This window comes from Bos javanicus, chromosome 11 (genome assembly GCF_032452875.1).
Source record: "Bos javanicus breed banteng chromosome 11, ARS-OSU_banteng_1.0, whole genome shotgun sequence".
NCBI lineage: Eukaryota > Metazoa > Chordata > Mammalia > Artiodactyla > Bovidae > Bos > Bos javanicus.
This window is the reverse complement of record NC_083878.1, coordinates 13,485,072-13,589,086: the sequence shown is the minus strand read 5'-3', so window position 1 is coordinate 13,589,086 and position 104,015 is coordinate 13,485,072. Positions and strand designations below refer to the sequence as shown.

Below are 104,015 nucleotides of genomic sequence, written 5' to 3'. Positions count from 1 at the left end.
CCAGGCTCCCCCGTCCCTGGGATTCTCCCGGCAAGAACACCAGAGTGGGTTGCCATTTCCTTCTCCAATGCATGAAGGTGAAAAGTGAAAGTGAAGTCGCTCAGTCGTGTCCGACCCTCAGCGACCCCATGGACTGCAGCCCACCAGGCTCCTCCGTCCATGGGATTTTCCAGGCAAGAGTATTGGAGTGGGGTGCCATTGCCTTCTCCACCCAACTACTACTATTACACTATACATTTCTTCTTTCAGTTCTGCCAGTGTTGCTTCGTATTTTGGGGGCTGTGTTGTTAATTGCACATCTGCATACCTGGTATATCTTTCTGACGGACTGACCCTGTTATCATTATGAATTGTCCCTCTTTAGCGCTAGTTTTTTGTGTTAAAGTCTATTTTGTCTGATACTAGTAGAACCACTCCAGCTTTCTTATGGTTGCTGCTTGCAAAATACAACTTTTTCTTTCCTTTTCTCCTTTTACATTCCACCTATTTGTATCTTTGAATCCAAAGTATACTTCCTGTAGGCAGTTGGATCTTGATGTTTATTCCATTTGATCATTTCTGTCTTTTGATTGGAGTATTAAATCCTTTCACATTGAATATTATTTCTGACATGTTAGGATGTACATTTGCCATTTTACTTTTGTATGTCAAGTCTTTTTTGTTGTTACTGTTTCCCTAGTCCTCCTTTAATGTTTCTTTTTACAATAAGTGAATTTTTTGTAGCATAGCATTTTAAATTCTGTTGATGTTTTAAACTTTTGTTTTTTATTTTCTTAGTGTTTTCTCTAGGACTTATCATATACATCTCGTCTTAGCAGAATCTAAGACTTATATTAATTTAATTTCAAGGAGATACTGGATATCCCCTATATCCTGTATATCCTGTATATCTCTATTTTTTCCCACTTCCTTGTAATATTATTATACATATTACAATTTGTATATATATTATATATGCATTGTATTATTGCATTATGTAATTTTATGTCCTTTAAAGAAGCTGAGAACAGTATATGTTTACAGATTTTGTTATACTTGTTTTCTAATTTACCATTTCTGGTTCTCTTCATTCAATATTCTCTAGAATCTCTGTGGATTCAAGTTAAAAATCTTACTTATTTTCTTACTCCATACAGCTTTGTTCTCATCTACCTACTTTGTGTTGTTATTATTTTTATTGTTCTATATGTTATAGGCCCAACAATACAATTATATAGTTTTATACAATTCCTTTTTTTTAAATTTTATTTTATTTTTAAACTTTACAGTATTGTATTAGTTTTGCCAAATATCAAAATGAATCCACCACAGGTATACATGTTCCTTTTTAAAAAATATTTATTTATTTATCTTTGGCTGGACTGGGTCTTTGTTGCTGCACTAGCCTTTCTCTAGTTGCAACAAGCAGGGTAAGCAATGTCTTTGTTTTGTCATCATTTTTAAAGATGGTTTTGCTGGATATAAGATTCTTGGTTGATAGTTTTTCTCTTGCAGTATTTGCATATGTCATCTCACTGTGTTTTGGCCTTATTATTTCGGATGGGAAGTGAGTTGCTTATCTTTGTGGGATCCCCTTGTATGTGGTGAGTCACTTTTCTCTTTGTTGCTTTCAAAATTTTCTTCATGTCTTCAGAATTTTTAGTATGATTGCCTGGGCGAATCTCTTTATGTTTTCCTACTTTCAATTTATTGAGCTTCTTAAATGTGTAGATTAATCTTTTTCAACCATTACTTCTTCAAGTATTTTTTCTGCTCCTCTCACTTTTCTTCCTGGTACTCCCATTATGTGTATGTTGGTGTGCATAATGATGTCCCATATATATATGTATATTTTTGAGGATTTTTCTTCACTCTCTTTTATCTCTGTTCTTGGAATTGCATAATCTCTACTGCTTATCTTCAGGTTTGCTGATTATTTCTTCTGTGAGTTCAGATCTACTCTTGAGAATTTCTAGTAAAATTTTCATTTCAGTTATTGTATTGTTCAATTTCAGGATTTTCATTTTTTTAAATAATTTCTCTTTTCTGATATTCCTTTTTTGATGAGACGTTAGCATACTTACTTTTACTTTTTAGTATGGCTTCCTTTAGTTCTTTGAAGATACTGATAACTGCTTTGAAATCTTGGTTTGTTATATCTGATATCTGTGTTCTTTCACAGACAATTTCTGTTGTATGCTTTTTCCCCCTACTTTTTGTTTATTTGTATGTCTCATAATTTTTTGTTGGAACTGGACTTCTAAAGTAATATATTGTAGCAATTCTGGATACTGATTTTCTCGCCCCTTCCCTGGTGGCTCAGATGGTAAAGAATCTGCCTGCAGTGCAGGAGACCCAGGTTTGATCCCTGGGTCAGGAAGATCCCCTGGAGAAGGGAATGGCTACCCACTCCAGTATTCTTGCCTGGAGAATTCCACAGACAGAGGAGCCTGGCAAGCCACAGTCCATGGGGGTCACAAAGAATCAGACCCGACTGAGCGACTTTCACTCACTCACTCACTTACTCCCCAAGGTTTGTTTGTTGCTGTTTGCTTGCTTATTCCTTTAGTGACTTGGGTGGATTATTTTGGTATTTCCCCCCTCTTTTGAAGCCTCTGATATGCTGCTCAGAGGATGCAGCCCTGGATATATGCACAGTAACTCTAGGATGGCAGTAGTTATAGCAGAACTCTCTGAGCCTCTTTCCCTGAGCTCTCTGTTAAACTGGCTGCCTCTACTGGCATCATACCCAACTTTTAGGCTCCACTAATTGTCAGCTTATTGCTCTGTTCGTTGCTCTAGGGCATACATTACTCTAGGGTCTGATTCAATTAAACTTGGGTGCCTTTGTGAAGGTAGTTTTTAAAGCCAGTCTTTGAGGTTTCTTCTGACCCCATGAGGGCTCTTCTAGGCTTTCCTTTTCCCTCATTCTCTCTGGTAAACTAGCTGGCCTACAGCTTGTTTTAAATTGCTTATCACCCAAATCTCCATTGCTTTCAGAGCACTCTTAAGTTTGAATGTCCCCATGTTCTGTTTCAAATAAAGTTCGTGATTTTTTTTTTTTTTTTTTTTTTGGCTGCAGTGTGATGCTTGCCAGATCTTAGTTCCAACCAGGGATGGAACTCATGCCCCCTGCTGTGGAAGCATGGAGCCCTAACCACTGGACAGCCAGGGAATTCCCTGAAGTCAGTGAGTTAGGGAAGAGCTTCAGAGTTCTCAGTTTTTGTGGATTGGGCATAATCTCTGAGTCTCTGTTGTAGAACTGAGGGCAAGGAAAGTGGTTCATCTCCTAGAATAACATCTGGCTTCGTGTGCAGGGTTCTGGGCAGTGATGGTAGCCTTTCATTATGTCCATGGACATTTAGGTTACCTGCAATTCTCTCCCAACACAGAACATCTGCCCCATAAGCATGCAGGCTGGGACAAAGAGATCGATATTCTTAGCCTGCCATGCCTGAAGTCAAGCCTTTGTCCCATCAGTAAGAGCTGGGTGAAGGAAGGGAGCCTCAATCTCGGCTACACTCACCAGGAATTTAGCCTCTACCACTTGGAGCAGAGAAAGGAGGCACTGGTGAGATGCTGGAAGCATGCTTCTTTCAGTGAGATATCCTATATCTCGACTGGGAGCTGAGAGGAAAAAGAGACCCATTCTCTTGGCCATACCCACCTGGATCAGAGCTTCAAGCATTGCTTTGAGATGGGTAGAGAAGAGGGAAGGAGCAGGTTGCTGCTTAAGTGCTACAGACTCTCACTGTTCTGGCTGAGATTGAGTAGATTTTCTTGAATAAATTCCTTTATTTGCTGTATGCCCTTAGGAAAATGTCAGAGACTTTGACAATTGGTTTGTAAAATAATCTTCACCGATTCTAGTAGGACAATGGGTCAACAGAGTGCCCCATTCCAGAAGTGAAAGCCAGGCATAGGGATTTAAGATAAACTCACTCCAGCTCTCGGCAGTTCAAGAGACATTGGAATTACATTTTAGATCCCTTATGGGATCATTAAAATTAAGCAGGATACTCAGGTGCTAGCCTGATTAAACCATCTCCCTGGTACTGAAAGCTTCATGTAACTTCCAGTCTCTGAGACATGCAGTGGATAGGTGAGAACACCAGATCAGCTACAGTCTGCTGATCCTTTGGAACTGCTTTGAACTGAAGCAAAGGATTCATTCAAATTTGGCCCATTCCCTGAGAGTACTTGGGAGAACAGATAAGACAATGGGCACACAACTTGGAAATCTGGTGAAAAGACATGACCTGCTCTCTGGAGTTCCTGTCTGGCACAGACTCATCTCCACCCCCACAATGTGATAGGCACTCAGATTCCTGCTTTTCTCTAAATCTGGTCTCAAGATGCAGGCATTCTCTCTCCTACCTCCTGAGGGTGTGTCTTTCAGGCTTCCTTTCTCCCCTTGATGGCAGTGTTTACCCCCACAGCTACAACTGGATACCCAGGGTGCGTGCTGCTGCTGCTGCTAAGTCACATCAGTCGTTTCCGACTCAGTGTGACCCCATAGACGGCAGACCACCAGGTTCCCATCCCTGGGATTCTCCAGGCAAGAATACTGGAGTGGGTTGCCATTTCCTCCTCCAGTGCATGAAAGTGAAAAGTGAAAGTGAAGTCGCTCAGTCGTGTCCGACTCTTAGCGACCCGGTAGACTGTAGCCTACCAGGCTCCTCAGTCCATGGGATTTCCCAGGCAAGAGTACTGGAGTGGGTTGCCATTGCCTTCTCCAAGGGTGCGTGCTAAGTCACTTCTGTCATGTCCGACTCTTTGCGACCTTGCGCTGTAGCCTGCCAGGCTCCTCTGTCCATGGAATTCTTCAGGCAAGAATACTGGAGAGGGCTTCCATGCCCTCCTCCAGGGGATCTTCCTGACCCAGGGATCGAACTTGCGTCTCTTAAGTCTCCTGCATTGCTGGCAGATTCTTTACCACTGGGCCACCCGAAAGCCCCGGATATCACAAGTGAAATGGCAGCGCATCCATTATGATGCCGGGCTATGGTTGCGTCATAATTCACGTTTAGTATGTGGACTGACAACGGAAGCTAGTTCATGGTATAAGGCTGAATGAAAAGAGGCAGGAATATGCATACACATAGCGAAATAGATCATGATTTCTGTGGGTAATGGGGTTGTGATTTTTAATATCTTCATTGCCCTTCTGTTTTGTTTTGTTACAATCAGCACTTATTAGTTTTATAATCAGAAACAAAAGCTACTCGTCTTTCCGTGTGGGGTGTTGAGATGCCGAGTCTCCAGGACGCGTGGGCCGTGGGGTGGGGTAACCAACCGGTCGGTGACCCGGCCAGAGAGGCGCGCAGTTCCCGCCCCTCCACCACGCCCCTAGTCCGGGAGTCCCTGCCGGCCTCCGCCCGTAGTGCCAGCTGGCACTTCGTCAGGTGGGCGGCGGCGGCGGCACCCATCAGGCGGCGGTACCTCTCCGGGGACGTACACCTGCAACTGGCAAAGAAGGGCTCAACCACCCGCAAAGAGTCGGCGGTCCGGCGGCGCAGGTGGGCGCGGGCGTGATGTGCGGGCGTCGGGGCGGGGAGGGGAGGGCTCAGGCCGGGCCGGACTGACCTCCCAAGAGGTGCCCAGGGCCCCCGACGACTGTCACTTCCCCATCGCCCTGCCGCCCGGCGCGCCCTGGGCCGGCTTCTAGGCTCACGCCCACCATCCTCCCCACTCCCGGCTCCAGTTCCATGAGTCTAGCCGAGGAGTGGGACCGGAGGGCGATGGGAGGAAGCTACTACCAACTGTTCGCGGCCTCATTGGGCAACCTGGAATGGTTGCGGTTCTGTTTAAATCGGCATCGTGGCGAAATCCTGGCCGATGACAAGGTAAGGCCTTGGAGTGCAGGGGCAGCAACCGAAGTCTTCTCCACCCTACAAAGAGCTCCGCACACAGTGGTTACCTGGCAAGGAGTGACTCTAATTCACCTTTCTACCGTCTGGAGGGCAATTTTGGGGAAGCGAGATAAGGGAGTGGGAAGGGGACCGTGGGATTCCCGGGAGCACAGAGAAGAGGCGAGGGTAATCCCAAGAAATCCTCTCTAGGTTAGGTTGTGGGACACCCGGCCCAGTCCTGCTCAACCACTTCCTGTCTCCTCTGGCCCCTGCAGGGTTTCACTGCCATCCACTTTGCAGCCCAGAGTGGCAAGCTTGCATGCCTGCAGGTCTTGGTGGAGGAGTACAAGTTTCCCGTAAACCTGCCCACCAACAATGGCCAGACACCTCTGCACCTTGTCATCCATGGTGACAACAAGACTGTGGCCCTCGCCTGCATTCACTATCTGATTAAGCAAGGGGCGGCCCTCAACACGTGAGTCCAGCCTGTGTGGGGAGAGGGGCTGGCAGGCTGGGCAGATAAGAACCCCACTTCCAGGCAGGAAGATTCAAGGAGGAGAGGGAGAAGAGCTGTGGGATACCAGGAACTTGTTCCCACATGAAGCAGTCACGTGGTAGTGGCTGAGAGGCTTTGAAAGAGGGCAGACCTACTTCATGTCCCAGTTTTACTACCTGCCAGCAGACAGAAAAACCTCAGGCAAATCACTCAAGGCTAAGTCTCAGTGCTCTGGTTCCCAAACCTGTCTGTACACTGGAATCACCTGGGGAGCTTCAAAAATACCAATGCCTGTGTTTCAATCCAAAGGAGTCTGTCATTTAATTGGCCTGGGATGTGGCCCGGGCTTTGAAAGTGCACAAGAGCCCCAGCTGTTTCTGTTTTGGCAGCAGAGTTTAGGAACTACTGCCTCAGTGTCTTCAACTGAAATTTGGGTAGATGACAATGCCTATCACATGAGACTACTGTAATAATTGAGAAAGTGAATGCATGGCTTAGAGGAGACTGCATTCATTAAAAATATTTATCCAGCATCTAACGTGCTGAGCACTGGGCCAGAATTGAGGAATACGGTGAATGTAACAGCCATGGTCCCTGCCCTCCTAAAGCTGACATACTAATGTAGGCATGGCCAGTCAACTAGCAAACAAATGAACAAAATGACAGAGTGTGGTAAGCAGTTATGAAGAGTGATGGAGCTGTGAGTAAAGGGGACAAGAAGACCTATTTGGGAATGGGCAGTTACCTCTAAGGAGAGGACTGAGAGGAGCTGGCCAGGTGAAGAGCCAGGGAAAATTATTCCAGGCAGAGGTGCAAAGGCCATGTTGGGAGAGAATGGAGCAAGGTCAGAAGACGAAGTTGGGGAGGAAGAGGGCCCTGGTCACACAGGCCTTGTGGGCCAAGGCCAGGCGTGGGGAAGGGGGAGGAGGCCGGGGTGGTTCAAGAGGAGATGAGGTTCATGGTCTCTGCACTCCAGCCAACCCAGCTCTCCTTTTGGTAGGTCCTCATGGTTACATACTCCATAATCAGACTTTAGCTGTTCACTCAATCCAAACCCTCCTTCAACAGTTGAAACTGAGGTACAGAGAGAAAGGACGTGCCAGGGTTACCCAGTGGACTAGTGGCACAGCAGACCTAGGAGCTGGTTTGCCCATCTGATGCCCTTCATCCTTCCTTTCTCCCCTCTTCTCCCTGGCGGGCCCTCCAGTCAGACGTGCAATGGCTCCACACCTCTGCATCTGGCAGCCCGCGAAGGCCTGCTGAGCTGTGTCAAAGTCCTGGTGCAGAAAGGTGCCAACGTCCACGCACAAGATGCCACAGGCTGCAAGCCCATTGACTACTGCAAAATATGGAACCACCGAGTCTGTGCCCGGTGAGGGTGTGAGAACTACCCCCATCTGCCACCCTTCCCCAGGGCCCTCACCCAAGGATGAGTCTGCGGAGGAGAACCCTCTCCAGGATGTTATTCCTGGGGCTCTCCACAGGGCCTCACCCCTGGAGTTTAGCATTACGTCAAGGTCCTAGCCCTTCAGCCGAAAGGTGGTGATCACTTTCCTTTCTCACCACCAGGGAAGTAGTTAGCCAGACGGGGGATGGTCCATCTTGCTCACCTCATCTCTGGTGGCTCCCCCTACCCTCACCCAGGGCCTCAGCAGCAGCCAGTCTTCCCAGCCCAGGGTGAAGCTGAAGGAATGACACACCCCTGCCTTGGCACCAGGTTCTTGAAAGATGCCATGTGGAAACGGGACAAGGAGGACTTTGCCCATGAGATGAGGAAACTGAAGAGGCTCAAGGACCAGCTGGCCCTCATGGAGGAGGACTACCTGACTGAGTATCAAGTAAGGGGTAGGGTGGGCAGGGGCACTGGGCATCAGCTGTGACCCAGGTGTGTGAGCATGACTCCCATGTGTGGTTAGTTAGAAGAGTGGCTAGAAGTGGTCCCATCCAGAAAGAGCCTCCCCCCTCCTCTGAGGAGGGAGCTCCAGGAGGGTGCGTGCCAGAGGGATAATGCTGAGGAGTCTATATAGGTTGGTGGCGGTTGGCTATATGAACAATCAGGGAAGAGCTGACCTGGTAGAAGGAACAGACAGCCCTGTGGAGGGGCAAGGGAGCCCATGAGAGTATGGTATACATCAGGAAGTGCAAATTCAGAATAGACGAGGAATCAGATGTGAGCTGGAGGCTGATAAGCTAGAAACTTGGCAGGGGCCCAGATCAATGTCAGACCTTGACTGGGGCAGAAAAGGAGAGTAAAGGATTTTAATGCTAGGTATAGGTACACAGAATGCAAGAACCAGGAAACTCCAAAAGAAGATGCTGGGACTCCTAAGTGGATCCAGGGGTGGGGAGGGCTTTGGGGCTGCCAAAGTCTGGTATTTCAGCTCTGTTCCAGCTTCATTCCTCTCATTTTCCCTGTCATACCCTCTGTTGGTTCACCCAGTTCTCACAGTCACGTGTGTATCCAGAGGAGGCAAAGCCCATCTGTTCCTGTGTCTCTAAAATTTCCCCGAAGCCCCTTGAAGATTTCTCCTTATCTCTTGTTGGCCTCAACTGGATCACCTGTGCATTCTTGTTCCAATCCCTAGAGCTCAAGGAAAGCCATGTGCTGACTGACTGAAGTCTGGGGCAAGGCTGATGGAATTATGATGATTGGCTTAGCCTAATCGGGGGGCCTACCTCTGGAGCTGGGTCAGTCTCCAAACCACCTGACTGCTTAGCAACAGTCTGGGAACTGAGACAGGGAGGGAGGAAGGGGTGGTTCTGTGACAAGCTGAAGGTTCAGCTCTAGTTGAAGGAGGGACAGAGAGCATCGCCATCCAGTCTGGAGCACCAGCCAACTGTCTCTCTCCCTACCCTGACTGCTCAAGGCCTCCACTTCCAAGAAGCCTGCTCAGATGTGCTCCATCCAGTTGCTGGCCTTCCAGACTTTTCTGCTCTTTCCTTCCAGGGTCAAGGATAAGTTTGTACCACTCATTTGCCTTTGCCCCCCATCAAACCAGAAACTTTTAAGACAGGCTGGGAACACCTTTATGGGGGATGCAGGAGTCTCAAGCATTTCCATAGGGCAGGGATTGGGCCTCCCCACTCAAGCTAGAGACCTCACCTAGGGCAGAGGCCGAGTCTCCATCTGATTGGAGGTCTCCCCTGTGGGAAAGGCTCTCTGTCGCATGAGCCAGGGGCCCCTCCAGGCAGTATTTTCCTCATCAGAACAAGGGCTCCCACAAGGCAGGGGTTTCCTCTCATCAGACTCTGGGCTCGCAAAAGGCAGCAAGGTATCTGCTCAATTAGACCTGAGGTTTCCAGGGCTACAGCCACAGGGCCTGCTTTCACAGAAACACAGGGGGAGCAGCTGTCCAGAAGTATCTTGTGCCTTCTGATGTTGCAGAAGGAGCACCAAATTCTGAGAGAAGCTGACTTCAAGAAGTGGCTCCATCACAAGTTGCTACTCCAAGACCAGTCCCTAATACCCAGTGTTCAGCGAGAGCCCCGTGCTCCACCCCGGGCCACTGCCCTCTCCAAGACCTGCAAGGACGGGGTACTGTGGCCTCCCACGAGCTTCCACCCCTCCCCGGAGGCACGCCTGCAACAGATACAGCAGCCCAATCTGCCCTTGGTGATGTCTGTGCCCATCTACAAGCCGCCCACGATCAGGCGGCCCAAGGTGTGGAATCTTAGCAGCAATCCCACCAGGTCCCCCACCGCCCAGATCGGCTACCCACAGGGCGTCCGCCTGGGCGTGCATCCCGACCCCAGGCCAGAGCGTGACTTCCGCTGCTTCGTGGAGGTGAGGTCCGACGGGCACGGTGGCGCGCACCTGCGCACGGTGGCCGGCCGCCAGGTGGCGCCTGTGCCCCGGCTGCCTTTCGAAGTGGTAATCCGCGAGCTGCACCCCTCGGTGCGGCCCTACAGAATGAAGGTGCCCCAGGACTTCTGCTCTGTCGCTATGGAAGATGTGCCCCGGAAGCGGCACTTGGGTGACAGCAGCTTCTGGACCGACACGCTGAGCATGAACCTGCGAGAGACATTCGACGAGGCCTTCCTGGCGGCTGTGCGAGCCCATCAAGGACTCCCCGCTCTGCCTTCCCCTAAACCACCCCTCCCTTAAACTTACTTTGGTAGCCTCTCCACTGGAGACTGCGCAGTGAAGGCTGAGGTGTGGTGATTCTGTGTGGATGGGGAGGAAGGGGGAGTGCCCACAGGCTGCCCACCCTCAAGCTCAAGGCTGGCAGCCTCCTCCCCCACAGACCCCAGATCCCCTTCTCTCCACAAAGGAATCTCCCCCAGGAGATCCAAGTTAGGGCCGTATCCCAAGGCTCAGAGTGGGGATCCCTCTGTTCTGGGCCCTGGCATTGGAAAAGTGACACCTTGGCGTCCCCATCTCCCCCGCCCACCCCAAACAGCGCACCAGGGGTGAAGATTCCAGGAGGAGGGACCACTTTGAAATTCTGCCTCTTGTTCATATTAAGTCCTTCCTGCTGCAGGTTCTAAGCCTCATTCTGCATTTCCAGATCCAGAACAGGAAGGAGGAAGGCTAGAGTGTCACCCTGCCATTGGCTTTCCTGCCACGCTGGTCTTCCTTCATCCCAGTTGCCACTGGGGTCTCTGCAGTTCAGAGAAGCAGAGGCAGTTTCTATATGGAGGATGGAGGGAGGTCCTGTGGCTTCAAGTGGAGACTGAAAGCACCTGTATTTCCTCCAGGAAGCTCCCCTGGATCCCCTGCTAGCCCCTGTACACGTCACTGCAAATCACTCATTAAACAAACATTTATTGAGTACTTTCTATGTGCCAGGTGCCAAGCTAGGCGCTGTTGATACAAAAACTGGACAGTCCCTGCCCTCAAGGAGCTTACAGTCTAGTGGGGAGACAGAGCAGTCAGCAGGCAAGTAAGACCAGAGTCATCTGTGTGGTGTGCTGGAGGGAGACGGGACATTCAGAGTTCCTTGGAGGAAGTGAAGTCTAAGTTGAGAACTGACAGAGAAGGTACCCAGGTGAGTAAAATGAAGGAGAAGCAACGGGGCATTTCTGGATACAGGAGGCTGAAATTCAGAGTGCAAAGTGGCCCGTGAAGAGGCCAGAGAGGCAAGCAGGAACCAAGACTCCACGAGTCTCACGAGCCATGCTAAGGGGTCTGGATTTTATCCTGAGGGCAGCGGAGAGCCATGGAAGGTTGTAAGCCAGAGAGTGACTGGATCAACTATGCATTAGAAAGACAACTCCAGCTGTGGGATAGAGAAGCCAAAGGAGGCTGTCACAACAATCCAGGTGAAAGCTGATGACCGTGGGAGTGGCTCAAATGAAGAGAGGTTAAGAAGGTAAACTTGACAGTTGTTAGATGTCTGGGCAGAAAGAGAAACCAGGTGTCTGGTTGGGCTCCTGAGTGATCTTCGGGCCAAAGCAGGTACCCAAAAAAGGCAGGTATGCAGAAGACAAGATTTGTCTGCGTGCCCCAAGGCAGCAGAACTGTGGTTCAGAGGACCAAAAGGGATGCTGGGGCTGGAGGTCAGCTCTCAATTCCGTGAAGCCGTGAGCAGGGACAGGCTCCTCCAGGGAACCCAAGACAGAACTCTGTGCACAGGGCGAGGGGAGGAGCCTGCACTGGCCTGGAAGGGAGCAGAGAGGGAGAACCAGCCACAAAAGGGCTTGGGAAGCTGGCAGTGATGAAACCTGCCCAACGCTGCAGAGATGCAGAAAGAGACGTGAAAAGGGTCCGCTGGACTTAGCACAAGGCTGCTGGCAACCCCTGGAACACAAGCAGTGGAGTGAATGGAGGGGCAAAGCTGCCACTGGTGAGAAAGAGACAGCAAGAGACAGCAAGGCCGGCTGCTGGCCAGCAGTCAGGACACTGGCCTCCAGCCTCCTTGGCCTTGTCCTGCCTTGTCTGCATAGGACAGAAGAGCCTGGCCATCTCAGCACCACTGAGAGGAGGCCAAAATGGCTGCTCCTCCCCAGGAAAGGGGAAGGCTGATTATTTTTAAGAGAAAGCCAATACTAAAGCCAAGGAAATGAAGGGCTATGGTGGGACTGGAGGCAGGAGGTAGAAACAAGGTTTTCAAGCACAGAGGTCTCCCAGTGGCTGAACGGTACCATAGGCGTGCTGTCCGTCTCTGCACCTGCCTGCTTTGCTCTGAGGTATAGGACGTGCCGGTAATGGCTCCCACGGGACTTCATTCCCACACACACTGCTGAGGACTTGGAAGGCACTAGAGTTGGAGTGCAAGGTCGACAAATGCTGCCCTGTGCCCAGGACCTGGCCTGTCTTCTGAGAAGACACTCACCTCCTAGGAGCCACGACCACTCAGAAGAGAGGGCCGGCCCTGTGTGCTCTTAGAGTAACAGACAGCTTCTCCCACCACCAGTTTCTTACACAACAGGCTGTAGTCCAGGAAGCCAATTTTTATTGTTTCTCCTCAAGCCCAAGACAGAAATCAGCCAGAAACCACTCCTCTTCCCTACGACAAGACTTACAAATAGGATATTATACATGTTCTCCTGAAAAATCTAACCCAGTCTCACACTATCCCCTCTCTGCCTCCAGCCTGGCAGTCACAGAGCCCCAGGGGAAAGAAGAGACGGAAGAAGGGAGAAGGGGATTAAGAAAGGTTGCCTCCACTTCCACTCCCCATCCCCCCACCAGGTTCGGCTCCTCATCTCCGTCCCCTTCCCACTATGGGCCACAAGAACGGTCCCTTCGGAAGGGCGAGACCCAAACATGGAAAAAGAGCCCTGGTGCAGCAAAGCCAGTCCGGGTGGGAGGTCTGCAGGAAGAAAGGAAGATGAACTTTCAGGGTATTAAGGCAACAGTGCCACCTAGAATCTTTATTCAAATGGGAATCAGCACTTGGACAGAATTCACAGTTCAACAGCAAAAACTTGCAAGTGCTAAGTCACAGCCCCTCCCGTGGCCATCTGCCCACTGGCAGTTATCACTGTCTGCTCTTCAGCTTCATGGCCCTGGCCCTACCTGCCCGGGCTGAGCCAGAACTCCTGACCGATCACAGGAGGAAGCAGGAGGGCCACAGGGGCTCGGCTTCTGTGCACCCAGGTGGGTGGTAGCCTCCTGCCTAAGCAGGCCCTGACTCCTCCCTGGCAGCCTCTGAGGTCTCAGCCTCCAGCAGTATCAGATCTGACCTGAGCTGAGCCTCCTGAGGAGGGTGGGGATGAGGGCTTCCAGGGGAGTGGAGGGAAGGAGGGCCAGGGCTGGGGGAAGGTGCCGACCAACTCCCGGCCCCCACCCAGTGCGGAGGCCCAGGGGCCTGATTCTCTGGCTCCTGCGCCAGCATCCCCTCCCCAGGGGGTCAGTATATCTTCTGCCGACTGGGTAGGATGGCCTCTTTGATGAATGAGAAGACAACCAGGATCCCTAAGCGTTTGCCCCGCTTGCCTTTGGTGAAGTAATTGGAGACCACGTCATCTGTGGAGACACAGGCAGGGAGATGAGTGTGTGTACGTGTATGCTTGTGTGTGTGTGAACACAGTGCTGCCCACCCAGAATTCAAGTGTCTCTATCACAGGGGGGCTCTGGCTCCCCCAGCAGCTCAGGCCTTGCTGGTGCCCTCCCACCATGACCCCTCCCACCCTCTTCTCACCTCCTGGCTGCATGGTGGAGGGCAGGACGTTCTCCCCAGCCGAGAGCGACACGAAGAACGCAAACGGGATTATCCACAGACAGAAAGTGAAATAGGCCAGGACCTGGCAACAGAGACACTGAGAAGATGATGCTCCCGGAGGTGCCAAGGCCGGTCCAGGAGCAGTCACTGTGTATCTTAGAAAGCTGGTCACGTGCACACTGACGACCCCACATGGGATCTCTGAAGGGGACCAGGGCCCAGGAAGCAGAGACAGGACAGCCCCAGAGACAGGACAGCCCCAGGAGAAGATTCAGTGGGGAAAGGTGGAGACTGAAGATGACCACGATTCAGGCCAAAATCCCTGAATCCTGGTCACCAGGACAAGCAACTCCTCTGAACCGAAGGATATAGATGGAAGGCAAAACCATGACCGACCCGTATCTCCTGGAGAAGTGACCTTGTTCTTCTCCAGGGTTCAAACTAGAGCAGCAGGGTTCAAGGTTGTGGCCCAGCCCTGCCCTGTGAGGTGTGCATCAGACCAGGTCACCCCACGCCCCTTCCTGACCTTAGGATGTCAGGCTGGGTCCTGAGAGACCCAAAGGACTCACTGGGTGACAGCAGTGGCCTTCTTCCTCAGCCAAAGGGTCATTGCTCCTCATACTCACAGCTTTCTAAAATCATCTATATTATTTTTTCTTAATGTGTTATCCCTGAATAGTCTGTTTCAAATCACAGCCAAATACACAAAGAAATCACACAAATCCCCTTTACCCCTGCTGTCTCTGTTAGTAGTCTGAAGACATACTGAAGACTTCTTACCTCTGAGAAAGGATAATATTCCTCTGCAAAAAACTGAAATGCTAGGTAATGATTCACCACCACTAGCCCTGTTGAGGGAATGAAGAGTCAGTCAGTCTCAGGGATGACATAAAACAGACTTTTAGCCTTCACAAGGCCCCGGAGGTCAGAAGCCAAGTCTTGGTCCTGACTTTACACACAACCCAGAGTGCAACGTGGGCCAAGCACGCTACTCTCCAGCACTCAGGTTCCCGTCTGTTAAAACAAAAGAACGAGCCCCTATCTGCCCACTGCCGAGTGTATGAGTTAAATCAGAAGTAGATAAAAAACTCCTTGAATGTTATAAAAATGAGACTTCAGTGCTACACAGCCCAAAGCACCGTGCCAAATGACTTGGTCTAGAGCGGCCCTAAGTCCTGAAGAGAGCTCTGCATGGGCGGTGGGGGAGGAGGAAGTCACGCCGAGCACTCGCTCCTGCGTCCCCTCCACAGACAGAGGCGCTCACTCCTCAGGAATAAAGGGCACCATCTGCTGGACGTTTTGCAGTGCAGTCTCAGGGCTCCTCAAAGTTCCGGGGACGCGGGTCTCTCCTTATCCTGCCCCAGGGTAAGGCTGGCTGATCTGAACTGGTATGTTCTGCATCCCCACAAACCTCCTTCATGTGCAGCCAAATTCAGACAGAGGGAGATCCTGGGGACCCGCTGCTCAGACACAGGCGTTCCTGTTGTGGTGAAGTGAAAGGCAGACACCCCTCAAACCCAACACCCCTCAAATACGCCTCGCTGGCAGCAGCACGGGCCCTTCCTCTTTTCTCCTCTTGCCACTCCCCTTCTACAGCAGAGACAACAGCTCTGCCAGGCCTAGCCATGCTCTAGGGCAAGGGCCTGCCGAAAGACAGGATGGTGCCCTACACCCACAGACCTTCAGAACAACTCTCCCAGGCATCCAGAGGGCAAGTTGAGGAGTGACAACGGGAAGCCAAGGGAGCATGCCATTGTAGGTGGGGGGTGGGGGGTGGAGAGCACCCTCCCACCTAGGAAGAAGCAAGAGGGGCATAGTGTCCAAGGAAGGACACCTCACACCAACCCCCACAAATCTTTCAGGGGAATCAAACCAAGGCACTCAGTCCTGGCTTGAACACCATGCCCTCCTGTGAATGACAGTTTCTTTCCAGGTTCTCTCACAGAAATAGAAAAGTAGCTCTAAGAAACCCCAATTCCATCTGACATCTTGACAAAAGGCTATGATGACCAGTAACAACTGAAGGGAGAAAAGGCAATCCTGGTAACCAGATTCTGTCTAGAACCTTTTCCAGAAATAACTAGAGCATCTATGTGCCGAATGACTTTCCCAAATATCACTAAACAGATGGAGACGCTAAGGTCAGAAACTGGCGGCAGAGCAAAGGCAGGAAGGCCAGGGCCCTCCAAACACGTTTGTCTACCCCAAGGCAGCTGTCTGCAGGAGACCCGCAGCCCCACGAAGCTCACCTTAATCATGGCCTACGGCCAGACGACTGGATGAGCGCTGCCTGCAGGCCGGGGGAAGGCTTTGGGCTTTTCCTGGCCAAGTGGTTTCTTAAGGGCTGTAACTACTCAGCCAACCCACTTCTTTTTCCTTCTCGAATCTTTCAAACCCCACCTGCCCCAGGAAAGCCATCCCTCTCTGAGCATCCCAGTCCTCCAAATTCTAGTCACTAGAGCCAGTGTGGGCTCTCGGTTCCTCACATGTGAGAGCCCCAACTGCCAACCAGCCTGACCTCCTGGAGGACCTCAGTGGTTTGCCTCCCTCTTCAGTGCCATAGACAGAGCTGGGCACATCCCACCTCAGCTGTCCCTCCCACTCCGTCCCCTCTCACCGCATGACAGGATGAAGTTAGGCGAGGTCAGCATGATGAAGGGGAAGGTCTGGAGGAGGCCAAAGTAGACAAGGTTGGTGAAGAGGCCAACGCCAATCATGTAGGTGGGGAAGCGTTCAAAAACGTAGAGGCCAATCAGCACAGCTGTGGAGAACTGAACAGCGGAGGCGCACAGTGCAGGGCGCTGCTTCCAGGCAGCCTTCCTGGACTCACTAACCCCTAGCCTACTCAGGGCAACATGCTTCAGTCTTTCCTTGTTTCACAGCCACAGTTCTGACCTCCCCAACTAGCCTCTCGGCTCCCAAAGGGCAGCACTTTTTAACCCCAGAGGTTGTCTGACAGCACCCCACAGCTTACACTGTGACCCCAGCACACATACATAGATGTGATCAAAGTTCAGATTTCAATCTAGTCTTTTCCATCCCCCCCTTTTTAATGCTGATAATGACCTACTAAATTGACTGCACAACCCAACAATGAATCACACCTGCAGTTTGAAAACCACCATTCTGAAGGACTTACAGTTGTCAGCGCATAACAAATGGCAGGCAGTTAGCTGAATGAAGGACTAACTCCTGTATCAACACCTATGAGCTGGTCCCTGAACCCAGGGCTGAGAGCTATGGTCTTGTTTCCACAACTGACTCCCTCAGGTCATGCCAGAGAGAAAGTGGCTCTGACAGCAGGTGATTTGAGAGGCAGTGGACTCCTCCTGTTCAAATGTGCCTCCAGCCCCTCCCCAGCCTCTCCTGCAGCTGCAGAAACCACCAGCAGTCTCTCCTGTGGCTTTGACACGGATGGCAAGGATTGTATCATCAGGAAGAGAAGCCTTCCATGAGCCCTGAGCAGGGCAGGGCCTGTGCCACGGACGGTGTCTCCCTCTTAGAACAAGTCACTTGGTTCAACAAGTACTCAAAACTGTCCTTAAGGTTCCTCTCAGTTCTAAATGCTGTGAACAGAGCAAGGGGCTAAGACCACTGAAGACAATCAAAGGCAAAGCCATGGTCCTGTCAACACAGAACAGGCACTTGGCTCTCACCTTAAGGAACCGAGAACAAGGCCTGCAGTGAAGCAATGCCACTGGGGAAGGAAGCTCCGGAAGACCTAGGCCCAGGAGAGCAGACCCAGGGGACCAGGTACAGGGCAGGGAGGTGGGGGATGGTACCCTCAGGAAACAGCAAGGTCAGGGGTCTCATCACCCAGGCCAAACTTTCCCCACTTCCTCCTTTTGAGGGAGGTCAAGAGTGAGGGGGATCCTGGGGAAAGCTGTCACTTACCCAGATCATGTATTTTATGATCCTGCTGGTTGCAACTGTGTATTCTTCTATCAATTCGGCCAGGTAATAAAGTCCGGCGGCTGGAGGGGGGAGGAGAGCAAGGCGAACAGGGAGAACATTAGCCAGGGTCACTCCCACCATCCTGATCAGCCCTCTATCTGCAGCTGGGTCCCACCCAACCTTTCATGAGTCCATGAGGTACGGAACAAACCAAACAACCCGGGTGTTACCCTCCCAAGTCACAAGTAAAACTTTGTCAAGGCAACTAAGGAGAGATTTCATAAAAGTGAATGGAAACCTGTATTTGATGCCTCAGCACAAACCTAACCTCTGGCCCATAAAAGGGAATTTCTTTCACTCATCCAATAAATATGCCAGAGGCTGGGCTGAGAGCTGGGCACACTACGAGACAGACAAAGTCCCCTCCCTGACCCAACTGTGAGGGGGGGCCGGGGGGAGAGGTTGAGCAGTAACGGAGTCAGACGATCCCAGTGTGACAGGTGCCACTTTAGGGGAAGAACAGGGCGCGGCTGGACCATCAAACCTCATAAGGAGGGCTTCTCGGAGGAGCTGAGACCTCAGCTGGGATCAACAGTAGGAAGGAGGGGAAAGCGTGTCAGAGAGTAGGAAGCACGAAGGGCCAGAGGCGAAAGGCCGGCGGTAGGGGTCGGGAAAAGTTCTGCGCGGCCGGCTCTGCGAGGACGGGCGCGACATTGGTTGCCGGTGCGCGGGCAAGGGGCATCTGAGGCAGCCTCTCCCGGGCACCGCTGGGGTGGACTTTGTGACTCCTGGAAGGACCCGCGGTCAGCTAGGCTGCTGGGGCCAGGAGGAGAAGCAGGACCAGGCGGGACAGGAGGGGGGCTGCGAAGGCGGGAGGGCCGGGCGGGGGTCTCGCCGGTCGCCCCGGCGCCCTCGTGATGCGACCCCCGGCGGGCACAGATGCCGGAGCGGGAGCCCGCGCGGGGCCGGGTCGCGCACTCTCACCGACGGCCAGCGTGATGAAGGCCACCTGGATGAAGAGCGACAGCCAGCTCAGCACGTACATGAACCACATGGCGCCGCCACCCGCCCGCCCCCGACCAACGGGACGGGCCTGCGCGCTCCGGTTCGGGCGACAAGGAGCCACCGCCACCTTCGCCGCGTCCCCGCCCCGCGGACGGTCGTGCGCCGCCACCGAGAGCAGCCCGGCCCGAGAGCCGCCCTCGGCCGGGTCAAGACTAGCGCCGCCTACCGGCGCGGAGGGCCAACAGCTGCTGCCCCAGCGGCGTGTGCCGGCGGATCGTCGGGCTCCCCCGGCTGCACCCAGAAGACGATACGCAATGCAACCCGGGGAGGCGGGACAGCCGGTCCTGAGGGGCCGGAACGCGGCGCTAGTACCGGAGCTTGAAAGGTCACCTCCGGCCCCTCCCTGTGCACTCTTGGTTCAGTCTGGAGCGTGATCCCTCGCCTCCCAACCCCTCCCCAGCAGCCTCGGACCAGAAGGCTCCAGGCAGGTTGCCCAGGGCTTTCTTTTGCTCCTGGAGGTAAAAGAAACAAAATTCTCGAGTGCCAGGCAATGTGCTAAAGGCTAGGCTGTAGGTTCAGGATGGAAATTAATCCGATCCCAGGAAAGTTACTTGCCTCAGGTTGTACCTCTACAAGTGGCACAGGTAGAAACTGGGGCATCTTTGATGAGCCATCCTGAAGCCTAACTCTCCCTCTCTGTTGACTTCGTCCATTAGGTGCTGAATTTACTCCACCTCTGGAAGGGCCAACTGAGCGGCCGCAAAGAGCAGGACAGCCCATCAAGAAGTCCCCCGTCTGGTGGCGGAGACAGGCATGCAAAGATAAGGAATGTATAAGGGGCCTCTGGTATGTTTATCTCAGAACATTTTTCATGCATAAAAATAAATACATATTCCTCAAAAAATTGAACACAATTACCATGTTATCAAGAAATTTCACTCCAGGGTATATACCCAGAAGTATTGAAAGTACTCTTGAGAGTCCCTGGGACTACGAGCAGATCAAACCAGTCCATCCTAAAGGAAACCAGTCCTGAATATTCATTGGGAGGACTGACACTGAAGCTGAAGCTCCAATACTTTGACCGCCTGATGCAAAGAACTGACTTCTTAGAAAAGCCCCTGATGCTAGGAAAGATTGAAGGCAGGAGGAGAAGGGGACGACAGAGGATGAGATGGTTGGATGGCATCACCAACTCAATGGACATGAGTTTGAGCAAACTCTGGGAGTTGGTGATTAACAGGAAATCCTGGCATGCTGCAGTCCATGAGGTCACAAAGAATCAGACACGACTGAGCGACTGAACTGAACTGAACTGATTCAAGGTAGAGATCCAAAGGAATATTTGCACACTCATGTTCATAACAACGTTATTCACTCTAGTCGAAAGATGGAAAGAAAACAATTCAACAGATGAATGGATAACCAAAATGGTACATGCATACAATGGAGTATCACTCAGCCTTAAGAAACAGGGAATTCTGACACATACTACAGTATGAGTGAATCTTGAGGACCTTATGCTAAGTGAAATAAGCCAGCCACAAAAGGACAAATATTGTACGATTCCACTTATCTGAGGTGTCTAAAGTAATCAAATTCATAGAGACAGAAAATAGAATGGTGGTTGGTTGGAGGGGGAAGGGACAGTGGGTGATAGGGAGTTACTGTTTGATGGTACAGAACTTCTGTTTGGGAAGATGAAGAAGATCTGGAAATGACTCGTAGTGATGCTTGCATAACATTGTGAATACACCTAATGCCACTGATCTGTACACTTAACATGGTTCACGTGGTAAATTTTGTGTTATGTATAGTTTGCCATGAATAAAAAAATACATAAGCTTACAAAGCAAAAAAAAATTCACTGAAATACAGATATCAAAAAATTTTTCGATAACTGCATGATATAGTCATATATATATGACTTCCCTGATGGCTCAGTGGTAAAGAATCTGTCTGTAATGCAGGAGCCACAGGAGATGCAGGTTTGATCTCTGGGTTAGGAAGATCCCTGGAGAAGGGAATGGTAGCCACTCCAGTATTCTTGCCTAGAGAATCCCATGGACAGAGGAGCCTGGTGGGTTACAGTTTATAGGGTCACAAAGAGTCAGACACAACTGAAGTGACTTAGCACACAGCACATACACACACATGTGCTTCTTTATGAATGAATAACATAACCCGTTCTAACAGAAAGTCTAGTAACTACCTGCCTGCGACATAATAAGAAATATATACATATATATATATATATATATATATATTTTTTTTTTTTTTTAGTCTCTGCCCACAGTTCCTGACACAGAACTCCTAGGTTCCTTGGAATTTCCTGAGTGATAGAAACATCTTTTGTTCTAATGAGGGACTCTTGGTGAGCTCCTGGTTAGCTTCAGGATGGGGGCTGGTCACCAGATTGGAAGTTTGGAACTTTCTTTCTTTTTTTGACCACGCTGCTTGACTTGGTGGGATTTTAGTTCCCCAACTAAAAGGATCAAGCCAGGGTCCTCTGCAGTGAGAGCTCAGACCTCCAGGGAATTCCCTAGAAGCTTGGAACTTTGAATCCTATCCTCTGTCTGGCAGGAAGGGGAGAGGGGCTGGAGATTGAGTTAAAAATCATGAGGAAGCCTCCATAAAAATCTCTAAAGTATAGGGTTCAGAACGGTGAACACATCCACCTGAGGGGAGGGGGGTGCACCCCAACTCCCTGAGGACAGAAGTTCCTGGACTCAGTCCCTTCAGACCTCACCTCTTCGTATGGCTGTTCATCTCTGTCCTGTATAATGTCCTTTATGATAAACTGGTAAGCATAAGTAAATGTTTCTGGGTTTGGTGAGCCATTGTAGGAAATTATCCAATCTGAGGTGGTATGTGGGACCCTTAGTTTTGCAGCCAAGTGGAACAGAAGTGTGGTACCACAGGGACCCATGGCTGTGGCTGAATCTGAACTGAAGGAAGTGCTGTGGGACCAAGGTCTTAAAGCTGTGGAGTCTGACAATAACTCCAGGCAGATAGTCTCAGAAATGAACACAATTGTAGGGCACCCAGTCTGTGTCCAGAGAGTCACAAAGTTGATGTGTGGAAAAAACCCACACATTTAGTGTCAGAGTGTGGTGCGTAAAGAAACCATTTTCCTCCACTACCACAATGACAAAGAAGGGATGAGTGTAAATATTTTCAAAATACCTTCAACCATGTGAGATGAGAAAGTCACAGATACTGCCAATTATTTTGAGTGTGTTGGCTGCATTCATAATGGAAGGGCATGTTAAATTTCTGTTAGACCTTAGTGTAAATAAAGGAAGTTTTTTCCCTTTCAGGTTTCTAGAGTCCTTCAGTTTTGTCTCCCTGAATTTTATATATGCTGACTTCTAAGGCGTCCCCACACCCCTGGTTAAGAATTTCTGAGGGCTGTGTATAAGAAATGTGACCTTAAATGACTGCGTGCTTATTTACAAGGCTCTTCACAACAGCACTGAGAAAGACCGAGAACAACCTAAATGTTCATTAATAGGAAACTGGACAAGTACGTTTTGGTACATTCTAAAGCACAGCCATAGAGACAGTTGAGACTGTTCTCTATGTACCCATATGGGAGGATCCCCTTTTGAAAAAAGCCAAAGAATAAGGAGAAAGAATCTGCATAGATATTTCTTTATATGGGCTATCTCTGGAAGAGTCCACTTGAAAATGGTCACTTTGCTTGCTTCCTAGACAGAAAGAGAGGAGCTGGAGTCAAGAGTAAGAGAGGGCATTTACCGCATGTTTTGTATATCCTTAAAGTACTGAACTATGTAAATATATGTAAATGTATCACCTATTTATAAATTAAATTTAAAATGTAAATGTTTGTAGTATGCTGGACCTGCTGCTGCTGCTAAGTCACTTCAGTCGTGTCCGACTCTGTGCGACCCCATAGATGGCAGCCCACCAAGCTCCCCCGTCCCTGGGATTCTCCAGGCAAGAACACTGGAGTGGGTTGCCATTTCCTTCTCCTAGGATGCCTCAAATTGTCTGTCCTTACTCAGTCTCTTTGTGAGAAAAGCATATGGTGCCTTACAAGTCAGTCAGCTAGCCTTGGATCACGTGATCTGGCCTCCTGATGGGCCCAGTAGGGGAACTTCCTGGTCAAGTTTTTTCTGTTGGATACTTCGTATTTGAGACAAAGAAGTATCAGTGAGTAGAAGTACAATAAAATCTCAATTGATCGTAGTTTTTATTTTCCTGAGCATTATCCTCCCAAGGAAGGAGGAAAATATAATAAAAATATCCCCCCATTCCTCCCCAGAATTGTAGATAAGGGAAACATGAGGCTGGACAAGGTTAAGGGCATTCAGATGACTGATCCAGGACTGTTATTCCACAGCTGGGCATTTTTACTTCCCCACAGTCTTAAAGCCAAAACTTGCCCTAGGAACCAAGGTTGAGGACTCACATTTCCTCAAAAAAACACAGCCTCTTGAAGTAGGAATGGGAAAAAGCAGAAGGGCTCTCATGCTTAATTCAAGGAACCCAAGAGTGAAAAGATTTGTAGAGTGAAATGTTTATCAATTTACATATTGACAGACCTTGGTAACTCTATACATTTTTACCAATGTTACACATACTCCTTTAACTTCTACTGATTCACTAACTCATATGTTACTATTCGATGCCTGGGAGTATGGGACTCCATTCCCATATATCTCATGAGGATGTCCTAGGGAAACTAGACGTCAGGTGAATCTATTCTCAGAAAACCATCGCTGCTTTTTGTTTCTTTTTGTAGTTTTTCTAAATGTACTCTAGTGCATATATAGTGTTCTTACTCTGTGCCAGACACTGTTCTAGGTGATTTGTATGTTTTAACCCATTTAACACTGACATCTGGCATAGGACGTAATGCTGTTGCCATCTGCTTTTTACAGATGAGAAACCGAGGGAGGTTCAGTGCCTCACCTAACGCCTCAACGGCTAGTACTTGAGGAGCTGGTGTTTGAATCTGGACAGTCTGGCTCCGGAGCCACGTGGTTTGCTCTGGTCTCTTACAGTAACCTGCCTTTGCTGTCGGGGTGATTCTGCCTGCCTGGTCGTGGGCTGGGCCCTGCCTGTCTCCCCGCAGGCTGCCTGGTCCCCTGGCTCTGCCTCTCGTCGCTCTACCTTTATCCTTATAGGAGGTAATGAATACAAAACGGGGTTCTGACTTTGACCACCTCTGCTCACCTCTGGTCCCCTCCAGCGTCTTCACTAACTAACCTCACACTCTCATACCATTACCCCTTCACCGCACCCAGGGTAAGGGACTGCCTTTAGTGGGTTCTGTGGTCCGAGTGGTTGTGTGGCTGGGACCTGGTCATCCCTCCGCGCTGGGAAGGGCAAGGAAACGCGGGGTGAAAAGGCTGGGGAGTGCAGCTCGAGTTCCCTGGCCTGGCTGTGTTCACTGCCGCCCTCTAGTGGCAGCCAGAGGAGCTGAAGCGGAGCAAAGCCGGGGCTAGTTCAGAGAGGCAGTTCACAAACACACTACACACCCTCACACTACACACAATTGGAGACAGGATCTACATCAGCATCCGGGCCTCTGCTGCCCCTGCCTGGCTTGGCTACAATGGTTGTTGTGTGAGGGACACTATGAAGTCAGAGATAGGCAGGGACAGGCAGGGACAGGCTGGAGACCCAGGCCCCTCTTCCCTCCTCGTCCTCTCGTCCTGCTGTGGGCTCTTGTCTCTCTCCTGGCCAGTTCCCCCGCCCCAGAGAAGCACAGAGTCAGGGATGGAACGACTTAAGAGCGTGTGCTACCCCATCCCACTTGATGTGTTACATTACGGGGTCTCCACGTGATGGCCCCTCTTTAAGGTGCCCACACCCAAGAGGAAAACTTGTCCTGGGATGGTCCATGTAGTCAGGAGGTTTATTCTTTGGCACCTCATCTCTCAGGCCTTGGTTCTGCAGCAGATCAGCCAGAGCAAAATTCTAGGAAGAGAGAAACCACAAACAGTGGAAAACAATGGCCACTCCCATGTCCGCATCATCTACAGGCTCATATAATCTAGGCCTCCTGACCCTGTTTCCCTGCTATGCGTCTGCCCCATCCCCTACCCCACCGCTGCACCCCAACCCTTTCCCCACCCCCAACCCTTTCCCCACCCCAGCAGCTGCCCTGGTGTTCCTGGAACTCCTCCCCCATCCCTGTCACATGCCTGGGGCCCCAACTCAGGTGGCTGAGTTAAGGAGCTTTCTAGTGACAAGTCTTCAATAGGCTCTATTAATTGCCTCAGCCTTGTCTTCAGCTAAGCTACCAGAACTGAGAGGGCCTGGTCCGGGCTGAGGGAGGGAGATGTGTAAGGGTGTGAGGCTGGGGAATGACAGGAAAGAACAAGTCAGGGAGAGGGAAGCACTCTAACTTGGCAAACATCACCTGATACCCTTGTGGATGTCTCTGTCTCTCTCTGTCACACACACACACACACACACACACACACACACACGAGCTCCTGAGCAGGGTTGTGGGGAAGCAGCTGGCTGATGGAGGTCCAGTCAGGGCTGGGAGCTCTCTCCAAGGAGAGGAGGCAGCCCCATGAGCCCAGACAGCAGACAGCCATTCACGCTCGCTTGGCCCTTACTCATCACAAAGCCCTGGAGTTGCAGGCAGAGTGTCTTCCTCTTGTGACTCAAGCAGCTCCAAGTGGTCTCCCATGACAGAGTCCTGACTAGAAGAAAAGGGCCAGCTCTCTGATGAGCCAGCTCTCCTCCCCTCCCAGTCACAGGCAAACTGGGCTGAGTTGGTCTCCCTAGTCTTCCTGGCACCACACGATTCACCACAGAACATCCTGCAGTGGTAACCAGTGCAGGAAAAGTGAAAGTGTTAGTCACTTAGTCAAGTCTGACTCTTTGCAACACCATGGCTCCTCTGTCCATGGGATTCTCTAGGCAAGAATACTGGAGTGGGTTGCCATTCTCTTCTCCGGGGCATCTTCCCCACCCAGGGATCGAACCTGGGTCTCCTTGCATTGCAGACAGATTCTTTTACTGTGTGAGCCACTAGGGAAGCCCAGCTAGTGCCAGGGGGAACTCCAATTAAGAGGAGGATAACAAAGATCATCACAGCATCAGCCACCAGAACAGAAGTCCAAACACTTCTGTCCCCTGAATCTTGGTGCTGGAGTCGCCAAGGAAATCACGACACAGTCGAGCCCTGAGTGGCCTTTACTCAGGTGGAGAAAGAGCAAGGGCAGCTTCAGCAGTGGGCCTTGGCCCCTCACGGGCCACAGGTGGCCCTCAGGATGGTGCAGCCGATGCAGGCCAGTTGGCCTCTGTGTACCCCTCTTGTGTGGAAGCAGAAGGACCCCAGCCCCTCCTTCCTGGAGTTTGAAATAATGAAAGCTTGGGGTTTGTAGGAGGGCCAAGGATGTAAATAAAAGCAGAAAAAAGGAGCACAAACTGAGCTGCAAATGAGAAAAGATGTTCCCACATGAGGCGATAAGCTCGGCATAGGCTGCATGGGCTTTTTAATCTCTTGGGGAGGAAATGTTCTGGGCCCAAGGCCTGTTCTCCAGCCCAGTGAGGGTAGAAAGACTGTACAAGAGACTGCCTTTGCCACCAGATACACTGCTTCTGGATACCTACTCTCCAGATATTTCTCTCTCTCTCTCTCTCTCACACACACACACACACACACACACACACGCCCCGCTACCGCCACCAAGCCCTCTCTTTTCTGTCGTTCCCACGTGGAACACTTTCACCTCCCATGCCAGCCTCCTCCGCTTCTGCACACTTTTTGTGGTCTGCATGTCGTCACCTCCTGCCATGGGCAGAGTCAGGTGCTTCCAGTACAAGGAAATGGAGATCTGGAGGCTGAGGGCCTGCTGCCAATCGCCCCTTTTCCTTCCTAACAGACCTTCTGTTTTGCTTAGAGCAGCGATGTGCCCTGCTTCTCAAATAAAACGGGAGGTATGGGCAGCAGGGCGTGACTTGGTGTTTCCAGACCCCAGAACCCTTCCCATCCCTGCTCCCCCCCCACCGTTTAGTTGTAGGAGGCACACAGAGTTTCAAGAGTCCTAACTGCCCCTGGGGTATGGTGGGGAAAGGCTACCAGGGCCCCAGCTTCCCAACAGCAGCTGCGTCCACGTCCCCCTGGTGGGTTACTCTCTCTGAACGGAGAGTTGGGGGCTTCTCCATTTCACTTGCACAGCCTAACAACTTCTCAGACCACTGGAATTAGACTCCGGGCCAGGGCCCAGGCTGCGGCAGTTTCTGAAATGCTCCCATGGCGCAGGAGACCCCACTGTTTGCACAAGGCTTCTGCAGGGCAGCCAGGATGGGAACCGCTGCCCCGGTGGGGAGAGGTGCCCAGGAGAGCACAGGGCGCTGCAGTCTTGAGGCCCTGCCCGGCTCAGGTAGTCCAGCGGCTGTGTTGGCTGAGGAGGGGCCTACATGTAAGGCGAGCCCACCCAGTCCTCCTTCTTCCTCCCCTTCCTTCCAGCTCCTACTCAGCAAAGGGCTTCTCCCTGAAGTTTTCTTGGCCCTACTCCCACTCCCACAGAAGACACTGAGTCATGGCCCTGGACCCTACTTCTCCCCCCTCCCCCCACCCTGCCCTGCACAGACTCTCCTCTCTCAACTCACAGTGTTCTTCCTGCCCCTCCTCTCTGCCCATCCAGTTTCTACCAGTCTTTCAAGACCCATTTCATATTCCTCCTCCAGGAAGCCTTCCTGAGTGCTCCAGCCCATTCTAGCTCCCATCTTCTCTGGCCTCCTGTTCACACCTGGAGTCTATGGTCCTCACCAGGCTCATTTACTGCCTCCTGGCGACGCCTTCCCTCCCCGCCAGTCTGGAAACCCATGCCTGCCTCTCCCCCGCCCTGACCCCTTGCCCTCACCCAGTATGGTCAAAACCTGGGCGAGGCACTTAGAGAGGTTCTGAATCCAGGGCCCTCGCTGCCCCTCCCAGCTCCACCTTCTCCCCTCCCCACTCCCAGTTTCAGTGAGGGTCCACTCTTAGGAGGGTCCAGAGAGAGTCAGGTTCAATGGGAACACACAAAGATGCAGCTGCGGCCACTGGGATGGATACACTGCGCAGAGGGCTAGATTACTTCTTAATTTCCTCCAAATTTAAGTCTCTGAACCCCCCACACAGCTGAGCTGCCATCCAGCCAACCCGCCTCCTTGCCCCACCACCACACTCCACACCCCTTCAGGGTAGGCAGCAGCCAGGACGGGAGTCTGAGACCACAGCCAGAGGTCAGTGAGAGGCCAGTATGAGTGTAGGCCTGGTTTGGGGGCTGCCGGTCTGGCCAGCCATGCTGCAGCAGGTGACACTGATAGCAACATCAAAGGCAGAGCTGAAGTGCAGGTCTCTGCCAGCCAGCCCCGCAGCCCCACGGCCCCCAGAGCTGCTGTCTCCACCGCCCTGACGAGAGTGGAGGCGGCAGCTTCTCCCCGAGAGCCGCGGGGTCACGCTAGGGAACAGGGTGTTACCGTTTCAGAGGCTAACAGGCGATAAACCACAAGAAACCTCACGCACTCACACCCAGAAAGGCACGTACCCAGAGAGGCCCCCACACAGCTGGCACCTGCGGGGTCCACAGAGGCACCCACCTGCAGACATACAGGCACGGGGGGCTCGCTCACAGACACACAATCAACCAGGAAGGACCCGAGCTGACACAGTCACCGGATACACACAAGTATACGCACTCACACAGACCCGCAGACAAAGCTTCACGGGGAGACAGACACAGGCCCCATGCCTGCCGTCACGCTGAGGCACCCCAGTCAGGCTGTCCCAGCGGAAGCAAGCCTTTGGCTGGGTTGGTGTGGTGACAGTTTTGCTCCCAGAACTCTTCCCTTGCCTTTCGTCCACCCAACCTCTCCCAGAGGCCACCTGTGGCGGAGCCCGCTAAGCTTCCCCTCCTGGGCCTGCAAGGCTCCCTGTCCAGGGCTTCTGGGTTTGGGAAATGAAAGACAAGGTCTGAAGCCAGCTCTGGCACCTTTGCTGGGGTCTAGAGCCTGCCCTTCCCACAGGGAGGCGGTGCGCAGAGCGGGGAGGCCTCCAGCTTTGCCCAGCCCCAGCCCTGCCAGGCCTCCCAAATCTGGGCTGAGAGAGCATGTCCAGGGCATCCATTGTCCCCTCCAGCCTCTTTGCAGTCCCATCACACCATCTGCCAGTGGTTCCTTGCGTCAGAGCACCCACAAGCAGCCTTGCCTCTGGCCTCTTGGATGCAGCTTCCAGGCCAGTTCGGAGCCCTCTTCTCTCTTCATGGGCAGTGGCTTCTCTGGTTTCTGGCCACCCCGTGGACACATCGGCAGAGCTGAGGGGCCTACCTGGGGAGGCCTGGCTGTGCTGGACAGTGAGGGTGGATTTAGCAAGCTGAGTTGGACAAGTAGGTTCTCAATGAGGGCTGTTCCCAGGTCTGGCCTGTCAGATATCCCCCCAGCTGTGGGGTCTCCCCTTTCCTCCCATCCACATCACGCACAGTGGAACCCTATCCCCTTCACTCTGGCCCTGTTTCTGCACTCTGTCTACAGCCCTCTGCTCCGGATAGTCATGAGCTGCCTCCTGCTCGTGTAGATCAAGATCACCTCCTCCGAGGGGCCCTCCCTGATCACAGCCTCAAACGGGAACCCCTGTCCCATTTCCTGTTTGCCTTTCCTCTTAGTACTTTCCTCTACTGCGGCCACAGAGTAGTTATTCACTTGTTTCATTTTGGTCCCTCCCACTAGAACATAAGTCCCTTGAGGGCAGGGACTTTGGCCTGCTCAGTCTTAGAATTCTCAACTCTCACGAAGCAAACACACAAAGCACGCACTAACCATGCTGAAGGGACGTGAGCTGGTGTGTGCATGCACACTGACACGTAAGTCCTGGATGATGAACGGGTAACACGCACCACACACGTGTATACACACTATACATGCATGCACACAGCACACGTGCGCACATGCCACACACGTGTACACACGTACCACACGTGTGCGCACACATGTACCACACGTGTGTACACACACCACACACATGTACACACGCACCACACTGTGTGCGTACACCACACGTGTGTACACATGTACCGCACGTGTGTGCACACGCCACACATGTGTGCACAGACACACTAACTCTCGGGCAGAGGCACGCGTACGCCTGCGTCTCACTTGGCCCAGCTGCCCTGAGCCCAGGGGAAGTGTTATCACCCACACTCCGCAGTGCAGGCAGCCTCCAGCCAGACTCCACTCAGCCCTCCTGGTGCTAACTCAGGCTGACACGCCGGTGGCACATGGGGCTTCTCGTGGAAGCCGCAGCAAGCCCACTGCCACTGTGGTGGCTGCTAATTGGCTCTCTGTTGAGCCCTGGGTCACCGCTCGGTCAGCCATGGCTGATACCTTCTTCCCACTTGTCTCAGGAAAGGCGCTGCTGTCCCCTCTGCTTAGGCCTCAGACAGCCGCTGAACCGCACATGCCCGGCCACGGGGGACTGGCCGGGCCAGCGAGCCCTGCTGATGGTGGCTCCTGCTCCTCGCACTCCTGGGAGAGTGCAGAGATGGCTCAGTGCACAGGACTGGCCTGGGGGGATGTGGTGTGATGACAAGGGTGTAAGGAAGGCTCCAAGCCCAAATATCTATGAAGGATGACCTGTTCAGTGTCTGAAAAGCCATTGTTAGAGGGACAGATCTCTAGGTCCATCTTTGCTCTCCCTCATCTGTTCAGTTCAGTCGCTCAGTCATGTCCGAATCTTTGCGACCCCATGGACTGCATCATGACAGGATTCCCTGTCCATCACCAAATCCCAGAGCTTGCTGAAACTCATGTCCATCGAGTTGGTGATACCATCCAACCATCTCATCCTCTGTCATCCCCTCTCCTCCCACCTTTAATCTTTCCCAGAATCAGGGTCTTTCCAAATGAATCAATTCTTCGCATCAGGTGGCCAAAGTATTGGAGTTTCAGCTTCAACATCAGTCCTTTCAATGAACACCCAGGACTGATCTCCTTCAGAATGGACTGGTTGGATCTCCTTGCAGTCCAAAGGACTCTCAAGAGTCTTCTCCAACACCACAGTTCAAAGGCATCAGTTCTTCAGTGCTCAGTGAGGCTCTCCTTATGGTTTCTCTTAAAGTGCACATCCTCTAATGGGAGTGGGTGGGGAGAGGAAACCCCACAAACTGGAATACTACAGTCAATCTCTGCTGACATGCATCTGTCAGGGTTCATACAGATGCCCCTGGCACCCCATTTCCAGGGATTTTCTAGGGATTTTCCAGGGATTGAGTAGAAGCAGTTGCCCAGCTTCTTGCCATCCCCAGAATTAGGGTTCTAGGGAAGATGAAGTGGCTTTTCCTCAGCCAAGGCTGGAATCCTCAGTGGGAGCTGGTTTACAATGTTCCTCTCAATGAGGCTTGATGGTGGAGACTGGGGCAGTGCCCAGGCCATGAGAAAGCTTAAGACTTGGCCTCCTGAAAGGGATACCTACTTCATGCCCACCTTTCATGCCTCCAGAGCCCATCTTGGACCCCTTCACACTTTCACCAGGACCCAAAGTCTCCCATCAGTTTGGGATTAGAATACCTCCCACTCTGTAATCCGTCCCCAAATCCTGCCTCCTTCAGGAAGGACCCTCCTGATACTCTGGCCAGATCTTATAACCTTTGTCTACATCCTTACCCCATCTATCCTACTCAGGGGATTGCAGAACTCTGGGCATATTTGGGTGCTAGCATGCCCCTCCTGCCTTTCACCCCTCAGTGCCCCAGCTCAGGGGTTCATGACTGCATACAACAACAACAACAACAAAATCCCATCTGGTCATCCACTCCAATGGCCTCCTTTGATATATTCCACCACTCAGAGAGAGGCAAGACATTGGGGCAGGACCAAAAGAGGCTCTGGGCAACACCTCCTACGCCAGTCATGCCCTTGCTCTATGTCTGGAGAGCTGAAGGCCACACTGCCCTTCCTCCTTAGGACTCAGAAAAGGCTGGGGCCAGCCAAGGTCTTCCTGAGCCAGTATTTGGGGAAAAGATTCTGGGCTGCCCCAGAGAAGGAGGTAAGAGGAAGGGAAGGCGTGGAGGAGGGCAAGGCCCACCTGGCTGGGCCATGGCTCTGTCCATCTTCTCCAGGCCTTGGGCCTCCAGCAGAGATGACCGGGCTCTGGGAAATGGTGCAGGGCTGCTGGGGGTTCCAACCCAGAGGGAAACAATGTACACCTGGGACTCTAGGGTGAGGCGGCTTGGGGAGCTGAAAAGCCCAACTTTTAAACGCCAGTGGATGATCAGAGAGAAAAAGAAAGAAAGTGAATAATAGAAAATACACTTCCAGCTGGATTACCCTATGAGATCACTGAGCTGGAAAAGGCCTCCAGAACCATAAAATAGATGACCCTGTAGATCAATATTCTCTTCCAGAGTTTTCAAACTGGAATTAAAAGAAAATGTGTGTGTGTGTATGTGTGTGTTCATGTGTGTGTTGGAGGGGCAGAGATATTAGGCACCTCACCTCTTGTGAGATAAGACTTCCTTGGTACAAGTGTCAACTACAAATTGGCACTTGCCATGGGTGCTGGCCATCTACCTCTATAAGGGTTAAATCGTGTGTTGTTGCTGACCTTTAAGACCCCCCTGAAAGGAGTTCATGGTGGAGAGCTGAAATGAGGCACTCTGTTCTCCAGGAAAACTGGCAGAGCAGATCTTTGGATACATATTCTTAGGACTGATTTTATGAGCCCAACTTTTGTGTCTCCTCATATCTAGATAAGCTCTAAAATCCATCATGGTGACACTGTTCCTCATGGCTAGTGAAGGCTTTCATGAGACTAGCAGAAATCTTCTGGAAAATTACATGCTTGATTGTTATGTATTCCACCTTTGCCCAAAATCACATGTATACACTGACATTCCCCCCCACCCCCTGCCTCTTTGGAGCAGTTTCCCAGCTCTATCTAAGCTGCTATCTCCTGGACTGAAACCTTATTTTGCCTGAAATAAAGACTTGTAACTCTCATGTTGTGCTTTTTTTTTTTTTTTTTAAGTCAGCACAAGTATCCTTGCTTATTGAGCCATTAAACAGGATGAAACTGGTTGTTTTCCTTTGGGGCTTTTCTGAGCCTTAATGTATTGATGGGCAACAGGACTCCCCAGGATAAGGGTGGGGCAGGAAGACTAAAGAGGACTCAGTATTCTGAGGGACCACAGGAACACTGTTCTGGAAGTACCAATGAACATCTCTCACGGAAACATCATTTGGGAAACAATGCTGAATTGATCTATGGAGCAATACCTCATTCTCTTATTTGCAGTGACATGTAAATCCTGCTCTTTTAAATTATTGGAAGACAATTTTATTGAACTGAAAACTCAACATTTCTCCTCCTAAAGACACCTGAGCCATATAATCTGTCTTGGGTCATTGGGGCAACTGACAGAGTTGCCCTAGGACTCCTCTCCAGGAGTGATTTTTTTTTCAGAGTGACCAACTCATCCTATTTTTAAATAAGATGAAGTCCCTCAGTTCTGAGCAAACCAGACCATTGGTCTCCCAATTTCTTAACAGTTATTGAAATAGCAGGGATTGGCTCCAGTTGAAGCCCTTTGAGATCGGCAGGCAGGTCATCATGAAAGGGACTGTTTTAACTGATTAAGCTTTGCAAGAAAGAGTGTGGGGCATGAGAGGATGGTCACTTCCCAGGTCTCAGATGAGTCCCTGGGACTAGGTTCTTAGCTTTGCACAGAAAAGAATTCAAGAACAAGCCATAGTAAAGAGAAAGAAGGTTTATTTGGGGGAGATACACATTCTGTAGACAGAATGTGGGCCATCTCAGAAGATGAAAGAGGCCTGGAAACACGAGGTGGCTAGTTTTTATAGGTTGGGTGATTTCATAGGCTAATGAGTGGGATGATTTGTTATTGCTGTGGTTTGGTCACTCAGTGGTGTCTGACTCTTTGAAACCCCATGGACTGCAGCACACCAGACTCCCCTGTCCTTCACTATCTCCTGGAGTTGGCTTAAATTCATGTCAATTGAGTCAGTAGTGCTACCTAACCATCTCATCCTCTGCTGCCCTCTTCTCCTTTTGCCTTGAATCTTTCCTAGCATCACGGTCTTTTCCGATAAGTTGGATCTTTGCATCATGTGGCCAAAGTATTGGAACTTCAGCTTCAGCATCAGTCCTCCAATGAATATTCAGGGTTAATTTCATTTAGGATTGACTGATTTGATCTCCTTGGTGTCCAAGGGGGCCTCAAGAGTCTTCTCCAGCACCACAGTTTGAAAGCAACAATTCTTTGGCGCTCAGCCTTCTTTATGGTCCAACTCTCACATCTGTACATGACTACTGGCAAAACCATACCTTTAACTAGAGGGACCTTCGTCAGCAAAGTGATGTCTCTGCATTTTAATATGCTGTCTAGATTGGTCATAGCTTTTCTTCCAAGGAGCAAGCATCTTTTAATTTCACGGCTGCAGTCACTGTCTGCAGTGATTTTGGAGCCCAAAACAATGAAATCTGCCACTGCTTCTGTTGCCCACCAAAATCTTGGCTTTCTCTGCCCACGGAAGCCGAATAAAAAGACAAAGAAAGTTTGGAGGAAATAGAAAGGTGCCTTTAATCCTCAGCCGGTGGAGGAGGGGACCACAGTAGGCTCATACCTCAAGGACTGTGGGCCCCCTTTCCATAAGGAGTCTAGGGGCTTTATATAAGATGAGGGCATGCAGTCCGGGGTCTGATGAGGAACAAAGGTGTAAGGATCTTGTATTCTTCCTATCGCATTGTTTCCAAAACAGTCATAGGCTGGAGTCAGTAACTCAGTAATTGAGTCTGGCAGTCTGGTGGCCCTGCAGCCTTCTCTTTATAATTCAAAAAGAGGAAAACTAAAAGTGGTGGTCTGTGACGAGACTGCTGTAAAGGTAAGCACCAGATACAGAATGTGATTAGCATAGAGTCAAAGGATAATAGGTGCAAAAGGTAGTTCATTCAAAGTTAGGGGGAGAAAAGAAAATTTAGTTAACAGACTAGAGATTAGGGTGGAGAAGGCAATGGCACCCCACTCCAGTACTCTTGTCTGGTAAATCCCGGGGACGAAAGAGCCTGGTAGGCTGCAGTCCACGGGGTTGTGAAGAGTCAGACATGACTGACCGACTTCACTTTGACTTTTCACTTTCATGCATTGCAGAAGGAAATGGCAACCCACTCCAGTGTTCTTGCCTGGAGAATCCCAGGGACTGGGGAGCCTGGTGGGCTGCTGTCTATGGGGTCACACAGAGTCAGACACGACTGAAGCGACTTAGCAGCAGCAGCAGAGATTAGGAACAAGTAAAAACTAGGAATGTTCAGAAAGACTAAACTCTAATAAAGGAGTGGGACAAACTGGGAAATAGGAGTTGGTGAAACGTTTTCCACTGGCTTTACATGTGACAGATTTCCTAGAAGTTCAGCTCACAGCCCTCCCTCCACACACACTTATTTCTGGGGTTCCTTTTGTACCATAGTGTCAGGAGAGGTGCCAGCTGCTGCAAAGTCGAATGATGAAACTGGGAATTCTATAATTATTTGAGCACGCATCATGACCCAGGTTGTTCGATACCTGGGTTGGGAAGATTCCCTGGGGCATGGAATGGCAACCCACTCCAGTATTCTTGCCTGGGAAATCCCATGGACAGAGGAGCCTGGCAGGCTACAATCCATGGCATCGCAGAGTCAGACACGACTGAGCGACTAACACTTCACTTCATTTCATGACCGAAAGCATGTACCAAGTACTTCTAATCCACGGAGAATTTGGCCCGTCTGGTAGAATGGAAAAGGCTTTGGAGTCAGAGAGAACTGGTTCAAACTGGTTCAAATCGTGGCCCCTGACCTCTGGAGTTTCAGGCTTGGTAAGATTTATCTTATCGGGGACTTTGTGGTTAGGGGATGCGATGCTGCTTCTCTTTTCCTGTGATTCCTGTATGCAGCAGACTGCAGGGAGAGTCCAGGTGCCCAGGAGAAAGGAAAGAGCCTGCCCTGACACCTGCCAAGAGGATAGGTTTCAAAAATGGCAGTGTGCTCTGGGAAACTGGATGCTTCATGGGCCGAGGGAATCTCAGGAGCTGTTAGGAGAGTGGATGCAAATGAGGAAAGACCCTGAAGGGAAAACCTCAGATCTCAGCAGATGCCTGGAGCTGCCCTTACCCACAGCCCCCTGGCCCTTAGACACAAGCATGGGAAACCAAGAGGAGGAAGAACGAGAGGTCAGTCAGTCTAAACCGAAACCTGAAATCACTGAGTTCTCCTGTAAGCGGCTTGATTAAGAGTGGAGGGTTGAGACAGAAATTATGCTTAGTTGTAGGAGAAGAGGTGCATTTTGAACCCGCGAGTCTGTAGTCTAAAATAATGGACCCATTACGCAGGACATGCTTTCATGTATGTATTTCTAAACTGGGGTACACAGACCAGAGACCACTGTTGCTCTCACACATGGCAAACATCTATCCAGTGTGTGCTGCTAATGGTCTAACAACCAGCTTTCTGGGAAATAAAAATAACAGCAGTGTGATTGGTACCAGTTGCTGATTTCTGTGCTGTAAATACTCCCACTGTGGTAATTTAGAGCTATCAATGCCGTATCACCGAACAGTTAGGAAAATATACACAATTAGCTCTTTGTGATCTAGTGTGGGCCAGATCCAGCACAACAGGCAAAGTTACACTTGTACACCTATGCAGCCACTCAGAGCTACCTAGATATGCAGGACTGTTTAGGTTCCTTTGAGAACTGAAATGCTAATTCTGTACATACACTAATACAGAAACATGCATAAGGATACAATCTCAAATACATGCCCTTGTAGATGAATTTAGTCACTTAGAACATATACAAATAAGTAATACAAATATATAAAATATATCTACATATAGATCAATACAAGCCAAAACATGCATATAAACACATATATAAACACCCTCATGCCTAGGAAGAGGGAGAAAACCAACCTGATTTTCTGGAATAGCTGGCTTGACCTAAGGCCCCCCTTTCAGAACCGCTTCAGATCAAGGCAGAGAGGCTTGAAGGGCAGACTGTGTACAATCATCCACACTTGCTTCTTTGGACACCTCACCCCTTCTGGATTGTTCCTGGTGGACCTATAGGTGTGGAAGAGCTCTTTCCTTCCAGCTACCAGCCTCAGAGTCCCACCTCAGCACTTAATAAGGCAGCCCCTCACCCCTCTCTTTTTCCCTGTAAGAAGCCAACTCCAGCCTGTCTCTGCTCTCATCCTAGAACAACGAAGGACAAGGTCAGCATGATCCCCACCCAACTTCAGTCCCTCCCCATGACTTCTGCCCTGCTCCTCATCACTTCCTTGTTCATCTCTTGCCTGAGTCATTGCCCCAGCTTTCTGAATATCTTCCTGCTCCAGGCTCTTCCCTCCCATTTGTCCTGCTATAAGGAACCTGCCAGATTAACTATCCTAGAGCACAGTGCTGAGGTCACACATGCCCTGGTAACTTCCCAATGCAGGACACATTAGGGCTCGATCCCTCTGAGGCCCCCTGACCACTTGTCCAGTGCCAACTCCCCCAGTTCACAATTTCACGTCTATTTTCTCCAAACATCTTCCTCTCCCCAGTTTGTTCTGCAAAACATCTTTGCTGCAGAATCTGCTGGCTTCCGTCTTTAGTTCACAGTAATATTTACTGCTTCTCATATTTGTGGTACAGTGCTTTATAGTTTATAAGTACTCTTAAAACCATTCATGGACCTCCTATTATATGCCTGCTTACTGAGGTTAGCCCAGGAAATACAGTGCTGAGTGAAAACAGATGTGGTTGTGCTTTCATGAACCAAGCCAACATACCCTTTGAATATCTTGGATCCTCAGACCCCCCTGCTCCAAAATCATAAGCGGATTTGGGAGGGAAGATATTTTTCCACTATCTATTTTACCCGACCCCTCCCCCACTCCTCAGGAAATATGGCCTCCCTGGAGTCATGGGGACTAAGTAGAGAAGACAGAGAATCAAACTGGCTTGCAGATTCTTGGAGGACTTTACCAATCTTGTGAGCACCACAGGAGCAGCTGCTGGGGCATTGCAAGGCCAGTACAAAGGGGCGCTAAACCTTTGCAAAGCTATATAGCCGTTAACACTTGTCTGCATTGCAACATCTTTATTTCCTTCCCATTACAGTAACCCACACCCATTTTAAGCAACATCTTTTATTTGTGTGAGCCTAAGCTAATTACTTTGATTTCACAGTTTCCTCATTTGTAATATGTGGTTAGAAATCTGCTATTTTCATGGGGTTGTTGGAATGATCAAATGAGATAAAGATACATAAAATAACTTTATAGAACTTTAATGTACAACACAAATGTATAGTCACTTATTCAACACAGTTTTCTTCTTTAAATCAATCCTATTTCATAAATAGGTACTTAAAAACTTTGAAATATTCTGGCCCAGATGGCTAGGAGACAGGATATAGACTAGCACAATGCTAGTGGTAAAGACTATGCTAAAGCCTTTGACTGTGTGGATCACAATAAACTGTGGAAAATTCTGAAAGAGATGGGAATACCAGACCACCTGACCTGTCTCTTGAGAAACCTATATGCAGGTCAGGAAGCAACAGTTAGAACTGGACATGGAACAACAGACGGTTCCAAATAGAAAAAGGAGTATGTCAAGGCTGTATATTGTCACCCTGCTTATTTAACTTATATGCAGAGTACATCATGAGAAACGCTGGGCTGGAAGAAGCACAAGCTGGAATCAAGATTGCCAGAGAAATATCAATAACCTCAGATATGCAGATGACACCACCCTTATGGCAGAAAGTGAAGAGGAACTAAAAAGCCTCTTGATGAAAGTGAAAGAGGAGAGTGAAAAAATTGGCTTAAAGCTCAACATTCAGAAAATGAAGATCATGGCATCCAGTCCCATCACTTCATGGGAAATAGATGGGGAAACTGGAAACAGTGTCTGACTTTATTTTTTGGGGCTCCAAAATCACTGTAGATGGTGATTGCAGCCATGAAATTAAGATGGTTACTCCTTGGAAGCAAAGTTATGACCAACCTAGATAGCATATTGAAAGGCAGAGACATTACTTTGCCAACAAAGGTCCATCTAGTCAAGGCTATGGTTTTTCCAGTGGTCATGTATGGATGTGAGAGTTGGCCTGTGAAGAAAGCTGAGCACTGAAGAATTGATGCTTTTGAACTGTGGTGTTGGAGAAGACTCTTGAGAGTCCCTTGGACTGCAAGGAGATCCAACTAGTCCATTCTAAAGGAGATCAGCCCTGGGATTTCTTTGGAAGGACTGATGCTAAAGCTGAAACTCCAATACTTTGGCCACCTCATGTGAAAAGTTGACTCATTGGTAAAGACTCTGATGCTGCGAGGGATTGGTGGTAGGAGGAGAAGGGGATGACAGAGGATGAGATGGCTGGATGGCCACCGATTCAATGGACATGAGTTTGAGTAAACTCCCGAGTTGGTGATGGATAGGGAGGCCTGGCATGCTGAGCAATTCATGGGATCGCAAAGAGTCAGACACGACTGAGCGACTGAACTGAGTGGTAAAGAATCTTTCTGCCAAAGCAGGAGATGTAAGAGATGTGGGTTTGATCCCTGGGTCAGGAAGATCCCCTAGAGGAAGGCATGGTAACCCACTCCAGTATTCTTGCCTGGAGAATCCCATGGACAGAGGAGTCTGGTGGGCTACAGTTCATCAGGTTGCAAAGAAGCAACTTAACATTCATGATTGAATTGATTGAAGCAACTTAACATTCATGCACATGCAGTAGAAATGTGAGTCACATGTGTAATTTTTTAAATTTCTAGTAACTATATTAAAAAAAGATAAAACAGACTGGCAAAATTTGATAACATCATCTTAATTCACTATCTCCAAATAATATCAACATGTCACTTGTGTAAAAATTACAGGAGATACTTTTATATTCTGTCTTGGTACTAAATCTTGGCCGTCCTGTATTTTACACTCACAGTGCATCTCATTTGGACTAGCCATATTTCAAGTGCTTAATAGTCACCTGTGGCTACTTTGTTGGGCAGCAGACACTAATTAGCAATGCCAATAAAAATTAGTTAAGATCTATGTAATACTTTATGATTTCCACAACCCTTTTGATATATAAATCCCGTGTAAGTCGGAGCAGGTGGCTGTTTAACATCTCCATTTCACAGAAGAAAAGCATCAGCAATTCTGTGTACTTTGCTCAAGGTCATCCACTAGCAAATGGTGAACTCAATTCTTATCTTCAAACATTTCTTGTACTTCCTTTTCTAACAAGAAATACAAAGGGAAACTTTAATATTATCATATACATAGATCCAAAGGCTCATTGGAGAAGACTCTTGAGAGTCCCTTGGACTGCAAGCAGATCCAACCAGTCCATTCTAAAGGAGATCAGCCCTGGCATGAAAAGGAACAGTTCTTTGAAAATCTATCTACAATTTCCTCTTCAAAAATCCTGCCAGTTTAATCTCACCAGAATATTTTACTTCCATTATTCTAAAAATGTGCTTTGGATAAAAACATTCTAGGTCTGAAGTACTATGGATGTAAATGATACAGGGGGCTTAAAAAAATCCTACCCGTCTCTCAGATACGCTCTATGATGTAGGGCTCTACTTTTAAGTACTCTTAGGGGTGAAACTGAAGTATTTCAGAGTCCCAAATAGGTAAGAAATGAAAAGACAGGATCCTCTTTTCTAGTTTAAAAAGCACACATGCCCCAAATGTTCAAAGCACAAATAGATCCAGTTGGCTGTCAGGGGAAGAGGATCTTCCCTATCTTTTATAAGATAGGCAGGCATCCCTATCTTTTATAAGATAGGCAGGCATGTCCGGGAGATAAGGGTGAATTGGGACAGGCTAGCTTGAGAATTGCCATGCGAAGCCCCTCTCCCTAGACTGATGTTCCTGAAGAGATGCCAATGGCAGCTGACTGCCCTCCTAGCCCAAGCTGCTGCCCAGAACCGCCTGGAGATGCCCACGGAGGTGCGCAGGTGCCCTGGCTTGACTCCCAGACCTGACTAGTATTGTCCCCTTCCGATCTCCCTTTCCCTGTCCCCACCCCTATAAAGAATGAGAGCTCAGTGGTGGCTGGAAGGTAACATAAGGCTTCTAAAACCTGTCAACAACAAAAAACAATCAGTCGATCTAAGAAAGAAATGGAAAATTTTATTCGAGCCAAATTTGACGATTGTAACTCGAGAATCTCAGAAAGCTCTAAGAATTGTTTCACCTGTTAGAAGTCGAAGCACAGTAATACAAATTTTTTGAAAAACAGCTGTACATTAAATGACATATTATTGACAGTTTACGGAATCCAGATCTAAGTGCCATGTGACCCTCATCAAGAATAAGTGTTATCTTTAAGGAGTCGTCTTACTGATGCCAGAATTTTTCTTTTCTTGGTTAAGCAGGTTTTTCTGCCGAAGGGGAGGTTCACGGAGGCTAGGTCCATGCCTAACGCAGATACACAATGCACCACAGGTGGGGGAGAGGAGGCCAAAGGGCAGATAAAACTTTGGAAGTTTATATTTTTCTTGCCAAAAAAATACGAGTTTTATTTTACAAACCAAATCTGCTAGTTTGCCTGGCAGACTACAGCCTCCAAATAGCCTCCACAAAGAACCCAACTTTCTCTGTAAGACAGGAAAAGCTGAACGCTCCCTTCTCCAGGCCGCTTCTAGTTACTCTTGGTTACGAATATTCACAGAAGCGAAGTGTAAAGTCTGCGTGGGTACTCATGGGCGCATGGTGTGACTCTGCCATCGTCGGGCATGTGTTGGGTTGACCAGTGCGATAATTCTTTAAGACTTCCAAGGAGCCCCGATCCCACACCGCGAAAGGGCTCTGCCACCGACCTGCGTCAAGATCCGTTTCAACTATAGTCTACGTGGCTCCCAGGCTTTGTGCATGCGCGAGGCGGAGCTGCCACCAACTTCCGGGCAGTGAGGGGCAAGCAAGGCGGTGACGGGTCTGGGGCGGGGAGATCTAGCCTGAACACTCCTTTCGGGCTCCTGCACTTGGGATCCCGTATCCGTCTCCAGAAGCAGGGCCCAGGAGGTGGGAAGGGAACCTGCAGGAGCCGCCACTGACTCCACTATCCCGCCGGGTGCACCAGCCCGACCTTCCGCTCCGGGGCTGGGGGCGGGCCACGGAGCCACGCCCCACGCACGCGCGCCGGGAGTCAGCTGGACCGCACCGGTGTTCACGTGACGCGGAGCGGTGCCCTGCGGACTGGAGGGAGGGAATCTCAGCCGGGAGGGAAGCGAACGGCGGGATCCGAGGTGGCGGTAGCAGCAGCATGGTTACGCTGTACGGGGGCGTAGAGGGGTGAGTGCGGTCTGGAGCGGCGAGGCCGGGAGGGCGTCCTGGGCCACTCTGGCACGAGGAGAGGGGGCGAAAGGAAGGTTGTAGCGCGGCCGGCAGGCTGGTGATCTCCCGCCTCAGTGAGGGTTTGGTCACCTGGGCTTTGGGGCTGCGGGGCCTTGCGGAGAAGGAGTGTGTGCAGGCGCAGCGGTGCCCTTGGGTCGAGTACTTTGCAGGCACTGTTTGCCACGGCCACACCCCGGTCCTTTGTGTTTTGTGGCGGAAACACTCCCCTTTCTCGCACGAAAGACCCACTCCACCGGAGTTCAGCTGGAGCAGCTCTCTTTTTTTCCATTACTGCTCCCGAGAGTTTTGCAGAACAGGTGCCAGGTGTGAAGTTGCTGGACTCGGGGTGGGGAGCGGGAGTGTGGTGGAATCCGGAACAGTGAGCTTTGCCAGAAGGTATCTGGCATCTAAGGGACATCACAGGTGGCGCAGTGGTGAAGAATCCGCTTGCCGCTGCGGGAGACTCATTGTATTCCTAAGTTGGGAAGATCCCCTGGAGGAGGAAATGGCAGTCCACTCCAGTAATCTTGCTTGGAGAACCCCATGGACAGAGGAGCCTGGTGGGCTACAGTCCGTAGGGTTGCAAAGAGTCAGACGCGGGGACACACAGACACACACACAGACACACACACACAAAGAGTCAGACGCGGGGACACACACACACACGCGGGGACACACACACACACACAGACACAAAGAGTCAGACGCCGGGACACACACACACACACACTCGGGGAAACACAGATACACACAGACACAGAGACACACACACACAGACACAAAGAGTCAGACGCGGGGACACACACACACACACACGCGGGGAAACACAGATACACACACACACACACACACACACACACACACAGGACCTGAAGCTGGGGCTAGCAGGACAGCTGCTAGCCTGTCCTGATGTCTGAAACCCCTCCATTCTTTTCTTTTTTTTTAATCCTCCCCATTCTTATTGGCACTTAAGCCTCACACTAGATCCAGCCCTCTTGTTCTTGCATAGTTCCTGCTGGGAAGCTTGTCTGCCAGACTTTTTGTAGTTACTTTTCTCCTCGGTATCACCATGGGCAAGACTTTTGCCCTATCTGGGCTTCAGTTACCACATGTGTGAAGTGCGAAGAGCAATGAACAGAATGATCGCTAAAATTCCCTGCCAGTGACAACATTCTATGAATCTGGGTGTTTCAGATCAGAGTAGAGAGTGGCTGTTGTCTGAGCTAGAGCATTTTTTAATCTGAGCTTGGACTACTTCTATAGCAGTCACATCTCACTGCAGACACATGGACCCCAGAGTCTTTTCTTTCACATGCATGGTTATGATCAATCTCTCCTGCCCTATATCTATCGCAGTTTTTTAAACTAAGTACAGAAGTTTGTATTCATCCTGGTCATATTCATGTGTAACATATAAACCTTTTTACCAGTTTGTTAAGAAGTTCTTTGGGGACAGTGTGCCACCTCATGCATTAACTACCCCTTGAAACTTCTTGTCATCTTTGAGTTTGATCAGCAGGTCTTCAGTGTCCTCTTCTGATAGTCTTAAAAGTACTGATCAATGAAGAAACATACATCACACCACCACAGACCTCCCTCCAAACTACCATGTCCCAGCATTTGACCATTTAGTTGCTTAAGCAGGTATTAACTCTCCCTCCCATCTGGTCAGTGTCTCTTACAAGGGTGACTTAAAGACCTTGGCAGCTGAATCTGCTAAAGGCTGCTGCTGCTAAGTCACTTCAGTCGTGTCCGACTCTGTGCGACCCCATAGACAGCAGCCCACCAGGCTTCCCCATCCCTGGGATTCTCCAGGCAAGAACACTGGAGTGGGTTGCCATTTTCTTCTCCAATGCATGAAAGTGAAAAGTGAAAGTGAAGTCGCTCAGTCCTGCCCGACTCTGTGCGACCCCATGGATTGCCGCCTACCAGGCTCCTCCGTCCGTGGGATTTTCCAGGCAAGAGTACTGGAGTGGGGTGCCATTGCCTGCTAAAGGCAACCTTTAGCTATTGTGAGAGAAGTAGAGAGACATGCTGTTCCTTTTATCTACCTGTGCCAAGTGTGAGGGTAAAGAAATGATCCAGAGCTTGACCCCATGGACCTTGTAGTCTAGTGAGAGGCAGACAGGAAAACAGCTTAACACACTTTTAATACAGAGGAGTCCGGGGTGGGTGGGGTGGGGAACACTGACACGGCTGAACTAATGGAGCTCTGGTGGCTGGCTGGCCACACATCAGAGGTTTCAAGGGCAAAGGGTCTTGAAGGATAAGTAGGATGCTCCCAAGGGAAGCTGAATGGGAACTGCATTTCGGAAGTCCAAGAGCATAGCAATCACCCAGCCACAGAACAAGGTTTGGGAGTGGTAACTGGGTTTGCTGAAGCTATCTCCCTCACACTGGGCTCTGCCTGTGACAAGGACTGCACAGGGTTTGCTGTATCTGCAGGTTTTTCCGAGTTAAGACTGAGTGCCCCCTTGTGTTCTGTAGGGGAGGCACACGATCCAAGGTCCTTTTACTCTCAGAGGATGGGCAGATCCTGGCAGAAGCGGATGGACTCAGCACAAACCACTGGGTAAAGGCCACACTGAGGGGACCAGTAGGCTTGATTGTGGTTTTATTCTCTGTAATTCCTGTTAAGGTGGTGGCTGGGGGCTCACTTAGCAGCCTTTGGGGCAACACAGGTCATGCATGCCTTTGTAACGCCTCCTTCCCTTGACTGGGGCCAGCTGATCGGGACAGACAAGTGCGTGGAGAGGATCAACGAGATGGTGAACAGGGCCAAACGGAAAGCAGGGGTGGATCCTCTGGTTCCTCTCCGAGGCTTGGTGAGTCTGGGTAGCGCTTGGGAATTAGGTCACAGCAAGGCCGAGACAGTGAGTTTGAACTTGAGGAGTCTGGTGACTGCAGAGGGAAAGACGTACATTCTTGTGGCTACATTGTCACCTACAAGCCACAGGATTGGAAGAGCAAAGGGCTTTGGAGAGCCTTAAGGCCTTGGTTTGAATCCCAGCTTTGTCACTCAACATCTGGGTGACCCTCAGCACATTACTTATCTTCTCTAAGCCTCAGTTTCCTCATTTGGGAAATGCAGATAACAGTAGCTACCTCAGTTGCTGGGAAAGTAAAATGACATGATACATCCCAAAGTGGTTCGCACAGAGCCTGATGCATGAGCGCTGATTACATGTTAGCTAATATTCCTGGCTCAGAGCTTACTTTCAGGTCACTGTAGCTCTGGCTTCTCCCTGGACGTGTTCGTGAGATGTCCTGCAGGCATGGCCAAATGCCATGCATTCCAAACCAAGCTCCTCTCTCCTCCGCTTGCTCCTCTGCCCGTTTTTTCTAAGGGTGCTGTTGTCCTTCCCAGCTCCAAACCTGGCGGTGTTGAATCTCTTGTCTTGTCCATGCTCAGTCCCTTCTGCTGAGGCGCTGTGTGGGGTGGAAGGAGGACTGGGCTGCATGAAAAGGGAAGGCCCAGCTGTAGCAAGCAGGGGCAGTCATCAGGAGGGGAGGGGGCTGAGAAAGGAGCTGGGTCTGGGCCTCTGCTTGCTCGCTCACCTCCCGCGTGGCCTAGGGCCTATCCCTGAGCGGTGGGGATCAGGAGGACGCGGTGAGGATGCTGATGGAGGAGCTGAGGGACCGATTTCCCTACCTGAGTGAAAGCTACTTAATCACCACCGATGCCGCCGGCTCCATCGCCACAGCTACGCCGGATGGTGAGGAGGTGGAGGGAGGGGTGAGGTTGAGAACCGGTTTTCTTGGGGAAGCCCCTTAGGTTTAGCTGGCAGAACTTGACTTGCAAATGTCTGGGGAGCAGCCTCCACCATGGCCCCCACTCCTTTCATTAGCAGAAGCTTGCCTAGAGCAAGGACTGGGCAGAGGAGGGAGGGCAGGAAGGGTATCTTCATAGGAAGTGAGACAGGAGTCAAACGCAGGAGCCCACTGCAGAGGAGGAATGGGCCGTGCAGTGATGAAGCTGGCTGGGGACAGAAGCCAGTGCTGAAAAGACTGGGAGGAACTCTGTTGGGAATGTAAAAGCTATGGGATCATGAGATGGCCTGTTTTGCCAGCTGTACCATCTTGGAGAAGTTACAGAACTCTCTGAATTTCAATTTCCTCATCTAGAAAATGGGGATAATTGTATTCTTAAGGTAGTTTAGAGTCTTGAATGAGTAGCACTGTGTGAACAGGGTCTCACACAACACCTGGCACATGGCAGGGACTCAGTAAAGCAGGTAGTCACTTGAAGTCTGGCTGGGCACAGAGACACAGACTCCGATTCCTCTTTGGAGAAGGTCTCTATGTGACTGGAGTTCTTTTGAGACCCAGGCCCTCTGCCTTCAGGCGGGAAACTAGCTGGGCTGGGTTTTCTCCCCAGAGCTGGGTGGTGATCCCTTTGCTTGGGGCTGGTTTCTGTCCGTCCTTTCCTCAGTTGGAAGCTGTGAGCTCTGTGCAGAGTCAGCCACGCTGAGCCTCCTGTGCCCTTTCCAGGTGGGGTCGTGCTCATCTCCGGGACAGGTTCCAACTGCAGGCTCATCAACCCCGACGGCTCTGAGAGCGGCTGTGGCGGCTGGGGCCACATGATGGGAGATGAGGGCTCAGGTGAGCTCCCGCCGACTGGGCCTGTCCCAGGGTCCTGGACCTTCCCTCCCTGCGGCTCCCCATCTTCCTCTCCCCTCAGCCTGAAGACCTCTGGGGGCTCTTGGGGGGACAGCGCCTGAATCTGAGCACAGGGTAATGACTAAGATCGTCGAGATGCAAATGCTGGGTTAGTGGCAGGCCCTGCTCTTCAGCAGTAACTTGCACCCTGGACTCAGAGTCATGCCTCAGCATAACAGGTGTTGCTTACCTGTGTTGACCTTTGGAGTCCTTTGGAGGGAACTGACACTCTGAAGGTTAAGGCCATGGATGTCACGAGATGCATGCTAGTCTGCTAGCGGGAAAGGGGTATAGAAACTCCTTCCACCGTCACCTCATTATAGGTAGCAGGTGTACATGTTCATGAAGGCTGTTATGGTCTAGTTCCTGGCAGTGACAGCAGTGGTTTGAGAGGCAGCTGGCTGACCCGGTCTTTATTTGGGGATGGGAGCAGAAGTGACACAGCTTCACCTGTTCTGTCCCCCCCTCCAGCTCTCCCTTATATGGATCAGATACAGTTTAATTAGAGGACTCCAGACTGGGAATCGGGGCACCGAATTCTCTGTAATACCCAACCCTGTCTAGGTCTGAGTGTCCTTCCCTGTGAACTTGGGGAGATTGTCCTGTCTTCTTAGTCCTGTCTGCTCTCTGCAGCCTACTGGATTGCACATCAAGCAGTGAAAATAGTGTTTGACTCCATCGACAACCTCGAGGCGGCTCCTCATGACATTGGCTATGTCAAACAGGCCATGTTCAACTATTTCCAGGTACTTGTACCCAGTAAACATGCTGTGTGGATAGGACAGCGGGAGATGGAGCAGGAGTGGATTCTGGAGAGGGACTGGGTGGGCCGGGGAAGTTGGGGTGAACTGTGGGTCAGTTGGAGGATGGAGAAGTCGTCAGTGGGGACAGGATTCAGAATGAGGTGGGTGCTGCTTTCCCCGAGGGTGTCAGGCATGAGGAGTGGGGCCAAGCTAGACTTCATCCTTGGGAAGCTAGACTCTGTGGGGAGGTGAAGGCAGATGCCATTTTAGGCTGGAAGGAGAGGTGCAGGGTGAGATTGGGAGCCAGTGTACACAGACCCAGGGGCAGCAGATTCAGTCTGATCAGGTCTGCTGGACCGTGAGCCACCTCTGGCCTGTGTGGTCAGGGAGGAGAGCCTATTAAAGAGGTGGGCAGGGAGAGTTCTTGGGAAGGTACAGCCTCCCACCCAGGGTGGCAGGGATTGACTGCCCTTGGCTGGGCTGTGCTTGTTTGCAGTGGGTTAGGAAACAGCTGCACTAGAGGTGGAGGTGGGGAGAGGAGAAGGGAAATCCGTTTATTTGATAGGTATCTCTCTGGCTGAGGGCCCTATGAGCAGGCAGGGGTCTGACCTGACTTAGCAGATTGGTTCTGAACTCCACTAATATGTCTGCTCCTCCCTCTCTTACCCTTTAGTCATTAAGTCGTTAACAAAGATTAATTGACCGAGGGTGTGTAACATGCTTAACGTGATCAAATTTTAGCGCCCCCACCTTCCGTTTTAGTAATGTTGTCTAGGGAGTCCCTCATTCTTTGGGACCTTCAAAGGCGTCACAGGTGTGTAAGTTTGTTGTGATAGAAGACGAACCTGTGGTGAAATACGTGTGGGGAAAACAAATCCATTTCTTTTTGATCTACCCTGTGCCATTTAAGGGAGAGGTGTGGTGAGCAGTAGTCGTCAGCACCTGAAGAAACTACAGAGCACTCTCTGGTGAGACCAGGCCGCTCTGCGTCGTGTTCAAGCGACCCCTAAAGAGCAGTAGATGCCATGCTGGGGAAAACAGAGAACTTCTCTCAAACGACACATCTCCGATCCTTGTACTGTCTCAAGCTTAAACGAATGTTACTCCAGCTCTTATAACAGTAGAGACAGCAGGAAGGCCAGCTGCGTGGGCAGGCTGGGAATTTTCCTCTGCCTCTGCTGACCGTCTTGTGCCCTCCCTGTCTCCCAGGTGCCAGATCGGCTAGGAATCCTCACCCACCTGTATAGGGACTTTGATAAATCCAGGTTTGCTGGGTTTTGCCGGAAAGTTGCAGAAGGTACTGAAGATGGGGCAGGGTTTTATCTGATTTTGTTCTGCAGAGACCTCCCTATTTGGAGGATGGAGTAGGATTCAGCTGGGGATTGGAAGTCAGTTTCCCTTTGACCAAGCAGCCTTAGTTTTCTGCCACCATGGGCCTTGGTACTGGTGGGCACAGGGTGGAAGCAGAAGGACGCTCAGGTTGTATGGCCAGTTGTTTTATGTTGCCTGTTTCTCTTCCTGACAGCTGTCAGGGCTTGTGCAGCTGTGTGTCTGTATCTGAGACATTGATGAAGCAGTTATCCTTTGGGCAAATCTATAACTTTCTTTTTTATCCGTGATACCCAGAGGACTAGGGGATCACAGAGAGGTTAGGCATATTTGGTTGGGTATCAGGAGAGGTTGAGCGAGGTCTCGTGTGTCTGCACATTGCTTTTTCTCCACTGTACAGTCCACACTCCCTTCATTTCCCTGAGGCTGATTCCTGCAGCCTCACGGCATTGTAGGGCCCCCTTAGATCCTGCTGGCCTGAGGCCCTTTCAGAGCAGAGCCAGGAAGGGGCTGGGCTGACCAACAGCAGACTGTTGGAGGTGGGTGGGGGGCCCCGACAGTAGTACCCCGACAGCTGTTCAGGTTCTGGCTTCCCAGAGCTGACAGACCCGCAGGGACAGACTGAATGACTCAGTGAAGTTAGAGTACAGGCCAGGCACCAGTGTTTTGCCCAGGGGGGCGCCCTTTCTTGAGTGCCTGGAGTGAGCCACGTCTGTGCAGGACACTATTCTGGGGTGGAAGTCCCTGGTGGGGGCGGGGGGAGTGACTTACCACCAGTCAGCAGGCGAGCCCCGACTCCTGACTGAGCCCTCTGCTAGCTGTCGGCTCTCCCCCAGTGGCTGCCCTGTTGCAGAGAAAGCTAACAAGGCGGCAACCCCCTCGGTGCTCACCCGCTGCGTTTCCTCCTCCCCACCCAGGCGCTCAGCAGGGAGACCCCCTTTCCCGTTGCATCTTCAGGAAGGCCGGGGAGATGCTAGGCAGACATGTGGTGGCAGTGTTGCCTGAGATTGACCCGGTGAGTTGAGGGGGAATCGGAGGTTGGGAAGCTGCTGACCCAGATCTGGCTCTTTCCTGTTAGGATGAGGTTGTCTCATCAAACTCTGTGTAAACTGGATACAACTCTAAAGTAACATAGGGTATGAGGAAAATTCTGTGGGAAGTCTGTAACCAAAAAAATGGTTTGGTTCGGTGCCTGCCCTTCGAGGCTCGTCCCGTGGTGTTTGTATATATAACAGATTGGCTGGTTGTGGGGTCTGTGCTGTTGCGTCTCGTTCAGTCCTGCTTCTGTCCCTTCCCCTCCCTTCTCTTTCCTTGCTCTCTATTGGTCCTTAACCCATTATTCCTTTCCCTTCTTTCCCTTGCCTTTATGAGTCTATTTTCCTTTTCCTTGAGTCCACCTTCTGGCTCTTGGCTAGAGGGAGAGTGTCTAGGTTGGGTTGGTCCTAAAAAACTGCCGCCTCTGGCACTGGCGAGGCTTGGTCACCCCCAATTTCCATTTCTGCTTTCCGCCAGGTCTTATTCCAGGGAGAGATGGGCCTTCCCATCCTGTGCGTGGGCTCTGTGTGGAAGAGCTGGGAGCTGCTGAAGGAAGGTGAGCATAGGCTGGGGGGCCCTGTGGGGATGGGCAAGGGCGAGGGATGGGGCTGGAAAGCGGGTGGCCTGGGCAAACTGCCTGCCTCGGGGAGGATTTGGGACCTGGGCCCCGAGGCCTGGGCAGGCTACTGATGTCTCAGGCCAAGACCCTCAACCTTCACTCTTCCAGGGAGCCTTTTTTCACTGTCCCATCCAGCTTCCTCGAACTCTTAAAAAAAGTTCTTTTCCAAAGGATTTACTAAATAAGCCCCGCCTTTTAAAAATTAAAGACAGATCTAACTTGAAGTCGGAGCTTCTGACCAGCACGTCATGACAGCCCAGTCATTATAATCCTACCTCGAAGGGCAGAAGTGTGCCTTCGACCTCGCAGCTTGTTAAGTGGCTGTGTGGTTTTCATAACACTGCAGTAGCTCTAGGACCTGGTGGAACCCCCAGGTGGTGGGGGGGCCATGGGCTCCAGTCTCCCACAGCCATCCCTGGGCCTCTGCTGCCTGCTGTACCATCTATGAGGGGTTTGGCGCGTGGGTCCCCTCAGGAGGCCTCTGAGCCTGGCCCTCTTCTTTGCCTCCCTCTGTCCCCACCTTGTTCCTGGTCTCTTATCTCCTCTGCATTTTTTCCTCCAGGTTTCCTTTTGGCGCTGACCCAAGGCAGAGAGATCCAGGCTCAGAACTCCTTCTCAGGCTTCACCCTGTTGAAGCTTCGACACTCCTCCGCCCTGGGTGCGGCTAGCCTTGGGGCCAAGCACATCGGGCACCTCCTCCCCATGGACTACAGTGCCAATGCCATTGCCTTCTACTCCTATACCTTCTCCTAGGGCACCGGCCCTGGCTGTACCCTCTCTAAGCAAGCCCAGTGGACATTGGGTGCTGGAAGGCAGGAGGCTTTTTCTCCTTTTCCTTTTTTTTTGTAAAAAAAGAAACACATATAGAAGAAAATAAATGCACTTTAACCACTCCCCAGCTGGATTGTTACCAAGCACATTTGCTGTGTACATCCTCAGCTTACTTGCCAGCAGGTATCCCAGAGGGCTCTGAAATGGTTTAGCTTGGGGTTTAAAGCCCCACGCTCAGGTGCTTGACCTGTGGTCTGCAGTCTGCTCACCACGCGGTTAGATAATCCATTTGTGTGCTGCCCCCACCCCTCATGCTAGATACTCATGACATGTGGCTGCTAATTAACCTGTGATCTCAATTTTCTCCTGTCAAACTGGGTAAAAACCCTTGCCTGACCATGTTTAGTGGAACAAAATGTTCTCCATGGGGAATATCACCAGGAATAACCTTAGACATATCATAGCCTCTCTTGATAGTTCCAGTAGGATTTAGGGGACAACAGACAGTTCTAATCTGGGAGAATTGTTACCTCACTGGATTTGGGATTTAGAATCTGAAACTATTGGTGAAGAATTTAAATAAGACATACTTACGTTCTTCAGGAAACAGCCATCACTTCATACCATTGTCAGGGCTCTACTATTCCAGTTGAACAGTGGAGGTCTTAGAGCACAGTGAGGAGCACAGCTTGATTGACTTTAGTGCCAACCTGGTGGCTCAGATGGTAAAGCGTCTGCCTGTAATGCGGGAGAACTGGGTTCGACCCCTGGGTTGGGAAGGTCCCCTGGAGAAGGAAAAGGCAACCCACTCCAGTACTCTTGGCTGGAAAATTCCATGGACTGAGGAGCCTGGTAGGCTACAGTCCATGGGGTTGCAAAGAGATACGACTGAGCGACTTCACTTTCATGTTCAGTCACTCAGTCGTGCCCGACTCTTTGCGACCCCATGAACCACAGCATGCCAGGCCTCCCTGTCCATCACCAACTCCTGGAGTTTACCCAAACTCATGTCCATCAAGTTGGTGATGCCATCCAACCATGTCATTCTCTGTTGTCCCCTTCTCCTCCCGCCCTCAATCTTTCCCAGCATCAGGGTCTTTTCAGATGAGTCAGCTCTGCATCAGGTGGCCAAAGTATTGGAGTTTCAGCTTCAACATCAGTCCTTCCAATGAACACCCAGGATTGATCTCCTTTAGGATGGACTGGTTGGATCTCCTTGCAGTTCAAGGGACTCTCAAGACCAACACCACCGTTCAAAAGCATCAGTTTTTTGGTGCTCAGCCTTCTTCACAGTCCAACTCTTACATCCATACACGACCACTGGAAAAACCATAGCCTTGACTAGACGGACCTTTGTTGACAAAGTAATGTCTCTGCCTTTTAATATGCTGTCTAGGTTGGTCATAACTTTGCTTCCAAGGAGTAAGCGTCTTTTAATTTCATGGCTGCAGTCACCATCTGCAGTGATTTTGGAGCCCAGAAAAATAAAGTCAGCCACTGTTTCCCCATCTATTTGCCATGAAGTGATGGAACCGGCCAACTCGTGAGTGCTTACTAAATACTAGTTGAAAAAATGAACGCAGCACTAAAGTGTACAAGGTCAGATGTGTTCCTGTTTCATTTGGCCAAAGGAGATGTGATGGGGTAGCTTATTCTCCAGTCAGGCTCTGTAACACAGAGGTTGTACAGAAGGTCGTTAAGTCGTAAGTGATTTTTAATGAGATTCTTTAAATTTATCATCTCCTTCCCTAATAACATAGGATAAATTAATGGAATTCCATACTGCCAAGCCACTGGGAATGCATGTATTCATCTGAGCTCAACAGCCAAGCAAGACAGCTGGGAACAAAAACCGCACTTGAAGAGGCCAGCATTGCCTCACTCTACCTGTGTTACCTCGTGGACAGCATGGCCTCATATGCGCCACCCTGTCAGCAAGCGTTCACTGAAATGTCCGCCAACTGTGATGAGTGCTCTGAAGGTTTTTAATATAAAGATTAAAAGGGAATGATACCCTTATACCAACAGAAAGTTTGGTGAAAATGTATGGACTGTACTGTTTACAGTATCTGTACTTAGTTTAATGAAAATTTTGAATGAAAGTTCTGAACAATGCACATCTTAAAGGCTGTGAATCGTTCAGGCCCTGTATAGACATGACTGCAGTATCTCAAAAAGCTGTAAATAGGCAAGTCAGCTCAGATTTTTAGAAACCTGATTGTAAGAAGGAGGCAAAAGCACTCAAAACCCATGGGCTAGGGTGTGATCCCCTGATCTTTCTACCATATAAAATAAAGCCTCGCAGAGAATCAATGGGAGGTTCAAGTGAGGTGTAAACAGTAACTAACCTCCACAAGAGCAGGAATGACGCCTGCTTATTAACGTCAGCAGCCCTGGTGCCTAGAACAATGCCAGGTACCTAGCAGGCTCTCGGACTCGTTCAGTAAAGTGAAAAGTGAAAGTGAAGTCGCTCAGTCATGTCCAGCTTTTTGCGACCCCATGGACTGTAGCCCACCAGGCTCCTCCATCCATGGGATTCTCTAGGCAAGAACACTGGAGTGGGTTGTCATTTCCTTCTCCAGGGGATCTTCCCAACCCCTGGAGGTCGAACCCAGGTCTCCTGCATTGCGGGCAGGTGCTTTAACCTCTGAGCTACCTTGTTCAGTAGTTGAAAGGCAAATACAGAATCCCTTTACTTGTTTATTCTAGAGAGGAGTAAGTTTTGCCCAGGAACAGGAAAAATAACAGCTATCCTTCAAGCTCAAGGATTTCCTGTTACCGCCTCTGTTCAAAGGTACTCACAGTATTGCCAATATTACTACCATGTATTAAGTGCTGATCATATGCCAGGCTGTATTTGAAATTAAATTTGGTCAAATTTTCACAACAGCCCCAGAAAGAAGGTGTTATACCTTGACAGATAAACAGGTTCAGGCCAGAGGCACGAAGTGATGGAGATGGGATTCACTCAGGTCTAACTTCCAAGACAATGCTTTGAATACTTTGTAACACATTTTAGAGTGGAAGATTGTGCGACTAAAACTGATTCATATTGAGACAAAAATCACATACACATATCCTCCTCTAATATAATGACCCCACTGAAGGAAAAACAGTACGACTGCCAGCAAATGCATTTTATTCTCATTTTAATGAGATAGATTTTCAACAGCTGCCACTTTGTATAGCAAATTTTTTAAAATAACTTTTTTCCATTTTTGATATTTTTATGAAAATTATTTTCTTCAATTTTAAAGCTCTGCCCCTCCCACAAAGAAGTACTAACAACTACCATGTAATGTATACATAGGAAAAGAAGGAACAGAAACAGCTTTTAAACACCTGAGAAATAGGGGAAAAGGTCCAAAGTCCAGGCCCGGGCCTGCTGGAGGTGCTGACCTGCCCTGGCACCGTCAGCACTTCACCACCCACAGCAGCAGACCCGTGGGCCGTGCACAGACCCGCTGGGATGCACCACAGAGTTCACTCCCATTCTCCTCTTGGCCTCCTCTGCTGGCTGTCCTCTTCTAACTCGATCCAACAAAGGCGGCGTGATCGTAACACATGTTCAGCTTTGTAATGGAAATAACATTGTTTAGAAAGTTCAGAGATTTCTCTGTCTAGCTGAGGAGAAAAAAATATCCAACGCAGTATTGATGGTTTCATTTCTTTCCGCTCAAACACATGCTCATGAACTTGTTAATTATCAGATGCTGTTAATTATCTGTGCTGACATAGACGGCATGAAAGTTTCATACAAAAAATAAGATGCAAAATTGTAAAAATTTCTGCAGCAGTTCAAGCTCCTTGTGGAGCTGCTGCTGACGGAGCTGGTTCTGACACACAGTTCCTTTGACATGCACAGCAGCTCCCCCATGAGTCCTGTGTTCTCAGGGTTCCATTTGGACCCCAAGAGGTTGAAATCCAAGTTTAGTAAGACTCCCTGCTGACAAAATGTGGTATATCCATCAATGGAATATTATTTAGCAGTAAAGAACAAACCAGTAACATAAATTATATGTCATGGATTAACCTCAAAAATACACTAAATGAAGAAAGCCAGATACAAGAGACCAGATTGTATGATTCCATTAAGATTATGTCCAGAAAAGGCAAATTTATAGTAATAGATTAGTGGTTGCCTAGAGCTAGGCAAGTACCGTGGGTACCATGTAAATAGACATGAAGGATCTTATTAAGGGGGATGCAAAGGTTCTAAAACAGAATTGTATGTCTGTTCCACTCAGGAAGTTATTAAAATCACTGACTTGTACACTTGAAATAGACGAACTTTATGATAACATGCCTCAATAAAGGTGTTAAAAAAAAAAAGTCCCTGTCTTGCAAACCACCCAACAAGCATTAAACATTTCCGAAGGCCCACAATCAACAAGAGAGGATTCTCAATTAGTGTTGAGTTACAGAGTGAAAACATTTTCCTTACTATTTACAATATTAAAAGGGAGCCAGTAAGGTAGGACTGGGAAAGAAAGCTCAGCAGACCTCATAAATGAGACTCCTGATAACAAAACATAAAGGGCCTTTTTCTTTGAAGATGGTGCATCTGTTCCTTTGTAGAGTTCTCTTCTGTCCCCTGGGGGTGTGGTGATGAACCTGTAACACCCTGTAGAGATCAGTGTAGTTAGCTGTCCCAGTGTATGACACCCCACCTCCCCCAGCAAAATCTGGACTGTGGATAGCTATGGAGGATTGGGCAGTGAGACCAGGTGGAGCTAGTGTGGTAAAGAGACTTGGGTCCGATCCTAGGCTGGGAAGATCCCCTGGAGGAGGAAATGGCAACCCACTCCAGTATTCTTGCCTGGCAAATCCCATAGACAGAGGAGCCTGGTGGGCTATAGTCCATAGGACTGCAAAGAGTCAGACAGAACTGAGGTGACTTAGCACATACACACAAGTAGTGTGAACACAGGATGTAGTGAGCCAGGTACAGAGGCCGTGTAGGAAGCCTGAATGTGTCCCTGGGTCAGCCTCCTATTCCTCCGTCCTTTGTCACTAATGGCAGCTTCAAGATGGGAGAAATAGAAGATTAAAAACAGAGGGGAAAAAACTTTACTAAATTGTGACTAACCAAGCCTGTGGATGAAATCTGCAAGGCAGCAGGGCAGTGGCTGCAGAAAGTACACTGTACCACACGGGGACCAGGAGAACTAACAATCTGTGTGGGCAATGAGAGGGGAAACGATTCACATGGTTCACACAGGTGACTGTGGGCAAAGGGAGGGGAAAACCAACACTCCTGATGCTCACCAGACCTCAGTCAGTCCTCCTGCTCTCCACCCACTTCCCAAACTCATGAGCTCTACATCTACTCCGGAAGAGAGTGGCCAGGGATATACAGTCTTTCCCAAATGCTCTCCAAATCTTGGTCAAAACTGTCAGGTCTCTGGCTGAGCTCATACATCAACATAATCCAAATCAAACAACACCATTAAACGTGATGCCAGGACCCTTAGTGAAGAACACGTGCCCCCTCCCATCTCAGCAGTGTAGAGTCCTGGGCTCCTGGTGTTTACATACTGGCTTTGCAGCAGCACTAATGCAGTTTCCTTTGGCTACTTCTTCACACAACTTTCCTCCCTGACATACATGAATTTACACTCTGAGGTCAAAGTGTTTGACTGACCTTACCTCCCAGCATCTCCCAACGCAAGACAGAACTTTGCCATTATAGTAATACACAATTTGAAAAATGCTGATTACCTCTAAAAACACTTTAAAGTCATAATTAGCATTGTAACTTTAATAAGAGAGACCCAAGCTGTTTTGACTTTGGAAACTAAAGGTGCTGCAAAGGTCCAGCCTTTTCCTTACAATTTTTAGGGGTTTGACCTTATGTAATACCCTAAAATCAACTGCTGCAGTCAGAAACTGGCCCAAAGACCCAAAGCTGCAGCTGCTCAGGCCTAGCTATGTCCATCAAATTCTCTGTTGCAGTTCAAAGGGCTAGAGAAACTAAAAGGCATTTCTTTTGTTTTTTTCTCCTTGAAGAGCAAGAGATAAAATACTTTTCGTTTTGGAGTTTAAGAGTCCAATAACCACAAAATCAATCACTAATAAAATAAGACTGGGACCAGTCAGAATTGGCATTGTTAAAAATACATGTTCTGTTTCTATACTTAAACTTCCAGGTGCCAAAAAAAGAGTAGTGGCTTAAATTCAACATCAAAATCATCACTTAAAATAATACCAGCCTCATCCTGAAAAGGTAATGGTATCTAGTCTGGCTTGCATCCGTAATCTCTCCTATGAGGAAAAGTCTGAGTCCAGCCTTTCTTCACTGAAGACCCAGGAAGACCCACATGCGTTTCCTGCTAAGGAGGTGGCAAACGGACTACAGCTGGACCCGTGGTCTGGGTGACGACAGTGCTCCCACCTCGCAACATAAAATAGATGGAGAAAAGTCAGAATGAAGGGGAACCACTAGAAGCACAAACACACACATTAAAAAGGTGGTCACCCTGCTAGCTGCTTCCTGATCCCGGGGTCAGCACACTGTGTCTCAACAGGACTGGAAAGGCCAGTCCTCAGGTTCCACTGCTTATCTGGCAGGAAGCTTTCTTAGTCTTGACCAAATACACCTTGTGAAACCATACTGACATCTAAGATGAAACCCACAGCAGAAGGGGAAGCAAGCCACTTGGACCACACCTAACAGCTTAGCCTAGGTGTCAGAAGGGCACGCCTTCGTCAGGATGAGGACCCTTGATGCAGATCCCTGAAGGACTTCCTAGACCAGAAGCCACATAAGAAAGAATCCACAGTTCTCTCTGTGATGGAGACACCATGGTCTAGAAAACGGCTCCTGCTGCAATCCCAACACACTTTGAGCAGCCTTTAGAATTCCGAGCTTGGACAAGTTAATGCAGATTGAAGGAGGAACAGCAGTCCTGGAAGAAAGAGACCTTTGTTTCTACACTTCCAAGGTCCTCGCCTTATCAGAGGCAACCATTCCAGCTGAAAGCTGAAGCTGGAATTAAGACGTTTCTTTATTTGTAGCCCTCCCTGAACACAAGTTAAAAGAGTTCCATTCTGTCAAGGTAGAGGCTTTGTGAATTCAGGAGCCCATCTGGAAATATGGGTTCATATTTTCAATCTGACATTAACCTGTGGCTGTTAGAAAAGTCAGCAAGGGACCTCGTAAGAGAAAGGAGAAATTCTTAAGTTTTCCAGACCCTACTCCTTTCCTTCCAACCTCTGTCCCATAAACACATACTGAATTTACAGACTTTATTCAAGTTCCATGATCTTTGCCTGACACGCCTGTCATACAAGACAGTGGCGGTCATACAGACGGGCCACTGTTCTCCTCAGGCCCCTGCCAGTCCTTGCCCATCCTGGGAGAATGGCCAGGACCAGACACGCTCTTTTTAAGACCTGACTCTGCCACCAACCTCTCCAGCACACAAAGGCATATCCTGGTGCCCAATTTAGTTCCTTATGAGTATCAGCAACAACAATAACCAAAACACCTGTGACCTGTGGGCAGGAAAAGAATATACCCAGAAAGTTCAACCCAGAAAACTCAAAAAGCTGGGTGTGTGGAAACAGCAAAACTTTATAACTGCTGAAACTGTCCCGGTGCGTCACACAGTCACAGGGTCAAGCGGGACTCACTCTCCTAGGCTTTTCTAGAGTTCTTTTGCATAATTCTGTAAGGTGGGGAGAAGCATCAAACTGTGAATGGAGCTTCTTGCTAGTGTTCTGAAAAATACATGGACTTATAAAAGTACACAATCTTTCTAAGGAAAGGAAGATACAGGTGGACCAAGTCTTCACAGGGCTAGGAAAAAACTGTCAAAATAAATTTAAGATGATAACTATCAGGATTCAAGGATGATCTCTCCAGACTGAAGCTGATGGCCAGCACCGCATGCCTCTCACACACCTTTGGTAACAGTCTCTTCTTAAAAACAGAATAGAGTTCAGGGCAGAAAGGAGACAGGGGATTAGACACCATGAGAGACGAGGTGGCAAATCCACCCTAGAACTCTTATGCCTTGTAAATAATGAGTCTGATGGCAGCCATAAACAGAGGCTTAAGAGTAGGTCAACAGTAAATCAATGACTCAAGTGACACCACCATCCCAGTCCTCCAAAAGATGGCTGATGAAAGTCGGTTTATCAACCATCTAAAGTACTGGTAAACCAGTACTTTTAAGCCTGTGTTTTCTTGAATAGGGTTCAGGCAAGGAGACACGGGCTCAGCAGGCCAGTGGTAATCCCAGGACATTGCAGGAAACCCCCAGGGGTTGGGGAGCTGAGTACTCTGGTTTACAAAACCTGCTTCTTCCAACTGTCCCTCTTCCCATCCAGCGCAACAGACTGAATATGTAGTGCTCCAGGTGTTCACTGCCCTTGGTAAGTAGACAGCAGGGTGGGTAGGGCATTTGTAAACACCCAGATTTTCTTGGTCAGCTTATTCTTTTAAACACACACAGCAGAACATTCTTGATGAGGGCATGGGGAAAGACTGCAATTTCCCTAAATCGAAAGCTAATAAAAATAATAGGAAATTGCTTCAAATGAAAGTCAGTAGAACAAAAGAGAAATACTCAGAGGCTTGTAGAGAAAGACTGAGCACATCAGTTACTCTAGTCACAGTGTCAAGTTGAACCACTGTTCCCTTCCCCGCTGCGCACCCCCTGCCCATCCCACCCCCCTCTTCAGCTCCGCCTTCTTGTGCAGCGCTGTCCCCAGATGTGGGGACACACAAGTCCTCCTCAAAGCTTTCTGTCAGCTCAGTACTTCACTCCTGGTATAAATTCCTTGGCATCCGGATTCAGGTTACTTTTGCTCTGAAATAAGAACCAAGAGATAATAAATCCCAAGACAAGCTGCACTTTAGCACTTTAAAATTTATTTTCTCCTTGCTTCTGTTATTACCAATTTCTTCCTCTCAGCCCAAAGGAGAGAAAAAAACAGAATTCCTTGCAACTCAGGCAGTTATTCCTGGACTGTTCTCAGTGGCTCCTGATGGACTCAGCCCCTGCTAATCTCATTTTCTCCTCCCTGCTTTAGACTCCTGTTCCCTTCATGATGCTTTCATTAGAGGCTTGTTAACCTGGACTCAAAAAATAATTTTTTAGTTCATAAGTACCTTAACTCAATGAAAATCAGAGTACTCCATCAAACTAGGTTGGTTACCACAATCCCTATATTATTTTTGTCTATCCTCTCTTTGGTTATCTACTCTCTTGATTCACATGATCTTGATCTAAAACCTCAGCAAACTGCCAGGCAAAATCATTCAGACATGAACTGTGCACGAACAATGTCACTTATGGAATTCTGACATTAAGTAAACATGGAAGGCAGGGAATTCATTTATCTGGTCTTCTAATTATAAGTGGAAAACAGTCTCTTAGAAGTATATTTCTTCCAGTTTTTATAACAGAATCGTTCAAAACTATAAATACAGATTTGAGGGACAGTAAAAGAAAAGGACAACAGCAAATGATAATTTGAAACCAAACGTCTTCCATGTTCAAATTTTTATCCTTAATCCCAATTCTGTTTTGAAAATCCCACTGGAGAAAATGAAAGTTGGTGATGCTGCAGCAATCACATTTCCACAGTGCTTTAAGAGGTGCAGTGCGTCTTCAATGCACCCCCTGTTAATGCCCAGGTGGTGAGGGAAGAAACAGTGACTCAGAGGGCGCCAAAGCTTGCCCAAGGTTGTTGGGCCAAAAAGAGAGACGTGGCTCCAAATCCTATATTCTTTTCACTATGTCACATGTGGAACTACGTATGCTCTTACCAAAATATCTTCAGAATCACGACCATCACTGACGGACAGTCCATTTAACTGTTGTTGCAACTGTCCCATGGCCTGAGGCAGGTCTCGTGATGGAATAAACCAGTCTTGGTCTTCCTCGTCCAACATCTCCTGAAAGCAGCGGTCCAAGAATTCTTGCTCCTGCAGCTCCTCCTCCACCTGGCAAGCAAAGCAGAAGAGCTCAGACTTAACTGTCCCAGTGGGACTCACACTTTCTAGTTTTTTTCTACCTCTTTCTTTCAGAGGTTATTACTTTGCAACTAAGAATGATCTTGTATGAGATCTACGAAGAATTATGATGCTTCTAATGAAAGGCTAGAAAAAAATATAACTTTTAGTATTTTCAATCAAATTCCATAAAAAATAAGACAGGAAATAGTCCAAATAGCAGAAATTCCAGTCTTCACAGATCTAATACATGACACAGATATTTTTCACTCATATGGCACTTAACAGAAAATCATTTTAAAGCTTGACATTTTTTTTTCAATCTTATTGAGAGGCAGCTCTTAAATTTCCCATTTTACAAGTATGAAAAGGGTTCAGGAACTATGTATCTAGACTACTACCTGGACAGTGGAGATTAAACCAAAACCAACTCCCAGCTTCTGGCCCACTTTTCTAGTAATAAAGCCCCTTCAGGAGAAAAATACTTTCAGAACCTTAGAAAGATATAAAGAACACGTTCTGGCATACCAGTAGAAAATTCTTTCAAAACAAGAAGAAATAATACAAATATTTAAACAACTTGCATATTTCTGAAAAAGAGTGTCTTATACATAGCAAGGATATTTTATACTTCTTTGTAGACCCTGTTAATTCTTGGTAAAGAGTATGCTTCACTCTGGAGATTAGTGTGATTTTCACAGGCCTCCCGCTTCATGTTTGGCCATCCCCTTCCTGCAGGCTGCCTGGTGACTGATTCACAGCTCGTATGCCGCCACCAGAGGGCTGGTCAAGCAAAAACAATCACCCAAACTAGCCAATATAGTTGAATCCAAAGGAAAAGTCACTTGTAGCAAGACTTAAACATACGATTTCAACATTACAATTAACTATACTTTTTATTTTTTTAATCTCAAGTAAATTAGTTACAAAGTACTTAAAATAACAACTGAAAATACTTCCAAACTACAAGATTTAACATGACTGCTCAGGATCTGCCCTAACTCTCCCTGAGAGCATAACAACATGCTCTTCCATATTAAGTCTACCCTTATTCACAGGCACAAGCCACAAAAGCAGTCACCTGGGCCCAGGGGTGTCATAGGAAGCATGGTCTATGAACTGTTCACACAGATCATACCACAGTGAGCCACAGAGGTGGAAACTCCTGGCTCTTTCCTAAACTCATTTCCATCTCCCCAAAGCACCAGTTGTTCAGTTAAAATCGAATCTTCTGTCTCCCATGCTGGATATGGCCATGTAACTATAATCACATAATGTCCCCAAGAAGGGATGTGAGCACTCTGGCATCATTTGGTTAAAAGGAGACCCTTTGCCTTAACATTTGGCTCTCTCCCCTTCCTATGGCTTGACTTCCAGTTATCCTACAGTTGCCAAATGCCCTGGGAGTGGCAGGGCATCATGATGGAAGGCATCAAGTGGTTGCAGAGTCACCTGTCTACCTGGAGTGCTGACCTGGGGCTGTTAAAACCACAGAGATATAAGACAATTGGTTACTGCTGGATCTTTGTGGAAGCAATCTAGCCTTTCCCCACCAAATACACTCTCTATCTCAGACTTGCATTCTGCCAGTCCCTGAGTTCCTACTTGGGGCATGCCAGGCTGGTCTGCTGTTTCCCAGGAGCCTACATCAGAACACCATGGCATTGGATCCTCTTTTAATTAGCATGATAGAAAAATTTCAATATTGTCCTCCAAGGTATCTTCAATTTGGTCTCTTAGCAACTGAAGTTGCTTTTTGGTCAACCCTGACCAAGCGTCTACGTATTTTCAAGTTATTCTAAAGCCAATGAATACATTTCTCTTTTGACAGACTGATGGTAAAATATAGCTGTTGAACTACATGTATCATTAGCCTTTCACTTCTTTACCTGTCTGTTGAAATCCTCTTCATTCTCCATCCACATGTACTCTGCAAATGGGTTTTCCTTCTCATCATGCCCATTTAACACCTGGTCCTCTTTGGATTTTACACTGGGTGATGTATTCGCCACACTGGATCCATTCATCATGACAGAACCTACACAGGAGCAAAAGAAAGGATAAAATGATACACGGATCAAGGACATGAAAAGATTCTTCCAGATGCTTCTGATGTTCTAAATCAAAGTTATTAACTACAGATAAACAGAAAATGCTAGTCTGTAACTAGTTACCTATACAGATGCACAATTCTTTAAGAGTTAAAAGAAAAAACATCTCAGCTCAGTTAGCCTTTATAGGCAAGTGGGATGGAGAAGGCAATGGCACCCCACTATGGTACTCTTGCCTGGAAAATCCCATGCATGGAGGAGCCTGGTGGGCTGCAGTCCATGGGGTCGCTAAGAGTAGGACATGACTGAGCGACTTCACTTTCACTTTTACTTTCATGCATTGGAGAGGGAAATGGCAACCCACTCCAGTGTTCTTGCCTGGAGAATCCCAGGGACGGGGGAGCCTGGTGGGCTGCCGTCCATGGAGTCACACAGAGTCAGACACGACTGATGTGACTTAGCAGCAGCAGTAGCAGCAGCAGCAGCAGGCAAGTGGGATGGGTGCTGGGTGGGAGGGGACCTTTTCAAGTCAAATTTCTGTAAGTTCTAGAACCTAACCAAGATCATAGCTTCCCTAACATTTAAATAGGTAGAAAAAAATACATTCTTAATAAACATTGTAAACAGTTGACCCTTATTCTGATTTTTTTTCTTTTGTTTTCTTCTCTTTTTTATTTATTTATTTTTTTTGCTTGTGCTGAGTCTTAGCTGTGGCACGCAGGATCTTTAGTTTCAGCATGTGAGCTCTCAGCTGCAGCATGTGAGATCTAGTTCCTTGACCAGGGATTGAACCCAGGCCCCCTCCACTGGAAGCACAGAAGCTTAGCCACTGGACTACCAGGGAAGTCCCTATTCTGATTCTTATTAAGCTCTGTTTTTCTTTAAAACCTATTTCAAAAAATAATACATGTTTATCACATTGGAAAGCAAAATGGAAAAAAGTAAGGTCATCAGCTGTCTAACTATATAGAGTTAAAAATGATTCACAATGTGGTGGATATAAGCTTGCTGACTTCCCCTATGTACATACAGACACATATACACACACCCATTCCCCAAGCACCCATTCTTATGGTAAGAGCATGATGCTCCATCATTTGCTCTTTCTCATTTCCATATTAATATAGACATTCTGTCAATTGGTGTGTTTCCAACATTTCTGTATTATAAAGGTGGGATGAACTTCTTGTGTTCATTTTCTCTAATGATTTTCTTAAGATAATTCCTAAAAATAGAACTGCCATATAGGAAAGAATGTTTGTTTAAGGCTTGTGATTTACTGCCAAGCTGCCATAGCATTTAAATTCCCGCTGGTATTATGTAAGTGCCTGTTCATCTGCACTCGAGTATTCTTTTGGCTTCCAAATTCATTTTGGTATGCTTGCTATCATTTGGAATGTATTTATTTATTTAAATGTATGTATTTATTTATTTAAAATTTAACCATTCTTCACAAACAGTTGTCGGACTTTCCTGGTGGTCCAGTGGTGAAGAATCTGCCAGCCAATGCAGGGGACACAGGCATGACCCCTGGTTCAGGAAGATCCCACATGCTATGGACCAACTAAGCCCCCGCACCACAGCTACTGAGCCCAAGCGCCTAGAGCTTGTGCTCTGCAACAAGATAAGCTGCAGTGAGAGGCCCTTGTACCGAAACTAAAGCGCAGCCCCAGTCGCTGCAACTAGTGAAAGCCTGGGCACAGCAATGAAGACCCAGCACAGCCAAAAATAAATAAAAATTAAAAAACCAAAACAAAACATTGTACTCTTTATGCTCTATAGTACCTCCCCTAAGCTCTTGTAGGTAATGCGCATGGTGTTAATACTACTTAACTATTCTGTTTCATATGTATAATTTTTCTCTTAATTAGATTCTCAACTCCTGAAACACAAGATGAAAAGTTTTTATATTTTGTAATCTTCCTCAATATTAGGAACTTCATAAATACCCATGGATCATCGTGCTTAGGCAATTTTCCCTTTCTAGCCTGTCTCCTTTCAATCTCAGCTCAGTCCTCTCCCCAGCGCTCCCTGGGGCATCTTTAAGTTTTAATACATTATTTTTCACTTATTTCTGTCTTGGTAACATTCATGAAAAAGTTCTTCTCTGCTTCTGGATACACTAAAAGTTACTGAAGGCTTTTCAATTTTCAAACCTGTTATGAACATTAGAAAATATAATTTTAAAAGACTAAGTACAATTATGAAGAGTAATAAGAATATGGGCTTCCCTGGTGGCTCAGTGGTAAAGAATCCGCCTACCAACGCAGGGGACACTTCGATCCCTGCTCTGGGAAGATCCAACATGCTGTGGAGTAACCAAGCCCATGCGCTGCAACTACTGAGCCTGTGGTTTAGAGCCTGGGAACCACACCTGCCGAGCCCACGTGCCCGACAGCCCGTGCTCCCAAGAAGAGAAGCAGCAGTACGAAGCCCTGCATACCCCAACTAGAGAAAACGCCAGTGCGCAGCAATGGAGACCCAGTAAATAAAACTGTATAAAAAAGATGGAAAAATAATTCATCGATAGTTCAAAGAGAATTTAAGACAGAACCCATGTAATTCACTCTTGGTTTAATTAGGGCACCTAGTATGAAATATATCATTTAATATATTTTAGACAGAGACAAAAGAAATCAATGATTATTTCAAATACCGCTCCAGAATAATAATCCCATAAGGCTATAAAAGGGGGGAAACCAGTTTTTATTTTTACCACTTCCATTTTCAGCATAACAATGATAGAAGCAAGTATGTTCTGAACATCAGGGCAACTGAGTAAATAGGTATTCCTAATCAGAGACTTAACAGGTCTTGAACCTTGATGGATAGCAGATTACACAGCACTTTCCAAAGGTTCGTTTGGCAGTTGCTTACTATTCTCATAGCTCAGTTGGTAAAGAATCTGCCTGCAGTGCAGGAGACCCCAGTTTGATCTCTGGGTCAGGAACACCCCCTGGAGAAGGCACAGGGTACCTACCACAGTATTCTTGGGCTTCCCTGGTGGCTCAGCTGGTAAAGAATCCGCCTGCAATGTGGGAGACCTGGGTTCAATCCCTGGGTTGGGAAGAGCCCCTGGAGAAGGGAAAGGCTACCCACTCTAGTATGCTGGCCTGGAGAATTCCATGGACTGTATAGTCCATAGGGTCACAAACAGTCGGACATGACTAAGCGACCTTCACTTCACTTCACTTACTATCAACACAGTGATTTCTCCCCACATTATGTAAGTCACCAGCAGAGAATCAGAGCTCCATTTTCCACCAAAATAAATCCTGAGTGCCCATGGCCATCAGGAGAAAAGGAAAGCAGAGGAAGAAAGAACAGAATAATCCTAATTCAAGAGAAAGGCAGAGCACAGGGAATACATTGCAGGATATACCTGTTCATGAGAAAGGGAATGGAAAAATTACCACAAACTCAACATGGGGATATTATCTAATTTAACGTAAACATTTTGTAAAGTTTTTTTTTAAATTTTTAACACAAACACTTTAGAAAAGTAAAAATCACTGTGATTGGGACAGTCAATACTAGAAAAATTGTTCTTCCCATAGTAGGTTACATAGTGTTGGTTTGTATTTTATACCATTCCACCTTTTCCAAACAATTGGGAAGTTTGGTTTCTCTAAACAGCAGCAACCCAAGAGCTTAATTTGTATAGTGCTTAACAATTTATAAAGAAATTTCATATTTATGCTATAACTTAAGGTACATATTCTGTCCAACCTCACTTAAAAAAAAAAAAAACACCCAGACAGTGCTAAAGACCAAAGAAGATACTGGTTCAGCGGTTAAGCAAACTGAGTTGCTGGGTTGGTTCAATAACAACACTGGTTTGTGGGCCCACTGTGTGACAGTGACACCTGGTGTTTAATATGCCTCTTGACATTAGCAATGGGGTGAGCATGGGGAGGTTTTGCTGAAGAATGGTAAATCCTAGGTAAGACACGTGGGAAATGCCATCCAACTTGGGGAAGACAGCAGGTAAGATGGGACCATCGCCTGTAACTTCCTTGACTGTCCTGTTTCCAAAGTTGCATGTAACATTCTCTGTTTCCAGCTCCTCTCCAGCTCACCATCCATCATGCTTGCCTTCCAAAAGCACAGTGTTTCTCTAACCATCTTATTTTTGATATTTCATGTTCATGACTTTGATCCTCCCACACCAAGTCACATCACTGTGAAATTCTAGTCTAGTGGAGACAAATAAAATGTCCCCAAAGCTTCCAGAGATGGGGAAAATGCTTGGTTACAAAAGTGGGACCACAAATCAGAATGGCTGCTATGTTGTCAGCTACACTATGGAGAGGGCCATGTGACTAGGAATTCAATTTTTTTGTTGTTGTTTTTTGGCAGCTCTGCTTGGCTTGTGGAATCTTAGTTCCCCAACAAGGGATTGAATTTGAGGACCCCAGCAGTGAAAAAGCCAAGTCCTAACCACTGGGCCGCCAGGGAATTCCCAATTACTCAGTCTTGTTAACAAGCATGCAAGTTTCGAAGGTCATCTTCCCACCATTAAGTCCTCAGATGAGACAGCCATTCCAGTCAACCACTTGAACTTTATGAGATCCTGAGGTGGGGGCACCCAGCTGGGCTGACCCATAGGAACTGTGATACTAAATGTTTATTGTTTTAGCCTGCTAAACTTTGGGGTAAGTTCTTATATAATAATAAATAAATAACACAGGTATTCAGTAAACACGGACATCTAGCTCAGCCATACAAACCACCAGTTGCCACTCATCTATTAAGAAGACAAACGTGTAGTCTGAAGCGGGTCATTGTTTGAGGAGTTCTTCAAGAACTAGACCTCAATAGCACATAAAGGAGTTGATGTCTGGTCTGTATCTAAACTGCATTAAGAAATCTAAGAACTATTTGTGCAGAAGCTTTTAAGTTTAATTAGGTCCCATTTGTTTATTTTTGCTTTTATTTCCAATATTCTGGGAGGTGGGTCATAGAGGATCCTGCTGTGATGTATGTCGGAGAGTGTTTTGCCTATGTTCTCCTCTAGGAGTTTTATAGTTTCTGGTCTTACGTTTAGATCTTTAATCCATTTTGAGTTTATTTTTGTGTATAGTGTTAGAAAGTGCTCTAGTTTCATTCTTTTACAAGTGGTTGACCAGTTTTCCCAGCACCACTTGTTAAACTTCTGCACAACAAAGGAAACTATTAGCAAGGTGAAAAGGCAGCCTTCAGAATGGGAGAAAATAATAGCAAATGAAGCAACTGACAAACAACTAATCTCAAAAATATACAAGCAACTCCTGCAGCTCAATTCCAGAAAAATAAATGACCCAATCAAAAAATGGGCCAAAGAACTAAACAGACATTTCTCCAAAGAAGACATACAGATGGCTAACAAACACATGAAAAGATGCTCAACATCACTCATTATCAGAGAAATGCAAATCAAAACCACAATGAGGTACCATTTCACGCCAGTCGGAATGGCTGCGATCCAAAAGTCTACAAGCAATAAATGCTGGAGAGGGTGTGGAGAAAAGGGAACCCTCTTACACTGTTGGTGGGAATGCAAACTAGTACAGCCACTATGGAGAACAGTGTGGAGATTCTTTAAAAAAGTGGAAATAGAACTGCCTTATGATCCAGCAATCCCACTGCTGGGCATACACACTGAGGAAACCAGAATTGAAAGAGACACGTGTACCCCAATGTTCATCGCAGCACTGTTTATAATAGCCAGGACATGGAAGCAACCTAGATGTCCATCAGCAGATGAATGGATAAGAAAGCTATGGTACATATACACAATGGAGTATTACTCAGCCATTAAAAAGAATACATTTGAATCAGTTCCAATGAGGTGAATGAAACTGGAGCCTATTATACAGAGTGAAGTAAGCCAGAAAGAAAAATACCAATACAGTATCAGATCAGATCAGATCAGATCAGTTGCTCAGTCGTGTCTGACTCTTTGCGACCCCATGAATCGCAGCACGCCAGGCCTCCCTGTCCCTCACCAACTCCTGGAGTTCACTCAGACTCACGTCCCAATACAGTATACTAATGCATATATATGGAATTTAGAAAGATGGTAACAATAACCCTGTATACGAGACAGCAAAAGAGACACTGATGTATAGAACAGTCTTTTGGACTCTGTGGGAGAGGGAAAGGGTGAGATGATTTGGGAGAATGGCATTGAAATACGTATAATATCATATATGAAACGAGTCGCCAGTCCAGGTTCGATGCACGATACTGGATGCTTGGGGCTGGTGCACTGGGACGACCCAGAGGGATGGTATGGGAAGGGAGGAGGAAGGAGGGTTCAGGATGGGGAACACATGTATACCTGTGGCGGATTCATTTTGATATTTGGCAAAACCAATACAATATTGTAAAGTTTAAAAATTAAATTAAATTTAAAAAAATATACAGATCCCAACTTAAAAAAAAAAAAAAAGAAATCTAAGAACTATTTGAAACTCATTCCCCGCCTCCATCTCACTTTCCCTCTTATATGTGTGGCAAACATGCTGAAAATAGAAAATAATGATTGTCATTTGGCTGAAGATGGTAAAGCATGTAGTCAAAACAGAAATGCTAAGCTCCTGCCAAGCATATGATTTAGCACTTTACCTCGGTCAAGAGTTTGTGTTTAAGATACTTGGCTTGAAATAGAGGTCTTGGTTCCCAACCACAAAGAACTTCAAGACTTTTAATATACCTAGGATATTTCCAGAATACATACTTCATCAGTTCAACACTTTGAAAAACCACAACTTTCAGATCCAACAATTTTTCCAATCCAAAACTTGGCTATTTTTTTTGAACCTAGATGAGATTTTTTTTTCAGAAGCTAAAACTAGATTATGCCCAGGATAACAACTTGACTGTCAAGAATACTTGAACTATTGACTCAATTATTGGGAAAAAGTCTATTGAGTAGTTTATATTAAAACTAGTCTCTACTATTATGTTTCTATAGTTTTGTTAACTTCATTCAGTCTGGTGGTTGTTGTTCAGTCGTTAAGTCGTGTCTGACTCTTTGTGACACCATGGACTACAGCAAGCCAGTCTCCTCTGTCCTTCATTATCTCCTAGAGTTTGTTCAAATTCATGTCCACTGAGTTGGTAATGCTATCTAACCATATCATCCTCTGCCGCCCCCTTCTCCTCCTGCCTTCAATCTTTCCCAGCATCAGGGTCTTTTCCAATGAGCCAGCTCTTCATATCAGGTGGCCAAAGGATTGGAGCTTTAGCTTCAGCATCAATCCTTCCAATGAATATTCAGGGTTGATTTCCTTTAGGATTGACTGTTTGATCCCCTTGCAGTCCAGGGGACTCTAAATTCTCCAGCATCACAATTCAGTCTAGTGAATACCATTTGAAAAATTAAACATTGTGGGTAACAGTTTTACATGTTATTTTACTTCAAACATGTTGCCACTAGATTCAGGCTTTGGTCTTTCCCAGTTACATCTTAATAACTCAGGTCATTAGATGCGCTCACTCACTAGAATCTGTGTGTCTACCCTCAGCCCTGTGCTTGACAGCTATTTTCACAAGGTACACAGTTGTTTCACTGACGGTGTTTACATTCTCTCAGGAGAGAGATAAGCAAATAGTTAAGAATAATTAGTATTAAATTAAAAGGAGAGGAAAAAGGGACTATTACAAGACAGGAAGACCCAATCTAGTTCAGGAGTGGGGGATGGCTAGGAAGGGTTTCCCTGAACAAGCAACACTTAGATTGATACCTGAAAAATTTGTTAGCTAGCAGGAAGGAAGAGAGGGAAAACCATGTGCAAAGATTCAGAGGCAGGAGGGAACTCTCAAGAACTATAAGAAGGTACGTACGCATATAGTTTAAGAGTCAAAGGAGACCAGTCGGAGAACGGCCAAGGAAGAGAGATGAGGTTGCAGAGGCAGATGGACCTGATCATCTAAGACATCAGAGGCTACATGAAGAATTTTGGAGATCATCCGAAAAGCAATGAAAGCCACTGAAAACGGTTCTCGGCAGCACAGTGACATGACTCAATTCATATTTTGAGGTTATTCAGGCTGCCATATGGAAAATGGATTGGAGAGACTGAGAGAGGATAATGGGGGACCAGTAAGGTGGCTAATGCACTAACCCAGATGAAAAACAAAAGGTAGCTGCTTAAACTAGCACAATGGCAGAAAGAAGAGAGTAGATTCCAAAGCTATTTTAGGCTTTTCTGGGGAGGAACTGGATGCGGGGAGACAAGGAGAGGCAGATATCAGGGATGACTCTGGCACAAACAACTGGGGGAGGAGCAATGTCACTTGCTGAGCTAGGGAACTCCACGGAAAGGGCAGAGTTTTCTTGGGTGGGGATGGGGATTCGAGGTACAAAGGGTGATGAGTTCTATACTGGACACCTTAAATGTGTAAAACCTCTGAAACACTCAAATGGTGACATAAGTAGGTTGTTCGTATGCATCAATAGGAGAGGTATGACTAAATATAGAAATATGGAATAGTCGTCTACCTACATGGTAACCGAAGTCATGGGCCTAGAATATTGCCTAGGGAGAGAGGGCAAAGTCAGATAAGACAAGGAGATAGAAGAGGAGACTGAGAAGGAAACTAGAAGAGTGTGACATCACAGAAATCAAGGGAAGACAGAACCCTTCACTTATAGTGAGTTGAAAGGTAGCCCCCAAAAAGATATGTTCAGATTCTCATCCCGAGAATCTGTGAAGACTACATTATTTAGAACACCGGTCTTTGTAACTAAATTAAGGACCTTGAGATAAGTAGATCATCCTGCATTATCCCAGGAGGCCCTAAATCCAATGGTAAGTGTCTTGTAAGAGAAAAGCAGATTTGACACGAAGAAAAGGAGGCAATGTGACTGGGGAGGCAGAGATTGGAGTGGTGGGGCCACAATCAAGGAACGCCTACAGGCACCACAAGTTGAACATGCAAAGAACAGATTCTCCCCTGCAGACTCCAGAGAGAGACAGTCCAACCTGATTTTTTTTTTCTTGACTTTTAATTTTTGACTTCAAGCCTCCAGATGGTAAGAGAAAAAATTCATGTTGTTTTAAGCCTCTAGTTTGTGGTAATTGGCCACATTAGACGGGAGAAGGCAATGGCACCCCACTCCAGTACTCTTGACTGGAAAATCCCATGGACGGAGGAGCCTGGTAGGCTGCAGTCCATGGGGTCAAGAAGAGTCGGACATGACTGAGCGACTTCCCTTTCACTTTTCACTTTCACGCACTGGAGAAGGAAATGGCAACCCATTCCAGTGTTCTTGCCTGGAGTATCCCGGGGATGGGGGAGCCTGGTGGGCTGCCGTCTATGGGGTTGTACAGAGTCAGACACAACTGAAGTGACTTAGCAGCAGCAGCCACATTAGACACAGAGGACCGATACACCCAGTCAGGCAGGTATGTTGAAGGCTGAAGTGAAAAGTGAAAGTCGCTCAGTGAAAGGGAAAGTCACTCAGTCGTGTCTGACTCTTTGTGACCCCATGGACTGACTATACACAGTTCATGGAATTCTCCACGCCAGAATACTGAAATGGGTAGCCATTCCCTTCTCCAGGGGATCTTCCCAACCCAGGGATAGAACCCAGTTCTCCCGCATTGCAGGCGGATTCTTTACCAGCTGAGCCACCAGGGATGCAAGGTCAAAAGGAAGGCTGAGAAGTGTCTACAGAATTTAGGACTATGGAGATCTCTTATGACAACAATGAAAGCAGGATCCTTAAACAGAGATGAGGGAGAAAGTAAAATGGATGAGATATGAATTGCAGGTGACAGGAAGTAATCAAAACTCTTTCAAGGGGCCAGGTGCCAAGGAAAGGAAGAGGAATGAACAGGAACTAGAGGGATGGAAGGTCCCTGGAAACTTTACTTTTAAGGAGTGGAGAGCCCAGAACATGTTTAAATGTTCATAGAAGGAGTCTAGTGGAGAGGGAGAGGCTAGAAATAAAGGAGAAAGAAGGACAAGCTGATAGTACAGGCTAGGGGAAGGTAGGAAGAGATACTTACTTGTTTATTCTTTTGAATAGTTAATACATTTCAATGATTCAAAATCTAAATGCCTAGGATTCTTAATTAGTAACAGTTAATTATAGTAAAAGAATTACGAATTAAGAATGGATGATGAGCATAAAGTCAGAGCAAGGGAAGCGCATTGGGAGAGACATTTAATCCATTACAAAGCCTTACTCCATGAAACACTCTAACTCTATGGCAGATTTTCACTTCCCTGGGGCAGGAATGTTAAGTCTCCCTGTCCCAACAGATGCTGGATAAACCTACCAAACTCTAACTCTAGAACTTTGCTTTTGTTTTCTCTTCTAATTTTTCTATTATATGTGTGTGTACATATAACATATACACACATTTAAAAGCTACATAAGCACTATAGAAGGCAATGGCACCCCTCTCCAGTACTCTTGCCTGGAAAATCCCATGGATGGAGGAGCCTGGTAGGTTGCAGTCCATGGGGTCGCTAAGAGTCGGACACGACTGAGCGACTTCACTTTCACTTTTCACTTTCATGCATTGGAGAAGGAAATGGCAACCCACTCCAGTGCTCTTGCCTGGAGAATCCCAGGGACGGTGGAGCCTGATGGGCTGCCGTCTATGGGGTTGCACAGAGTCGGACACAACTGAAGCGACTCAGCAGCAGCAGCAGCAGCAGCAGCAGCAGCAGCAAGCACTATAGAAAGTAATTTTATAAATTTTAAATATATGCTGTCACCCAAAAACAACGCAGGAGGCTGCAAATAAGAAATGAGTTTATTTGGGATCTTAAGAATTGGAATTCAGGAACCACAGATTTGGGTAACCCCAAAAGAGGGGAAACAGTGAGAGATTTTATTTTCTTGGACTCCAAAATCATTGAAGATGGTGACTGCAGCCATGAAATTAAAAGATGCTTGCTTCTTGGAAGAAAAGCTATGACCAACCTAGACAGCATATTAAAAAGCAGAGACATTACTTTGCCGACAAAGGTTCATCTACTCAAAGCTATGGTTTTTCCAGTAGTCATGTATGGATGTGAGAGTCGGACTATAAGGAAAGCTGAGCGCTGAAGAACTGATGCTTTTGAACTGTGGTGTTGGAGAAGACTCTTGAGAGTCTCTTGGACTTCAAGGAGATCAAACCAGTCAATCCTAAAGGAAATCAACCCTGAATATTCATTTGAAGGACTGATGCTGAAGCTGAAACTGCAATACTTTGGCCACCTGATGTGAAGAACTGACTCATCTGAAAAGACCTTGATGCTGGGAAAGATTGAAGACAGGAGGAGATGAGGATGACAGGATGAGATAGCTGGATGCCATCACCGACCCGATGGACATGAATTTGAGCAAGCTCTGGGGAGTTGGTAATAGAGAAGCCTGGTGTGCTGCAGTCATGGGGTCACAAAGAATCGGACATGACTATGCGACTGAACTGAACTGAAAAAGAGTGTTGCAAGGAAAACAAAGAGTCATAAAGACAAAAGGGCATAAGATTGTTAAAAGTTGCCTGATGAGTGGGGCAGAGAACATATTTGAATACATAATAGTTGAAAACTTTCCTAACCTATAAAGGAAACAGACAGCCAGGTCCAGGAAACAGAGTGCCAAGCAGGATCAATTCAAAGAGGGCCACACCAAGACACACTGTAATTAAAATGGCAAAAATTAAAGATGAAGATAAAATATTAAAAGCAGCAAGGGAAAAGCAATGAGTTACATATATGGTAACGCCCATAAGGCTGTCAGCTGAATTTTCAGCAGAAACTCTAAAGGCCAGAAAGGACTGGCACAATATAATTAAAGAGATAAAAGGGAAAAACCTATAGCCAAGGATACTCCACCTGGGAAGGCTTTCATTCAGATTTGACGGAGAGATGAAAACTTTTTTCAAAGGTATTTACTTTTGGTTGCACTGGGTCTTCACCATTAAATGTGGGCTTCCTCTAGTCGGGGCAAGCAGGGTCTACTCTCTGTTGTAGTGCACGGGTTTCTCATCGCAGTGCATCTGTGCTAAGTCGCTTCAGTTGTGTCTGACTCTTCGGGGATGCTATGGACTGTAGCCCTGCCAGGCTCCTCTGTACAAGGGATTCTCCAGGCAAGAATATTGGAGTGCGTTGCCATTTCCTCCTCCAGGGGATCTTCCCAACTCAGGGACTGAACCCGCATCTCTGAAGTCTCTTGCACTGGCAGGTGAGCTTTTTTTTTTTTTTTTTACCACTAGCACCAGCTGGGAAGCCGTCTCATTGCTGTTGTGGAGCACAGGCTCTATGCACACAGGCTTCAGCAGTTGCAGCATGGGGGCTCAGTAAACGTGGCTCACAGGCTCCAGAGCACAGGCTCAGCAGTTGTGGCACATGGGCTTAGTTGCTCTGCGGCATGTGGAATATTCCTGGACCAGAGATCAAACCCATGGTCCCCTGAATTGGTAGGCAGATTCCTTTGCAGTGTACCACCAGGGAAGTCCTCAGAAGTTTTAAAAGAAGCAAAAGCTAAAAGATTTCAGCACTACCAAACCAGCTTTACAAGAAATGTTCAAGGGACTTCTCTAAGCAAAAAAGAAATGGCCACAACTAGAAGTCTGAAAACTAGGAAAGAAAAAAGCTCACTGGTAAAGTCAAATATACACTAAAGGTAGTAAATTTAACTACATACAGAGTTAGTAGGAAGGTTAAAGGATAAAACTAGTAAAATCATCTATATCTTCAATTAAAGGAGTCACAAAACAAAATGGTAAAACATGATGACAAAAAGAGTAATCATGAGGAGAAGGGAGTAAAAATGCAGAGTTGTTAATATGTGCTTGAAATTAAGAGATTGGCAACTTAAAATAAATAAACATATTGCTATAAATAAACCTCACTGTAACCATGAACCCAAAATCTATAATAGATACACACATAAGAAAGAGAAAAAAATTCAAATGCAACACTAAAACAGTCATTAAATCACAAGTGAAAGTAAAAGTTGCTCAGTTACCTCTGACTCTTTGTGACCCCATGGACTATATACAGTCCCTGGAATTCTCCAGGCCAGAATACTGGAGTGGGTAGCCTTTCCCTTCTCCAGGGAATCTTCCCAACCCAGGGATCGAACCCAGGTCTTCAGCATTGCAGGTGGATTCTTTACCAGCTGAGCCAACAGGGAAGCCCACACAAGAGAAGAGAACAAAAGCAAAATAAAAGAAAAAAAAGGAACTACAAATACAAACAATAAAATGGCAATAAATACATATCTATCAATAATTACTTTAATGTAAAGAGACTAAAGACTCCAATCAAAAGACAAAGAGTGGCTGAATGGACTATAAAAACAAGACCTACAGGCTTCCAAAATAGCTCAGTTGGTAAAGAATCCATCTGCAATGCAGGAAACCCAGTTTGGATTCCTGGGATGGGAAGATCTTCTGGAGAAGGGCTGGCTAACCACTCCAGTATTCTTGGGCTTCCCTTGTGGCTCAGATGGTAAAGAATCTGCCCGCAATGTGGGAGACCAGGGTTATATATATGGGCTTCCCTGGTGGTTCTGACAGTAAAGTGTCTGCCTGCAATGGGTGAGACCCAGGTTCAATCTCTAGGTTGGGAAGATCCCCTGAAGAAAGAAATGGGAACCCACTCCACTACTCTTGCCTGAAAAATCCCACAGACAGAGGAGCCTAGTAGGCTACAGTCCATGGGGTCACAAAGACTCAGACATGACTGAGTGACTTCACTTTCACACATACATATACTGCCTACAAGAGATTTACTTCATACCTAAAGCAACATACAGACTGAAAGTAAAGGGATGGAACAAGATACTCCATGCAAATGGAAATCAAAAGAAAGCCAGGATAGCAATATCTGTACTGAAAAAATAGGATTTGAAACAAAGACTGTTACAAGAGACAAAGAAGGATATTACATAATGATTAAGGGATTAATCCAAAAGGAAACCGTAACAACTGTAAATGCATATGCACCCAACATAGGAGGACATACATATACAAAGCAAATACTAACATAACATAAATAAAGACATAAAGGGAGAAATCAACAGTAATGAAATCATTGTAGAAGACTTAATCACCTCATTTACATCAATGAACAGATCACCCAGAGAGTAAATCAATAAGGAAACACTAGCCTTAAATGACACATTAGATCAGATGGACTTAACAGATATATATAGAACACTCCATCCAAAAGCAGTAGAATACATTCTTTTCAAATACACAGGGAGCAGGATATCTCCAGGATAGATTACAGCTAAGCCTTAGTAAAATTAAGAATATTGAAATCCTATCAAGTATGTTTTCAACCAGAATGCTATGTGACCAGAATATTAACTATAAGAAAAACACTGCAAAAATATAAACATGTAGTGCAGTGCAGTTCAGTTCAGTCGCTCAATCGTGTCTAACTCTTTGCAACCCCATGAACCGCAGCACACCAGGCCTCCCTGTCCATCACCAACTCCCAGAGTCCACCCAAACCCATGTCCATTGAGTCGGTGATGCCATCCAACCATCTCATCCTCTGTCGTCCCCTTCTCCTCCTGCCCTCAATCTTTCCCAGCATCAGGGTCTTTTCAGATGAGTCAGCTTTTCACATCAGGTGGCCAAAGTATTGGAGTTTCAGCTTCAATATCAGTCCTTCCATGAACACCCAGGACTGATCTCCTTTAGGATGGACTGGTTGGATCTCCTTGCAGTCCAAGGGACTCTCAAGAGTCTTCTCTAACACCACAGTTCAGAAGCATCAATTCTTCTGCGCTCAGCTTTCTTCACAGTCCAACTCTCACATCCATACATGACCACTGGAAAAACCATAGCCTTGACTAGATGGACCTTTGTTGACAAAGTGATGTCTCTGCTTTTTAATATGCTATCTAGGTTGGTCATAACTTTCCTTCCAAGCAGTAAGTGTCTTTTAATTTCATGGCTGCAATCACCATCTGCAGTGATTGTGGAGCCCAGAAAAATAAAGTCCACTGTTTCTACTGTTTCCCCATCTATTTGCCATGAAGTGATGGGACTGGTTGCCATGATCTTAGTTTTCTGAATGTTGAGCCTTAAGCCAACTTTTTCACTCTCCTCTTTCACTTCCATCAAGGGGTTCTTTAGTTCTTTTTCACTTTCTGCCATAAGGGTGGTGTCATCTGCATATCTGAGGTTATTGATATTTCTCTGGAAATCTTGATTCCAGCTTGTGTTTCTTCCAGTCCAGCATTTCTCATGATGTACTCTGCATATAAGTTAAATAAGCAGGGTGACAATATACAGCCTTGACGTACTCCTTTTCCTATTTGGAACCAGTCTGTTGTTCCATGTCCAGTTCTAATTGTTGCTTCCTGACCTGCATACAGATTTCTCAAGAGGCAGGCCAGGTGGTCTGGTATTCCCATCTCTTTCAGAATTTTCCACAGTTTATTGTGATCCACACAGTCAAAGGCTTTGGCATAGTCAATAAAGCAGAAATAGATGTTTTTCTGGAACTCTCTTGCTTTTTCAATGAGCCAGCGGATGTTGGCAATTTGATCTCTGGTTCCTCTGCCTTTTCTAAAACCAGCATGAACACCTGGAAGTTCACGGTTCACGTACTGCTGAAGGGCTTGGAGAATTTTGAGCATTACTTTACTAGCATGTGAGATGAGTGCAATTGTGCAGTAGTTTGAGCATTCTTTGACATTGCCTTTCTTTGGGATTGGAATGAAAACTGACCTTTTCCAGTCCTGTGGCCACTGCCGAGTTTTCCATATTTGCTGGCATATTGAGTGCAGCACTTTCACAGCACCGTCTTTCAGGATTTGAAATAGCTCAACTAGAATTCCATCACCTCCACTAGCTCTGTTCATAGTGATGCTTTCTAAGGCCCACTTGACTTCATATTCCAGGATGTCTGGCTCTAGGTGAGTGATCACACCATCATGATTATCTGGGTTGTGAAGATCTTTTTGTACAGTTCTTCTGTGTATTCTTGCCATCTGTTCTTAATATCTTCTGCTTCTGTTAGGTCTATACCATTTCTGTCCATTATTGAGCCCATCTTTGCATGAAATGCTCCCTTGGTATCTCTAATTTTCTTGAAGAGATCTCTAAGTCTTTCCCATTCTGTTGTTTTCCTCTATTTCTTTGCCCTGATCGCTGAGGAAGGCTTTCTTATCTCTTCTTGCTATTCTTTGGAACTCTGCATTCAGATGGGTATATCTTTCATTTTCTCCTTTGCTTTTTGCTTCCCTTCTTTTCACAGCTATTTGTAAGCCCTCCTCAGACAGCCATTTTGCTTTTTTGCATTTCTTTTTCTTGGGAATGGTCTTGATTCCTGTTTCCTGTACAATGTCACGAACCTCTGTCCATAGTTCATCAGGCACTCTGTCTATCAGATCTAGTCCCTTAAATCTATTTCTCACTTCCACTGTATAGTCATAAGGGATTTGATTTAGGTCATACCTGAATGCTCTAGTGGTTTCCTCCACTTTCTTCAATTTCAGTCTGAATTTGGCAATAAGGCCGTCATGATCTGAGCCACAGTAAGCTCCTGGTCTTGTTTTTGCTGACTGTATAGAGCTTCTCCATTTTTGGCTGCAAAGAATATAATCAATCTGATTTCGGTGTTGACCATCTGGTGATGTCCGTGTGTAGAGTCTTCTCTTGTGTTGTTGGAAGAGGGTGTTTGCTATGACCAGTGCGTTCTCTCGGCAGAGCTCTGTTAGCCTTTGCCCTGCTTCATTCTGTACTTCAAGGCCAAATTTGCCTGTTACTCCAGGTGTTTCTTGACTTCCTACTTTTGCATTCCAGTCTCCTATAATGGAAAGGACATCATTTTGGGGTGTTAGTTCTGAAGGTTTGTAGGTCTTTATAGAACTGTTCAACTTCAGCTTCTTCAGCGTTACTGGTTGGGGCATAGACTTGGATTGCCGTGATATTGAATGGTTTGCCTTGGAAACAAACAGAGATCGTGCTTTGCTGGAGCAGCCATGAAGAGATACCCCACGTCCAAGGTAAGAGAAACCTAAATAAGATGGTAGGCACTGAGAGAGGGCATCAGAGGGCAGACAGACGGAAACCATAATCACAGAAAACTAGCCAATCTGATCACATGGACCACAGTTTTATTGTCTAACTCAATAAAACTAAGCCATGCTGTGTGGGACCACCCAAGACAGAGGGGTTATGGTGGAGAGGTCTGACAGAATGTGGTCCACTGGAGAAGGGAATGGCAAACCACTTCAGTATTCTTGCCTTGAGAACCCCATGAACAGTACGAAAGGCAAAAAGACAGGATACTGAAAGATGAACTCCCCAGGTCAGTAGGTGCCCAATATGCTACTGGAGATCAGTGGAGAAATGACTCCAGAAAGAATGAAGGGATGGAGCCAAACCAAAAACAACACCCAGTTGTGGATGGGACTGGTGATAGAAGCAAGGTTCAATGCTGTAAAGAGCAATATTGCATAGGAACCTGGAATGTTAGGTCCATGAATCAAGGCAAATTGGAAGTGGTCAAACAGGAGATGATAAGAATGAACATCGACATTCTAGGAATCAGTGAACTAAGATGGAATGGAACAGGTGGATTTAACTCAGATGACCATTATATCTACTACTGTGGGCAGGAATTCCTTAGAAGAAAGGAGTAGCCATCATAGTCAACAAAAGAGTCCGAAACTTGTAGAGGATAAACAATATGCTATTAAACAACCAATGGATCACTTAAGAAATCAGAGAAGAAATTTAAAAAATACCTGGAGACAAATAAAAACAAAACCACAATGATCCAAAATCTATGGGTCTGAGCAGGTAAGTTTATGGTGATATAAGCCAATTTCAGAAAATAAGAAAAATCTAAAATAAACAACCTAAACACGACTGAGCGACTTCACTTTCACTTTCACTTTCATGCACTGGAGAAGGAAATGGCAACCCACTCCAGTATTCTTGCCTAGAGAATCCCAGGGACGGGAAGCCTGGTGGGCTGCCGTCTATGGGGTCGCACAGAGTTGGACATGACTGAAGTGACTTAGCAGCAGCAGCAGCAGCAAACTCACACTAAACAAACTAGAAAAAGAACAAAGCCCAAAGTTAGTAGAAGGAAAGATATCATAAACATTAGAGTAGAAATAAATGAAATAGACACTGAAAGAAGAGAAAACGTGAATGAAACTAAGAATTGGTTTTTTGAAAAGACAAATAAAATTGATACCATTAGCCAGACACATTAAGAAAAAAAGAGAGAGGGCCCAAATAAATGAAATCAGAAATGAAAAGAAGTTATTACCAACAACATGGAAATATAAAGGCTCATTAGAGATTAATATAAGCAACTATATGCAAATAAAATGGTCCAACTAAAAGAAAAGGACAAATTCCTAGAGATATACAATATCCCAAGATTGAACAAGGAAGAAATGAAAAATATGAACAGATTAATAAAAAGTACTGAAATTAAATCGGTAACAACAACAATGCCCAAGAAACAGTGTGTAGAACCAGATGGCTTCACAGGTGAATTCTACCAAACACCTGGAGAAGAGTTAACACCATTCTTTCTCAAACCATTCCAAAAATTTGCAGAATAAGAAATGCTTCCAAACTCATTCTATCAATCAGCATCACCCTGATACCTAAACTCGACAAAGATACAACAAAATAATAAAATTATATGCCAGTATCATGATAAACATAGAGGCAAAAATCCTCAATGAAACATTAGCAAATGGAATCCAACAACAGTTTAAAGGGATGCTTCCCTGATGACTCAGTGGGATAAGAATCTGCCTGCAATGCAGGAGACACAGAAGATGTGGGTTCAATCCCTGGGTGTGGAATATCCCCTGGAGAAGAAAATGGCAGCCACTCCAGTATTCTTGCCTGAAAAACCCCATGGACAGAGGAGCCTGGCAGGCTACTGTCCAAAGGGTTGCAAAGAGTCAGACACAATTAAGTGACTAAGCATGCACGCACACACACCAAGATCAAGTGGGACTTACCCCAAGGATACAGGGTTGTTCAATATCTGCAAATCACTCAATGTGGCACACCACATTAATAAACTGAAGAATAAAAATCACTGGTGAGAATTGTGCTTGACTCTGACACAAATAGGAAAATATTTGTCCTTAAGGCTACGTTGTTACAGGGTAGAGGTCCGGTAAGTAGACAGACTGTTACTGTTATTTTAGGGTAGGGGTTCCATAAGTATTCTGAGTTTCTAGCAGGTGTTCTGGATGACTTCATCAGGTCAAAAAGTCCGATTCCATTCAGGCTGAGATGTCACTTCACTAATGGCCTCTCAAGAACAACAACAATAACAACAAAACAAACTAATGGACTCCCAGCTCCATTTTAAAGAGCTCTCTTAGCAAAACAGACTCCACTTTGATTTCCCTTTCACAAGGTAGGATGTTATATTTTGCACTAATTTATCTGGCTCCTTGTTTACAAAGTTTTACTAAGTATATAAACCCATCAACTTTTCTCCATCATCTGGTGGAAGATCGAGGTATAAAGGAGACAAATGAGTGGTTCAACTTTTTTGAGGTGGGGAGGGTAGGGAGGACATGTAAGGTATGTGTACAGAGATTTTAAAACAAGTTTTAGGTCAATCTTGAATTAGAATGACCTTGTCCCCTCTATTTCCATTTCATTTGTTCTCAAAGAAGCTGCATGGCCTTTAACAGAAAACAAGTAAGTAATCACACTGGTAGGCTTTCCTATATTGACTTCAATACACAAATGCTCCATCAGTTATCTTTCATTGGATGCAAGGAAAGAACTTCCCAAGAGAATGTTAATATGCTTGCTATAGTTTGCTGGGCCTGAGCCAAGGCCCGACATTTGTATATATACATATATGTATTTTTTCTTGGTAAATATTCATTTCTTTATTTTTGGCTGCACTGAATCTTAGCTGTGGCAAGTGGGATCTTAGCTCTCTTGCCAGGGATCACACCTGCATCCCCTGCATTGAAAGGTAGCTTCTTAACCACTGGCCCACCAGGGAAGTCCCCCAACATTGTATTTTTGCCTATTAACTGCTATAGGTGATTCTGATATACAGAAAGACTAAAGACTAAGAACAATTCCTCTAAGACAGTGGCAAACACTATGTGAAATAGAACAAATCTCAATTTCCCTAATTCTTACACATCAGCAGTTCTCAAATTGGTGTTTTACAAAACATCAACTTTGTGAATGCTCTTTGCAAAAAAATTTTTTTTAATTAAAAAAAAATTCCTGGTTTCCAGTGGTACGACTCCACACTTCCACTGTGGAGGACAGAGGTTTAATCCCTGTTTGGGGACTATGATCCTGCACGCTGCAAGGCGAAGCTAAAAAACAAATTAATGGCCAAGTATAATAAATTCTTTGATCTGAGAAGCCTTAACTACCAAGTATTTCACTAATTAATTAATTGCCTTATGTACTTATCTGATTATTACACTTTAAATCTAACTAACAACTCACAAAACCCACTCCAGTGTTCTTGCCTGGAGAATTCCAGGGATGGGGGAGCCTGGTGCGCTGCCGTCTATGGGGTCACACAGAGTCGGACACAACTGAAGTGACTTAGCAGCAGCAGCAGCAACAACTCACAAACCTTTATAAACAATGCCTAGGATGTTCTGTGATATTACAATTATTCTACTGGAAATATACAGAACAGATATCAAATATTCTCTATACAGCATTTAAATCCACTTCCAAAGGCAGAATCAACACTTGATTACAGTCAATAGCATGTTCTGGATCCCCAGGAAAAGTCCATTAATTGTCTGTCCTCCCAGAATAACATCAAGCAGTAGTTGGGGACTTTGACATCTCCAAATACAGCATTAAATGCTACTAAATACAAGGTATTAAGTGCTACTAACAGGAAAGATATTACAAACTGAAATCTTTAACAGATAACATTAACCAAAATATTCCTATAGGCAAATTATTGCATATGAAATATGTAACTTTTCTGAATAACCAAGGCTTCTAAATGTCTTAGACTGATATGATGGCAGTATAACTTGCTTTTAAAATGTATAAATGTATAATAGTATTAGAAACGCTGCTGCTACTGCTGCTGCTAGGTCACTTCAGTCATGTCTGACTCTGTGCGACCCCATAGACGGCAGCCCACCAGGCTCCCCTGTCCCTGGCATTCTCCAGGCTAGAACACTGGAGTGGGTTGCCATTTCCTTCTCCAATGCATGAAAGTGAAAAGTGAAAGTGAAGTCGCTCAGTCGTGTCTAACTCTTTGCAACCCCATGGGCTGCAGCCTACCAGGCTCCTCTGTCCATGGGATTTTCCAGGCAAGAATACTGGAGTCGGGTGCCAATTGCCTTCTCCGAGAAATGCCACTATAGAAGCCTAAATACAATCTCTGCCTAAGGTCTCCCCCACCTCCATCCCTATTTTACAACTGATTATACATATACTCCAGTGATAATTCGGAGAAGGCAATGGCACCCCACTCCAGTACTCTTGCCTGGAAAATCTCATGGATGGAGGAGCCTGGTAGGCTGCAGTCCATGGGGTCGCTAAGAGTTGGACACAACTGAGCGACTTCACTTTCACTTTTCACTTTCATGCATTGGAGAAGGAAATGGCAACCCACTCCAGTGCTCTTGCCTGGAGAATCCCAGGGACAGGGGAGCCTGGTGGGCTGCCGTCTATGGGGTCGCACAGAGTCGGACACGACTGAAGTGACTTAGTAGTAGTAGCCAGTGATAATTATTCGTTATTTATTTTGGGAATGGTCTATTTATAATCTCAGAAGTTTCCTGAGGGCAATAATCAAGTCTTTTACACTTTCTGTATGTGTGTTAGTCACTCAGTTGTGTCTGACTCTTTGTGACCCCATGGACTGTAGCCTGCCAGGCCCCTCTGTCCATGGGATTCTCCAGGCAAGAATACTGGAGTGGGTTGCTATGCTGGTCTCCCTGGGATCTTCCCGACCCAGGGATCGAACCTACGTCTCCTGCATGGCAGGCAGATTCTTTACCCTCTTGAGCCACCAGGGAAGCCCCTTTACATTTTCTAGCATGTCTTATGTGCCCATCAAGTCTTTAATAAACAATCTGTTGACAAAGTACCATTTCTAGAATGCTATATTCTAAATTCCACGTCTTAGGAAGGGAAGCCCATGCTTTCAGGGGCCTGGACATGGGCTAAGCATTCTTCACTGAGTATTAACAATTATTCCCTACAGCCAGTGAGCGACAGTATCACTCAGGAATCTGTTTTTACAGGTTAACTTACTCTTGAGGGGGAAAAAAAATCTCCTAATTCTATTCTTTGAAAATATTTTACATATTCTTGTTTACTATTTTAGCATTTAATAATACCAGGTGGCTATAACATTCTCTTCACTAGCTGCAGATTCTTACTAGAGAGGATTATCTAAACTGGAAGAAACCCACAACATGAATCTCAACAAATATCACCAAAAAGGACCACATACTCATTTTATTTGATATATTTCTAGAAAAAAAGAATCGTTTTCCACATCATAGAAGGGAAAAAGGAGCTAAGCAGTTGAAATGCACGTGTAATCAGGTTAAGAAAACTGTATTCACTAGAAATCTTTTTAGGAAAGGTACCATTTAGGGTGGGAGAAACTCCTTTAAAATTAATTTGCTGTAGAAGGTGAGCCTTGAGAGACCAGAGTAAGAGAATTGCTTCATGGGAGAAAGCAAAAGATTTCCCTGGTTAGTGGGAACACAGTGCTGGAGTAAGGTAAAGATGAAAAAAATGAGTGGTACATTTCAGACAGTGAAAGGCCTCATTCTGCATAATGTGGACTCTACCCTAAGACACTCCATTTTTGGTGAAACTACTAGCTCCATATAAAGCTTAGGAGTTTGTGGATTTTTTGGTGTGGAAATCACTGATGAGGCAGGATTTGATGTCTAAGACACAAGAATGGAACAGAAGCGGGTCATGAATTGGGAAAGTGTAGCAACTCAGAACCTCTAAGGGAAGGAGAGGGTACCACACGAAAATCCAGTTACACAGAGGGAAGCACATAATCTACCCAAATACCAGCAGGAAAAGATGAGAATAAAACAAAAGCTCTTCTAAGTACTTCACTAACATTCTCTCTCAATCTCCACAGCAATCCTGTTGAGGTAGATGGTCTAGTTTTTCAGAGGAAATCTCCAACATTCAGAGATTTGTTTTAAAGTAAGGCGCAATCTAGTGAGTGCCAGAATTGGGGCTTAAACTTAAGTCTTTCTGTGCCCAAAGCCCACACTCTTAGCCACTACTCTACACTCTTACACTTCTCACTTTAGTTCCAGATGGCTCGGATGTAAAACTGATTTTTCTCAAAGATTGCAAATGGGAGTTGGGAGAACCAGGCTGAAGAAAAATGCCCCTCAACAAAAGGACTAGTCTTTGGAAGGAAAATACAAATGAGGTCACATCACACACTAGTGTGTTAAATCAGAATAAATTATTCCCTACCATAAACACACTCAGCTCCATTTAATTTGAAGCTTGCCGGCACTTTGAGGTTGAGAAAGCAGACGCCAAACACGTCCATCCTATTCCTATGCACAACTCCAAAATCCAGAAAGCTCTAAAAGCTAAAAAATGTCCATATGCTTTCATGTCAAAACTCAGTTGACAGTAGAACTTGGCCTGAACTGATGTGAAGCTATATATAGGCTTTACTTATCTTACTGAGAGTGAATACTCTTGCTTTCCTCAGAAATATTAATGCATGTGACTACGGGTTCTATGCCAAACCCCTGAGGCATTATATAACATACAGAGAAAGCATCTCTAAAATCTGAAAAATTCTGAATTCCAAAATTTATCTAGCCAAAAATTTAGGACTCTCTATGAACCTGTATTTCAAAGTATTTAAAAAGCGACTTAAAAAGAATGAGTAGATAAGAGATACTCAATCTTTAGGATTTCACAGACCAATCAATTTTTACAAGTATTTCGAGGACAACATAAGATTATAATTTGTTTTATCTAAATAAGGGTGATAGAAAACATCCTTGAAAAGTGAAAGTGAAAGTCTCTCAGTTGTGTCTGACTCTTTGCGACCCCACGGACTATATGCTGCTGCTGCTGCTACTGCTGTTACTGCTTCTAAGCTGCTTCAGTCGTGTCCGACTCTGTGCGACCCCATAGATGGCAGCCCACCAGGCTTCCCCATCCCTGGGATTCTCCAGGCAAGAACACTGGAGTGGGTTGCCATTTCCTTCTCCAATGCATGAAAGTGAAAAGTGAACGTGAAGTTGCTCAGTAGTGTCTGACTCTTCGCAACCCCATGGACTGCAGCCTACCAGGCTCCTCTGTCCATGGGATTTTCCAGGCAAGAGTACTGGAGTGGGGTGCCATCGCCTTCTCCGCATGGACTGTATAGTCCATGGAATTCTCCAGGCCAGAATACTGGAGTGGGTAGCCTATCCCTTCTCCAGCAGATCTTCCCGACCCAGGGTCTCCTGCATTGCAGGTGGATTCTTTACCAACTGAGCTATGAGGGAAGCCCAGAAAACATCCTTATCAACATAGTTTTATAAAAGGATATTTTAAACACCACAAAATATAAAAAGGCCTTAATTTAAGGCAAAAACTCCTAATTCTTTGTATTGAATAAATGTAATTTTATAAAAAACACTATATAGTCCTAACTTTATTTTACCACCTGCCCAACTGCTAAGTTGCATCAGTCATGTCTATCTCTTTGCGACCCCATGGACTGTAGCCCGCCAGGCTCCTCTGTCTGTGGGATTTTCCAGGCAAGAATACTCTAGCGGGTTGCCATGCCCTCCTTCAGGGGATCTTCCCAACTCAGGGATAGGACCCTCATTTCTGTCTCCTGCATTGGGAGGTGGGTTCTTTACCACTAGCGCAAGCTGGGAAGCCCTTTACTTTAGCACTGCTGGTGAAAATTCACCCAGGACCAGCACTGGTGTAGCCTGAGGCATAGAGTCCATCTGGCTACACAAGATTTCTTCAGGAACTTGTTAAAAATGCAGCCCCGAGGCTGCATTCTATCAGCTCGAGATTCAGAAGGTCTCTGGGTGGGGCCCACAAATATACTGCACATTAGAGAGCCAGTGGGTTGTTTCTGATGCGCAGCAAGCTTCAGAAGCATTGGCCTGACCTGTAGGATCTAGTTCTACTCTCCTTTTCCTCCTCCTAATTCTCCTCTGTGGGGGTGGGAGGAAAACAAGAACGTTTCCAAGTAGGGAGTCTGTCCCACCCACTGTCTGTAATACCAGTTGTTCCTCCAGCAGTCAATGAGGGACCAGCTGGTCAACTTGACAGCTAAGGGTGTCAGCAGTGGAACAACAGAAACGAGGTAGCAGACAAGTGAGAAAAACCTGTTGAAGCAAAACTCCTTGAGGAAAAGGTGTGGCTTCCAGAGTTGATGCCTAAATTCAGAACAAGTATCTTTCTCTTTAGCTAAAATAATAACCGTAATTTAAAATATATATATATATTTTATATATGTATGTGTGTGTGTGTGTGTGTAGATGTGTGCATATATCTATCTATTCCTTCATAGCTGTCTCCTGCACCCAGCTTCTATGCCAGGTCTATGATTTTGGCCTTCATTTTTTATCTTCAGAAAGATTATGAAAATTACTAGTATTACCTCAAACAATGTAATGCCGAACCACTTAAAAAAAAAATCCATAAAATGCTTGATGATTTATGAAGCAGATGATATTCTCCAACATATAAAATAATTCCAGTGAGTTTTCTTTTTCAAAAATAGTTTTTCTTATTCTCTTAAATGACTGTTTAAAAAATTTTAAGAATAAATATAGCTGATATCTTTAAAAACACACAAAACTTTCATTTTAATAAGCACTCAAAGCACTTTCCCAGTTAAAACAAACATCAGCCCTTCTAAAGCAAGGCTAAATGTTAAGTGGGGAATATAGAAGAGACATAAAAATAACCCCCATTCTTATGGATTAATCACTTAATCCTATTTGACCAGAATCCCCTGGTCTCTAAGCTTTGCAAATGAAATAAAATTTCTCACTTGATATTTGGCTAGGATTTCCAATCATGAAACAAGAATTGTGTCATATCCCTATATACTGCTCATTTCCTGAACTCAGACACTGTGCTTAGCAGAAGCAGTTGAGTCTTTCATGATCTGCTCCCTAACCTCCTCACTTGTTACACTCCCAGACTAAATTCAGCTTTCTTCTAGAACCAGATTTCTAGAATTTACAATTAGTATACAGCAATGTACCAGCAAATTTGGAAAACTCAGCAGTGGCCACAGGACTGGAAAAGGTCAGTTTTCATTCCAATCCCAAAGAAAGGCAATGCCAAAGAATGCTCAAACTACCGCACAATTGCACTCATCTCACATGCTAGTAAAGTAATGCTCAAAATTCTCCAAGCCAGGCTTCAGCAATACGTGAACCGTGAACTTGCTGATGTTCAAGCTGGTTTTAGAAAAGGCAGAGGAACCAGAGATCAAATTGCCAACATCTGCTAGATCATGGAAAAAGCAAGAGAGTTCCAGAAAAACATCTATTTCTGCTTTATTGACTATGCCAAAGCCTTTGACTGTGTGGATCACAATGAACTGTGGGAAATTCTGAAAGAGATGGGAATACCAGACCACCTGACCTGCCTCTTGAGAAATCTGTATGCAGGTCAGGAAGCAACAGTTAGAACTGGACATGGAGCAACAGACTGGTTCCAAATAGGAAAAGGAGTATGTCAAGGCTGTACATTTTCACCCTGCTTATTTAACTTACATGCAGAGTACATCATGAGAAATGTTGGACTGGAAGAAACACAAGCTGGAATCAAGATTGCAGGGAGAAATATCAATAACCTCAGATATGCAGATGACACCACCCTTATGGCAAAAAGTGAAGAGGAACTAGAAAGCCTCTTGATGAAAGTGAAAGTGGAGAGTGAAAAAGTTGGCTTAAAGCTCAACATTCAGAAAATGAAGATCATGGCATCCGGTCCCATCACTTCATGGGAAATAGATGGGGAAACAGTGGAAACAGTGGACTTCATTTTTCTGGGCTCCAAAATCACTGCAGATGGTGACTGCAGCCATGAAATTAAAAGATGCTTACTCCTTGGAAGGAAAGTTATGACCAACCTAGATAGCATATTGAAAAGCAGAGACATTACTTTGCCAACAAAGGTCTGTCTAGTCAAGGCTATGGTTTTTCCAGTGGTCATGTATGGATGTGAGAGTTGGACTGTGAAGAAGGCTGAGTGCTGAAGAATTGATGCTTTTGAACTGTGGTGTTGGAGAAGACTCTTGAGAGTCCCTTGGACTACAAGGAGATCCAACCAGTCCATTCTGAAGGAGATCAGCCCTGGGATTTCTTTGGAAGGAATGATGCTAAAGCTGAAACTCCAGTACTTTGGCCACCTCATGCAAGGAGTTGACTCATTGGAAAAGACTCTGATGTTGGGAGGGATTGGAGGCAGGAGGAGAAGGGGACGACAGAGGATGAGATGGCTGGATGGCATCACTGACTCGATGGATGTGAGTCTGAGTGAACTCCGGGAGCTGGTGATGGACAGGGAGGCCTGGCGTGCTGCGATTCATGGGGTTGCAAAGAGTCAGACACGACTGAGCAACTGAACTGATACAGCAATGGTTCTCAAAATTTAGTCCCTGGCCCACCAGCATCAGTATCACCTGGGAACTTGTTAGAAATGCAAATTACCAGGCCCCAGCCTGCTGTTGCTGCTGCTAAGTCAGTTCAGTCGCGTCCGACTCTGTGCGACCCCATAGACGGCAGCCCACCAGGCAATCCACTCCAGTATTCTGGCCTGGAGAATTCCACGGACTGTATAGTCCATGGGGTCGCAAAGAGTCGGACATGACTGAGCAACTTTCACTTATGGATACCAAGGACGGAAGGAGAGCGGGATAAAATGATAGATTGGGACTGACATATATACACTACTATATATAAAGTGCACTTCCCAGGTGGCGCTATTGGTACAGAACTCGCCTGCCAATGCAGGAGACTCAAGAGATGCAGGTTTGATCCCTGAATTGGGAAGATCCCCTGGAGGAGGGCATGGCAGCCCACTGCAAGCCTGGAGGATCCCAGGGACAGAGGAGCCTGGTGGGCTACAGTCCATAGGGTCGCAGAGTCGGACTCGGCTGAAGCAACTTAGCATGCATACACATGTATGAAATAGATAACTAATGAGAACCTACTGTATGGTCCAGGGAACTCTACTCAATGCTTTGTGGTGACCTAAATGGGAAGGAAACCCAAATAAGAGGGGATATATGTGTATGTATAGCTGATTCCCTTTGTTGTACAGGAGAAACTAAACAACATTCTAAAGCAATTGTACTCCATTAAAAAAAAAAAAACTAATTCCATAAGCATGCCAGAAATATTTTAACTAACAAATATCATGGGCTCTAGATTGAACAACCAGGGAATAGTGAGTCAGTATGTGAAAAACTTGTTAATTTTCAAACTAGCAGACTTCACTGAAAATTAATTTAAATGTGTTATGAGGTTGGAGCCCTAGCAATATTCACATACCTTTTGATGAACTCAGCCTTATTCATGTTATTTGGAAAATTTAATGCTCTTTGTGTTCTATAAGTTAAGAATGTCTTAAATATACTTTCAGAGACAATATTTTTAAAATATTTTCCATGCTACAAACATATAATTTCAAATAAAACAGGATCAAATAAAATTAAGCAAATTATTTAAAAATAAAGCAAGACAAGAAAGTTATGATCAAATAGGGTTCAGCCCAGAAATGCAAGGGTGGTCTAAAATTAAAAAAATTGAAAAAAACACAAACCTCTACCTAAGCATTTCAACAACTGAAGAAAAACAGATATTATAATTCTACTTTTGGAAAGGTTTATATGCATAAAAAGATCTAAAAAGCAAAAAATAGAATGTTTTTGGTGGCAAAATTAAAGATTTTTTCCTTTTATTTTGCATTCTGAATTATTACTTAAAAGTGTGGTTTTATAATCAGGGGCAAATGTTATTTTCTTTTTCTTATTTTTTCTAATGTATGTATGTGCCATATAAACTAGAGGGCTTAAATTTCCTGCCTCTTGAGGTAGCTCAGACCACTTTGGGAATGTGCACTATACAAAACTGCCCTATCTTCGTTTTTTTTAAAGGTCCTCCTATAGTGACACAGAAAAAAAAAAACCAATTAGGTAAGTTTAAAAATGTTAGAAATGTAAACACAATTAAAAATAATACATATGCATATGTAAAAATACAAGTGAATATGAAAAAGAAGCAATTGAAGCAATGGGGACTGCCATTTGGCAGTTTCAATATTTTTTTAAATATACAAAACTGAGTAAACAAGAAAAATAAAGCTGCCAAATCCTTCCTGGGGCCTCTCTTCTAATCTTTCCCACTATACTAATACTATGTATTCACCTGATACTAAAGAGATGGGCAGCAGCTCAGATCCCTTTTTCTCCTCACTCCATTTCATTCATTCATTCATTTCTTCACTCATTTTTTGGAAAAGGTAATACAAATATATGATTCAGAAAAATGTTATAATATACATATATGGGCTTCCCAGGTGGTAGTGATAAAGAACCTGCCTGCCAATGAAGGAGACATAAGAGACATGGGTTTGATCCCTAGGTTGGGAAGGTGCCCTGGAGGAGGGCATGGCAACCCACTGCAGTAGTCTTGCCTGGAGAATCCCATTGACAGAGGAGCCTGGTGGGCTATAGTCCACAGGGTCGCAAAGAGACAGAACTGAAGCAGCTCAGCATGCATGCATATATAAAGGCATATATAGTGAAATCTGATCCCTACTTCTGTTTCTTTCATTGGTTTCTTATGTATCATTTCAGAATTTCTTTTTGCAAATTATAAGCAATGTATATTCTTATTCTACCCTTGTTTTTCTCTTCCTCATTCTTTTTACAGCTATACAATATTCCATGGTTTTGGATGTATCAAGGTTTACTTAACTAGCTCCTGTTGATACACTGGAGTTATCCTTTTCATGCTACTACAAACAATACCAAGCATAACTATGTAAATACATTAAGTTCATTTCTGAATGTGTCTTTCATGATGCTTCTGAAGTGGTGCAGGATATTAGATTACTGCAAGGTGGCACATTTCACCAGGCTGAGAAGTCAGCTCCTGTTCTCATTATACATAGCAATATGTAGCAAAAGACTTAACAATTCCTTGAACCAAGCAAATGTACTCTTAGGGGACCTAGAAAAATAAAGTGACCCCAACAAAACACCCAAGATAAACCTGTTACTATTAAATAATGCATATGCACAAACAAATACGCATAGAAAGTATACAACCATCAAAATGTTAACCATTGTCTCAATATGGTAGATTCATGAAGTGCTTTGTAGCTTTTCCCTGCTTTTGCCTATCAATACTTTTCAATTTTACTGTAGCGAATAAGTACTATTTTTATAATATAAAATTAAAGACTAAAAATGTTAATGAAAATTAAACTGGATGCATTTATTCAGTCTGTCTTTTATTTGTATACCACTTCAGAGTTCATAAAGTGTTTATATGCATCATTTAATTATTATATTACCCCTATGTATTTTCACTTTGTCAAAATGGGAAAGGAAAAAAAGTGTAAAAAGAGGCTACAGATGGTGAGGCAGCTGTTTCCCAAGGTCATTCAGATAGAAAGTTGGCAGAGACAAATCTCAAACATAGATCTGACTTCAAATTCATATCAAAAGCATGATCATTGCTTTCTTAGTTTTAACAATACCTTGGGAGTTAAATCATAATCAGAATTTGACAAATGAATTAAAATTATACAGCAAGGTCATTAATTAATTCTCATATAATCAAATCTTATTGAAAAGAAAACACTGGCAATCAACTCCTGAAATTCCAGACTCAGAAAAGGGTGTGGATTTTCAGTATGCTCTTAAAATGCCCTACTGGCAAAATGTATGTCTAATATGGCCTAAAATGAATGCAAAATAAAAGCAGCATTCTTTCAAGGTGGAAGAGTACCACTCTAAGGTGGCCTCTGCCTCTGCCTCCACCACTGACTCCTGCTCTGGTTCTGTATCTTCCCAGGGTGTGTCTGATCACCTTATAAAACTTCAAAATATGAACAAGCCATACTTTTCAAGGGAGGAGATGATCATATAATAATTATTTATTAAATTTGGGACATATTGACCAAGATGATAATAACTTGGCTAGAATGTATTCTTTCTCTCCAAATGTCTCTCCTTCCTCTCCTTCTTATCTATGAGATTATAGAAATATACATTATTTTACAGTGGACATGGAGACTACCGATAAATCTTGGTTTGTTAAAAATACATTTTAATTCATCATTCCTCAAATTCTGTCTCATATAATTCTGTTCCAAAAGATGTTTAGGTATGCTGTGGGGGGTGGGTTGAATACAATACTTTGGAGAGCCATTAAGGATGTTAATATAATAAAGACTTTAGAGATGCCCTGCATTTCAGAAAACTTTAACCCAGTTTATTTTGACACAAAATTCTACTATGACATAATTATTCACTTCTTATGCTCACAGACACTGCCTGAACAAATGTAACTATTAACTGAATGCCCAAAACAGATATAGCAAAAAGGGATAATTCTTAAATCTTTCCTACCACTAATTGTCTTCACAAAGTCCCTATTTTTGGTCTAGTGCACTCCACCAAGGCACAGCTCAAAAGCCACCTCACTTGAGAAATTTTCCTCCAGCGTTTCATATTATGAAATACTCCTTTCTCCTGGTTCAGATAGCACTTTATTCCCATCTCTATTACCTCACTTACACAATAAATCATTTATCTGTCTCCCTGCTAGCTTTTTAGCCTCTTGAGAGTAAGTTTGATTACATTTTCAGTACCTTGAACAGTGCATACACATAATGACCTTCATGATGAATTCACTACAGTGTAAAAGTTCCCCAAAGTCAATATTTGTATTTCTAAACTGTTGATACTCTGCCAACAACCTGAGGATATTATACTTTCTCCCTAAAATTTGCATCTGTTACTGAGCAGCTATGATCATAAGTTAATTCAGTTGTGACATGCCTTCCGACCAAGCCCAATGATTTTGATTTTTGTTTGTTGTTTTAATCTGCTAGGAGTATATAATAAACTTCATTATCTTTTTATATCTCTGTGTCTTTGCAACTGCTAGTCCCTATTTGGAATGCTGTCTCAAGGTTTTATTCATCTAGAAAACCTTCCTACTCATTCTTTAAGAACCAGCTTAAACAATATTTTCTCTGGGAAGCTTTCCTATCCTTCCATCCTTTCAGGAAGAGTTATGGAATTCCTTAAGTCAGACATTTGTGCATTTATTACCATGCCTCAGGCACAGAACTAAGTGCCAAAGATAGAGGATGAAGATGTTAACCCTCCCTCATGGAGAATAGTCATATAAGAAGCCAGCCATATAAGCAAATAACCACACTATAATAATGTCAAATGCAACATCAAAAGGAAGATCTATGCAATATTTGACATGTAACAATTACTTTGTTAGGTGCTTTATTAAACACTGTCTATGATCATGGGATTTGAATAGGACAGTATTTGAATAGACAAGTATTTGAATAGGACAGAAGTCCATGAAGCTCTAAGGACCACTCTATACTCAGTTGTTTTCTGAAGAAATTGTCACCAAGGGGTTCTTTCTGTATATGCTTCAGTCTGTGTCATAGATAATACATGAAACCAATCCACTTCTTTGGCTATAAACTCCTGGACCAAACTCAGAACTCTAAGGACAATCTACAGGCTGAACGTGAGGAAGATCACTTAGGACATGGCTTGGTTCAAAATTTTGCTGGATAGGAGTCCTCCATTTTGGAAGGTGACAAAACAATCCAATCAGATACTCTCTCTTAGGAAACACAAATGTTGAGTGAACAAAACAAAGGAAAGTAGGTCTTCAGAGCTTAAATCCTAAACCTATCCCTAAGGTTCTGAGAGCACTAGGGCCAACAGACAATATGGTGGTTAAGATGATATTCCATTCTAGTTTACTTTAAACCCTCAGCATCAAAAGTAATATGTGTGTGTCTCTTCCGCTCTACCAACAAGGGCCTAGCACATCAGATCACCACTTCTGAAATCAGGAAACAGGCTTTAAAAGTTCAACAGCTTGACCAAAGTCACTCAGGTGGTAGGTGGCAAATGCAGAAATTAAAGACCAGATCAATCTGATTCTTCTATAATATCCTACCAGCTATATGAGTAAACAGCCTCAAAATCAACTAATGACAAGTAGAGAGGCTCAAAAGGAAGAGTATATGCATGGGGTAGAACAGAAATGTAGTGGAAATCAGTATGTTAAGAGGATGTGAAATGGGAGGGGCCCCACAGGGCTTTATCTTGGTCAAATTAATCTCTAATTCCAAACTAGACCTCTCTCCTGAGCTCCAGACTGTTAGCTGTCTGTCTTTGTTATTCAAATAGAGCATCTACAAGGGCAGCACCACACCACAGTCTAAAACAGTGCTTGGCTTACAGTAAGTGCTTAATAAATATTTGTTGAATAAATGAATAAGAGAATGAATTCTCAAAGCAGTTAAAGGCACATTCTACAGTGAGTTGCAGGGAGGGTTACTCTGAAATAGATTCCAGGGCTCATTTGCAAGTACACTGGATCCTCATTATTTGTAGATCCTGTATTTGCGAATTTGCTGCTGCTAAGTCACTTCAGTCGTGTCCGACTCTGTGCAACCCCATAGATGGCAGCCCACCAGGCTCCCCCGTCCCAGGGATTCTCCAGGCAAGAACACTGGAGTGGGTTGCCATTTCCTTCTCCAATGCATGAAAGTGAAAAGTGAAAGTGAAGTCACTCAGTCGTGTCCGACTCTTTGCAACCCCACGGACTCCAGCCCACCAGGCTCCTCCGCCCATGGGATTTTCCAGGCAAGAGTACTGGAGTGGGGTGCCATTGCCTTCTCTATTTGCGAATCTGCCTACTTGGCTAAAATTTACTTGTAACCCCTAAATCAACACTGATGGTGCTTTGGCAGTCATTCACGGACATGCACAGAGTGGCAAAAATTTTGAGTCACTCCTGAGCACGTTCCCAGATAAGGTCAAACTAGGCAGTGCTCTGCTTTTTAGTTTCAGCTTTTGTGGGGATGATACAGGACGCAGGTCAGTAGGGGGCAGTGCAGTGCAGTGGTAGGGGGGTGGGCAGGGTTTCTGAACTCTGGCACCTGTTAGGGGTTGGCCTCAGGCAAGTCACTTAACACTTCTGTACCTCATTTTCTCTTCTGTAAAATAAAGAAATAGAATCTACCAGAATGAGTTGTATTTAGGAAAAGATTAAAATCTATTTGAGATATGAACATACTTCCTAGGAGCAATCGTTCAGTATTCACTAATTTAGTGCTCTGTGTGATTTTATATATTCTCATGAATAGTGAGAATCAACTGTAATTATTTATAATGAGATAACAAAAAATACAGATAACAATTATTTGAATGGAGAGGAGGCAGTGTGAGGCTTCAGTAAGATTTTCAAGTAGGACCTCACCAGGCACAGAAGGTACGGAAAAGTCTTTTAAGAGAGAACAGTACCTACAGAGAAAAGCCCAGGTATGTGAAATAAGCAGGTAGTTTGGGAAAAGGCACTTCAGAAAGTCCATAGCAGTGGGACATGAGGCCAGAACACCGTACCACAGTGCTTCTCTATGCCCTGTACACATCCACTATGGAACCTCTCCCTCTGCATTTAATTCTTGGTTTCCAGGTCTCTCTTCCACCAAACTATGAGCTCCTTAAAGGCAAGGGTCTCTGAAAAAATCATAGTTATGGCTCTAAATTTGCAAAGGAGTAACTACTAAGCACAAATATATCTGAAAAGACGGTACAAAAAGTTTGGTTTTCAACTGCAGCCTTATACCAACTCACAATAGTGTAATAACCAATTCATAGATTTGTAATTTGTCTAGGACTTTTATTTGATGATTGCTAATAATTCTGTCATAATTTTGTTGCTGTTGTTCTAGACATCTAGGCATTTATTACAGCAGTTTTAAGATTTTCCTCTTTTCAGTGTGATTTTCCATATTAACAGGGCTCAAACATATGGTTTGAGCATTAGACAATGCTGCCTCTTCAGATTAAAGACTCCTTTTAATTCTATTAGACTTACTTCTCTATATATAAGATACAGTTTTACCATAGTAAAATACAAGGTATTTGTGACATATGTCACAAATAAGGAAAACAACACGAATTTCTCACAAAGGCTTGTAAAATTCTGGCTAAAACACAGCAGGCACCATGTTGAACTCACTGCTTACATTTCCCCACTAAGAGCTAGGAAAAATAACTTCAATTTGTGTAAAGTCATGCAATGAAGCATGGTTTGAATCTACAAGGCTTTGGACACCTGTATTTTCTTTCTTCCTCCCTTCCCCCACGCACACAGGATAAAAGACCCATCCGGCTCATCCGCATACTTCAATTTCATCCATCCCCTCAAACAAAATCCTCACTGTCCAACATTCAAATTAATATTTTCAAAACCCTGAAGTCTCAGTCAAAACTGAATATGATAGGTTACTTTTTCCCCAGAAAAATTCTTGGCATATTTTATTTAGGCACAACATAGTTTGTACTTTATCTAGAAACATATGGCTAGAACCACCACTAATGAAACCCAAACTGATACGTTATGAAAGTGATACCTTACAAAATGCTGTTTTTAAAGAGATTAATGCTATATTATCCAAATCACAGTGCCATACAGCTAAAATATGTCCTATATTTTATGACAAAGTAGGGTGGTCAAGCCATTACTTATACTGCAAATTCTCCGACACTCCAGTTAAGCTGTTTCAAGTATAACCCAATTCTATTTAAATAAAAAAATAATAATACATTTAAAACTTTCTTGCTGCCAGTAAACCCTTCTCATTTGCGTTTTCAAAAATGATCACCAAACAACTATAATGGGACAGATTCCAAAAAGGATATAATGATCAAGTGCCATTTTCAGGAAGGCAAAAAGCGGCTACCATTAACAAAACTGATTAAAGTCCCCAACCTTCAAAAGCTCCCCGTACTGTATATTCCGCGTCTCTTGGGTTCACCTTCCAGCTGCTTGGTAGGGGCAAATGTTAGTTTCTATGAGAGATGAGGACGAAATTTAGGGGGTGGGAGGGATCAAAGGGCAGACTCGCTGAAGGGAAGGATGAAGAGAAGTGGCCAAGGTCCCTAACTCACTAGAGGTATCAACAATGAAGGCTAGAATAACGCGGGAAGCGGAGAGTGTTTAAGAAATGCAAATAAGGCGAGGGGTGGGGGGGTGGTGGTTGCCGGGGTAGGGGTGGGGGGGTGGTGGTTGCCGGGGGGGGGGGGGGGGTCCCGCGAATGGGGGAGGGGCGAGATGCGCAGCTCCTCCACCTTCCCATCTCCGCGAGAAGGACGGCAGGAGGCAGCACTGGTCAGTTTGCCTAGCAGTGTGGCACGCACTCGGGCACTGAAGGGACACGCAAGCCAGAGACTTCAGTTCGACTATTAGAAGGGGACTGGGGGGTGGGGCAGGGGTCAGGGGAGTTGAGGGCGGGGTTAGAATAGCGCGCGGGTGCGGGGAGAAAGGGACCACAGACCGCCCAGCGCCCCCGAGGGGCAGGGGCTGACCCCCGCGGTCCCCCTTCTCGTCGAGAGCCGCGATGTGGGACCTGCCGGCTTACCGTCCCCACAGGAGCTCGGGCAGGCGGGCACCGTCCCTCACAGCCCCGATGGCAGCGCAAAGGGAGGCGTAGGGGCCCCCAGAGCCGGGAGAGTGGCGCTTCCCGTGGGTTCTCTCTCCGGCAACCCGGCGCGCGAGCCCACCTGCGTTAACTAGAAGCCCCTCCTCCGGACCGTCCTCCTCTACTCTTTCGAGAATCTCAGCCGTCGCCGCAGAGGTCGCCGTCGCCAGAACAGTCTCGGTCCCTAGTACCAAAGCGTGAGCCACAGAACCGGGGGAGCGCCTCTACCCCTAGTCAGGTTACCTCTTACTGCACACTGGCTTCTCACCCCGCCCCCGAACCCAAGCCATTGGTTGCTGGGCACCGCCCCATTTGTCTATTGGGCAAAAGAGGATGCCGCTCAGTCACCTAGAAGGGCACGTGTGCTGGTTATTGGCCTAAATGTGAAGCAGTGCCCGCCCACTCCCTCAGAAATTTCAGCTTCTGATTGGTGTTAATGTCTGTCTTTTCGCTCCCTTCGTTCTTTCCCTCCCGGTGGAGCGTCTCCTTGCGAGAGGCACCAGCTCTGATAGGTTGAATGGACGCTATGCTTTTCCCGGATAAGGCATTGGGCCAAGGATCCGTCCGGCCCCACGTGGGGGAGGAGCCCAAGGCCCAGCATCTCTGGGTTTGTTTACACAGGCTCCTGCTCCCGTTTCCTTCCATTGGCTAAAACAGCAGCCACTTCTACCGGGTTGTGCCACTCAGCCTAGCGTGGGGAGGTGGGGGTGGGGAGTGGGGAACGGGGCATGGAGGCGGGCTTCCCTGGAATTTCCCCAGCTGTCAATTACCGAGAGGTTCTTTGAGCAAGGCTGGCTGGACCCTGATGTAGCCCTCCGTTGAAAAAAGTTTGGGAACTTGGGCTTTTTGGAGGGGCTGGAGGCAAGCAGAGGGACTCTTCCATATGTCCAGAGACAAATCTAGCTTCCTGAATATTTAAAAAATAAATAAAACCTTACTATCCCCTTGGATTTACGATGTCCAGTCTTTACTTGCCAAGACTTAGAAGTTTATCCTTTCAGGGAGTGGGATTTCTTTATGGAAGTTTTTATACATCTTTGTTCCTCCCTACCTCTCATGTTAGCTGTATACATAACATAAAGTAGAGGCTAAGTAAGTGATTGATAATGATCCAAGCTCCAATCCAAGCTCTGAGTGTATGATATGGACAAGACAGTGAAGCTGCATCCGGGGTGCTTATTCTGTAGCTGAGGAAACTGACAATAAACAAGTAACAATAAATAATAAAACAGCTCAGTCAGAATGGCCATCACCAAAAAGTTTACAAACAAATTGCTGGAGAAGGTGTGAAGAAAAAGGAACCCTCCTACACTGTTGGTGGGAATGTAGATTGGTACACCCACTCTAAAGAACAATATGGAAGTTCCTTAAAAAACTAAAACTAGAGCTGCCAGGTGAACCAGCAATCCCACTCTGGTGTATATATCTGGAGAAAACAGTAATTCAAAAAGATATATGTGTCTGAATGTTCACTGCAGCACTATTTGCAATAGCCAGGACATGGAAGCAACCAAAATATCCATCAACAGATGAAAGGATAAAGAAAATATGGTACATGTATACAATGGAATATTATTCAGCCATTAAAAGGAGTGGAAATAATGCTATTTGCATCAACATGGATGGACCTAGAGATTATACTGAAATAAGTCAGAGAAAGACATATCATATGATATCACATATATGTGGAATCTAAAAAAAGGATAAAAAATAAACTTAATTACAACACAGAAACAGACTCACATACTAAATAAAAAAACTAATGGTTACCAAAGGGGAAAGGTGGATGGAGGGATAAATTAGGAGTTGGGGATTAATATGTACACAATATTATATATAAAACAGATAATGAACAATGACCTACTTTAATCTGCTGATGGGTGGGGCTGTGCTCACTCCCTGTAGTTTGGCCTGAGGCAGCCCAGTCCTAGAGTTTGCAGTCTCTATGGTAGACTATAGGCTCTATGGTAGGGATAATGGCCACCTCCTTCAGGAGGACTTAGGCCAGCACCCTGAGCCTCCCAGGACTGCTGCTGCCAGAGCCCCTGACCCTGTGGTAGTCATAGTTGACCCATGCCTCTGCTGGAGACTCCCAAACACTCACAGGCAAGTCTGGCTCAGTCTCTTGTGGGGTCACTGCTCCTTTCTCCTGGGTCCTGTTGAGCACAAGGTTTTGTTTGTGCCCTCCAAGAGTCTCTGTTTCCCAGTCCTGTGGAAGTTCTGTAATCAAATCTCACTGACCTTCAAAGTCAGATTCCCTGAGGATTCCCAGGCCCTTTGCCAAAGATTCCCATATTGGGAAGGCTGTTTTGGGGCCTAGAACTTTCACAACAGTGCGAGAACTTCTTTGCTATAATTGTTCTCCAGTTTGTAGATCACCTACCAGCAGCTCTCAGTTCAGTTCAGTTCAGTTGCTCAGTTGTGTCCAACTCTCTGTGACCCCATGGACTGTAGCATGCTAGGCTTCCCTGTCCATCACCAACTCCTGAAGCTTGCTCAAATTCATGTTCATAGAGTTGGTGATGCCATTCAACCATCTCATCCTCTGTTATTGCCTTCTCCTCCTGCTTTCACTCTTTCCCAGCATCAGGGTCTTTTCTAAGGAGTCAGCTCTTTGCATCAGGTGGCCAAAGTATTGCAGTTTCAGCTTCAGCATCAGTCCTTTCAGTGAATATTCAGGACTGATTTCCTTTAGGATTGACTGTTTTGATCTCCTTGAAGTCCAAGGGACTCTCAAGAGTCCTCTCCAACACCACAGTTCAAAAGCATCAATTCTTCAGTGCTCATCTTTCTTTATAGTCCAACTCTCACATCATACATGACTACTGTAAAAAACAGCTTTGACTAGATGGACCTTTGTTGGCAAAGTAACAAAGACGGACGGGTCATGGTGGAGAGTTCTGACAAAATGTGGTCCACTAGAGAATGGAATGGCAAACCACTTCAGTATTCTTGCCTTGAGAACCCCATGAACAGTATGAAAAGGCAAAAAGATATGACACTGAAAGATGAACTCCCCAGGTCAGTAGGTGCCCAATATGCTACTGGAGAAGAGTGGAGAAATAACTCCAGAAGAATGAAGAGATGGAGCCAAAGGAAAAACAATATCTAGTTGTGGACATGACTGATGATGGAAGTAAAGGCTGATGCTGTAAAGAACAATACTGCATAGAAACCTGGAATGTTAGGTCCATGAATCAAGGTAAATTAGAAGTGGTCAAACAGGAGATGGCAAGAGTAAACATCAACATTTTAGGAACCAGTGAACTAAAATGACTGGAATGGGTGAATTTAACTCAGATGACTGGAAGCTCTATGGTGGGGCTAATGGTGACCTCCTTCAAGAGGACTCATGCCACACGCCGCACCTCCCAGGACTGCTGCTGCCAGTGTTCATGTACTGCAGTGCTGACCCAGGCCTCTGCAGAAGACCCTCAAACACTCACAGGCAGGTCTGGCTCAGTCTTTTGTGGGCTGCAATGCTCCTTTCCCTGTGTCTTGGTGCACACAAGGTTTTTCTTTGTGCCCTCCAAGAGTCTCTGGTGGGTATGGGGCTTGATTTAAACATGATTGCACCCCTCCTACCATCTTACTGCGGCTTCTCCTTTGTCCTTGGACGGGGTATCTTTTTTTCGTGGGTTCCAACATCATCCTGTCAATGGTTGTTTAGCGGTGTTCTCACAGGGGAAGATAAGTGTACATTCTTCTACTCTGCAATCTTTCAGACATGGTATTGTACAGGGAATTCTACTCAATATTCTGTAATAACCTAAATGGGAAAAGAATTTGAAAAATTTTAAGAAGAATTTGAAAAAAATTTGAAAGAGAATAGATATACGTGAATCACTTTATTGTACACCTGAAACTAATACAACATTGTAAGTCAATTATACTCCAATATGAAAATTTTTTTTTAAAAATAATAAAATGCTATGCTTTGACTAAGCACTACAA

The 104,015-nt window shown here is 46.2% G+C and overlaps 4 protein-coding genes across 7 annotated transcripts; 2 read left to right on the top strand and 2 right to left on the bottom strand.

Moving 5' to 3' along the window:
• The first annotated feature begins 4,710 nt into the window (after positions 1-4,710).
• Positions 4,711-11,881, top strand: ANKRD53 (ankyrin repeat domain 53). Its single transcript, XM_061431977.1, has 6 exons — positions 4,711-5,498; positions 5,684-5,825; positions 6,107-6,306; positions 7,535-7,699; positions 8,045-8,165; positions 9,713-11,881. The coding sequence occupies exons 1-6, from the start codon at positions 5,230-5,232 to the stop codon at positions 10,430-10,432; spliced, it is 1,617 nt and encodes a 538-aa protein (XP_061287961.1). The 5' UTR covers positions 4,711-5,229; the 3' UTR covers positions 10,433-11,881.
• TEX261 (testis expressed 261) lies at positions 11,077-18,995 on the bottom strand. Its single transcript, XM_061431982.1, has 6 exons — positions 18,813-18,995; positions 17,829-17,908; positions 16,552-16,705; positions 14,715-14,782; positions 13,914-14,016; positions 11,077-13,738 (listed from the first exon to the last, which is right to left on the bottom strand). Exons 1-6 carry the CDS (start codon positions 18,880-18,882, stop codon positions 13,623-13,625), a joined length of 591 nt encoding a protein of 196 aa, XP_061287966.1. The 5' UTR covers positions 18,883-18,995; the 3' UTR covers positions 11,077-13,622.
• Positions 18,996-40,975: 21,980 nt separating this feature from the next.
• On the top strand, positions 40,976-51,472 carry NAGK (N-acetylglucosamine kinase). Of its 2 annotated transcripts, XM_061431979.1 has the most exons (10): positions 40,976-42,147; positions 44,677-44,761; positions 44,916-45,014; positions 45,764-45,905; positions 46,681-46,791; positions 47,482-47,594; positions 48,801-48,888; positions 49,838-49,935; positions 50,433-50,511; positions 51,137-51,472. In XM_061431979.1, the coding sequence occupies exons 1-10, from the start codon at positions 42,119-42,121 to the stop codon at positions 51,325-51,327; spliced, it is 1,035 nt and encodes a 344-aa protein (XP_061287963.1). In that variant the 5' UTR covers positions 40,976-42,118; the 3' UTR covers positions 51,328-51,472. The 2 variants fall into 2 exon arrangements, with proteins under 2 accessions (XP_061287963.1, XP_061287964.1); XM_061431980.1 differs by lacking the exons at positions 48,801-48,888; positions 49,838-49,935.
• A 2,995-nt stretch (positions 51,473-54,467) lies between these two features.
• Positions 54,468-100,348, bottom strand: PAIP2B (poly(A) binding protein interacting protein 2B). 3 transcript variants are annotated; one of them, XM_061431985.1, is made up of 4 exons: positions 100,144-100,348; positions 63,199-63,347; positions 61,124-61,300; positions 54,468-60,161 (listed from the first exon to the last, which is right to left on the bottom strand). In XM_061431985.1, the coding sequence occupies exons 2-4, from the start codon at positions 63,337-63,339 to the stop codon at positions 60,105-60,107; spliced, it is 375 nt and encodes a 124-aa protein (XP_061287969.1). In that variant the 5' UTR covers positions 63,340-63,347; positions 100,144-100,348; the 3' UTR covers positions 54,468-60,104. The 3 variants fall into 3 exon arrangements, with proteins under 3 accessions (XP_061287969.1, XP_061287968.1, XP_061287967.1); XM_061431984.1 differs by lacking the exon at positions 100,144-100,348 and adding an exon at positions 100,002-100,129; XM_061431983.1 differs by lacking the exon at positions 100,144-100,348 and adding an exon at positions 99,353-99,632.
• Positions 100,349-104,015: the final 3,667 nt, after the last annotated feature.

Excerpts from the sequence above, each read along its gene's own strand:
- NAGK (XM_061431979.1), top strand. The coding sequence starts at position 42,119 with ATGGTTACGCTGTACGGGGGCGTAGAGGG. Across the intron at positions 46,792-47,481 it reads GATGGGAGATGAGGGCTCAG|CCTACTGGATTGCACATCAA; the intron begins GTGAGCTCCCGC and ends TGCTCTCTGCAG. Across the intron at positions 48,889-49,837 it reads TTGCCGGAAAGTTGCAGAAG|GCGCTCAGCAGGGAGACCCC; the intron begins GTACTGAAGATG and ends CTCCCCACCCAG.
- TEX261 (XM_061431982.1), bottom strand. The coding sequence starts at position 18,882 with ATGTGGTTCATGTACGTGCTGAGCTGGCTGTCGCTCTTCATCCAGGTG. Across the intron at positions 16,706-17,828 it reads TCATAAAATACATGATCTGG|TTCTCCACAGCTGTGCTGAT; the intron begins GTAAGTGACAGC and ends TCCGCTGTTCAG. Across the intron at positions 13,739-13,913 it reads CTCCACCATGCAGCCAGGAG|ATGACGTGGTCTCCAATTAC; the intron begins GTGAGAAGAGGG and ends GTGTCTCCACAG.
- ANKRD53 (XM_061431977.1), top strand. The coding sequence starts at position 5,230 with ATGCCGAGTCTCCAGGACGCGTGGGCCGTGGGGTGGGGTAACCAACCG. Across the intron at positions 5,499-5,683 it reads TCGGCGGTCCGGCGGCGCAG|TTCCATGAGTCTAGCCGAGG; the intron begins GTGGGCGCGGGC and ends TCCCGGCTCCAG. Across the intron at positions 8,166-9,712 it reads ACTACCTGACTGAGTATCAA|AAGGAGCACCAAATTCTGAG; the intron begins GTAAGGGGTAGG and ends CTGATGTTGCAG.
- PAIP2B (XM_061431985.1), bottom strand. The coding sequence starts at position 63,339 with ATGATGAATGGATCCAGTGTGGCGAATACATCACCCAGTGTAAAATCC. Across the intron at positions 61,301-63,198 it reads AAGAGGATTTCAACAGACAG|GTGGAGGAGGAGCTGCAGGA; the intron begins GTAAAGAAGTGA and ends TTTGCTTGCCAG. Across the intron at positions 60,162-61,123 it reads GTGATTCTGAAGATATTTTG|AGCAAAAGTAACCTGAATCC; the intron begins GTAAGAGCATAC and ends TTCTTATTTCAG.